The 144,179-nt window shown below is 39.6% G+C and overlaps 4 protein-coding genes, 1 long non-coding RNA gene and 1 pseudogene across 9 annotated transcripts; 4 read left to right on the forward strand and 2 right to left on the reverse strand.

The window, feature by feature from the left end:
- Positions 1 to 8,188: 8,188 nt before the first annotated feature.
- ftcd (formimidoyltransferase cyclodeaminase) lies at positions 8,189 to 22,250 on the reverse strand. Its single transcript, XM_085399561.1, has 14 exons — positions 22,101 to 22,250; positions 20,384 to 20,567; positions 20,181 to 20,309; positions 18,317 to 18,405; positions 17,931 to 18,110; positions 17,492 to 17,629; positions 15,462 to 15,593; positions 15,316 to 15,377; positions 9,659 to 9,785; positions 9,419 to 9,580; positions 9,221 to 9,264; positions 8,841 to 8,979; positions 8,509 to 8,604; positions 8,189 to 8,425 (listed from the first exon to the last, which is right to left on the reverse strand). The coding sequence occupies exons 1-14, from the start codon at positions 22,152 to 22,154 to the stop codon at positions 8,342 to 8,344; spliced, it is 1,620 nt and encodes a 539-aa protein (XP_085255687.1). The 5' UTR covers positions 22,155 to 22,250; the 3' UTR covers positions 8,189 to 8,341.
- Positions 22,251 to 27,885: 5,635 nt separating this feature from the next.
- Positions 27,886 to 104,983, forward strand: LOC146641577 (adhesion G protein-coupled receptor G7-like; the record flags this gene model as incomplete). The annotated part of the gene is made up of 15 exons (XM_085398190.1): positions 27,886 to 29,014; positions 29,585 to 29,689; positions 29,770 to 29,879; positions 30,052 to 30,192; positions 30,283 to 30,371; positions 30,983 to 31,131; positions 31,591 to 31,704; positions 31,900 to 32,090; positions 35,936 to 36,088; positions 39,445 to 39,557; positions 39,859 to 40,217; positions 40,532 to 40,613; positions 46,313 to 46,471; positions 46,827 to 46,983; positions 103,989 to 104,983. Coding segments are annotated over 15 exons (3,261 nt in total), but the record flags the coding sequence as incomplete, so codon positions are not given.
- LOC146641578 (uncharacterized) lies at positions 32,850 to 35,425 on the reverse strand. Of its 4 annotated transcripts, none has more exons than XM_085399574.1 (5): positions 35,302 to 35,425; positions 34,517 to 34,558; positions 34,277 to 34,376; positions 33,859 to 33,954; positions 32,851 to 33,379 (listed from the first exon to the last, which is right to left on the reverse strand). In XM_085399574.1, exons 3-5 carry the CDS (start codon positions 34,358 to 34,360, stop codon positions 33,047 to 33,049), a joined length of 513 nt encoding a protein of 170 aa, XP_085255700.1. In that variant the 5' UTR covers positions 34,361 to 34,376; positions 34,517 to 34,558; positions 35,302 to 35,425; the 3' UTR covers positions 32,851 to 33,046. The 4 variants fall into 4 exon arrangements, with proteins under 4 accessions (XP_085255696.1, XP_085255700.1, XP_085255701.1 ...); XM_085399575.1 differs by having other exon boundaries at positions 34,517 to 34,552; positions 35,302 to 35,337; XM_085399571.1 differs by lacking the exon at positions 34,517 to 34,558 and having other exon boundaries at positions 35,302 to 35,387.
- Positions 40,636 to 46,256, forward strand: LOC146641579 (uncharacterized). The gene is made up of 2 exons (XR_014909782.1): positions 40,636 to 41,270; positions 45,029 to 46,256. It is a non-coding gene; the product is annotated as an uncharacterized LOC146641579 (long non-coding RNA).
- Positions 51,250 to 55,751, forward strand: LOC146641580 (uncharacterized). Its single transcript, XM_085397981.1, has 5 exons — positions 51,250 to 51,401; positions 53,445 to 53,490; positions 54,941 to 55,026; positions 55,173 to 55,260; positions 55,374 to 55,751. Exons 1-5 carry the CDS (start codon positions 51,250 to 51,252, stop codon positions 55,749 to 55,751), a joined length of 750 nt encoding a protein of 249 aa, XP_085254107.1.
- LOC146641581 (adhesion G protein-coupled receptor G7-like) lies at positions 75,315 to 102,682 on the forward strand (annotated as a pseudogene). The gene is made up of 10 exons (XR_014909775.1): positions 75,315 to 75,832; positions 75,977 to 76,109; positions 76,236 to 76,324; positions 78,428 to 78,576; positions 92,818 to 93,008; positions 95,800 to 95,952; positions 96,079 to 96,191; positions 96,821 to 97,179; positions 102,164 to 102,249; positions 102,530 to 102,682. The product of XR_014909775.1 is annotated as an adhesion G protein-coupled receptor G7-like (transcript).
- Positions 104,984 to 144,179: the final 39,196 nt, after the last annotated feature.

Consider the following 144,179-nt stretch of genomic DNA (forward strand, 5'->3'; position numbering starts at 1 on the left):
ATTCAATATCACTTCCTATTGCAAAATGGGAAGCAGATTTATCAGTTAACTTAGACCTAAACTTCTGGACTCAGATTTGCTTAAAAACCTTTCATCTAATTAGAAATCCCAGTCTTCAATTAATTCAGTACAAAATATTACATAGAGTGCACTATACAGGTCATCGGATGTTCAAGATGGGCTTTACGTCTACCAACAACTGCTCACACTGCCAAACCAAGTCACCGGACAATTATATCCATGCTCTTTGGTTCTGTCCACCAGTTCAGAAGTTTTGGTGCGAGATATGTGAAGACTTATCAAAGTGTCTGAAATGTAACATTCCAACTTCCCCCTTAGTGTGTTTGCTGGGCAGCTTAGATAATGTCACTTCAGAAAAGAATATAGCCCATATGGTTTTCACTGCCCTATGCATAGCCAAGAAAACAGTCCTCATGAACTGGAAAAATAAAAATAATCTTAATTCTAACCAATATAGAAATTATCTATTAGATTACATTAGTCTTGATACAGCCTCTGCCACCACATCAGATCAATTGCTCTGGGCTCCTTTGATCAGCTCCATCACCTAGTGGGGGTGGGGGGTTATAGTTTGGTCCCGCCTTCACTATTGTTATTGGTGTAGGAGTAGGGACAGGCTTAGGGCGTCGGGGGGTGCCCCGGAGGCATCTTCCTTGGGGGGCTCAACCCGGAGTAGCGGTCATGTCCAATTAGGGGCTCTGTTGGCTCTCAGGTGACTGTTTCCTTGTGGCTGCGTGCTGCGGGGCTAGGGGAGGGTCTGTGCTGACGGACGTGGGTTACTGACCTGGTAGCCTGGCTGCCCCAGGGTGGGTCCGGGATGGGCGTGAGGTTCTGGGGGCGCTCCGTCTCTGGGCTGGGGCCCTGGCCGGGCCTCGGGGGCTTGGGTCCTGGTTGGTGTGTTGCCGGGGTTGTGGGCGGGTGGGTGCATGGGGGCCCAGCCCTGGCGCAGGGTGCCGCCGGTGCGTCGAGCCAAATGGGGGGCTCTTCAACTGGTGGGGGAGATTGTCACATCTTGCAGGAGCTTTCCTCTCTTCAGGAACTCTCTCTGCAGGAGGGGGAGATACAGGAGAGGTGGAGGAAGATCTCAGCCTGGGCATATTGTCTTATGTAGTCTGGAAGATGAGTGGATGGTGGAGTGGGTGCAGTTTTCTTTGTGGTGGGGTTGGGTGGACTGTCCCGGGCTCTGTGGGGCCGGGAGGTGCTGCTGCACTGGGCCCCGGTCTGGATGGGCCTGGGCCCCCTTTCCCTGGTGGGTCGCGGAGTATGGGGGTGCCTACTGGGGTCAGTGGGGGAGCTGGCCCCAGGGAGGGGTCACTTGCTCCTCCCTTCCTTCCCTCCCCATCTCCAGCTGCCTCCCTCTTCCCGCTCCACCACAACCACCCACACATGCAGGGCCTTGGAGTAGAGGAATGTCACCAGGGTGCAGAGGAGTCTACCCCCCTCTGTCCGCGGCCGCCAAGGAGTGAGCCGATGTGTACCTGGACGCCCATCCCCAGACACAAAGAATCACCAACGCACCGATGTCTGAGGGAGTCCGCCACTGGCAGGGGGAGTGGGGGGGGGGAGATAGGCCTCCAAACCTTGGAGGGCCTGAGATGTCCCCAGAGAGGTGGCGCCTGACACCCAACCTGACATATAGACACAGACATACAGGCACACACATATACAAACATCCATTCCCACCCTCATGCTCTCATATGCACTTACTCCACACTCAACCAACGTGGAGACAGACATAAAGAGATGCTGTACACACGATCACACTCCCCAAGCGTACTCTACGAACCGGGTCTAGGTACCCTTGCCCCTGGAGGGGGGAACTGCACCCAGACCCAGGTGGTGTTACCCTTTTCCCTGCGGTGGGGAGAGGCAGACCGCCCCGACTCCGCAGCAGCAGGGAGGCCCCACACTCCAGACCGCAGTCGGACGGCCAACTCCTCCTCCTAGCCCCCCCGCTCCAGCAGGCCGCAGAGAACGGGGGTGAGAGAAGACTCCAAACCTCCCTCCACCCGCTCATTGTAGTGTTGATGCATGTGTGTTCTAAGGTGCATTTAAAACCCAGGAGGGCATGGAGCTACCTGCCAGAGAGCAGCAGGTAAGCGCATAGTCCCCCCTGCTAGCCCTCAATGTCTACGTGTATTTAAAATTGAGAGGTGGGCAACGACGCCAGGGGTGAGGTGTACACCCTGATGGTAATTTGGATTCCGTGTATCGTGCCCACCCCCAAGATCCTATATGTATGTGTAATGAGAGTGTGAGTAATGTGAATGTCTAAGTTGTGGGATAAAATTGAGGCAGAGGCAGCCAGAAGGGGACAGAGGAGGGGGGTAGCCTCCTCTGCACCCTGGTGACATACCCCTACTCCAAGGCCCTGCATGTGTGGGTGGTTGTGGTGGAGCGGGAAGAGGGAGGCAGCTGGAGATGGGGAGGGAAGGAAGGAAGGGAGGGGCAAGTGACCCCTCCCTGGGGCCAGCTCCCCCGCTGACCCCAGTAGGCACCCCCATACTCCGCGACCCGCCAGGGAAAGGGGGCCCAGGCCCATCCAGACCGGGGCCCAGTGCAGCAGCGCCTCCCGGCCCCACAGAGCCCAGGACAGTCCACCCAACCCCACCACAAAGAAAACTGCACCCACCCCACCATCCATTCATCTTCCAGACTACATAAGACAATATGTCTCCTCCTGAAGAGAGGAAAGCTCCTGCAAGATGTGACAATCTCCCCCACCAGTTGAAGAGCCCCGGCGGCACCCTGCGCCAGGGCTGGGCCCCCATGCACCCACCCGCCCACAACCCCGGCAACACACCAACCAGGACCCAAGCCCCCGAGGCCCGGCCAGGGCCCCAGCCCAGAGACGGAGCGCCCCCAGAACCTCACGCCCATCCCGGACCCACCCTGGGGCAGCCAGGCTACCAGGTCAGTAACCCACGTCCGTCAGCACAGACCCTCCCCTAGCCCCGCTGCACGCAGCCACAAGGAAACAGTCACCTGAGAGCCAACAGAGCCCCTAACCAGACATGACCGCTACCCCGGGTTGAGCCCCCCAAAGAAGATGCCTCCGGGGAACCCCCCGACGCCCTAAGCCTGTCCCTACCCCCACACCAATCACAACAGTGAAGGCGGGACCAAACTATGACCCCCCCCCCCCCCCCACCCCCACTAGGTGATGGAGCTGATCAAAGGAGCCCAGAGCAATTGATCTGATGTGGTGGCAGAGGCTGTATCAAGACTAATGTAATCTAATAGATAATTTCTATATTGGTTAGAATTAAGATTATTTTTATTTTTCCAGTTCATGAGGACTGTTTTCTTGGCTATGCATAGGGCAGTGAAAACCATATGGGCTATATTCTTTTCTGAAGTGACATTATCTAAGCTGCCCAGCAAACACACTAAGGGGGAAGTTGGAATGTTACATTTCAGACACTTTGATAAGTCTTCACATATCTCGCACCAAAACTTCTGAACTGGTGGACAGAACCAAAGAGCATGGATATAATTGTCCGGTGACTTGGTTTGGCAGTGTGAGCAGTTGTTGGTAGACGTAAAGCCCATCTTGAACATCCGATGACCTGTATAGTGCACTCTATGTAATATTTTGTACTGAATTAATTGAAGACTGGGATTTCTAATTAGATGAAAGGTTTTTAAGCAAATCTGAGTCCAGAAGTTTAGGTCTAAGTTAACTGATAAATCTGCTTCCCATTTTGCAATAGGAAGTGATATTGAATCATCTGTTTTAGAAAGCATTCTGTATATTTTGGATAGTAATTTGGGGGTTTTAAGAGTAAGAAATTGAACCACACTTGGTGGTGTTTGTAGTTCAACTTGACCCGGTTTAAATTTCTTTTTTACTATGGATTTAATTTGTTGATATTCTAAAAATCTTTTCTTGTTGATCCCATATCCCAGACTGCTGAACACGTCATAGACACCTCAGCTTCACTACTGGAACTTCAACATTATGCACTCCACACTGTATATAAATGCCACTTGTTTTGCACATATTCAACTCTGTATATTTTATATATTTTATTATTATTATTATTATTATTATTTTATTTTATTTTTTTACTATTTAATTTGTAAAAATGTGTATACACACACACACACACACACACACACACACACACACACACACATAGGAAAATATTTAGTATACACATCCAGAAATGCATACACTATTATATATTGTACATATATTTATTAGTTTCAGGTTGGCCATTCTTGTATTTTGCTCGTTTGTGTTGTTGTGTTTGCACATCTCTGTTGCTTGTGGGGCTCGCACACAAGAATTTCACTCGCATGTGCTGTGCCAGTGTGCCTGCACATGTGATGTGACAATAAAAAGTGATTTGATTTGATTTGATTTGATATTGTGTAACTAGTCCGTCAAATGAAATAAATTCTGTTCCTTCTAGTATATGTTCTAAATATTTGATTCCTTTACCACTCCAATCTGAAAAGTTTATCATATTATTGTTTTGTAATATGTCAGGGTTGTTCCAGATAGGTGTACGTTTGCATGGGATTAATGAAGACGCCATCAATTTTAGAAACTCCCACCATGCTGTCAGAGAAGAGCTGATGTTGATGCTTTTAAAGCATTCATGTCGTTGGATGTTTGAGCTGATAAATGGCAGGTCTGAGATCTCTAGATTATTGCAAAGTGCTTGTTCTACATCTAGCCAAGGTTCATCTAAGAGGGTATGTTTTAGCCATCCTGAGATAAACTGAAGCCTGTTGGCTAAGAAGTAGTGCTGAAAGTTAGGTAGTTCTAATCCTCCTCTATCCTTGGTCTTTTGTAGTGTTTTTAAGCTTATACGTGGAGGTTTATTTTTCCAAAGGAATTTGGACATACATGAATCTAGAGATCTGAACCAATCTTGTGGCGGTTTAGTTGGGATCATTGAGAATAAATAATTTATTTTTGGTAAGACCATCATTTTTATAGCGGCAACCCTTCCCATGAGTGATATGGGTAGACATTTCCACCTAGCCAGATCATCTTCTACCTTCTTTAAAAGTGGGATATGGTTTAATTTAGTTAGATCTGCAAGCTTGGGAGAAACATTAATACCTAAATATTTTATATTTCCAGATTGCAGTGGTGTAGAAGAGGAATTATGGAGGGAGCAATTAATCGGTAGGACTATCTATCAAAGTCCTTAACGTCTACCTTACTGTCAATATCAATATATTCCATGAAATCAGTGTTATACTTTAGCAGCCTATCTAGCTCAGCACACAGCCCATGTGCTGAGCTTGGCTTTGACCTATGATGTCTTTGGCACTGCTGACATTAAGAATTTTTTTTACAAATCTCTTTCTCATCTATAAAAGTGGTTACAAGGACTTTGACAGATTCTAAGTTGTCATATGTGTGCTGAAAAAAAAAGAAACACATGGCTAAATAAGTAAGATAATTTGCATGGTCAAGTTACTGTTGTTTTTTAAATAACACTGACTATTACTTCCTCAGAAGTTCTGCATAAAAAAGAAACAATATCAGATCATGTTTCCAGAAACAAGCCTTAAAAAAGAATGCACACATAATTTAGTTAAGCATGCTAGATGCAAAAACTGCTTTAACTGCTTAAAAATCATTATTTTTGTATGAGGTATATTTCATGTTAACCAGTGATAAGTAATTATAACAAATATTTATCACAGCACTACTAAATGTAGTCTATTAAGTGTGATAACAGAAGACAGAGGGGCGACATCAAACTAAAGTTGCTCAGTCTTTGTTCCTATTCTGTGCTAGTAAACAAATGGATGATAACGCGGTGATAACTGCATTAGCTATATTCAGAGTTAACGACAATATTGTCATTTTACACAACACTGCTACGGTTAGGTACTGAGTCTGGTGTTGCTCATAGACACCAGAATGCTTGTCGGAGCTGCTAGCTCAACTACAACACTAGTACTAAGAGCAATTTCTGAATACTGTAATACATAAATAAAGTAAATGCATAAATACATGAATAAAGTAATACATAAAAATACTACCAAAAACACATTAACACTAATGAAATATGGCACTAAAGCCAAGAACTAATACTAAAATTAAGGGTAGGATGTGTTAGCAAGACTGTTACGTTAAGGTTAGCTAGGTATAGTTAAGCAGTAATTAACAGTGCTTAAACTCAAAGCTCCTATTTAACTCATATATTTTATATAAATTCAGCGTTTCACATTCTTCCAGAAACCCGACATATTTTCAGTACATTAAGATAAACTGGTAAATCATACTTACTGTAAGGTCTGACAACATACTAGGCAACGTAACCTCCATCTTTGTCTCCTTTGTCTCAGTGGCGCAAAACGATAGCGCCCCCTTCCCGCCGCTGGTATGTCATGTTACTGGGCAGAATTTGTTTTAACACATCAAGTGTGTTAAGCTTTTTACACATTTTTCATGTGTTTACACGGCATGGGAGTCGGGGGCGCACAGGGATTTATTGTTGTTTGATTATTTACTTCACTGTAAATAAATGCACTGTCTTCATTAAAGAGTCCGGCCAGGGCTCTAGAGTGCGACCAATTTGGTCGCAAATACGACCAAATTTTTCAGTGGTGCGACTAAAAAAAAATATTTGGTTGCACCTGTGCGACCAACTGTTCGGGTAGCAAAAAAAAAAAAAAAAAAAAAATCTGCAACCTTCCCTGTGGTCAACAACAGACACACATTATGCCCCTATCGTGGACTAAACCAATCAGAGATAGTAAGGGGCGGGACCTCTCTGATTGGCCGTGGTCCAGTTGAAAGTGCAGGTGGAAGTGGGAGGTGAGTAGCTTGAATAAAGCGATATCAATTCATTAAATCCTGAATCGACTTTTAAATATAACTGTGTTTTGCCAGAAACGTCAGATTCTCAGATTAAAGCTCACAAAACCATTTCAACAACAACCAAACAGTAAATGAGAGCAGGTACACGGATTCCACACAAAGACGTAAACACAGAACGGACCGACGCATCAGAATCAACTTTGTCTTTCTCGGCTTTCTAACCCGACGGCCCGTAGACGGACACGCTGTCGGAGCTTAGCGGTTCTGATGCGTCCGGTCCGCGCTGATTCTGAGCTGCAGGTTTTGTCTCTCTCCAACCAAAATTCACCGAGCCAGCAGCAAAAGAAGCAGCAAACTGCGCTTCACATTTGATCAATGTCGTCATGAATTTTGCCGTTTTGCTTCCATGACTATTACTCCATGCACAGCTAGCTCTCTCTCTATCTCTCTCTGTACTTCAAGAACAGTCTCCAATCTCTGTTTTCTGTATTATTCATTCGCTTATTACCCACCAGTCTACCGTTGTTTACAGCGCTGTCGGCTGCTGGCTTTTTCTTTTCTTTTTCTTTTTTTCACTTAAATGACCTCGGACAAGAAAGCCTATTTTTTCTGTTGTTCAATACTGAAGAAATTTAAACTTTATATGCAGAACATTGTAGAATATTTTTAAGGTTATCTGCTATAAAAAGCCAGACCAGGAAAATCTCCTTCATGTTTTTCTGTGTTTTATTCTCAGTTACTTTCACACAAAGGCATCTGCTGTGATGTTCACAATTCTGATGAAGTCAGTACTGATAAATGATCAGAATTATAATATTTCTGACTGTCTGAGGCTAAGTTGAATCGAATTGGGACTTTGAAAACCGGAATCGAATGGATTATAGAAATCAGTGATGATACCCAGCCCTAGTGAGCAGCCTAGGCACGACAGAAGTGGATGTAGCTGTAATAGGAAAAGAACTATTGCTAACTTTTCTGTTAAGGCCTGATCCTTCTGAAATTCATAGCCAGTGCTCTGACACGGTGTCATCAATCTTTGAATGCTGAAAAAGCACAGTGTATCCAGAAAAACACATTATATTATATAAATTATTATAAAATTTGTGTGCGCCTAACTTTTGTGCCAGTACGCCTAACTTTAAAAAGTTAGGCGTACCGGTACGCCCATGGCAAAAAGTTAGTCTAGAGCCCTGCCGGCGTTTCGGTCCTCTTTCCCCACATCTCCACGGTCTGCCATCGCATACGATAAAATTTTTACCAGTATTTCTAGTACCATGTTCATCCACTGCAACATAATCTGTCCCGACAGAAAATCATCTTACAATAAAATGTTATTGTGATTCTGCTCTGTGAATATGAACGGAAAGAAATGACCAAAAATTAAAAACTTTTACCATTTCAAGTAACCTCTTTATTCTGAAGATTTTCCCTTGTAATACATTCATTGTATCCAGCTCTTCAGTGTTTAAAGTCACATTAATGTCAGATTATCTTCCTTGTGCAGCTTTATTTATTTCTTCAGTCTATTCAGTTTCTTTTCTCTGCCGCATGGAGGATGGCAGCACTGCTGTCTTTGGCTTCATGCAGCAGTTCTGACGCTCTCTTCTGGGTCTGCAGTAGAAACAAAAAAAACGAGTTATTCACAAGCAGAGCATATCAACAGCAACATTGAAGAACCTCATGGACACACTTACTGCTGCTCTGAAGGCTTCATCTGTGATGTCTTTGAGGTTGATCGTGACATTGTAGTATGCTCCAAAAACAGCTGTTTCTAAAGCTTTAGCTGCTACCTGAGACCAGAAATAAAACATGACAGGTGGGCTTATTTACAGCTTTGCTGTTGCAGGCGATGTTTGACAGAAAAGTGGGAGTAAAGACTAAAAGATTTAATATGCATTCATGTTTTAACACACCACTAATAAAAGACAAAGTTCCTCTCAGTTTATATCACCATGATGCTGAAGGTGCACTTTATAACCTTCAGAGAATCTGAGCAGAACAAGTAGAAATGAGTGTTTTTTCACACCTGAGCATCAGACTTGCAGCTAAAATTTCCGTAGACAACCATTTCTTTAAGAGATGGCCAAAGGATGCTGATCCTCTCAGCAAGAGCCAATGGGACGGCAACAGCTTGCTTCAGTCCTTCCTGCATCGCAGCTTCTCTCCTGATGAGAACAACAAACAAATAAACAGGAAGTGTTTCTGCAGCTGACAGAAATGAAATTAGTTTTGACCTTTTCAGCTGTAAAAAGAACAAAGTGAATATTTGATTATTTAAAAAAATGATCACAGGTGGAAACGTGGTTCTGAAAGTTACAAGGACATTTTAAAGACGTTTAAAAAATGTAACCTGACGGCATTCAGTCATTAGCAGTAATTGGTGGTCTTAAAGTCTTGAGTATTCACCTTTTCATTTCCTCTGCAGTTTTCTTTGGCATTTTCAGTGCTGCCTACAACATGAGACGAATATGATCAACTCAAATCTGACATGAAGACAAAACATAATCACACTCTGGTTACAGTGAAAGAAGTAAAGAGTGGAAATGGTTCCGGGTGCCTGCAGATGTTTCTGAGGCTCTCCAGCTGTTGGACCTTCCTCCTCACCATGTAGCTGTTGAAGGCGGAGGAGTCGGCATCCACCATGTCCAGCAATTCATTCATGGCCTGATAAAATGGAGGAATCAGCCTCCTCATCACACTGTCCAGATTCTCAAACTGCCTCTTCCCATACGTCATCTGACCAACCATGGCACCCAGTGCGGCCCCCTACAAAAGGAATACGAAATAAAATAAGTAACTAAAAGTAAAATTGTATCATTTTGTTATGAACCTAAAAGCTCGTACCATTGCACCAACTGCTGCAGAAACTGATCCTCCTCCGGGAGCTGCTGTCCGAGCACCAATGCTCTGAACAAACTGCCGCAGAGACAAAGACACCAGCTGTCCATCCTCCTGTGACTTCACCATGTACCTGCACAGGTGATACACACCACACCTACTTTTAACAAGATATCATCATCATTTATCATCTACTATATAATACTGACAAATAATGTTATATATAGCTTTTGTTTTATTTTAAAATATTCTGGGTTTGTCACAGGATTGATGCTGGATGTTGTTGAGGTTTAAATTTATAATCTTAAATGTTTATATGCTAATTATATTGCTTTATATAAGAAAGGCCTAACTCTGAGTACACTCTGTGCCAAAAGTGCTGACACGAAACTGCATGCTTTTGCAGAAGCATTGTAATTGCAGTAGAAAGTGAAACCAACTAGGCTGTTTGATCGAAACTTAAAGTGTGGTGTGACGTAGAGAGCAAGTATATAAATACCTAGGCTGCCGTTTGTGCTTCAGACCTGGGGTTGTGTGTTTTGTGTTCAGGTCTCATTATCCTGGATATGTAAAATAAAGATAATTTTTAAAGTAAAAGGACCACTTTTGAGCCATGTCTTTCTTGGCCCTAAAGAATCCAAAAGAACCGGAATTTAATACTTGGTGCCAGTGACCCGGATTCTTTTGCGGCTGAGGGGACTAATTTGGACCTTAAGGTACGATCTGATATGAGGTGGACAACAGACCACCTCATACCTATACAAAAGAGTATAGGTAAGCGCAAGCCTGTTGAAAATTGTGCACATTGGATGAATTCTAAATTAGTTGTCCACTGAATTGATGATTATTACCATTAAAGTGGCTCAGTAGTGGAAATTAAACTAAATTATAAAATCTATTAAGTAGATCTCAGGTGACATGTCCATGATACCTTTGGGTAATTAGAAATAAATACAGGTAAAGTTTGGGGATATTTGATAAAATTTATTGTGATTAATTTTAGGGTGAAGTTGAAAGTTGTTGTGATGTATGTTTGAAGTTGGTGTGTTATGTGTGTGTTAAGTCAGCCAAGAAAAGAGATTAGATTAGGACATTTGGTCAGGGAATTTTATTCCCACATTGATTATAGGGTGGGACCCGGGCATCAGATAATAAACTGGCGGTTATAGTCCACAGTGATGCTTCCAGAATTATTTAAAGTACTTAGGAAGGGAATTTGGACTTCCTAGGGGTGCAAAATGTTCTGAGGGTTATGCCTCCACTCTGTTCCGGATGCGGAACATTGTCCTTGGGCGAGAGGGTTAATTCAGCTGGCAACTGCGAGCACTGGGGACGCTCGTTAATAGCTAGTGGTCAAGCACCACTTTTCTTGCACCATTTGACCGACAGGGGCGGGGCCCCCGGGCGTGACCATTTTAAACGTGGCTCACATGTAAGCTTTACATAAAGCTTCAGGCGCCAGCACGACGCTGGGCGTTCATGAGGTGGAGCTTCTTGTCGAGCTGCGTGAAGCTCTTATAGATTAAGATAGGACTTAGTAATCGGGCCGCTGTCCCGGACAGATAACGGCTACAATTGACCAGCAAGGTGGGTGAACCTGGGCTTAGATGCTTTTAAATTAGTCGAAATGGTAGGATGACTAGTACTAGAGGAAGATGAAGTGAAGATGTGAATATGGTAATGGAAATAATTTATCTTGGCAGTTACTGGGAGTCTTTTGTTATATATAAATGTGTGAATGTATAAGTGAAGTGTAAAATTGTCATTTGGAATGAATGATTAAAGGTGAACATTGTTTTGAGAAAAAAGTGTGTGTGAGACGACGAAGTTCAGGGAAGTGTGTAAAATGCTGATGAAAGTATTGCGTGAATGATGCTACAAAACTGAGCTGAAAGAATGGTGATATGTGTGGAAAATTGTTAATTGTCCTGATGTCTGAAAGAGCTTTGCTGGGCACGCTGAAGATTTGGTGTGAATGCTGGCAAATGAAAGAGCTTAGTATATTTAAGTGTGTGTGTGCGTGAAATAAGGGCACATTGTGTTTAGATCAAGACTTAGCAGCAGTGTTGGTCAAGTTACTTGAAAAAAGTAATCAGTAACTAATTACTGATTACTTCCCCCAAAAAGTAATCCTGTTACTTTACTGATTACTTATTTTCAAAAGTAATTAATTACTTAGTTACTTAGTTACTTTTTAAAAACACGATTTACAACCTGAAGAGGTAATAAAGCGATAGATCTTTCAGTCCAATTCTACTTTTTCTGCATAATCCGTCATACAAAATGTAATCAAATGGAAAAGTCTCTTTTTTTTAACTTGTTTTATCAGTTTTAATCTTTTAACTTTATGCATCAAGCAAAAATTTAATTATATGCAACATTCTCTGAGTTGAATAAATTAGTTTAACATTTAAACCTATTTTCTACACATTCCAGCACATAAAATAAAATATTTTTTGTGTTTACACTCACTCTTTCAAATAGATGCAAGTAAAACACAGCAGAACATAAATAAAGTCAAAGACTCAGCGGTCCTGTTGCTCTATTTTCACCTGTAAAGCAGGACTGCGGTAGGCGGAGGTTTACCCTGGTGCAGGTGTGCCGCGGTCAGTTGAAGAATCCGCGAGTTTCTCTGTGAGTTTCCCATTACATCGTTGCGCACTCGGTGCTTGCTTGGAAGTTTAGGAAGTTTTTTCGTTGTAAAAAGAAGTTTTCTTCCCACGCACGATGGACACTAATGTTTTTGTCACTTTTTATGGAATCAAACTCAAAGTAAGGTCAGTACTTCCACGCTTTAAACGCTGCACGCTCATACTCTCTCCCACAATCGATATGTGATCCATTGTTGATCTGCACACAGCTGTTGTCACTAACGGCGCACTCGCTTACGTCACTGTCGTGAGACATTCTCGCACGAAATCACGGTTTTAGTAACGCAGTAACACAGCGTTCCTACGGGAAAGTAACGGTAATCTAATTACCGTTTTTGCAATAGTAATCCCTTACTTTACTCGTTACTTGAAAAAGTAATCAGATTACAGTAATGCGTTACAAGTAACGCGTTACTGCCCATCTCTGACGTTCACCATATCACAACAATGAGGTTATACAAAACACACATATACAAAGGGTTACATGTGAAATTACTTTTGGGGAGAAGCAGAATTGAGATAGTTTGAATCCACAGCTCAGTGCAAAGAGGCATGAGTTAAACCTGATTATAAAATACATATGCAATGAAGAAGCAGCTTACACTCCATTAACATGACCACATAACATGAACGCAAGGAAGAACACGCTTACATTTATCAAGGTGAATACATGAAATAAATTGGTATTTCTGGCCGGAGAGAGAGAAGTGGGTCATTTAAGCACTCATGATAATAATGAAAATGTCTCAGTTTTGTTATTTTTAGGTGTAAAGCAGACCTGGATCAATTTTCCACATGCAGCGGTCGGAAGAAACTTATAGGTAAACATCACTGGAAACGTTCAGGCCGAGTTTCTGGTTGAATTGGCTGAAGACAAGGAATGCTGTTATTTAAGGTGGGACATCAAAATTTGGGTTAGTAAACTTGGGGAAGAGAAAACTGACTGCTTAAGTGGGAAAACACTGCAAAAAGAAACATACAAAATCACACACACAAACAGAAAATGCATTAACCTTACAACTACGAGAGAGCTCATGAAGATTAGACAGCATGTTGAGCATGTGAGTCTGTTTATTAGTGTTAAAATAGTGTGAATTTAACACACTTAAACTCTGAAGTTGAGGAATAACTCAGAAAAGCTCCATGACAAGAGAGTGACGTTGGTGAAAATGAAAAAGTGATTAAGAGCTTGAAGTAGTTTTAAAATAGTGAATTGGAAATGCTCTTGTGTCGATTGAGCAAAACAAGTGATTTTTCTAGGAAGGAATAAAAAAATTTAATAATGTGGTAAGATTTAAATATGCCTTTCTCTTGTCATGGTAACTTCTTGAGATATGACTCAGTATGCAAATTAGCTGAAATGAGTGGTGAGAAAGAAGCTTCCTGTGTGGCTGTGTGTCTGAGGCTTTCAATGAAGGAAACATAGCAGAGACTGAGGAGGATTACTTGGTGAAAGATATAATAGCAAAGTAACAGGATAATAAATTAAGGTGGTCAGGTCTGTTCAGAAGGGCAGATTTGGACAAGAAATTTATAATTTAGTGATGACACATTGTTATAACGGGTTTATATCTTATGCTAAATCTATGTATGTTAAAGTGCTAAAAGGGGAACATAACTGTGTGGCTTTTAACAAGATTTTTTGTGTGTATTTAGCAGGTGAAATTATGTCAGTTGACCTCGGACTCTCAGGACGCTGTGGAATCTGAGGCCAACCACTGAGATATGATGTGGGGAAGAATGAACAGAGGGAGTGATTTTAAGTCTGATTTCAGACTATGTAAGTATTAATTAAACCAAGAGTAGGGCAAAACTTTTGTGGCCCTGAAGTTTTAATCTCCATAACATATTGATAGATTAATAAGCAACATTTTTGTGTGTTTAAGATCCTTGGGGTTGTTGTTTGAGTGATGGGTGGATTCTGTCAGTTAGATTTGGGTTGTTTTCTTATTTTATTAGAGGGAGTTTTAGTAAACATGGACATGTCTAGAATTGGGCCCTTTAAAATTGTAACAGTGCACTTAGAGAAAACCTGTCAGGTGATTATGTGTTGTGTTTTGATGAGCTAATAATCAGCTCTCTTTTTTTTCATTTTTTGTAAGCAGGCCTTCAAGATTGAATTAACAGCGCTGAAAAGCGCCAAGCAAACTACTGTTTTGGACGCTTGGCCTCAAATTAGGTGAACCACAGCCTCACAGATCTGGGACTATGGACCATACGGATCGGGCTCTCATTGGCATGTTTCAAAATTTTTTTTTTTTTTTTGCCTCAGATGAAGACAGATGAACTGCTCCATCTACAAAGTGGAATTTCTGAGCACCTGAATAGAGAAACTCTAAATCCCCCAACAGGACCTTCATGAAAATCATAACATGTTTGACCTCTTTTCTAGTGACGGCACTGCTAGTGAGAGACGTACGGTTTTTGATATTGTCATTGCAGAACAAACTGACATTGATACAAGATATCAGATATCACTGATACAAATATGATTGATATGGAACCACTGATATCAGTAACTACTGGAGGGACTACTATAAAAAAAAATAACTGATTCAACCAACAGATTCTGTCTGCCATGATTCTTTTTAAGACATGTCCCACCTTAACACTGTATAAGAAATGGTTCTCACATTTGTTGAAATATGGTCCTTAAAAGACACCAAAATACAACAGATGCTGGCATCATCTCAGTGGAAAAGAAGCATCCGACTGGTGTGCTAGGGTTCAGAAGTTCAGAAACATGATGTAAAATCTGGTACCAGAGACAACCTACTAACCCTCAATGATTATTAGGTGGGTTTGGCAGTTTTCTCAATCCACTCCACAAATGTTCTAGAGACTTTAAAAGGATTTATAATGTCCTTCTGCTTTCTGTTTATTTATTACTCACAGATAAAATGTAATCCTGTCATTATAAGGGCTGAATGTTCTTCGATGTTCTTATATATTTTTTGGGATATAAAGTATATAATGAATCAGCTGACTACATCACAGTTTGTAAATACTCACTCTATGATTCTCTCCTTTGGATTAAACAGACCGAGGGAGTCGAGGCCAAGTTTACTGATCACCTGACAACAAACAAACAAACAATCAGAGCCTATAATTTATTAAAATATCTTAAAAAAAAAAAAAAAAAAGAGTCATCTGCTGACCAGTCGGACTTTGTGCTCCTCTTTGATAATGAAGAGTCGTTCTCTCTGGATGTAAAAGTCAGCAGAGTCCAGCAGAGCCTTCAGAGGGATCAGGCCGACAATCTGAGAGCCGACCACAGGCAAGTTTAGGTCCTAAAAGACAATTTCAATAAAAGAAAAAATTAAGTCAGTAACAGTCTAAGGATTTGTTGGTCTTTACTTAACCCTTTAAGACCTACCATAGTCTGCCAGAGCTTATATTTATATTTTTACATGCTGTAGTTCCCTTTTTGGGAGCATTTCAAGTTGCTATACGTTAATACAACAGTTATAGCTCAAATTTTAATAATATGTATGCATTAAGTCCATAGTAACCACAAAAATTGCAAAAAAGTGCAATAAACCACAAAAGAAATTAAAATCGTTTTTAGTTTTTTTTTACATATATTTATAGTTAGAGAAATTTAACCTCTTAAGCACCAAGGGGGGTTTCTGAACTTCCTGCTCGAAAATGTAATGCCCAAATTTAATTGATTATTTCTCTCCAATTACAAACTCTGTCCTTACAATCTTGGTATCAAAATAAAGCTAACACTCACCAGAGGTGTAAATATTGAAGCAGATATTACTGTGTCAAAGTTCCTGAGACTGGAACACAGGAAAAGTAAGTATATTTTATCCTCGCCTAATTTTTTTTTTTTTTTAATTTTTAGCATATAACCCTTTTAAAAATATGCCTCAGATCACATTTGGTTCCAGGATTTCAGTAACCAACATATAAACATCATCTGTGCAAAGATTTATGTTTCTAAAGTGAAACAGTGAAAAATTACTGCCCTGTCAATACATCAATATCCAGACGTAGTACAAAAATGACCAAATTTGGCACATAATTGGACACCATGCCAGTTGAATTTTTTTAGGTATTAAAGAGCAGAAATTAATAAATTTTATTATCAGGCCTAAAAATGCTCTTTTTTAAAATATATTTTTGAAGAATTAACCACACATTTACATGGTAATGGCCCTTTTCTGCAGTGCGCATGAAGCGTTTAAATGGTCTCTGGCCCTTTAAACTCCGAGGGGCTGTAACTTTGGTTTCTTTTGGTCAATTTGCATGATTGACACCTCTTTTTAATTGTTTTAGACAATAGAATCAAAGTAACGATGCCACGTTCACGTCACTTCAACCAATCAGACGTGGGCCCAAATTTGCTGCATGTGGCGTCTGTCCAGTCACGTGTCTGTAGGTGGGTCTAAAATGGAGGTTGTTGACAGAAAACGGCTCTGATGCGGCTAGGTAGGCATGGTAACTACTGGTAATCACGTGGCTACCGGCTACCAGCGAAAATAACGGAGGAAATCGGGATGGTAAGCCAATCTCTGTCTTAGCGCATTTGCACCACTCTGTGTTTTAGTGGTCTTCTTTTGCGGCTCATTCAGTGAATTTTGGTCTGATCGTGGTGAAACTTGGTGTGTGGAGTCAGTGATAGCTCTGGAAGCTAACCAGCCTATCTTTAGCCGGTTACATGAAGTCTGGAGAATTTCCGGTTCAGTTTTGTTTGTTTAGCGGTCTTCTGTGCATTTACGTAACTGCTTGTTTAATCATGGCTTGTTTTCAATGTGTTTGGTGGTTGTAGAAATGGTTTATATGACATTTTAGCTGAGATTCTGAGGTTTCTGTGGATACCACACATGTCTGGACTTATATTTCTCATCCTGTGTTATAACTGATTAAACGAGATGTCCTCCTTTTTGCCCCCGGTACCGGGGGCGTGGGGCTTAAGTGGTTTTAAGAGGTTTATCCCTCAAAACTGTAAATAAAAAAAAGTTGTACAAAAAAGTTTCCAACAACAGGAAATTTATTTTGAGTGTCTTCATAATTTTATTTTTGAGATACATCAATTTTTATATACTACAGGAAAAATGAAAATGAGTATTATAATGCTAATTTGCAAAAAAACCAGCATGTGCATCAAAATAAACTATTTCCAGCAGTGTAATTTGAGTTCTAAGCATCCCAGAAACGACACAAAGTACACAGCTCTAACCTCCGCATCTCTGCAGATCTCCTCATACACAGCATGGAGGGGCGTCACCTCATAGTCCAGAATGTTGGTGGAAACCTGAGCAAGGTTAGCCTCATCCAGGTACCAACCAATCCCCTGCACCTTCTTCAGCTGCCCAGGCTTATGAACACAGAGAAGAAGAAAAAAAGATTTTAATACTTAGTTTTATATCAAGTCCTATTTAATTAAGTAAACCTTTCAAACAAACATAAGAAATTCAAAAATAATCGGAAATTTCAACAAATTCTCCAAAAAGTGGAAAATATTAGAAAAAAATTGATTTAAAAAAGAAAAATCTGAAAAATTCATCAACAAAACAGGAAGAAAGAAATTCTAAAAGGACATTTTAATCATGTCATGACAGCGAGCAACACCCACAGCATGAAAAGCTAAATAAATAACCCAGATTCCCAGGACGCACCTGGTCCTTCCCTCGACCCTGCTCCCGGATGTCCAGTGCTATGCGATGAGCCTGTTCTTTAGTGCTGATCAGGTTCACATTATAGGCAATGAGGAACTTACGAGCACCAGTTACTGTTGCGCCCCAAGATGGTACAAAGTCGGCGGGGCCAAAGTCAGGGGCCCATTCATCACGTTTCAACTGGAGGGAGAAAAACATTGTAATTGGAAATAGAGACAATTTTCTTGTGGTTAACCATATTTCAAGTTAAAAATAAAAATCAATCACTGACCCTGCTGTTACAAAGAAACCTTTTTTTTTTTTTTAGAAATCATTCTCAGAAGTTAGAGCCACACAACACTAAATGAGCGAAGAAGAAAGGAGATAATGATTTGATGAGTCCTCACCTTTTCAGGCAAAGCTTCGTACTCTCCTGTTCGCACAGATGGGAGGCTTCTCCTGGTCTCTGTTCGAGCTGCTTCTCCATAAAGATACACTGTGGAAAAAGAACCTTATTTACTTCTTAATTTGAATTTAAACCAAAAACAGTGTATAGTAAGCTGAGACTTGAATCTCGGGTTTATTGCTGAGAGGGTGAAGCCTCCCTTTTGGTTCTAATGTAAAAACATTTTGTGGTTTTTAAAAATCAGAGCAGTCAGGAAAAAACCCCCAAATCATTTTACCTCATTAACCTTCCAGTTCTGTGCTCCCCCATCCCTCTTACTTTAGTGTTCTCATTCAAAATTGACCAGTCTGTTTTAACAGCTCTTAAAAGAATGACCAGGAATACAGTGCCACCCACTCATTTGCACTTCTGGAGTTTTGTTCTGGGCTCAGCATGCACTGGAGCTGACGTCCAAATGTTTGCATTTGTAGTGACAAAGTTGCTCTCTGACTTTGGCAGCAATTTATTGACAACTCAGTAAGAACATGGTAATAGTGTGGAGTGAGGCATAAAGGGACAATAGTTCCATAATACCGTATACCACTATGCAATTACAGTATAATAACTAGTAATAGCTTGTTTCATTGGCTTTTAGCTTTTGCATGCAGCATAGTAGAAATGGTAGTCTTATATTTAGTTGCACTGATTTATAGTTATTATATAAAAACTACCACACAAGTACACCACAGCATCAAATATAAAATATTTGAATATTATTACATTCAAACAAAGGACCCTTTTTAAGGTATATGGAAAATTCATTTCACATATAAATATTGTAATATTATCCTAATATATGAAAACACCAACGTGCATTATTATCTTATTATCATGCCATTACTACCACATCACTGTTATTATAAATGTATTCCCATAATTCTGCACAGAAATTACTATTTTATTGCTCACAGCTTCTCTTATTCTTAGAAAAATATTACTGTACTGTTACTAACAGCTTTACCCTCACAGGCATCATTATTCTATGCTATACATTTCGGCCAATAGTGGTCAACTAAAAATTACTTTGTTTATTATCTTGTATGTACATTAAAATTAAATAGTAATACGTAGTTCCCACTCTTTTATTGCCACATTATTGGCCCAGGATTATGTTATTATTGGGCTCTAACATAAAGTGTTTTATTTTCATCTCAGAAGTCAAGATAAGATAAGACTTTTGACTCAGTTAAGAAACAATAAATAAATCAACTTCTGACTCTTTGGCTTCATTTGAATGCGACAGGTGATTTTTTTTTTCATGTACTTGGTCTCTCACCACTGATACAACACTAGCATCTGTGCAATCGGTCTCCGTACAGCTCTTATAGTCCTGAATAACAAACCAAAACCTTCCACTTCAGTCTGATTTCCTCAGCTACAAAAGACTTATTAAATTCCAGACTTATTTACTTACAATATGAAATTCTGAATTAAGTAGCACCTCTGTCATTTACCTAACTCACACAAAAATTCTGGGCACTGATCAGCACCTTCCACAAAACAAGGAGACATTGTTGCCATCATTAGAAAACCACTGGGTGGAGAAAAAGGCTTAACAACAAAAACCTCACAACTGTGAAACATTGCAGGTTGTCATAAGTCTGTCTGTGTTACTTGCTTTTTGTGCTTTATGTCTCGTCTGTCTTATCCAGGTATTGCTGTTTTTTGTTTTTTTTTTAGTTTTCCTAATAAACAATAAAAATTGACTATTTTTTTTTAATTTTACATTGGCATTTAGTTTTATAATTTTATTCTGTTTCTCATTCTTGTTTTCTTGCATGTTTGACTGCAATAAAGCTGAAGCTGTTTTTTTTAATGAGCCTCACCGGGCACATGCAGCATCTCTGCCAGTTTCTGTCCGAACACGTTGGCACACTGCACGCAGTTGTCCATGCTGACGTTCTGGACGGGGATGAAGGGACAAACGTCCATGGCCCCGGTCCGAGGATGTTCACCTGGACAGGAAACATGTTAATGCCTTGATGTTAGGAAGCAGCTCCCTGAGATGAGCTGCTGGGCTCAGACACACCTGAATGTTTTCTCATGTCAATAAGGCTGAAGGCCTGGCGGGCGGCGTTCAGCGCCCCCTCCACCACTGCCTCAGGAGAGCCCACAAAGGTGTAGACGGTGCGGTTAGTGGAGGCTCCAGGGTCGACGTCCAGCAGGCTGCAGCCGGGTGTGCTGGAGATGGCTGCTGAGATGGCATCGATCACCTAAACAGTTCATAGAGAAGTTGTAATAATGTGGCTCACCTGCTTTAGTTAGTCAAGCTCAAAGGAAATATTGTGTTAATAAAGAGCAAGAACACTTTGGATTGCGAGTAAGGATACTGCGGTGGCCAGAGTTTAGACTGTAATAATGGCTCTAATGAGCATCACAATGAAGTGAATGACCAGAATTTTATGCAGAATTGATTCTATAACTGTAGAAATTTACACTCAGCTGTCATTGAAATAAAATGGAAACAATTTGAAATGATTTAAAACCCGCATTAAACTGGAAATAGAACAAAGATAACATCAAAAAATTGAGAATTTGTGTTAGCAACAAGTATCAAAATCTTAAATTAGGAACATGTTTCTCAATGTACTGCATCGGCTCTATTTAATTATTTATTTATTTATTTACATTGTTATGAGGACACCAGTTGCTGCAGTTTGAAAACGACATACGTCCTTTCTCTTTCATAAAGTTGGGTTTCAGCTTCACCTGTTTTGTATTTTTGGTATCATAAAGCATCAGATGCTTTCAGTGAGTGTCCAATTTGGACTGTACTCTGGTTTGATTGGCAGCTGATTTTTTACAAACCAGTGCTGCTGGAATATGAGAACAGTGTAGTTTGTCAAAAAACAAGCATATTCTGTGGTTAAACAGAAAATCAGCTGATTATTTAATGTTCCCACTTCCGTGGAACTGTTTTCCTCTTGTGGGAACAGAGGGCAAAGGTCAGTACACAGCTTTACTCTGGAGTGAATCTTTAATGTCTGTTTAACGAATGTTTCAACAGATAATCTGAACTCAAGAGCACCTCACTCACACGTTAAACACATCAGTCTCCTGCAGATTTCATGTTGAGACATTTAAACTGTTTTCAGAGCAGTTTAAAGATATTTTGTTTGTTTAAAGATAAAAAAGATTAGCTGTTTAATGTTTAATGACATATCTCATTACTCTAAACCATATCTTGGTCACTTTTTACTGAACCGCAGTTTTTGACAGTTTAAGTTATATTCTAGCATTTTATGCACTTCCTGTTCAGTAAAGATCCAGAAATCTGTCAATATTTTTATTTTAAATTCAAAGGCAAATGAAGAATGAAGTCTAGGATCTTGCTATGCTCTTCTTTTCTCTTTTCCTTTCTCCTCAGATGGCTGTTCCTCTGAGGGAGGCTACTTCCTGTAAGATGAAGTTCTTCCTCCCCACTGTCACCAAGTGCTGTTCACAGGGAATCATCCGATTCTCTCTCTCTCATGATCTCAAACTGCCAAAAGAGCCTAAAGTTTTTTCTGATTTTTTAAAATCATCTCAATGTCAAAGATATATAAACTATTAAATCAAACACACAGATCAAAGCAGCAAATACAAACACTTGCAGTTGTAACTTTAAAACTAAAGTCAAACAGCATTTCAATTCACAATGAGCACATTTATACTTGAATCACATTTTGCTGATAATACTCACACACCTTTACTTATTTACTTTAAACTGTTTAAATGTTAATTAGGCAGAAAAGTCCTCCTCTCACCTCTTTGTTTCGGCCCTCGGAGAAGTTGGGGACACACTCCACCAGCCGAGCCATGGTGCCTGCTAACTGAATGAAAACCCAAAGAGTTCAGTTTCACCCAAGTCCAACCTCACATACCCCCCTCCAAAAACCTCTGAACCCCTCAGACAGACACTGAGCAGCGGTTCAATCATTAACTGTGTGCAGCAGATCAGTATGTAGGTCACCTGACAATGATTACCACCTCTGCACACAGACACTCTTTCAAATGCCAGCAGATTTTTTCTACATAAGAGAACTCTGTCTCAGTTTCTGATCACAGGCTGCGCTCTTGAGATAGTCCAGTCCAGAAGGGCAGAAAAAGCATGTTTCCTTCTATTCCTAAATCCTTGACCAACCAATCAGCATACTTCAAGACATTACTGATGCTGAATTTGTGAAAACTAAAATAAAACATAGACTTTTCATTCTAATAATTTTATCCTTTAGCTCTATGTTCACTGAGATCTGTCTCGCTAGCGTCCTGTAGCTGAATTTTTGCCAATTTCAGTACAGTGTGAGACATATAGGGATAGCCATAAACATCTGGGCTCTGTGCTGTGAAACAAATTCAACATACTCAGAATAACTTCCAGTTACCTGGATTTATGGCTTTACCCTACCCTAACATCATCAGTCAGACAAAGAGGCCATAAGAAAGTAGGTATCAACATTAGGTTAAACCAGGTCAGTCTAGGTACAAGTGCTGTAAAATGACAAGGGTGGCTTTGGCAGCATGTGACCAATTTGCCACCTAGCCGAAAACCCGTAGTGATCACGTACGTGTCTGTAGTATTGGAAGAGTTGAGACACATTTTTTTATAAACACTGCATCTCTGTGGGTTTTAAACCCCAAAACACGCTGCACCAAAAATTAGCCCACTCCAAGAATCAGGTCCCCCGACACAAACAGAGTAAGATAGTGTACGCTGTTAAGTGCCAAGAGGATTGCCAGGATTTATCTATTGGAGAAACCAAACAACCTCTGCCAAAGCAGATGGCACAACACAGAAGAGCTACCTCATCAAACCAAGACTCTGCGGTCTATTTACACGTACAGGCCAGTGCACACTCTTTCAATGATGAGGATGTACACATCCTGGACAGGGAGGAACGCTGGTTTGAGTGCGGAGTCAAGGAGGCCATTTACGTGAAAAGGCGAGGAATCCAGGCGGGGGCCTATGGGTACATCTTTCACTATCTTACAATGCTGTGATTGCAGCCATTCCCCAGCTCTCTGTAAATGGTACTCATGGCCATTGATCAGTCGTCTTTGATCAGTGGTCTTTGATCAATGATCTTTGATCACTAGTTGTTGATCAATGGTCATGAGAATTTGCATAATTATGATGAAGAAACTAACCTCCCAGCCTACTGTTCCTTCAGTGGTGCTAGTTTCTCATTATACAAATGTACTGTTTATAAGATTGGGGAAACCTGCAGTCAGCTGAGACTGAAGAAGTCACTTAGATGAGTGACGAAACGTTTCTCCCACTGAAAACGCTATGTCCAGATGAACAGAATCAACTTTTTGGGACTTGGAGTTGATGTTCCTCACTTTTGCCTAATAATGATTTACATTTCAGGTGTAGAGAGGTTGACCCAAACATGGAAGCTTTTTTGTTCCATTTAACTCATAAGGAGCAGTGGGCAGCCACCAGCATGGTCAGCATCAGTGGTCATTACTTGTTTTTTTCTGTACATTTGAATTCTGGGTTAAATTGTCCTAAAACAAAACTCCCCCTACTGAATAATTTACAGCCAGTCCCTGTAAACTGGCTCTAAATTATTAGAGTGGGTGTCAAATGTAAGGCTCGAGGCTCACAGTCGGCTCATAAATGTTCGATTTTAACTGTATTTTCATGAGTTTTACTGCTTGTCCTGCTGATAAAGACCTCCCCCATGTGCATTCATACCACACTAAAGTAATTAAGTAATAGATAAAAAGTTCAATGACAGAAAAGTTGCATTTTCTTTGTGTACTATAGAAATCTCTCTGTTATTTATTTATTTATTTATTTTACAATCGGCTCATAATAATAATAATAATAATAATAATAATAATAATAATAATAATAATAATAAAAAGGTAGAGGACAGTGCGCTACCAGGACGTCTCTGTAATTTTACAAAACGATTGTTTAAAGTTTAAACCCAAAGAGTCATGCTGACAGATTTCTTTGATTAACTACATTAGCATTTCTCTATCATGTAGAAAAAAAAGACATACGATTGTAGCAACACTTCTTTTTCCCATATTAAGATATCTCATGGATTGCAGTTAAACTTCTGTACAGTGACAAAAAGAAGGGTTTCACTGGTCAGGACCACTTAAAGGCAAAGTGGGTGGTGCATGGTCCATGATGTAAAATGAGTTGGACATCACTGCTATACAGTATTATGGTGTTTCTATTATTTTGACCTGTTTTTGATGAACACGTGTTACCTTTACCTTCACTGCTGCTGACTGTAGGTCCTTGATCGTTTTACAATAAAAACAAAAACGACATTAAAAGTTTGCAGATACTGAGATTTACCAGTGACACTTCAGGTTTCACACTGTGCACCTTCCCTACGGTAAATCACACCATATTTATTGATTTAGCACCTTTTACGAAGGTGGACTGCAGTTCAAAGTCCTTTATAGGTAACTTATGAGCAAAGACAGTCGATACAGGAACTTTTTCCTGAAAAAAACGTGCAGTAAAACAATCATGTGTTATATGATCTGGTGGCTCATTGTGAAGCAGAATAATGCAGCTGAATGGTTTCATGCAGACTCACAGAGTGGCGTCTTTAAATATGTAAACTTTTACCAAACCGGACAAACAGGAAATCTGATTTGCAGCAGCTCATCATCATGGATGGCTGGGTTTGGCTCGTTTTCACTCTGGGTAAGAACAACTGAGTTTATCTGATTGTTGCTGGCATTTCTGGAGTTGTTAGTGAGACACAGTGTGACCTAAGTCACATCATATGATACCATAAAACACAATTTCTACTGTATTTTTTCCTTGACAACAATAACTATTATTTTAGTCATCACTGAAATCTCATCTAAGTCAAACTTGATTTTTCTTAATTTTAGATAAATAAGGTTAAACTAATGTTTACAGTATGAACAGATAAGTTATGCATGCAATATATAAAATTATTTATATAATTTGTCTATTTTTTTTTTTTGCTTTTCTCAGACTTAACCCAACAATTAAAAACATCTCAGCAACAGAATGGAAAAACATGTCATTTTATTGTTTTGGTTAATTTGTCATTCCCCAAAAGTTGATTCTGTTCATCTGGACGTAGCGTTTTCAGTGGGCGAAACATTTCCTCCTAAGTCATCCAAGTGACTTATTTAGTCTCAGGTGACTGGTGGATTCCCCAACCTTATAAACAGTACATTTGCACAATGACTGATACCAGCCCACTGAATGAAAAATGGGCTGGGAGGTCAGTTCCTTGATTGTTAATATAAAAATTGTGAGACTAAAGAAATCACTTTGATGACTGCTGTTTCTTCCACTAAAGATGCTACATCCAAATGAACAGACTCAAGTTTTTGGGATTTCCTTGCCTGGATGATTGAGCATGTATCAAGACTTTTCTTTGTCATTATCTTTATAACTAGCAAACTCTGTGATATATATACCTGTATATACACACACGAGTGCAGAATTTGTATTAATTATTTTTCTACATCATATAGATGTTGATGCTCACAGTGATCTATGCAGTGTCTGTTAAACACTTTTTTTTTCTATTTTTTATGTCACTGCTCGAGATTAATTGTTTGCAAAACTATGACTGTTATGTGTGTCCCATAATCATAATGAGCAGTGCCCAGCTATAAAACATAACAGTTCATCATAAAACAGCCCAGATTTTCTCTGTGGATCAAGCCTAGGCATCATTATCAAGTAAAGAGTTATTAATTAGTTGCAACACTAGATTGTAGACTTGTACTTAATTGACACATTGGTGTTTTTCTTAAAAAAGTTATAGAAAACAGAAGTGTTACACAATAAATCGTTCCCTATTACCTTTCAGGAGCTCCATATTAATAGATTTTAGTACTGAGTGCATTTTTGTCATTCAGACTTTTATTTCAGACTGAAAAAAACATTACTGGATATCAGGGTTCAGATGTTCATGTCCCCTCAGGTTGAAATTGAATGACCTGAGTAGTCCTGATTCTACCTGTACTGCTACCATCAGATCATCATTTTAATGTGCAGTACCTGTAAAACTATCTGTATCAGCCTAAGCTGTGCATTGTGTTTAATAACAACACACTAAAGTCATGGTAAGCACAGAAAATACTCTACATTTAATTTGTAGTACTTTTATAGTATTTGTTTTTTACATATCACTTCTGCTGACAATCACTAATTACAAAGCATGTTAACATTGCTAATGTCAAACTGATCATTGTAATGCTGATGCGTTTCCCACATCTGTTCCTTTAGCCTCCTCCACAGCTGGAGCAGAGTTGACTGCAATAACAGACATCCCTGATACTGCAACTACTGCACTCCTGCCCACTGCTCTTCCTGATCATTCTACTACCTCACAAAATATTACTACTACACCAAGCTTCACCGCTTCACAAAGCATTACTGCACCAAGCCTTACTACTACACAAAACATTAGTACTGCATCAAGCATTACTACTGCCACACAAAACATTACTACTGCATCAAGCATTACTACTGCCACACAAAACATTGCTACTGCACCAAGCATTACTACTGCTACACAAAACATTACTACTGCATCAAGCATTACTACTGCCACACAAAACATTACTACTGCATCAAGCATTACTACTGCCACACAAAACATTACTACTGCACCAAGCATTACTACTGCTACACAAAACATTACTACTGCATCAAGCATTACTACTGCCACACAAAACATTACTACTGCATCAAGCATCACTACTGCCACACAAAACATTACTACTGCACCAAGCATTACTACTGCATCAAGCATTACTACTGCCACACAAAACATTACTACTGCATCAAGCATTACTACTGCCACACAAAACATTACTACTGCACCAAGCATCACTACTGCCACACAAAACATTACTACTGCACCAAGCATCACTACTGCCACACAAAACATTACTACTGCACCAAGCATCACTACTGCTACACAAAACATTACTACTGCCACACAAAACATTACTACTGCACCAAGCATCACTACTGCTACACAAAACATTACTAGTACTACACAAAACATTACTACTGCACCAAACCTTACTACTACACAAAACATTACTACTGCACCAAGCATCACTACTGCTACACAAAACATTACTAGTACTACACAAAACATTACTACTGCATCGAGCAGTACTACTGCTACACAAAACATTACTACTGCCACACAAAACATTACTACTGCACCAAGCATCACTACTGCTACACAAAACATTACTAGTACTACACAAAACATTACTACTGCACCAAACCTTACTACTACACAAAACATTACTACTGCACCAAGCATCACTACTGCTACACAAAACATTACTAGTACTACACAAAACATTACTACTGCACCAAGCATCACTACTGCTACACAAAACATTACTACTGCACCGAGCATCACTACTGCTACACAAAACATTACTAGTAGTACACAAAACATTACTACTGCACCAAGCATCACTACTGCTACACAAAACATTACTACTGCCACACAAAACATTACTACTGCACCAAACCTTACTACTACACAAAACATTACTACTGCACCGAGCATCACTACTGCTACACAAAACATTACTACTGCACCAAACCTTACTACTACACAAAACATTACTACTGCACCGAGCATCACTACTGCTACACAAAACATTACTACTGCTACACAAAACATTACTACTGCACCAAGCATCACTACTGCTACACAAAACATTACTAGTACTACACAAAACATTACTACTGCACCAAGCCTTACTACTACACAAAACATTATTACTGCATCGAGCATTACTACTGCTACACAAAACATTACTACTGCACCAAGCATCACTACTGCTACACAAAACATTACTAGTACTACACAAAACATTACTACTGCACCAAGTGCTACTGCTACTACTACACAACACATTGCTACTACTCCAAGCACTACTGCTACTATTACACAAAACATTGCTACTGTACCAAGCATTACAAATACTACACAAAACATTACTATTGCACCGAGCATCACTACTGCTACACAAAACATTACTACTGCACCAATCATCACTACTGCTACACAAAACATTACTAGTACTACACAAAACATTACTACTGCACCAAGCATCACTACTGCTACACAAAACATTACAAGTACTACACAAAACATTACTACTGCACCAAGCCTTACTACTACACAAAACATTACTACTGCATCAAGCATTACTACTGCTACACAAAACATTACTACTGCACCAAGCCTTACTACTACACAAAACATTACTACTGCATCAAGCATTACTACTGCTACACAAAACATTACTACTGCCACACAAAACATTACCACTGCACCAAGCATCACTACTGCTACACAAAACATTACTAGTACTACACAAAACATTACTAGTACTCCAAGCACTACTGCTACTACTACACAAAAAATTACTGCAACTACACAAAACATTACTACTGCACCAAATGTTACTACTATTACACAAAACTTTACTACTTCCCCAACAATTCCTATTACTACATCTAAAACTTACACTACACCTTCTACTTCTACTAGTACTACATCTCCAACTTCAGTTACCCCGCCTACCACCACTGCCCTGAAATGTGATAATGGAGGGGAAAACGTAAACGGTGTCTGCCTCTGTCCTGATGAATGGACTGGAGAGACATGCTCAGAAGGTAAGAACAAACAAACAAACAAACAAAGAAGGTTGAATTTTTTGTTCACTTTTTAGATTTGCAGAAAACAGCAACTATGTGATGCTATTAGCCGCAAGCTGATGCTTTGTGTCAGTAATTTACTTTTATATTTGTTGTTACATTAAAGTTTACATAAATTACATTTTTTTCTGTGATATAAAGATGTGGGAAACCACAACCAGATCGTTAACTGAAATAAATAACTAACCAACACTTTGAGCAGTCATTACATGTCCAAACTTAGGATCTTCGGGTCTTTACTTTATTGTGTGATCCAGCTTTTAAACTACAAAAATCCTGTCTCAGTTATAAAACAAAACAAAACAATAAGAGAGGGTTATGCAAATGCAATTTTAAAAGAACATGCCATTGGAGTCCGCTCAAATGTGATTGGTCAACAGTCAACAGCATTCAGATTGTAAATAATCACTGAAACTCAAATTCTTTCTCTAAACATGGATCATCGATTTTTTTCCACTTTTGTATTTTTATATAAATAACTAATTATATGTTTTTTCTGCCTATATTTTAATACCTTTGTCTTCTTAGTAAATTTCTGCGCAGCCCAACGATTTGAAGGATTCAGGTTCCCCCGTACACCCATTGGTTGGTTCGCATATTCTGATGAAATATGTGAAGTGGGAACAAGTGGCGGTAAGTCATCCCTTCAGTCCAACATCACTTTGTCAGGTACACCCCAATGTAGTGATGTTTGTCTTTCTATCCCCACTCAGCTGGAAAACCTCAGGCTTCAACCAGATGCTTGTTCATGAGCGAATCACCAGGTTTCAACACTCTACATATCTTCCAGTGTAACCTGACACTCAGTGATATACAACAAAATGTAAGAACTGTTTTTATTCTTCTGAAGACTTATTACTTGATGGTCTTATACAGTTGCAGCTTGAACTGAGTATTTTATGTAATCCGGTAAAAAGGCAGCAAGACATGCACAGGATTACACATTCATTTAAGGACCACAAAAAAAAAAGAAAAAACGTATTTCTTCCACTCAGCTGACCAGTCCAGCTGATTTAGAGATGCTGGCAACCAGCACTCAGATTCTGACATCCAACCCAGAAGAGCTGACGGCCGAAAATGTTACAGCAGCGGCTGAGATCGCCAACACACTGCTGCTGTCTGCAAACGCCACAGAGGTACAAACAGTCAACAAAACTTAAGAAAAAACCCTGCTGTAGCATCAGTAGTTACTGACTGTAGCATCCTGGTTCATGTTTGTGTTGCAGAGTGTCAGAGTGGCAGCAGTAGCAACGGTCAGTCAGCTGCTGAACACCACTGTATCAGATGACACAGAGGAAAACAACACAACTCTGGGGTGAAGTACTAAGAATAAAATATTAATCTATTAACTCATATGACGTCTTCAATTGTGTTTAGCTTAAATTAGCCGCTTTTCCTGGTTTAAAGCAACTATACTCACTAGGTACTTCATTAAATACACATTGATTGTTGCAGGTTGGACTGATGCTCTTTTAACTTCAGAACTGCATAGATTCAACAATTTGCTGGAAATGTTCCTCAAATTTTGGTCCATATTGTCATGATAGCATTGCACAATTGCTAGAGATTTTTTGGTTGCACACCCATAAACCCTTTTTCAGGCTGTTTTCTGTAAACTCGACATTTAAAGAGAACACCCGTTTTAAGCAAATATCCCAGCAGATCATCAGTTTCCAAAATACTCAGACCAGTGCATTTGACACCAAAAAACTACATTCAAAGTCCCAACCTGTCCCCATTCTAATGATTAGTTTGAAATCCAAGATGGTCATCTTGACTATGTCTATATGCATGCATGTACTGAGTCACTGCCATGTGATTTGCTAATTAGATACTTTCATTAATGAGCAATTTTGTAAATGTATCTAACAGACCAGTGAGTGTAAGACAGCCTGTTTTGTGGTTGCTTTTGTTTGTTATGTCCAGGCTGACGGTGACTCTGGACCAGCTCTCAGTGAACCTCAGCCTCAGTCTCAATGCATCTCAATCTCAGGTGGTTCAGCCAAACCTGGTGGTCCAGTCGGCACAGATCCCTGCTGCAAACACTCAGGGAGTCCAGTTCACTTCTCTTAGAGGTCAGTGAGAAACGGTGTTAAAGAAAAGTAATCCTCCAATTTTTTAATTTTTTTTCCCCCATTTTACTGCTTTTCATCCCTTACATACAGTTTGGGTCAAATTTGACTAAATTTGACACTAATAAAAATACGCTAATAAAACTTTTAACATTCAAGGCATATCTGTTCAGATAGATATTATATCCACTGGTGTGCGTCAAGTCAAGAAATATTGTGGTTTTAGGGAATCTTTAAACTGTAAAACTGTGTTGAAGTGGGGACAGTTAACAGAACTGTTTGTGTTCCCCCCACAGTTGTCCAGGTTCTTGCATGGACAGGCACCCACAGGTCTCCTCTCAGAATATCATGTTGTAGTGGAACAATTTCAATATTTGTAGCTTTAAGATTAAAGATCCAGTGGTAAGGTTCTGCATTTTTTATTATGTGATCACAAACAGCTCACTTCTTTTGCTGCTACAGGGACATCTGGCAGTTTTGTAGCTGAGAGAATTCAGCTGAACACAAATGCAACACAGGTTGTGGTGGAAAACGGTTTCATAGCTGATGCCCTCATTTATGTAAGATTCCCTCAAGGTGAGTTTTCTAGACTTACACAGTCTTACAACAGAACTTGTTAAGATGCTTAAGGTGTCACTAAGAGGTATTTAAGAGAGCTGTTTTAGTTTGTTATTAATAAAAATGGAGCACTTCTATTTCAGACATTGTCAGTTCTTGTTACACCCACACAAAAGTTTACCAACTGCAGTGGATTTCTTTCTCTTATGTCAGGCAAAGGTGTCAGAAGTCGTCAGACAGACTCAAACGTCTCTCTGGGTTTCGTTCTCTATCAGAACGATCGTTTCTTCCGTTCAAAACTCTACATGAGGCGACGGGCCACCATCAGGGTCCTGTCAGCCAGCGTCAGAGGGCAGGAACCCAACATGGTGCCACAACATGTGGAGATGATGTTCAGGCCAAGAGTAAGAAATCCAGCATTTCAAATTAAAGTCAATTTTAATATTTGTTGACCTATTTTAAGTCAGTTTTATCTTCAAGATTTCAGATAATGGTGACCACTGGACAGCTTTTCCTTCAATAACTTGTGATCTCACCTGACAATGTATCATGTTTGACCTTTATCTGCAGGTTTAGGGCACACAGATACACTGTAAACCCAAATCAGTTGACTGAACTTAAAACATTTGTGGAAACTGATTACCTCAAAAGTTTTAAGTACACAAACTCATCTTTTCTAAGTATGGGGTACTCAAAATTTGTATTTATTGTTAACTTAAAAATTTTAAATTATATTTTTATTTTATTAATTGAGCTTTACTTAAAAACTATATACTTTAATTTTAATATTTTTGTGTTTTTTGTAGTTTACTATTTTGATCCAACACAATGCAATTATATTACAAACTAAACGCAAATTATATGATTATTAATTAAAAGAAATTTATTATTAAATGTTTGAGTGTAGACTAGTAAAAAAAATTAGAGAAATTCATTTACTTTACATTTTGTTTATTTAACATTTTTTATGGAAATGTAAAAACATCACTTAGTGTTTTTATAAAACCACTAACATGGACATTGGCACCATAAAGTGAGCATTATAAATTCAATGTAGAACATGTATCTTTTTATAAAATCACAAAGGACAACATCAGTCCTAATTGCATCTTTCTCAAAATACAAAGTCAAATACTAATCACTTTTGTTTGAAAAAGAAATGAAAAACAATTTTATAAAATGGGTACAAATAAAGATGATCATCTTCCAAATAACCAGAGCAAAGTTAGGTAAACTGATGGAGTTAAATCCACCCAAAGTCTGTAGTAAACTTAAAGTGCTTTAAATAAAGTGCTTAAAACAAAGTGCTCAGTAACAGAGTGCATGTCCTAACAAACATTGCCTTATATTCCTTCCAGAACTACTCTTTCAGCAACAAATCATTTTTAAGAGCATGTAGGCAGGGTTTCAGAGGTTTGCCGTCAACAAGCCCCATGAAGATTTTTTGGACAAAGGTAAATGTGTGAACGAGCTTCCTGGGGTAGTCTAAATGCAGAGCATAGATCAAGCCAAACAATAAGGCAAATGCATCTGCAAATCTGGGAATATCACGCATCACCAAGTCGCCTTCCACCACAATGGCCATGCTTGAGGAAGTAAAATGGACTGGACTGGTCTGGGAAGCGCCGTCGGTAACCACTGTGAGAAGGGCAACTGGAGTGTCAATGAGGGTCGACTCATCCAATGTGTCCGCCTGGAATAGACACAGTATCAATAAGTAAGGTTGGTTTGAGAGAATGTGACAAGCAAGACCTGTAATCTAGCAAAAAATTCAGCAGTGTAGTGGGTTACTTTGTAACGGGTTAGGGTACTCTACTTTTTTGAAAAATGTACATTAACGCGTTAGCTTCTTGCATTACATAATTAGTATGTTTGTTATTTTTCTAAAAAAAAAAAAAAAAAAAGAAGTCATTTTTTATTTTATGACTTTATCTCAAAAAGAAACTAAATCTTGACTTCAGCCTTGTTTTTGGGGCCACCTGCAGCATAGCCGAAGTGCTGTGATACGCCTGTGCCCTGCTCCTGACCCTGTGTGTGTGTGTGAGGGTTTTCTAAAGAGAGGGTATTTTGCTTGTACAATTTGGTAGCTGCTAGGGTATTAAATTGTATTTAAAAAAATCCATGGTGTTTTATCTCACTGGCAGAATTTAAGTGATGCAAAAATACACTTACATTACATGTCTTAAAGAATTCTGGGTCCTCCTCCCGCAGGTATACAGGAAGGGCACGAAGCACTGCAGTGCGTTTCACGTTGATATCAGGCGCCTCCTAAAAAGGGAAAAGAAAAGTTCATTGAACACAAAGTTTTCAGGTGTCATTCTTTTGGGGAGAATACATGTTTATGAAACTGCATGACATGTGACTCTACATAATTTTGGAGACATTTCTTTTAAGACACAACCTTTCTGTCTCTTATGACAAAGAGTCTGTATCTTACTCATTTGACAAAAATCCTACACAGTATTTTAAAGTAACATACCAGATCAGAGCTGTAATCTGTATAAAACACAAATGTTCAAAGCAAGGAAAAATTGAGTTTTTATCAGTGAAACTTTTAATTTGTGTTAATTTTATCATTATCAATATTCACCTGAAGATCATAATGATTCAGGATGGTTCGCAGAGCCTCTGATATCTTGCCAGTCCGTGCAGCCTTCTGTCTGTATAGAGCCATAAGTCGTGGTGTGTGTCTGTCAAGTTCAGCGTAGAACTGGTCAGTGATAATTATATACTCAGCCATCATTACAGCTTTCAAAAATTTCAAAAGTACACTGTACATTTCATGACAAAATAAACACTTAGCATGGTAAAAAAAAAAAAAAAACCTTACAATTACTGCTGTTTACTTTGAGTGCAGTCTTGAATTCTATGGCTGATCATCCAACAGTCCAAAACATAGGTAAGAATTTCAGATGTTACAAAGTCACAGGCCACCATTCCATTTAGTCATGGTAAACAGTAACCCTCTTTTAGTTTTAAGTTTTTACCATATAATCAACATTGTCTCACCATGTATAAATTCTGTTAAGTTGGAAAAAAAAAAAAAGAAAAAAAAAAAAGCACAGAATACATATGAATTTACACTGCAGTTATTATAAAAAACCAAGCCAAACTGCGGGATAAATCTTTGCAAAGACACATTGTTATGCAATAGTACATAATACATCAGTGAGATACTTGTAATATTACACAGAACTTCTACTTACAAACTACTTCTTTTACAGGCTGCTGCTTAAGATAGAAGTTGCCACTGCTAGCTAAGTCACTTTTGAATGATGCTAATGAGAAGAAGAAAAAAACCCGGCCGAACAATGAGGCTGCTGTTGTAAAAACGCCAACTTTCTTGCGTTGGCAATGGGTCGTTAAAATATCACTAAGACACTTTCTTTATGTGCAATTCTTATTAAAACTGTGTTTTAATCGGTTAAAACTGTAAAACTGACGATATCATCGGTTTGAAAAAGAGCGCGAACAACAGCGAACAACAATTCACTACCTGGGTCTGTGCTGTTTAACACAACGGCGCATTCAAAAACAAGTTAATGGCTGCAACATATTAATATACTTGCTTTTTTACGGAAAAAATAAACATAACGAAGGTTCCGTTTTACTTACAAGTTTCTCCAAATGTGCTCTCCGGTCGCTCGAGAAGGGCAGCCATATTGAACAGAATTTTCTGTCAACGTCGTTCAGGTTAGAGAGAAAACGTCATGACGTCATGACGTACAAATGCGGAGCTCGAAAAAAAAAACATTTACTCAAAAATCATAATTAAAAAAGCAGTATTTACTCTTAACTTCTAAGCCATGTACAATTATAACTGTTTGAATCGTTAAGAGAACAGAAAAGTTTTAAGTTGTTTCAACTTTGTGACGCATTTTAATTGTTGTATCCACAAACTTTATAAGTCAGGTGGACTGTTGGGGTTTACAGTGTAGTGAGCAGTGTTTATGGTGTTTTTTATGAGACAGATAAATTAATAAACTTGCAGTAGCTGTAGCAGCTGTGATAATGGTGTAAAAATAGAACAATACCAATATACACATCACAAAGTAAAATATTCATACCTAACTTATGACCAGTTGTGTTTTTATTGTTAAAATGGTTCTGTGTTATTTTCAAAGAACTGCATATGTGCTATAAACTCTAAAAATGTGAAACATACCATCTGCTTTTGAAAGCAAATTGTATGTTTACATGTAAATCAGAGTTCTGGATTTCTGAGTAAGGCTGTGTATTTCTGTTTCAGAACATAAGTGGGACGTCTCTGTACGACTTCTCTTGTGTTTTCTGGAACTACAGTCAGAAGGATTGGAGCACCAGTGGCTGCTCTAAAGGAAACACTTCAGATGGACTCATGAGGTGTTTCTGTAACCACACCACCAACTTTGCTGCTCTCTGGGTGAGGGTCACAACTTTTCAGGGCAATAGATGACGTTACAGTGTTGGGTTGCAAATTTTGAAGCCTATATGATAACCTTCAGATCCAATTAAAACCAAAACACTCAGAAAGATCCTCTGGAAAAGACTAGAATTCTTGGAACAGAGTTTATTAAACAGTGTCATATGAAGAGCAGAACAGTACATTTACAGCAAAAAAACACATGGAAAGCAAGCAAAGCAAACCCTGGGGTGTAGGGTCTTAAAGCACAAACAGCAACAACACACAAAATGACAAAAAGGAAAAAAGCAGCAGTCTGGGGCATATCGACCCTCCTCTTACAAAGGATCAGTGACCGCTCCTCCTGTTGTTTGGTAAATTTCCACCCAACAGCAGGAGGAGGAGCAGGAATTTCCGATCAAATCTACAAATGTCAATATTATCTCAATTATTGATACTTTTCTCCAATCCATTGTTAATCATACTTGCACCTTGCTCCTTTCTTTTAATCTTACACTTATGTTACATACCTTTCTGACCCTACCCCATAACTTTTCAAGCACCAGTCTTACATCCATCATTTTGAAATGTGTCCCTTCATCGGTTTTATGGCCAAAGTGATTCCAAAAGTTTGCAAAACGGCAGCTAACAGTTAATCAATTTGACAATTTTGTCAGGTGCACTTGTCAGAAGTAAACTGGTATCTATGCTAAGAAAGGGTTTTTCTCATCTTCTGGCGGCTGATGCGAGAAACTGAATCCCAGGTGCATGCCCACCGGGGCCAGGTTTGTTTACCGTATAGGTAATGAAAGGGCTGGACACAACGTGGAGCAAAAAAGATGAGCACGGAGAAAAAGGGTCCCAGGTGCATGCTTTAGCAGTGCCAAGTTTAATTAACCCTATGTTTGGACTAGTCACCATTGGCCTTAACACAATCAAAGGTTACTTACTGATCCTAATTACTACATTTTCAAACAGTATTGAACAACATGTGTTCATACAACAAGTGGCACAAACTTCATTAATATAATTAGAGATAATATTTGACTTAAATATGTGGGTCTTGTGATCTCGAACATGTGATTCCATTATATAAAATACTCCAGTATAGGTATATATATATAAAAAAAAAACACCCAGCACTTCAAGCTCGGGTCCTCTACCAGAGGCCTGGGAGCTTGAGGGTCCTGCGCAGTATCTTAGCTGTTATATATATATATATATATATATATATACAGTGTTGGGAAGGTTACTTTTAAAATGTATTCCATTACAGAATACAGAATACATGCCCCAAAATGTATTCTGTAACGTATTCCGTTACGTTACTCAATGACAGTAACGTATTCTGAATACTTTGGATTACTTAATATATTATCATGCTTTTTACAACAACGTGAATGTACTATTGCTGTGTGATTTATTACTATTACTGAAGGTCCGCGACTCCGAACTGTAGTAAAGGGACCTCTGACTAATACGGCGGGGTCCCTGTCGGCTCGTAGCTGAAAAATAGCTTTACTTTGTTGTGTGGGTCAACTTTTCTTGCGACAGACAGAGAGAGGCGTTGAAAGGCTGCTCCAACGGAACTTATTGTTTTCGGAGGAAAACACGAACACGGTGTACAGTCGACTCTTCATAGCTTACTTACAACTGGGCTCGTCAGGCACTCTTCTTGGCTGCAGTGGTTATTATTATATTTACATGCTTCCAGCTCCCGTTTTTCCTCAGTGACAACTCGTACCTTTCCACTCCCCTTTTTCTCCCTCCTCGCGCTCACAGACCCCTAACGTGTATGGCAGTCCATTCTCCCTGCTACACGGAATACACTGCCCATGATGCTACATTCTTTAGAGCTATGCTTGTAGCATTCTGCCTGTTAGCTTAGCACAACAAAAACGAAAAGGCGCTCTCTCACCCAGGAAACACACAGTCGTAGAGAGAGAGAGAGAGCGTCGCCCGGTAACCATGGCAACCGTAACACTGCCGCCTGGAACAACAGAACGTAGCTGTCAAACAAAACCCAAACAGTCCTGACCCGCGACAAAATGAAACAGGAAAGTACTGCAGTGTAATCCATTTATTTCAACAAAGTAACTGTATTCTGAATACCACCTTTTTAAACGGTAACTGTAACGGAATACAGTTACTCATATTTTGTATTTTAAATACGTAACGGCGGTACATGTATTCCGTTACTCCCCAAAACTGTATATATATATATATATATATATATATATATATATATATATATATATATATATATATATATATATAAAAAAAAAAACACCCAGCACGCCCCTGCGGGCGGTTTATCCTTCAAGCTCGGGTCCTCTACCAGAGGCCTGGGAGCTTGAGGGTCCTGCGCAGTATCTTAGCTGTTCCCAGGACTGCGCTCTTCTGGACAGAGATCTCCGATGTTATTCCCGGGATCTGCTGGAGCCACTCGCCTAGCTTGGGAGTCACCGCACCTAGTGCTCCGATTACCACGGGGACCACCGTTACCTTCACCCTCCACATCCTCTCGAGCTCTTCTCTGAGCCCTTGGTATTTCTCCAGCTTCTCGTGTTCCTTCTTCCTGATATTGCTGTCATTCGGAACCGCTACATCGATCACTACGGCCGTCTTCTTCTGTTTGTCTACCACCACTATGTCCGGTTGGTTAGCCACCACCATTTTGTCCGTCTGTATCTGGAAGTCCCACAGGATCTTAGCTCGGTCATTCTCCACCACCCTTGGGGGCATCTCCCATTTTGACCTCGGGACTTCTAGGTTATACTCGGCACAGATGTTCCTGTACACTATGCCGGCCACTTGGTTATGGCGTTCCATGTATGCCTTGCCTGCTAGCATCTTGCACCCTGCTGTTATGTGCTGGATTGTCTCTGGGGCATCTTTACACAGCCTGCACCTGGGGTCTTGCCTGGTGTGATAGACCCCAGCCTCTATGGATCTTGTACTCAGAGCTTGTTCTTGTGCTGCCATGATTAGTGCCTCTGTGCTGTCTTTCAGTCCAGCTTTGTCCAGCCACTGGTAGGATTTCTGGATATCAGCCACCTCCTCTATCTGCCGGTGGTACATACCGTGCAGGGGCCTGTCCTTCCATGATGGTTCCTCGTCTCCCTCCTCTTTCTTCTTTTATATATATATATATATAAATATATATATATATATATATATATAGTGTATATGAGTATATATGTTTACATAGTATATATGTGAGTATATGTCAAGTGTATACAGGTATATATGTCATATATATCATACAAAAAAACCTCAACAACAGCTTGTTAAACCTTGGTCATGACATAGCTCAAAATGTAAATCTAACTCATCGCAGATATTTTATGAGTTTAAATCTGAATCCTATTTTTCAGTCATACAGAGAGAACTACGAGTATGCAGAAGCTCTGGGTGTGATCTCCATTGTGGGACTTTCTCTTTCTATTCTGGGTCTGGTTGTGACGATCATTTATCACATTAAAGAAAAGTAAGTTTGGGTTACTTCACAGATAAGAAATGATGTTTAATTATGCTGCATTAAAATTCTCTCATCACATTTACCAAACACTTCTAGTTGTTATTTAACAAACTGAAACTTTCTTGGATGCAACAAATAGTTATTTTCATTTTACATTAATGCTTTGATTATTTTATTTGACCTATAAAGTCTAAAAGTAGTAAAATTGCTGTCTGTCTGTTTTTATATATATATTTTTGTGGTGTTTTTCTTTAAGAAATACCAAAACTTAAAAGATATTAAAACTTCTTTGTTATTTTTCTCTCTGTAGCTTCTTCAGCAAGTCTCATGGGCAGCCAAGTAACTTGAATTCAAAGCTGGCTCTGCTGTTCATCTACCTCAGCCTGCTGGCCTTCATCATCACCTTCCTCTCTGGAGTCCAAAACTCCAGCAGACAGAACGACACTAAGGTGCAGAGTGATGATCGGATCAACAACATCTTGAACTCTGATGAACACATAGAACCAGACCGCGGCTCGTGTACGGCTGTAGCAGCTCTGCTGCACTTCCTCCTGATGGCCACCTTCATGTGGAACAGTGTATACAGCACTCAACTGGTGCTGCTGGTCCGGTCAATGCGCCGCAGCCTGCCAACACACTGGACTCCACTGAGTGTGACTCTGGGATGGGGTAGGACATTCAGAAAGAAAACAAAAATGCCAAATTTGAAATATTTTAGAAGAACTTTAAAGTAGTATAATTAGAAGGAAAAAAGTCATAACATTAAGGAATGCAGATACACAGCACTGTGCTAAAATCTTGAGCTTCTTATCATTTATTTTAGTTTAAAACAAAATTAAAATAAAAACTGAACATTTTGCAGTGATACACAGTTACATCCGCAAACCCCCGGCACATCATTTTCAGATCACCGCGGTCTTACGCTACTCAGGTTAAATTTCATTTTACTTAAACTGTTGTTTTGATTTGTTGTGTCCTGTTAGGAATGCCAGCGTGTTTCATGGTCATCACACTGGGGGTGAGCTACAGGGTGGACAATCCGCTGGGATATAGACAAGAGGAATTGTGGGTAATCTGTGAAATTCTCCACCCTACAATGACCTAAATTCCCAGTTTGGATTATAGAATAGTTTATATATTGTGAAATATATGGAAGACCACAAAAGCCGCGCGCATCAAAATGAAGAATTCTGTGCTTGAATAATAAATTGTAGAATAAATTCTGCATTTGCAAATTTATTTTTGAATTCCACATTAGAAAACTGATTTTTAAAATGTTTTTTAAAAAATTCATTTCAAAAACCTTTTCCGAATTCCAATTTAAAAAACTTATTTTCAAAATGCTTTTTAAATTCCACTTCTCATTTCAAAATCCATTTCCCTTTCCTGTTCGCTCACGGATTAGCTCAGGGATTTACATTTGCATTAGCAACTGGATTAGTAACTTCATTTTAAAAATCTTGCTGCAATACAAATTAGCCACACCGTGAGATGTAAGGAGCTCTCTGATTGGTTGGACAGACACAGGCTGCCAGCCTGAATTTTTCTTGCTCATAGCTTTGCCCTGCTAAGAGGCGTGTGTGCTTGTACAAAGGCCGTTCAGCCTCGGGATTTACACTCGGCTCGACACGGATATGTGAAGAATGAAGGGACCCTGCAGCGAAACGGAGAGCTGAACCTCTGACTGTGTGCCTCTTTACTCAGTCTGACCACCTGTTGAAGGTAACGTGCTAACATGGCTAATGCTAGCATCACCGCACGTATCCCTGTTATTTTAAGGTCATCTTAGCTTATGAATCTTTTACGTCGCAGCTGTACAAGCTAGCTACGTTTTTTTTACGCTGCTGTGGTCTTCACAAATAAAGCTTGAAGCAGCTCAGACTATTAGCACTGAGCCCTATTACATTTATACAGTGTTAGAGCATTAGAGCTGCGACCTACAGCCTTTAAACTAGCGATTAAAATGCTGACAGTAAACTCATCAGTCCAGATGTTACCAGATTACTTTATGATACTTAGAATTAAAACAACTAAGACAGGCTGATTAAAATAACAGCTGTCAGTTCTCTCATTCCTTATATCAAAACTGGAGATCACACTACTGATTTCAGTTCATTTAATATGTGAGTGCACAGATTCATTCTCAACTGGACATAAATGATGATCAAAGGTTGTATATATGATGAATTCATCAAATCCCAGCCTCTAACACAGTGTGCTGAATCTTAGCATTTAATGTCCAGTATATTCTAATCAGCACACTTTAAGCATTCACTGCAACTACAGTATCTACACCTCTGTGGCAAATGTGTGGTAAAGATGCAGATCACGACATGTAATTATTAATAAAATATGCATAATGAAAAACACAAGATGAAATTGATTGAGTACAGGGTGGGCCATTTATATGGCTACACCGTAATAAAATGGGAATGGTTGGTGATATTAAAGTCCTGTTTGTGGCACATTAGTATATGTGAAGGGGCAAACTCCTCAAGATGGGTGGTCACCATGGTGGTCATTTAGAAGTCGGCCATCTTGGATACAACTTTTGTTTTTTCAATAGGAAGAGGGCCATGTCACACATCAAACTTATTGGTAATGTCACAAGAAAAACAATGGTGTGCTTGGTTTCAACGTAACTTTATTCTTTCATGAGTTATTTACAAGTTTCTCTTTGTTCTAAGCCATTGACATGTCGAAGAGGTTAACACGTGAGGAGTGGATCAAAATTGTGTTGATATCTGTTGAAAGCAGTAACCGGGTCATTGCAGCAGATTTAAATGCAAGACATCCTACGAGACCGCCCATCTCCCATGCTACAGTTAGCAAACTGCTTGCTAAGTTTCGTGAAACTGGTTCAGTGTTGGATTTGCCAAAATGTGGACGCAACAAAACTGTCACTAATGAAGAAACATCAGTGGCTGTCCTAGCTTCATTCAGCAAGAGCCCACAGCGTAGCACTTGCCGCATGTCACTGGAGAGTGGCATTAGTCGGATATTAGCTACTCACAAATGGCACCCTTACAAACTACAGCTACTGCAGCATCTCAACGAGGATGACCCAGATCGGTGCACAGAATTTTCAGAATGGGCAAAACAAAAATTGGAACAGGACCCTCAGTTGACGCACAAGATTTTGTTCAGTGATGAGGCAAACTTTTATGTAATACTTGCTCTTGACGAAGGCTGTCGCACTTTTCTCCTCTCCTCCTCCTCTCCCTTAGCTTCCCTGCTTAGCCTCTTGTGTCCTTGTCTAGGCTCGTGTTTTTTGTATTACTTTTCCCTGGAACACTCTCACAGTCTGTTCTCTAAAACCTAAAAGAGGAATTATGGATTTGATCAACTGGTCCTTGAATGCAATTGACACCCTTTTCTCAATGAGAAGTTTGGGCTCGGGTGAGCCTGAGTGCTGAAGATATCTACCTATTAGGAAGCATGATAACAGGGTTCTTGCTGATCGGAGCTGGCTTGGCCCTGACTTATCGAAGAATCAAGAAAGTGGAACCGGCTGTTTAAACCCCCACAAGGCTGCCCACTGGGATTGAAACGATGGAACGAGGCGTGAGTTTCTCAAAATGGGCTCATTGAGTGCAGCACGGATAAGATCTTGGAGAAGCTTACGGCTGCCGTGAATACTCAGAATAAGACCTCTGAGCGCAAATTGGATCACATCTTGGAGAAGCTCACTGCGGTCATGAGTTCTCAGAATCGGCTCTTTGAGCACAAGAATGACAACATCACGGAGCGTAAGTTTGATAACATCATGGAGAAGCTCACGGCTCTCCAACGGGAGCTTGAAAGACCAGTGTCGGACTGTTAGAACAGCTTTGAAATTCTCATGAGTTGTTCGCACTAAAGTAAAAACCAGCATTACTACATGTGGATATCCCTTCAGCGCCAGCTGCCGTCTCAAGGCTGGAGCTGAACAAAAACACCCTGATAACGACTGTGTTTAGACTGTTCTTCCCATTCTATGCAAGGCTACCTGGGTTGGCTGGAAGACTGTTTACTTAGCCTGGCAGGGCGAAGGACACTGTCTCAGCTCTAGACACATACACACACACACACACAGACATATATACACATGCAGATGTACACTCATCCCCCCTCCCCCCTCCAAACGCCTTTGACGCTTATTCCCCTCCGATGCTGACAGTGGATCAAGGAGACCAGCGCTTATGCTGCAGGCCCGGATGCACTGTCTACATTGGCTGTCTCTCACCCTTTACCCACCCCTGTGTCTTCTCATGTGTTTCTTTGGTGTATTAAGAGTTTTTTTCATGTGCTATGTGCAGAGGTGTTTTTTTATTGTTCTCAAACTGATCTCCCTGTTGGAGCTCAGTCTGGGGGGAGTTATTTCTTTTCTCCTGATCTTTCCTCATGTTGTGCATTTTCCATTGTTATACCTCTCTGACCTGTCTTCCCCATGTGATGTTTGTGTCATGTATGTATGGTCAGAAGGGTAAGGTCGGCAGCCTTAACCCAATTTCCTTCGGGGTCAACCTTCAGGATCAATAAAGTTTTATTGAATTGAATTGATTTGAAAATTGAAGTTAACAAACAAAACCTCCGCTATTGGTCTGACACTAACCCACATTGGATGGATCCCTCCAAGACTGTTGGAACAACAAAAGTGATGGTTTGGTGTGGTATATGGGGTACATTCTTCATCAATGGAAACCTCAAGGCCACTGGATATTTGAAATTGCTGCATGATGATGTGTTTCCCTCTTTATGCACTGAAGCTGGCACGTTCCCTGAGTTTTTCCAGCAAGATGATGCACCACCACATTATGGGTGCCAGGTCCGAGCATTCCTAGATGAACAGTTTCCTGGAAAGTGGATTGGTCATCGTGGGCCAGTTGAATGGCCCCCAAGGTCTCCCAATCTGACCCCTTAGACTTTTATCTTTGGGGTCAACTACGGATACTGGATGCCTGTGCTGGCATTTCTCCTGCGGTGTTGCTATCAGTGTGTGAAGAGTGGGAGAAGAGGGTTGCATTGACAATCAAACACAATGGGCAGCACATTGACCACATTTTATAAGTGGTCAGAAACTTGTAAATAACTCATGAAAGAATAAAGTTACCTTGAAACCAAGCACACCATTGTTTTTCTTGTGACATTACCAATAAGTTTGATGTGTGACATGGCCCTCTTCCTATTGAAAAAACAAAAGTTGTATCCAAGATGGCCGACTTCTAAATGGCCACCATGGTCACCACCCATCTTGAGGAGTTTGCCCCCTCACATATAGTAATGTGCCACAAACAGGACTTTAATATCACCAACCATTCCCATTTTATTACGGTGGCCCACCCTGTACTTTTCTCTGTATGCTCTGTGCTTATAAAGGCCTTGAATTCTGTGATATACACTGTAAATGATGTGAAAATTATTTTCACAGAGGTCTTAAAGTAGTTAAATCACTGCTGATAGCCTGGTTGTTTATAGTATCAATGTTTTTGTGTCTGTAGGTCTGTTTGATAACAATTTGGACTCCTCTGGGAGATGAGGATACACCCACATCTGTTCCATACCGCAGTCATGGATGGTGTTATGGCTCTGAGTCAGCTTTGGGGCATCAGACACACACACGGGGAAACCAGCACCTGGACTTCATGAAGGAAAAACTGCCTCAGTGATGACTGACTGGCTCTTTCTTCTTTAACACACAATTAAAATCACTCCAAAAGAGTGTAAACCTACTGAGGAAGTCTGTAACTTTTTACACATTTGTACTTTTACTTGTTTTATGAGTTATATTTAAGAAGAGTAAAGTTATTCACATAAAGTTTTTATTCTTTTGTAATATGTACCACAGTCATACTGAAGTTAGAAAAAAATATGTCTACATATCATATAAATATATATATGTGTGTGTGTGTGTGTGTGTGTGTGTGTGTGTGTGTGTGTGTGTGTGATCTACAGTATCAAAAGCGGAGCTGAGATCCAACAGAACCAGAACTCTGTACTCTCCATCAAGATATCACTAGATACTCTAAGTAAAGCCGTTTCAGTAGAATGTAATTTACGAAAACCAGCATTTTTATCCAGGAAATAGTCAAGTTGTTCTACTACTATTTTTTCTAAAATCTTTGATACAAAGGGCAATTTGGATATTGGCCTATAACTGTTAGGAAGAGATGGATCCAGGTGGGGTTTCTTTAATATTGGTTCAACAACAGCTTGTTTAAAGAATCTGGGAACTGAGCCAGTATAGAGAGAAATATTTATCACTTCCACAATACAGGGGCTAATGGAATTAAACACGCTAATGAAAAGTGAGGCAGGTAGGACATCAAGAGGCTTGAAGTCTGTTTCATATGACAAAATAGGACTCTGATGTCCTGTAATGTGTAAAAGAGGACCAAGTATCAGAGCAAATTGTAAGTTTAATACTGAGAAGATGAAGGAGAGATATTTGACCTCATGGCAGTGACGTTATTTGAGAAATTGATTGTCTTAATTGTATTAAATTGGAATTCGAAAATGGATTTTGAAATGAAGTTTCTAAAAAGCATTTTAAAAATCAGTTTTTTAATGTGGAGTTCAAAAATGAATTTACAAATGCAGAATTTATTCTACAGTTCATTAAGAACAGAATTCTTTATTTTGATGAGGGTGGCTCTTGTGGTCCTCCATAGAAATTACATCCACTGCTTAAAAAAAATGTCATTTTCAGTAAATAAAGTATTTATAAAATTTTGGTCAACACGTAGACAAAAGTGTTTTTTTATGTTCTTTTCCTCTCGCTGTAGTTGTTGGCTGGCAGCGTTGGATAAGAACAAACAGTTCAACTTTGGAAAACCGATGTTTTGGGCTTTCCTTCTTCCAATCGGCCTGATCCTGATTTACAACATCGTCTTGTTGGTTATTACCTCCATGACTACATGCAAAGTTGAACCCAGACTGACCAGGTAACATCTAAAGCTGCTGTTGTTTCAAAAAATATTTCAAAAATAAATTACCCAAATTTAAGTGGCTGTTAAAAGGTGCAATTCTCAGATATAAATATATTAAGAAAACCAACATTTAAAAATGAGAAATGAAAAAGAAAAACTTTGAACACAATTTAACTGTGAGCAAAACAAAATGGCTTTATTTCTTTTTGTTAATAATAACACTAATAACCAATAACAGTAATGCTCCATCTTTGTCTTCAGGAGAGGTGTATCAATGCATACACTCCATTTTCACAGATGTGATGAAAAGATTATGCAGAATCCTTTCTGACTAGCTTCCATGTGGATTTTAACTCTGTTTTTACTGTAGCAACAAGAAGTCATCTTTAAGCAGGAAGTTCCTCATTAGTTTATCTCTGGCGGTGTTACTCGGTCTGTCCTGGACTCTGGGATATTTCGTGCTGCTCAGTTCAGAAAAAACACACCTGATCTTCAGCATTTTGTTCTACATCTGTACAACCACACAGGTACGACTCCTTCCACTTCATTCTAGAACTGAGATTAAAGGTGTCATGAGCTTCTCAGACTTCAGGTAAACACATAAAATGCAAAAAAACAAAAACAAATGGGAGGTGATTGTTGAAAGTTTTATATTTAATTCATGGTATATCGAAGGGAACAAGGAAAACTGAAACATTTTAACTGAAGCAGTAGTAGTAATAAAAGTACGAAAATGCTGGTAACTCTTGCAAATATTAGGATATTAGAATAGAATAGAATTAGAATTCAACTTTATTGTCATTGCACATGCACAGGTACAGGACAACGAAATGCAGTTTGCATCAATCCAGAAGTGCTTTAGTGATATAGATATATTACAATATATATTAGCAATAATATAGATATGTGAGTATATTACAGAAATGGGTCTATTATGGTATGTTATAATGTACACGGTATGAAGTATGTTGTGAATATTCTATAACTATAAGTATGTACAGGCTGTAGTGAGTACAAGCTATGTACAGGATATGGACAGGATATAAATATGAAAAACTACAGAATATGAAATAAATAACTTTACAGAATCTGAGATATACAGCTATACAGAAATGGGAACTATGCAAGTTGTAAACAGTTGTAGGATTAAAGATTATCGAATGTACAGAATGATTATTTACACAGAGCTATACAGTAGTGCAGTTAAGATAAGTGAGGGTGTAGATAGTTTCTACAGAGGCTATATAAAGTGCTAGTGGTTGTGAGTGGTGGTTCAGTCCATGTTATTATTGTGTGTTTGAGGGTACAGTTGTCCATTGTGGGTGTGTGTATGTTCAGTCCATGAGTTTAACGTGGGTCAGATGTCAGGAGGCAGAGTTCAGGAGTCTGACAGCTGTGGGGAAGAAGCTGTTCCGGTACCTGGTGGTCTTAGTCCGGAGGCTCCTGTGGCACCTCCCAGAGGGCAGGAGGGTGAAGAGTCCATGTGATGGGTGACTGGGGTCTTTGATGATTTTCCCAGCCCTTTTCAGACACCGCTTCCTGTAGATGTCTTTTATGGCAGGAAGTGGTGCTCCGGTGATGCGCTGGGCAGTTTTCACGACCCTCTGCAATGCCTTCCGGTCCAAGGCAGAGCAGTTCCCGTACCAGACTGTTACACAGTTGGTCAGGATGCTCTCGATGGTGCAACGATAGAAGTTCACCAGGATGTCTGAGGACAGGTGGTTCTTCCTCAGAGTCCTCAAGAAGAAGAGGCGCTGGTGAGCCTTCTTGATCAGCTTGGAGCAGTTGGTCGTCCAGGTGAGATCCTCGGAGATGTGGACTCCCAGGAACTTGAAGCTGCTCACACGCTCCACAGCCGTCCCCTTAATGTGGATGGGTGGATGTGGGTCAGCATTCCTCCTGTAGTCCACGATGAGCTCCTTGGTCTTCTCGGTGTTAAGCAGCAGGTTGTTTCTGTCGCACCACTCAGCCAGACGATCCACCTCCTCCCTGTAGGCGGCCTCATCGTTGTCACTGATGAGGCCAATCACCGTGGTGTCGTCTGCAAACTTAATGATGGTGTTGGAACCATCAGCAGGTCTGCAGTCGTGGGTGAAGAGGGAGTAGAGGAAAGGGCTCATCACACAGCCTTGTGGTACACCGGTATTATTAGTATTATATTAGTGACAAAGCCAAGAAAAACAAAGGTTCATCTCAGTAACCACAGCATTTAAAGAGGATGCCACACCCGAGTTTCAGTCGCTGTTGACAACTGACTGCAAGTAGCTCTGGTATCCAATTGCATCACCATTTTAAAAAGATAGCCTGGTGGGAGGCAACCTGTCTTCAAACAATCATGGCCTGACTTAAACTTCTGTTCTGCAGCAAGTACGTCACTATTTGTGGAGGAATTTCTATCATGGTACTGGGTCTGTGACCCAGTGTTTTGTGTTTGTTTAAGTTATATTCCTTGATTATTTGTTATTCATGACTTTGGTTTTCTTGGTGGTTTGCTGTTCATGTTATATTTGTAGTTCTAGGTCCTAGTTTTGGTCACTGTGTCTTCCCTGTGTTCCATGTTGCATATACAGTCAGTCATGTCTCAGTGTCAAGTCCTTGGCTGTATCCCAATTCAGGATCTGCATCCTTTCGCAGTCTTCGTGGGCCGGGTCCTCCAAAGACCGAGAAGGCCCGAAGTGCCAGTCTTGTGAAATGGGACCGTCTAGCCTCTGTCACGCTGCTCAGGTTGCCTAGCAACCATGATACTAACCGCTGGAAACGTTTCATACAGCATTGTTTGACAGAAATGAAGGAGACATTTCTTTTGTTCATCTGTTTGTTTTTACATGAGCTTTGTTTGATTTGATAAGTATCTGAGGCTGAGACCACAGGACTGTAAAACATGATTGTTGGGCTTCATTTCTGTACTGAACAGTCATTTAAAGATTAGCTAGTAAATAACAATTAGCTAATGTTGTTCATGAGACTAAAGTCATCTCACTTTGGTAATGTAAATACAATATGGCCAATATTAAATTAACTATTATATTAATTATTATTAGGTATTACAGCAGTGAACCTGAACTCTGTATCAAATACTGGGCTTCAGTAAAGATTCAAGTTGCAGTTATTTATATTTCCTAAAACCTTATATCTTCACTCAAAGACAAGTATCTTTTACAGTGTATATATAGATGTATTATATATTGTTCTTTTAATATGTTGGCTGATAGGTTTGTAGCATAAACCTATTCGCTGGAACGTTCAAGACAATTCTACTACACAGCAAAGCAAGACACAAGCAGGCAAAGTTCTTTATGTTTCTCGTATACAAGAAAGACCAACTGGACAAACACCGTTCCTTCGCTTGACCCCAGTTGCTCTTGTCTGCTCCCTCGTAACGCTGCTCTTTTATTGCGGTTACATGAATATACATAGGCTCATTTACATAGGTACACATGTAAACAAAGAGTACTGTCTGTGTGTGTGTGTGTGTGTGTGTGTGGGGGGGGGGGGGGGGGGGGGGTCAGAATGTGACCACATAAACAACTTCCCTAACCCTGCTGGTCTGGAAGTCCAGCAGTTCATCTAAACAAAAGGCACTTATACTAAAACAGATATAGATGTGTTTGCTGTACCATATATCAGTAAGAGAAGATACAAGATCTCTCATGACCCTAGGGTGTGAGTGTGTATGCCAGAACACTCTGGAATGCACACAAAGTCTTTGCAGACTACTAAGAATCACACATCTTATCACTACACAATCGATTATACACCTCTAAGGTCTGGTTAAATATTTCTAAGCATAAATGACAATCAACAATATAAACCTGACATTGGCATTAGTAAATATGTCTGAATCCTTACATATATGTGTAAAAAGAAAATGTACGACCTGTGATAACTGTTTCTGATAGAATGAAGAGTAGACTGATATATGAAATATTCCTTTATTGGGTGAGAAAATCAGACTATGTCATAACTGCTTTAAGTCATACAGAATAGATATCAGAGCCTTAAACAGGCTGACTTCTGCTAAATGGGTCAAACTGGGCACAAAGAATACAAACACATAACATCCTTATAGAATATGATGTAACACTATAGATCAACTTACCTCAGAATATATAAAGCATATAAACAATTACAGCAATATGATGCAACAAACACAGCAGTGCTACTAATCCAAAATACTCAAAGCTTCATAGAACTGAAACAAACATTTTTTTTTAGGTCCATTCTGCTGCTGATACATACTTTAGGTTTCTGAATATTAAACTTGTTGCTGCCTTTCATAGTGTGTAACTTGAAGACCCTGAGTACTTTCCCCCACACTGAAAACATTTGAATGATAAAATTATTTTATCATTACCTAATAAGACTGATTCAGGACAGACAATTAGTTATTTTAAACTTTCCTAGCAGTCCTTCACAAACAGGGAACAGTCTGTCTATTCTCTCCATCTGTCAGCTGCTGCTGGCTCTTCCTCACACACTGCTGAGTTTGTCCTGGTGGATCATCAGGGGTGCAATGCTGGACATTTGCAGTTTTCACACATGGAATTCAAATGTGTGATAAGCTGCAGGATTCAAACACAACACACAAGAATTTACAAAGTAATAAGAAAAATCTTGCAAAATAATTTCAGGTACTTTACTAATAACTATAAAGAATAATTTGTCAAACATGTCATCAAACATGACATTACTTACAAAAATAAAGAGAGTAACCATCATCTTCCCTTTCTGTTTTTTAGGGTTTACAAATTTTCCTCCTCTTCACAGCTCGAACACGGGCCTTCAGAGCCTCCATGTCACGGTCCATGCAGTACATTTCCTCAATCAACATCCCTCTGAACAACACAAAGTACAATCTGTGGAAGAAGTGGAATACCTGGAATATGAGCCAATCGGAGACCTACAGGGATCTGAGTGACATCGAAATGACCACCAGCAAAACCCTGTAGGACCTGAGGAGGACTTACAAAAAAGCCTCTTGCAGTAAAAACTTGTCATGTTGACAAGGATTACATGCATACATCACAATGAAAATTCATATTTTTCAGTGTAAGCTAATAGCTGGGAATATTGCTGAAGTCTCCTGGATGAGCTTCTGATTTTTTAAGTGTATTTTTGACTGACTGAACTGCATTTCCCAGAATTTCCAACATGCTGTTCTGCCATCAGAGGAAGAAGCGGTTGGATTTCCTGACTGCTTTGACAGTCTCTCGTTCTCTACATGAAAGACGACAGAGATGACATAGATTATAAAGACTGCTCTTCTACGCACTTTCTATCCAAAATTATGATCCTAAGTTGGCATTTTTCCTTCACAGCTATCTATAAGTTCACTGTATCTTGTATAAAAGACAATGTTTTGTTCATCACATAAATAGGCAACATAAATAAATATTTGTTGTCAGGTGGTAAAGTTCATATTTTATCCAATTCTTTACTTTCCACCTATAAATTAGAAATACAAAAATTGAAGGCTCTGAAAATGTGCTGAGGTTTGTTCATGCTTTTTGTACAATACTGATGCACTGTTATTTTTAGTGTTTGTTTTTGTGCTGTTATTTATGTCCAGCAGAAACTCTTGTTTCTGTATTCATTATGAATTCAAGGTGCTGCGCTGGTGTCCAAGCAGCTCTTCATACTGATCTGAAGTGATTAATGATGGTGAATGTGTCTTTTTAAAAACTGGTGACCCAGCTGGACAAAGCAGTGATCATTGCTGCCTCCAGGTGGTGACAGTTAGTTTGTTTTGACTTCAAAGTTCACAGCAGAGCTGAATGATAAACGTTTTATTTTACCAGAGAATAATGTTTATCATCATTTAAATTGTACTGGAAGCTTTTGAAATGTTGGAAATGTCACACCTTTTAATTTTAAAATTGCACTTTTTTCTTTAATGAATTACAGTTATTTGTATTTTAAGCTTTGGCTTGTGTCTGAAAACATTTAGCTGTCCACTAATTTCAGATTTGCAGCCTAAAAAGTATTATCAACACTTTGAAAGGAGCCAATCTGCATTTCTACTCGAAGTTTTGAGCCTTTAATTTGTCATTTTAATTTTAAAAGATTTGTCTTTAGTGGCGTATTGTTATTTCGTTATGTTGTCTACTAATCCAACAGCTTGTGGTTTAATATGAAATGTGAAGTTTTTGATATGATTTTTGTATTGAACAACTTTGTGACAGAAAAATGACACTTAATTGGAGAACATAGTTGTCTTTAAAAACTGATTTCCACTTTAAATAATTTTTTGTGTTATTTTGTTTGCTGTCTTTTTTATTTTCTTTCTTATACTCTAATGTGGTCTTCATGATTTAACAGTTCACTGGCATAAACAGGTTTTTCAGTGTTCTGTAATGGAAATGGCAGAAATATTCTTTTTTGCATTATATATTCTTATTTTAAAAGGTCTGAATTATTTCTAAATCTTCTAAAGTTATTACTAAAAACTTTATTTAAATAATTCCTCCACGGTGCTGTAAGACACATTGCCAGTTATTGCAAATGCTTGATTGCAGTTATTGCTTCTAAAACCAGTTATTAGGTGCAACTAGTTATTAGGTTTAGGGGGCAATCACTTTTTCATACAGGGCCCTTAATAATAAATGCCTTCATTTAAAAACTGGATTTTTGTTTACTTGTGTTATTTTTGTTTAATATTAAATTTTTTGATGATCTGAAACATTTAAGTGTGACACGATATATACAGAACCTCATATGGGTATTTTGCAATCGCTACATTTATACGTTTACATATCACAGCAGTACTGCTGTATATCAAATGATCAGTGGATGTCAGTACATCGTGCATTGTATGATTTACCTTTTGGTGGGAAAAAAAATTCACAGGCATTTATCATACCATCACTAGTTGTGAGAGTCCCAGTCACCAGGGGCAAGGGTTTCCTCTATCCACAGTTTCCAGTAGATGTCTGTAGACGATGCATGTCAGACATGACCACTTTTGTAACACTTTTATTCTTGGCTGCAGCGTTCCAGCTGCCAGCCACACATACACCAACTTCAGTCAGGACCCAGTACAGACTTAAATGCAGGGGAAGTGTGATGAGCTCTGCCTCCCCACAGCTGCGCCACAGACCCACCACAATGTCTTAAATAGAGAAGGTGTTGAAGCTTTGCTCTGATTTCAAAGAAAGTGTTATGACCCAGGTCATGATTTTGTGTGTTGCTTTTGCTCGCCACACCTGAGGGTGGCGTTGTTTGTTCTCTGTCTTGTTTGCTAAGAAACATCTCCAAACTGCGAACTTTGCTGTCTAAATCTGAGTTGGAAATGGTTATTCATGCTTTTATTTCATCTCGCTTAGATTATTGTAACAACCTTTTTCTTTGTTTGAGCAAAAGGAATCTTGACCGTGTCCAGTTAGTCCAGAATGCTGCTGCAAGGCTTTTAACTAAGACGCGAAAAAGAGAGCACATTACACCAGTGTTACGTTCATTACACTGGCTTCCAGTACATTTCAGAATTCATTTTAAAATCTTGGTACTGACTTTTAAAGCTTTGAATTGTGATGCCCCTGCTTACATTTCTGATCTTTTAGAACCCCACGCTCCCTCTCGCAGCCTGAGATCATCTAATCAAAGGCTGTTGGTAGTCCCTCGAACATATTTTAAAACCAGAGGTGATAGATCTTTTAGAGCGGTGGCCCCCAGGTTGTGGAATGCTCTCCCTCCATCATTACGTTGCCTTGATTGTATTTATTCTTTTAAAAAGCAGCTTAAGACTCATTTATTTAGATTGGCTTTTAATTAGATTTGTGCTGTGTGTTTTATTATTTATGTATTTTATGTATTTCTGTTTTATATTACTGTGAAGCACTTTGTGGTTTTTATCCTGTGAAAAGTGCTATATAAATAAATTGATTTGATTTTGATTTTGTGCTTGTTTAAGTTCCAGATGGAGACTGACCATTAGTGGAAGAGTGAGGCTGTGTCCCAATCCAGCGACCGCACGCTTTGGTGAATAGTAAATGCCAAGATGAATCTTGTGACACCTGTTGGAACCACATTATCGTAAATGCACAGTCCCGCAAATCTGTGAATCATTTTCCAGACAGAAGGCAGTATGAATAGAAGTATCACCACTACAAGTGTAATCAATTGTACCAATATTACCCTTCCCTGGCCACAAACTGAAATGTCAACATATTCCAGGCAGGAATGTAGCTGTGTACACACCAAATATCTGCGTGAGCCACCAAGACATCACATATTTGCAAAGGTTGTCACACCATCCATGTCAAATATGATAGAGAACCCCCTGACCTTAACTTAGAACCTTAAAAAGTAAATGTTTGGCCTCAGTTAGTGCTGCCCCTGTCCCACAATAAATCGTTTTACCTGACATTTCAGTTTGTATGTCCCACACAGCTGAATATGCTGAACATACGGAAAATAGGGAACTGATAAAACAGAAGTGCAAGATGGTCAGGAATGTAATCCAATGTCTTGCTGCATTCCAACGGCAAGGAGCAGACGGCCAAACTCATTCGACTCCGCCGTGAAAATGAGCACCTGTTCACCGGTGCAAAACACTCAGCCGCAGTGGGTTGGAGGTACAGCAACAGTATGAGGTTTCCAATCAGTGAGGCACAAGGGAGAGTGAACTGTCTGCCCTGCGGTCCTAATCTAGTACATTTTGCTGTGGATGCCATTCAGGGAATAACCTTATTTTCATGTTCTATCATATTTCGTCTGTCAGAGCAATCGTGGAGAAGATGGACCTGGTAGGGAAAATCTCCCCTGTGCAGGCCAAACGAAAATGGGAGAATCTAAAAAGGAAATACAATGTACAGTGGTATTGACAGATGTATCTCCACACGGAATACTGCGAAGTCATCTATGTAAACCTGTACTGTAGCTGTTTTTGCCAACTGCCACTTTTGATGTACTCTGCCTTTAGGAGTGCAAGTATCCAGCGACAGGCAATAGTGCAAGTGGGAAGCCCACTGCTGCAACATGGCCCTGGTTTGGACCCATGGATGAGGTGTTAGGACAGAGGCCCTCTACCAGGCCTCCAGTCCTAATTTCCTCCATCCAGGAGGACACACCAGGGCCCAGTGCAGTAGTGGGCAACCCACTTCCTCACCAGGAAGAGCAGGAGGATGAGGAGCCGCTGGAGGCACGAGTGGCGAAAAGAAAGAGGGACGGGGAGGATGAACTCATTGCTCTAATAAAAGAGGACATGGCACAGCAACGTCAAATGGAGGAACAGAGAGCCGAGAGGATGGACGGGCTGCTAGGTGTCCTTGAGAAGCATGTCGAGCAGAAAAAGGATTGAGTCGTGTTCACAGACATCTAATGTACATATTTGCATACTTTATTTATGTTGGCGTCCCAACCTTTGTTGTGTACAAACAAGATGATTTAAGTTATGTAAATAAAGACATTCGTAACATCCCAACTGTATTTGCATGTTTGTAACGAACTCCATAAAACAATTTCTGAGGGCCTGACCTATTGCATTTGCCAAACTGCGAAAATAACAACAGTACAACGAAAAACACAACAGGATTATTGGTAATGAAATGCCCATTGTGGTCCAGGATTAACCTGAGTGTCCCAGTATGCACAGGCATTGTTAACCAGGCCTGACATTTGGCTGAGCAGGGAGTCTCGGGCAGTGCTGCTGAAGTGCTGTTGCAGCCGAAGATAGCGTAGGCCCCGCTAGCTGTTCCCCGGCAGACCCCAAGCAGCTGGGGAAAGAGGGCGGCTGGGTGACGGTGAGGAGGAAGCATAGTCTTAAACAGAAGCCCCAGGTACACCACAATCCCGTTCATGTGTCTAACTGTTTTCCCCCACTCGGCGACACACCCGCTGGGGGTCAAACTCTGGTAATTGGTGATTTTGTTCTCAGACATGTGAAGCTAGAGACACCGGCAACCATAGTCATTTGTCTTCCAGGGGCCAGAGCAGGCGACGTTGAAGGAAATTTAAAACTGCTGGCTAAGGGTAAACGTAAATTCAGTAAAATCATAATTCACGTCGGCAGTAATGACACCCGGTTACACGGGAGGAGGTCACTAAAATCAATACTGAATCGGTGTGTAACTTTTCCAAAACAATGTCGGACTCTGTAGTTTTCTCTGGTCTCCTCCCCAATCAGACCAGGAGTGACATGTTTAGCCGCATGTTCTCCTTAAATTGCTGGCTGTCTGAGTGGTGTCCCAGAAACGATGTGGGCTTCATAGATAATTGGCAAACCTTCTGGAGGAAACCTGGTCTTGTTAAGAGAGACGGCATCCATCCCACTTTGGATGGAGCAGCTCTCATTTCTAGAAATATGGACAAATTTATTAAACCCCCCAAAATATGACTATCCAGAGTTGGGACCAGGAAGCAGAGTTGCAGTCTTACACGCCTCTCTGCAGCTTCTCTCCTTCTGCTACCCCCCCAGAAAACCCATCTCCATAGAGACTGTGTCAGCTCCCAAAAAGACAAAAAACAAACTAAAAACCAGCAACAAACAACTTAAACATAAACAATTACAAAGAAAGAACAATACAGTATCCACATCTGAACCAAAGAGTAAAACAGTGAAATGTGGATTATTAAATATTAGGTCTCTTTCCTCCAAGTCTCTGTTAGTACATGACTTAATAATTGATCAACAAATCGATTTACTCTGCCTTACAGAAACCTGGTTGCAGCAGGATGATTATGTTAGTTTAGATGAATCAACACCCCCGAGTCATTCTAACTACCAGAAATCTCGAAGCACAGGCCGAGGGGGCGGTGTGGCAGCAATTTTTCACACCAGCCTATTAATCAACGAAAGACCAAGACAGACTTTTAATTCATTTGAAAGCCCGATGCTTAGTCTTGTCCACCCCAGCTGTAAAACTCAGAAACCAGTCTTACTTGTTATCATATATCGTCCACCTGGGCATTACACAGAGTTTCTGTCTGATTTCTCAGACTTTTTTTCTGATTTACTTCTCAGCTCAGATAAAATAATTATTGTGGGTGATTTTAACATCCATGTAGATGCTAAAAATGACAGCCTCAACATGGCATTTAATCTGTTATTAGACTCAATTGGTTTCTCTCAAAATGTAAAAGAACCCACCCACCACTTTAATCACACTCTAGATCTTGTTTTAACATATGGCATAGAAACTGAACATTTAACAGTGTTTCCTGAAAACCCTCTCCTGTCTGATCATTTCCTGATTACATTTACAATAATTGATTACACAGCAGTGGAGAGTAGACTTTATCACAGTAGATGTCTTTCTGAAAGCGCTGTAACTAAGTTTAAGAATATAATCCACCCACTGTAATCATCTTAATAATAATGGATTGCATTTATATAGCGCTTTTCGGGGCCCTCAAAGCGCTGTACAATTCCACTATTCATTCACTCTCACATTCACATACTGGTGGATAAGCATCTTCAATACTTATAGAGCAGAGCAGCTATCTGAACACTACCCCATCAGAGGTCAATTATCTTGTTAATAATTTTACCTCCTCACTACGTACGACTCTGGATACTGTAGTTCATGTGAAAACTAAGGTCTCTAATCAGAAGTACCTGACTCCGTGGTATAATTCTCAAACAAGTAGCCTAAAGCAGATGACTCCTAAGCTGGAGAGGAAATGGCATGTCACAAATTTAGAGGATCATCATTTAGCCTGGAGAAATAGTTTGCTGCTTTATAAGAAAGCCCTCTGCAAAGCCAGAACATCTTACTATTTGTCACTGGTTGAAGAAAATAAGAACAACCCCAGGTTTCTCTTCAGCACTGTAGCCGGGCTGACAAAAAGTCAGAGCTCTATCGAGCCAACCATCCCTTTAACGTTAACTAGTAATGACTTCATGAACTTCTTCACAAATAAAATGTTAATCATTAGAGAAAAAATTACCAATAATCATCCAACAGATGTAATATTATCTACAGCTACTCTTAGTACCATTGATGTTAAGTTAGACTCTTTTTCTCCAATTGATCTTTCTGAGTTAACTTCAATAATTACTTCCTCCAAACCATCAACGTGTCTTTTAGACCCCATTCCTACAAAACTGCTCAAAGAAGTCCTGCCATATCTCTAATAATCGGCTATGTACCACAGGCCTTCAAGGTGACTGTATTTAAACCTTTACTCAAAAAGCCATCTCCATACCCAGCAGTCTTAGCTAATTATAGGCCAATCTCCAACCTTCCTTTCATATCAAAAATCCTTGAAAGAGTAGTTGTCAAACAGCAAACAGATCATCTGCAAAGGAATGGTTTATTTGAAGAGTTTCAGTCAGGTTTCAGAGCTCATCACAGCACAGAAACAGCTTTAGTGAAGGTTACAAATGATCTTCTTATGGCCTCTGACAGTGGACTCATCTCTGTGCTTGTCCTGCTAGACCTTAGTGCAGTATTCGATACTGTTGACCATAATATCCTATTAGAGCGATTAGAACATGCTGTAGGTGTTACAGGTACTGCACTGCAGTGGTTTGTAGCTATCATATCTATCTAATAGACTCCAATTTGTGCATGTAAATGGAGCGTCCTCTTCACACACTGAGGTTAATTATGGAGTTCCACAGGGTTCGGTGCTAGGACCAATTCTGTTTACACTATACATGCTTCCCTAGGCAGTATCATTAGAAGACATAGCATTCATGTTCACTGCTATGCATATGACACACAGCTCTATCCATGAAGCCTGATAACACACACCAATTAGTTAAACTGCAGGAATGTCTTAAAGACATAAAGACCTGGATGGCCGCTAACTTTCTGCTTTTTAATTCAGATAAAACTGAGGTTATTGTACTCGGCCCTGAAAATCTTAGAAATATGGTGTCTAACCAGATTCTTACTCTGGATGGCATTACCTTGGCCTCCAGTAACACTGTGAGGAACCTTGGAGTCATTTTTGACCAGGACATGTCCTTCAACGCACATATTAAACAAATATGTAAGACTGCTTTCTTCCACTTGCACAACGTCTCTAAAGTTAGAAATATCCTGTCTCACAGTGACGCTGAAAAACTAGTTCATGCATTTATTACTTCCAGGCTGGACTACTGTAATTCATTATTATCAGGATGTCCAAACAACTCGCTGAAAAGCCTTCAGCTAATCCAAAATGCTGCAGCAAGAGTACTGACAGGGACTAGAAAGAGAGAGCATATTTCTCCTGTTTTGGCTTCCCTTCATTGGCTTCCTGTTAAATCCAGAATTGAATTCAAAATCCTGCTCCTCACATACAAGGTCTTAAATAATCAGGCCCCATCTTATCTTAATGACCTTGTAGTACCATATCACCCTATTAGAGCACTTCGCTCTCGCTCTGCAGGCCTACTTGTTGTTCCTAGAGTATTTAAAAGTAGAATGGGAGGGAGAGCCTTCCGTTTTCAGGCCCCTCTTCTGTGGAACCAGCTTCCAGTTTGGATTCGGGAGACAGACACTATCTCTACTTTCAAGATTAGGCTTAAAACTTTCCTTTTTGCTAAAGCATATAGTTAGGGCTGGACCAGGTGACCCTGAATCCTCCCTTAGTTATGCTGCAATAGACATAGGCTGCCGGGGATTCCCATTATGCATTGAGTTTTTCCTTTCCAGTCACCTTTCTCACTCACTATGTGTTAATAGACCTCTCTGCACTGAATCATACCTGTTATTAATCTTTGTCTCTCTTCCACAGCATGTCTTTTACCCTGTTTTCCTTCTCTCACCCCAACCGGTCGCAGCAGATGGCCGCCCCTCCCTGAACCTGGTTCTGCCGGAGGTTTCTTCCTGTTAAAAGGGAGTTTTTCCTTCCCACTGTTGCCAAAGTGCTTGCTCATAGGGGTTCATATGATTGTTGGGCTTTTCTCTGTATCTACTGTACAATATAAAGTGCCTTGAGGCGACTTTTGTTGTGATTTGGCACTATATAAATAAAATTGAATTGAATTGAATTGAATTGAATTGAATTGGTCCCGCCAGTGTGCACCACTGACTGCCTCCAAACCAGTCTCCCCCTCATCTTTGGTATCATCCTCGGGCTCCTCATCTGGGGCCACAATGTCACCAGCACCAATGCAGATATTATGCAAATGGCACATGCTGTTATGACCTGCAACATATGTTTTGTCTTGTAAGCACAGTGTACATGCCAGATTACACACTACAGTTACCATTATGATTCGACAAACAACAATGATGATTGTATTAGACTGACGTACATGTGGCACAAAGGTCCAGCGCTTGCAGAAAGATGACACGGAACCTCGTCTTCATCATTCCAAAAGCACGCTCTATGACAGAGCATGCCCTGGAATGATGTGCGTTGAAGCGCTGGGCTCCCACACCGTGGACTGGCCTCTTGTAGGGGGTGATGAGGGGGAGTGGATGTTGGAAACATGGGTACCCTCCATCTGCAAGGATGAAATGCCCTGGGGGAGGGTTACAGACCTGTCGGTACAGTGGGCTGCTGCAGAGGACCCTGGAGTCATGCATTTACCCCGGCCAGCCCACATGTGTATTGACAAAGCGACCCTGATGGTTATATACCGTCTGCAGGATTATAGACGGGAACAACTTCCTGTTCCTGTAGCACTGACCATCAGGGCCACTGGGAGGCTTGATGCAGACTTGGCAGCAGTCAATTGCACCAGCAGCTTTCACAAAGGCTCTGTGTCCTGCCAGCTGTGCAAACCCATTGGACATGGCATCTAGGTCTTCTGGGGTCCGAGGGAGGTGGATGACCTGGTGGCGAGTGGCCACACCTCCTCTGTGACCGTGTGCACAATGCGGTGAACAGTGGAACAGGGTATTACAAACACCCTGGACACGACCCTGTAGGATGCTACACTTGCCAGCCAGAAAAGGAACACAAGGGCCTCAATCGGGGCATCCCAACCATGTCTCCAAACCTGGTTAAGTTGATTCATCAGTGCTCTCACAGACTCCCTGCTGAGGCGAAAATCAGGCCTGGTGTCCTCATTATTGAAGAATCTGTCCAGGACTGGGACACTCAGGTTAATTCTGCAGAACAGGGGTCTGGTCTGGTGAAGGCAAATACAGGAAATGACAGACATTGTTTTATTCTTGTCATTATTCTGACTGTTGCTGTTCTTCTTTTAGCAGACAATGGACACTGTACTTGTGGAAACAGTATTTGGGTTTTTTGTTAATTGCACTTTTGTAGAATGTCCTAGGATGTACTGCTTCAGTGTGCAGGCTACGGGTGCAAACACTCCTATCTGGGACTCACATCTTCAGTGGTATATATCAGGGTGTTACGCTAGTACACAGGTACACACGTCAAATATCTGAGGGGGGAGAAATGTCGACATGTATTTATCACTGTACCTGAACGTGGTTGTCTCGTAGTTGCAACAGAATCAGTCGTCTGTGACGGGTGGGTTGTTGGAGCTCTTCCATTAGCAGAGAAATTACACACGCAAGGATGTGGTCTGTATCCATTTTGCTGATCGGGAGGAGTGATATGGGAAGGTACAGCTGGTGACGCAAATTTGAAGGGTAGACCGTCCTATTTCACAAGCCTCTCACTTCTGCACTTCTTGTACTTCCTAGTACACACCGTACATAGTATGCGAACTGCGCGTACTCCAAAGTGTGCGGTCACTGGATTGGGACACAGCCTGAAGGCCTGTCTCAATATGCGTACTTATGCGTACTTATGCGTACTTGCGTTCTCGTGTACTCGTGATACGTCATCAGTCGGAGACCAAGTACTGTTACAATTCAAAGTGCGCATCAAGCCAAGAACGCTGTTTTATCGAACATGCATTGGTAGTGACTTGTGTGGACTTGGTACAGCTAAATATCGCAGAATGCATTTCGCCCAAAACTCAAACGCGGCAATGGTGGACGAGCGTGGCTAAAAACTTTTAAATATTACTCTTTCTGGGTCACAAAATAAACTTTTAAGTTATTTTCAAGCGAGAATGTAGCTGTGTAAACTTCAAACATCTGCTCGATTTATCAAGATATCATATATTTCCAAACGTGCTCCGACATTTTCTGAGACGTCTGTTACCCACCAGCTCCATAGCAGACTGGGAGGTCGAGGATTAGCCGGTGACAACAGCAGACTCCCGGCACATCGTTGTCAATCCCCCCGCTGTCTTTTGCTGCTCAGGATAAAATGATATACAAGTCTCTTAGGTAACTTCGAAATGTTAATTTTTGGTTTATTTCAGTGTTTTATTTTTTCCTGAGTAAATCATTTTGGCTGAGATATATTTCAATTCAGGAGGAAAGATTTTCACCTGGAACAAAAACAGCATTAATAATGTTAATACGTGGAGATTTTGAAGGCTGCTTCAAAATAATCAGATTATATTTTAAATATGTGTTCAGTTCTCTTCCAAACCCCAGCAGCTGTCTATTGTAATTTTTGAGTGTTCACTAAAATAAAAATAAAGGTGTTCTAACATCTCACCTGTTTCTTTTTATTAAGGCATACATGTACACTAGTTTTATTAACTGAGATTTCGCAACTGAGGTTAAACATGATATATAAGTCACTTAGATCACTTCTAAATGTTAATTCTTGGTTTATTTCAGTGTTTCCTTTGTTCCTGAGTAAATTGGTTTGGCTGAGATTAAAGTTAAGCTTCATAATATATTAATCACAGTTAAATTAGACGGGGGGGGGGGAACTCCGGACCTGCGACATCATCAAGTACGCTGGTGTTCCAATTGTACAAATTGCGAGTCCGTGCTCGCGTCCTTGGCAAGTCCGTACTCCCGTGCATTCTTGGCTAGTCCAGACTCGCGTACTTGAGAATGTGGACGGGCCTTATTGTGGCCCGTCCAGACTGGCAGCCCCGCCTACATCCTGCTTCAAACGAGCTGTGCATTTAGCCCTGTGCCTTGTAGTGTGCTGTGTGAATGTGTTTCTGTGATGAGAAGAGCTTGGCTGCATTGTATATATTGTAAATAGTGTGAACAGACCTTTTTTGTTGATCTAGTAGCTGTAGGGGTGGGATTTCAGTTTTCTTTTAGAACCTTTTTCTCCCGTTTAGGTTAGAGAGACAGGTAAGAGGCCTGTATTTTCTTTTGGGTTTCTGATTACAGGTAAGTCAGTTCCATTTCATGACTAGAATGTTTTGTTTGTTGTTTTGGCCATGCCCACCCCTGATGCACGCTACTTTTTGAGTTTAATAATGCAAGAGCGGATTCAAAGGATAAAACATGGACTAATATAAGAGATGTTTGCTGGGTCCAGGTGTTTGAGTGCTCCGCTCACCAGGTGGAGGCTTCCGGTGATGAGGACGTGGATCTCGGCGGCCTCACGGAGGGGAGCAGCTTTGGCCGTGACACTCTGTTTAACCGGCAATGTCGACTTGGCCAGGTCGGCCAGCACAGAGTCCCTGCCTTGCGTGATCCACTGGAGTGCGCTGAGGATGCACGGGAACACCAAGGTGTCCCCTCTGTGCTCAGGTAAACGAGGAAGACTGTCCTGAATCAGCAGCTGAATAATTCAGTTATAAACATAGTTTAATTAGAGGTTCAAAAACTTTATAGTTTTCTACCTGGTTGTTCTAAATGTAGGGGGGACCTCTCCCTCTGAGCTCTGTAAAAGTTTCCAGGCAACAGCAGGAACACAACCAAACAGGTTACTATATAACAGGTTATTACATGTGTATCACACCACAAACATAACAGTTTCTTACAGAAGACAATTGGAAATCATAACATCCATCAATATGTCCGCAGGGGAAAAAGTATCTCGATGTGACACTGTCCTTTACTTATATTTGGGCTTCATTTTTTGTCACTTCTGATATGAAGTAATCCAGTCAATGAGATGATGTAAATAAAAAAGATGCAGACTTAAGTTGTTGTTTTATGGCAATCCTTTCAAAATCTGAAATTTGAAACTCTTTTAACTGTTTAGTTCTTGGTGTGTGTGCCTGTTTTCATGGTTGAAGTAATGGATTTTAATGTCCACATGTTGCATTCAGCTAGAATGGAAAGAGAACAGCCTTTTAATAATAAATTAACAACAACAGCTGACATCTAATTTCATGTTTGCTGTTTATAAGTTCCTGATAAATCTGTGAGCTTCAGCTGTGGGAAACGGACACCAATTGGGTCATGACCAACAAACTGTGGACACCAGGGGGCGCTGTGGAGACAGCAGTAAACTCCAAACACAAACTGAGAATGAAAGGTTAAACAGTGATCAGCTGATTTGCTCAGTGAGAAATCAATCACTATGTCTCGGGGTGAGAATGGGAGATAAAAACACTTGCAGCATGTATTTAAAATAATTTATATTTTTCCTTCTCCTGCTGTAGAGTGAAGAGATATATTAGTTAGTGTTGATGGCTGATGAAACTATGTGAAACCACTAACATGGTCAGCATGTTTTTGCTGCTAACTAACATTACAAACCACTGAGTACTAGTTTATTGAATGTTATCTCTCTATGATAATCAGATAAGATAAGATAACCTTTATTATTCCCACACGTGGGAAATTTGTTTTGTCACAGCAGAAAGTGGACAGTGCAAAGTTACATAGCAAAAATGAGAAAAAACACTGGAATAGGATAAGAATAAGATACTGTACACAATAGAATAGAATAAAATAAAACACTATATACAACAGAATAAAATAGAATACAAATGCTATATACAACTGTGTAAAGTACAACATTGTCAGAAAAAGAGTATTGCACTTAGTGTTATTGCTGTTGCACATATGTGGATGTGTGTGTTTGGTCAGTTGCGAAGTCTTTGTTGTGGAGTCTGCCACTGAAGGAGGTGCTCAGTGCTGTCAGTGTTTCCTGCATGGGGTGGGAGATGTTGTCCAACAGGGATGACAGCTTAACCACCATTCTCCTGTCACTCACCATCTCCACTGGGTCCAGAGGACATCCTAGAACAGAGCTGGCCCTGCGGATCAGCCTGTTCAGTCTCTTCCTGTCCCCAGCAGAGATGCTGCCACCCCAGCAGACCACACCGTAAAAGATGGCTAAGGCCACCACAGAGTCCAAAAGACCTGAGTGTAACCACGGTAACTTCTGACCCCACTTCCGCCAGTCCCTTTATTGTGGCGGGAATGAACCCTATATAAGTTCCGGGTCAATCAGCTGCATGTCCCTCCTCTGGCTGCTGTTGTCCCTGTGGTTGATGTACTTGTCAGATATCGACAAATTTTACACTGCAGACCAGTTGACAGCGTGCAATAACCCGGCCGATTCATTCATCTTTACACCACCTCACAATCGACTCAACGGTGAGTTATTTGTTTGTTTTGTCACAATTAATGAAAATGCGGAGCCCCGATCGAACATCCTAAAACGCCGGTAAGCTAATGCTAGGCTAGCGACAGTAAGTGCAATTACTAGTTTTATTTATTGAATATTGTTGTTTTTGTTTATTCCATTATGGCCGAATGTTGACTTAACGTATCTAGAGTTGAACGAGTGATTTGATTTTTGTAGTTTTGTCAGTTTTGGATGTTTTTGTTACTTTTCTGGTGAAATGCCAAAACGGCCTATGAGATTTTGAATGGAGTTAAATTCCATTGAGATTATTGAATCTGTTGCGCAACACCTGTGGTTAAATGAGTTTTGTAAATATACTTGAGTAACTTTGGATAATGTTTATTAGCTTTATTGCTGATATACTTTGATGGGACCCATGAGAATGTTTTTCTATAATAGTATGTTGAATGAAATTCATTATAAGAGATGGTTTGGTGTATGAAACATGGTATTAATTACTTGTCTTTGTTATTTATGGATTTATGTATTTATTTTGTCACAGCAGTAGAATGCTGTTTCATTTTCTTCGGTGAATGATAATTTATGTTTTTGACCTTGTTTAGGTCAGGTTTTTTTTTTTTTTTTTTTTTTCCTCCCGCGATCAGCCCTGATCAGCGCGGGATGGCGAGCCACCCGACCACCGCTACGTTGCGGTAGGAATCGTAAACCTATGGACTGAATTTAACTATGACACATGACCTATCACAGGTCCATGTAACTAAACTAAATCTCATACTGGACTACACCTCATCCCACCTCCTTTTGGAACCTAATAAGCTGTTTTGTATTGTCAACATTATTTCTGTTTGTGATATATATGCATATTTTTTTTGTACATCTGTCTATACATTTCTCAAAACAAACATAATATATATATTTTTGAGCTCTACTTTGGTTTCCTGTGTTTTATTCACACACTCAGGCTCCATAGTCGAAACTAATTCTGATAGCTCATTGTCTATGAAGTAGAGCTGGGCGATATAACTTTTACTCGATAGAGAAATTAAACTATCGCGATAGACCTCGCCGCTCTTGTCCTCTTTAAAAAAAAAAAAAAAAAAAAAAAGGTCAGCAATCCAAATTACGTAGCGCAGAGCCGAACCAATCACAGCCGCAGCGTCACGTCGCGTGACTTGTTACGTACAGCACAAGTGCCAAGCCGCACATGTGTATTTGTTTGTAGTGATGGGATTTCCGGCTCTTTTTAGAGATCCGGCTCTTTAGGTTCGGCTCACTAAAAAGAGCCGGCTCTTTCGGCTCCGAACCGGCTCTTCAGGTTGTTTTGTTGCTTTAATTAATTTATTATTAACAATAATATAAAATTATGCACAAAAGGAATTACTAACGTAAAAACAAGTGGTTTTATTTATATATGTTTATATATAAATATATGCGGTGGCCCCTAGAGACAAAACACGTACAAACTCCAAAACACATTTCTAGCATGAACTGAACTTCCAAAGCAGAGCTACTAGATCACTTAAATTACACAATTGAAAGCATGTGTGTATTGTTTGTGTATTTATACACAGGCACTCATATATATATTCAAATAATTTAAAAAAAAAGTTCATTTACCTGTTATTACCACACACCAAATCCGGTCGTTGGTACTTGCTGGCTTGTGTAGCCACAAGATAACAAAGGCTCAACACTGCGCCCAGCATCCTGGAGCACTTCTGTTGTTCTTTTGTACGTGTTTTGAGTTTTTATGTGCTTCTGAGTTTTTATATGCTTCTGAGTTTTTACGTGCTTCGGAGTTTGTACGTGTTTTTACGTGTTTTGGAGTTTGTACATGCTTCAGAGTTCGTACGTGATTTGAAGTTTGTATGTGCTTTGTCTCTAGGGGCCACCGTAAATATACTTTTATTTATTCACTCCACATAAAATGTAATAAATAAATCATATAATACAAAAATCAACTATTCACATTTCAAGTTTTAACTATTTAAATTTTCAGCTTTTTCCTTTTACAAATTTAAAGTGAAAAGAACACAAAACACTGCAAACCACAACACAATTAAATATAAATTATAATATGAAAACTAAAAGAACATGCATATTCTCTGTCATATGGACCTGCATGAATAAACTTTCTCAATCCTTTATCATCTGCAACCGAAAATAGTTGTGGATGATTACGATACCTTTCTAATGTTGTTGTCCCTGCCTCTCTTTCTCTCTCTCTGGCTCTGTTCCTGTGCTACTGAGTGTAACTACCGCCCCTCCTCCCTCTGCCCAGCGTAAAGCACAAGGCTCGCGTGCAGAGTGAAGCGGAAAAAAAGTGCGAGAGAGAGGCTGAGAGAAAGAAAAAAAAAAAAAAAAACCCACGTGACGGCTCGCGATAAGGAGCCGGCTCGCGTCGTTCACGTCAAAGAGCCGGCTCTAAGAGCCATTTCGTTCGCGAACGACCCATCACTATTTGTTTGGGAAGCAGCCAGCCACCGTACCGCCTGGGTAATGGAGGAAATGAGTGTGCCGACTAGAAAAATCAACCGAGCGTGACCGAAGGTTACCGAAGAGAAAACGGATGATGGTTCCAATGCCGGAGAGCGTCGAACGGAAGAGCCACAGAAGTTCCGTAGTGTGAAGGTATTTCGGCTATTTCAAGTCTGACAAAAAAACAGAGTAGCGTGCACTGTAAATTGTGCTGAAAACAAGTCTGGAAATACAATAAACTGGTGCATGCGTCACACTGTGCTCCACGTTATTGTTTCGGTGAAATGAATTTCTACAATACTGTTACTGTTAATTGTACTCTCTGCAGTGTTTAAATGCTTACATATACACACAGTTACTGTCCATCCACACATACGACTCTGTTCTGCTTCTATGCCCCAGCTTTGTTTACTTTTTCCCACCGAGGCTTCTAGACTTCTGATTGGCCAACATTTCTGCACGGTTAGGAATCTAGCGCCACCTGCTGCTTTGGCATGTTCACAGCAGCGTTTTCCTTCATTTCTGCCTTTATGTGTGGACGGGATTATTTTTTTAAAACGAAAACGGAAAATCTCCGTTTTCAAAAATACCCGTGGACGTAGCCTCAGTCTCTGACTGGAAGCTCTAATTCGTCATTCGGCTTTTGTCAGACTAAAGTAACTGTTAAAACTGTTTGAAAAGCTAAGCTATACAACAAGGAGAGATTGAGAATTTCCTTTTAGTTCTCAGTTTATTTGATATTGACAAAAGTTAGTCAGTTTTGTCTGTTCTTCTGTAAAACAAACTAAGATTTATTTTTAGAATTAATATTTTGTTTCTAAGTGGAATTGACAATTTAGTCTATTTCGTTTGTTCTATTTTGAAACTTAAACGCTTTAGCGGCTGCCTTTTGTGTAGTTTGCAATATTTGCCTTTATTTATCTGAAAAGGTCTCATGTTCCTTAAGTACATCTACCCTGTTGAACTTCATCCATCCATTCGCGTCCGCTTAATGGATGAACTTATTATGGGAAATAAATATTTAAATAAAAACAAGCTGCTGATTATTTCACATTTAAATCTTACAAATATTGTTATTTGGCTTATATCGTGATAGATATCGTTATCGCCTGAAATGAAAAAAAACATATCGTGATATGAAAAAATCTTATATTGCCCAGCTCTACTATGAAGTTTTAATATAAAAATAAAAACAATATTAAAAGTTTGGAGAAGCTTAGATTTACCAGTGACACTTCAGGTTTCACTCAGTGCACATTCTGTACAGTAAATCACACCATATTTATTAATTGAGCACCTTCTACAAAGCTGGACTGCAGTTTGAATTTCTTTATAGGTAACTTATGGACAAAGATAAGGAACCTTTTCTTGAACATGCAGTAAAACAATCAGGCGCTGTATAATTTGATGGCTTATTGTAAAGCAGAGTAACTCAGCTGAATGTTTTCACGCAGACTCACACAGTGGCGTCTTTAAAATATTACCAAACTAGACAAATGGGAAACCTGATGTGCAGCTGCTCATCATGGATGGCTGGCTTGTTTTCGCTCTGGGTAAGAAAAACTGAGCTTTTCTGATTGTTGCTGGCAGTTCCTTAATTCGTCACTTAAAACTGAACCAACTCAAATGCGACTCTCCTTAATTTTTCATAGATAAGTTTGAATTAATGCACATAAACAACTGCTATATATGTGTGTGTGTGTGTGTGTGTGTGTATATATATATGTATATATATATGTATATATATGTATATATATGTATATATATATATATATATATATATATATATATATATATATATATATATATATATATATATATACACACACACACACATCAAAAAACTTATGAAATGCATTGCCTTTCTTTGTCATCGTTTTTTCAGACTTAATAATACAGTTTTTAATGATAATTATCTCAGTAAAAGAATGTTAATAGTGGTAATTTCATTGTTTTAGTTCTTTTACTGTGTCATTGTTTTTATAATTAGTATCAGTAGTAGTAGTATGCTATGATACATTGTGCTACAACACATCACTCTAATCTGACATACCTTTTCATAGATACTTTTTGTTCCCACAATGGACATATTAAAGTCAAGAAAACACAACAAATGATAACTATACTATGAGAGAGTGCTGCAGTTATTTATTTGTAAAAAATGTTTGGAATCATGTATGATTTTCGTTCCACTTCTCACGTGTACACCACTTTGTATTGGTCTTTCACGTGGAATTCCGATAAAATAGATTCATGTTTGTGGCTGTAATGTGACAAAATGTGGGAAAGTTCAAGGGGGCTGAATACTTTTGCAAGCCACTGTATATACTTACAACAGTAATACCCCCCCCCCCCCCCCCAACCACCACCAAAAAAAAGCATTAAAAGAAACTGTAATTGAAAACAGTCAGTAATCAAGTAAGACTAACGTTGTTTCAAGAGGAAAGTGCAAATTACATTAATGAATAATATGCATCAACAGCTGCATCAAGGTATAATACAAATATATGTTTAGGACCTTATGCCTGACAGGTGTGCTCACCTGTAACAGAATGAAAAGTTGTTATGCAGATTTGTAGAAAATAGTAGGAATGATTGCCTGAAGTGTTCTTTTTTGGCAGTGAGGTTGTGTCAGTCTGAGGGAGAGTGTGGAGTGCAGTGGGTGTGATGGTTTATCCATGATGGAGAGCAGTTTGTTCAGTGACCTCTCTCAAATGCCTCCAAATTCTAATTAATGATGTTTCCAAACTTGTGGATTTGTTTGTTGATCCTGCTGGTATCTTTGGCACTGATGCTGCCCACCCAGCAGACAACAAAGTGGTGCTTGTTTGAACTGTCAAATGTGCAAACATATAAGATCGTGACATTTGTATATATTATATTTTATACGGCATATAGATGTCGGCGCTCATAGTGCCCTAGGCAATGTTTATATAAAGTATCGTCAAGATTTGCCACTCGACTAGGAGGACAACCTACAAACATGCACTATGTCTATAACATTCATAGTTTTGTTTACAATTAATTTGGAGCAGTGACATCATACTGTAATGATCAAAGTATCTAGAACAGTGAGTATTTTTTTTTATGGACTTTTCCATGACCACTGACTGCACATAAAGTAATGCATCCATCACTCATCGTTTTACAGCTGCCTGCTATAACTGGAGAACGTTCCAGGATCTGGTTATGAAGGTTGACTTGAATGTTTTCCCTCTGTATCACATAAAAGTCAACACAAGTCTGTGAGCTTCACCGATGTTTGATGTTCTCCATTTATCACATTGGTGCTATATTTCCTTGTTTATAGAGGCCATTACCGTGTTAATCACTTTACTCTATAACATCCTGAAGGCACAGAAAGGACAGATAATATTGACCTCTGACAATATCCAGCTGCTGCTTGTGAGCACGACTCCAGGTATTGTTGACATTTAGGTCATTGCATAGACTACTCTGGTGTGGTTCAGAATGTGCAGCTGTGCTTATTTCCAGCTGTAGCAAGCCTGCTGTTTTAACCTGTGTTGCTGATCTGATTCCACTACAGGACCTTTAAAGTCAAAGTCAGCTTTATTGTCAAAGACCATATATACAGTCTGTAACAACCCTTATTGTGTTATAGCACCACTGTGCGGGGGGGGCTGGGGGCTACTATTGTAGTAGTTGGGGGAGTCTCCTAGTGGGTGTGTGTGTCAGTATAGCGTGGCAACAATTTCATGCAGCTCGTGTTCTGTTCACACTTGTAACGGCCTGGCGCCGGCGACTACCGACATGTATGTACGGACAGAGTAGAGCCGTGGAGACCTGGCTTGTATGGTCTTATGTTGCTGACAACGAATAAAGGTCTGTTGCTTGATTTAACTGACTGGCTTCGAGTTTTCGGCTAACCTCCACACCACACGCTCGCTCGGACCTGCTAGCCACTCCTTCTTCGCCAGTCTGCTGTTACAAGTCATACAGAGGAATTTGAAATTGCAATGCTACCATGGCTCTCTCGCTGCTCTCTCACACAAACTCGAGACCTGCATTCACCTCTTCCCTCTGAACCCCCATACAAAACTGAACCACCACCATTGGCTTTTCACTGACTGCCCCCCACCCCTCACCCCCACCCACTTGCACACAAACTTGCTCTTTATATAATTGTATAGTATTGTGTTGTACATAAGACTCCTATTTTATTTTATTTTTTATCTTTATATTGTTTTAGTGTACACTGAGGGCTATGTCAATTTCAAATTTCTGTGTATGGCTGTACATATGGTCTTTGACAATAAAGCAGAATTTGACTCTAGCTTGAACAACTATCACTGCTCACATGAAAGCCACCTGTAGTCAGAGTCCCACCCCTTAATCAAATATCGTCTGTCTCAGAAGAAGTCAATGAGAAAACTTTATTGAGACTGCAGGGGAGGAGAGTTGTGCCTAACCCATTCCCATAGTCATAACCAGCAGTGCAACGCTATAAAACATGAAAGGTTAATTTAATATAGTTCTGACTTTCTCCATTGGACCAGCCCAGGCATCATCATTAAGTAAAATTTTATTAGTTGGTTGCAATTCCACGTAGAAGATCTGAGGATCATTAGTCTCATTCTCCACAAGTTACAGTGACATGTCAGGGGCTCCACATTGACATACTGTGAAATGTAATGACTTGAGTAGTCCTGATTTTACCTGCACTGCCACCATCAGATCATTTTAATGTCCAGCACCTGTAAAACTATCTGAATCAGCCTCAGCTGGGTATTGTGTTTAATACTACAGATGAGATGGTATAAGTTCATGCCAAGTACAGTAAATATTCTACATGCTAAACAAAAGCATGTTAATATCGTTAGGTTCAAACTGATCATTGTAATTCTGATGTGTTTCCCACAGCTATTCCTTTAGCCTCCTTCACAGCAGGAGCAGAGTTCACTGGAACAGCAGCCATCCCTGATACTGCAGCTACTGCACTCCTTCCTACTGATGTTTCTGATCATTCTACTACTACACAAAATATTACCACAGTACAAACGGTTAGAACAGAGGGTACAACTATAACAGTTCCTAACAATACCACTTTATGTAATATTTTTAATGTATGTACCAGTCCACCAGGCACTGATCCAACAGCTAACTCAGAGCATACTTTAATAACAGAATTTGTCACATCAGAACATCCACAAACTACTTCTGCTACCATTACCAGTCCTGCTCTTACAACCACAGATTTTACCAGCCCTTATACTATCTCTAACCCCATGACTGAGCAAATGCCTACTACTTACTATGCTCCCACTAATACTACTTCTAACACAGGTCCATACACTAACACTACTTTAACTCCTACAGCTAATACTACTGTAACTCATGAAAATACTACTACATACACCTCTCCTGATACTGCTTCCCCAACAATTCCCACTAGTGCAGCTAAACCTCACACTATACCTTCTACTACTACTACTACTACATCTCCAACTACGGTTACCCCTCTTAGCACCACTTTCCTGAATTGTTCTAATGGTGGGAAAAACCTGGATGGTGTCTGCATCTGTCCTGATGAATTGACCGGAGAGACATGTTCAAAAACTAAGAAAAAAAAAATAACAAAGACTGAATTTTGTTACAAGGTGACAATAGACAATAACTTTGTCATTATTAAAAATATTTGGAAACTGGTTGTTGGCAATAAATTACCTCTTTTATTGCAAGATGTTGTGATTTGTAAATTAAAAGTCCATGTAGTGTAACAAATTATATTGTGTTTGTATTTTAATCTCATTTATCCACAGCTTATGCTACAAAGATGACTCAAAATCCCTTCAGTCTGATTACATTACTGTCATCTTGGATTTATCTGCAGCCAAAGTTTTTCTGTTGACCAATACATGGTTTAATAACAGATCTGATATTTGTGAGAACAGTACCAATGAAGCAGTTTTAATATGTTGTTTCATTAAACTTTACATGAATTATTTATTTCAGTGATGTGAGGATGCAGGAAAACACCATCAGCTTGTCAACTGCACTGTCTTGACTTTATTGTGAGACACAGCTTTTAAACTAGCACAGACCCATCTCAGCTGTAAACAAACAATGACAGATGGTTATCTGAATGCCAATATTCTTTTGCTCTTGAGCATGCATCATCCATTTGTTGTGATTTTTTTTTTAAAAATATAAATCACTACGTATTGTTTTCTTTTCAGAGTCGGACATAATTCTCTAAAACACAGTTTGTATTTTTATGGATTTGTATTAGACAATTCCTGCAAAAAACAGACGTTAGGACAATTCACGTTCAACTCTACACTCAGTGGCCGGTTTGCATATTCTAATGGTTCAAGGTTCAAGGTTCTTTATTTGTCACATGCATAGTTATACAAGTATAACACACAGTGAAATGTAGCCTGACACGCTCCTCGACATGTGCAAAAATTGTGTGTGTGTGTGGGGGGGGGGGTGTAGAGGAAGAACATTATATATATTTATATACAGACATATAGTATATACACTGGGTGAATGTGCAGTAGTAGCAGCAAGCAGGTGAATTCTGTACATTAATATGAATAGACATCTGACTATTTTACAGGATAGACAATATAAACATATTTAAAATTAAAGGAATTGAAATGTACATTGTGCCTTGGTTTAGAGTGTCTGGAAGAGAGTCCTGTCTCAGTCAATTATAGATGATGTGAGAGGGCGGGTGTGTGTGTTTAGGGCACGGATGGCTTGGGGATAGAAGCTCTTCTTGAGTCTCTCTGTCCTTGCCCGGAAGATGCGGAACCTTCTACCAGATTGCAGAAGTTGGAACAGTTTGTTGCCAGGATGGGACGGGTCCTTCAGTATCTGCGCTGCTCTAGTCCGGCATCTCCTGGTGTAGGTGTCCTGAAGCGGGGGGAGAGCAATCCTGCAGCAGCGTTCTGCTGTACGGATCACTCTCTGGAGAGCTTTTTGGTCCTTCACACAGCTGTTCCCAAACCACGATGTCATGCTCTGTGTGAGGATGCTCTCCACAGAGCCTGTATAGAAAATCCTGAGGATCTTTGGAGAGACCCTGAACTTCCTCAGTTGTCGTAGGTGATACAAGCGCTGCCTGGCCTTTTTGGTCTGGACCTGAATGTGGGCAGCCCATGTCAGGTCTGAGGAGATGTGGACACCAAGATACTTGAAGGACTGCACCCTCTCCACTGGAGCTCCATTGATGATGATGATGGGCTTGTAGTCTCTGTGCTGACCCCTTCTGAAGTCCACCACCAGCTCCTTGGTCTTGCTGACGTTCAGCTGGAGGTGGTTGTCCTGGCACCACGATGCCAGATTCTTCACTTCATCCATGTAGGCCGCCTCATCGTTGTTGGAGATGGCACCCAACACCACTGTGTCGTCAGCAAACTTCACAATGGTGTTGGAGCCGTGGGTGGCCACACAGTCTGAAGTGTAGAGGGAGTAGAGCAGTGGCGAGAGGACACATAATGAAAAGTGTGAAGTAGGAACAAGTAGCGGTAAGTCATCCCCTCAGTCCAACATCACTCTATCAGGTACAGCACAGTGTAGTGATGCTTCTCTTTCTGTTACTATTCCCACTCAGCTGGTAAACCTCGGGCTTTAACCAGATGCTTGTTCATGAATGGATCAGCAAATTTCAGCCATCCACAGATCTTCCAGTGTAACCTGACACTCAGTGACATACAACAAAATGTAAGAAGTGCAGCTTTTTTCATCTGAAGGTAGATTGAAAGTCTTGTATAACTGAGGTTTAAGAATATTGCTTTGAGGCAATCCTGTGGAAATGCAGCTTTGAGATCCCATGCAGAGGAATCCAGATTGTCTTTCTTCTTTCAGCTCACAAGTCCAGCTGATTTAGAGATGCTGGCAACAGATTCTGACATCCAACCCAGAAGAGCTGACAGCTGAAAATGTTACAGCAGCAGCTGAGATCGCCAACACACTGCTGCTGTCTGCAAACGCCACAGAGGTACAAACATTCAACAAATCTTAAGAAAAAAAAGAAATGAAGCTTTAAATCAGTGTTAACAAGGGTTTGGTCATGATTTATAATCATGTAACGTATTAATCTTAGTTCATATTTTTGTTTCTGCAGAACGTCAGGGTGGCAGCAGTAGCAACAATAAGTCAGCTGCTGAATGCCACTGTGCCAGATGATACCAAGGCAAAAAACGCAAGTCTGGGGTAAACCAAACAAATAATAAAATCTATATTGATGGTTACAAGGTTCCTAAGTTCTCATGTCTCATCGTATCTGTGTCATCTTATCTTACTTATATGAAGCTTCTGTCATGGTTCGGATTTTGAGGAAGAGACTACGACTGGGATATAGTTTGGGTCAGCACAGATCAACCAAATTTCCTACACTACCGATTTACTGTCTGGCATCAAACACTTTAAACCGTATTGTCTTAAACACATATAACCTCTTAGCTCAAAATTCACCCCCAAAATAAACAGCAATGAATTTAGTCAGACTAATATGCCCTATTTTAAAACTAATTACTCAAGATCAGAACAGAACAGAAGCCCCACTGAGTGAACATTTAATTTAGTGTAATTTCCAATTCAGCACCTTTGGAGATCCATCAACAGGCGGTGCTTACCTCTCATACTTCGGGGCCCATCACTCAGTCGGCCTCCTGGCTGTCCGTCTGACACCACTTATACCCCAGCCAAGCTCCATTTGTCCCTCCTCAAACCGGGTTTTTCGGCACCAGAATTGTCATGGTTCGGATTTTGAGGAAGAGACTACGACTGGGATATAGTTTGGGTCAGCACAGATCATTTATTAAAACACACATTACAGTGTGGGAAGAGCCGGACTTCTTCTTCGTTTGCACAAAGACAGAAAGCTTTATAGTCATTATCACGTCACACAGTTAGACCTTACTGGCAATGATAACAGTTCCTCGCACTCAAAACGTTCTCCTTATATGGACATCAACTGCTACTTTAGAGAAAAACAAGTGTGTATTACATTGTGCACTTTGTGATAGTGTAGCTCTCAGAGAGACTGTCCTAAGACGACTTTTCTGTTCTTATTAAGTGTGTGTGTGTTGTTACAGGCCGGCGTACGTGCAGAACTGAACGCAGACAGGCCGGTGTCCAAGTACTGATCATCTGTATGCATTAATATTTGCTCAAAGTAACATAGATGTGATTCAAAGATTATTCTGTCAACTGATTCAACAATGGTAAATGATTAATCAATGATAGCTGATTATAAGAATACAAAATAAAATATCTCCTGGTCACACTTCCTATTGTGTTTGGTTTAAATTAGACCCTTTTCAATATTCTCTTTTTGTGGAACAATTGTTTAAACAAATACAGTCACTGGACACTTCATTAAATATAGCTTGATTGTACCAGGTTGGACTGTCTTAAAAACTTCATAGATTCCACAAGGTGCTGGAGATTTTGGCCCATGATGTCATGACAGCATCACAAAGTTGGTGAAGAGTTTTTGGTTTCACACCTTTAATGCAAATTCTAAAGGTGCAATATTGGTTTGATATATGGTGACTGTGGAGGCCATTTGAGTACAGAGAACTGAATGAATTGAGCTTTGCGCATTATCTTACTATAGGCAGCAATCAGAAGATGGGTACATCAGAATCAGAATACTTTATTAGACCTAGAGGAAACTATGTACTTGGGGTAAATGTGCATATTATGGTCATAAAGGGATGGTCATGACTAGTAGCAATACCAAACTCTGACCCTGCCATCTAAATGTCATCAAGACTGATCAAAACAAATGAGATCTTTCCAGCATTCTGTCGTCCAACTTTGGTGAGTTTTTGAATTGTAGCCTCAGTTTCCTGTTCTTAGCTGACTAGAGTGGCATCCAACATGTTCTTCTGCATACCCTGGTTGTAATGACTGGTTATTTGACTTCCAGTCAATTAAAGCAGGCTGGCCATTCTCCTCTGAGTGTAGGTCTGTTATACTGAAAGCCATTGCTGGAAAGTTTAAACAATAACCCATAATATATCGACCGAAAACAAAATTACGCAATTTTTTTTTGGGGGGGGGGGGATCTGTTTTAAAAGAAGTGATTTTTTTGTATCATAATTTGCTGATAGGATTCAAAGTGTATAGATATCTAATTTTAAACAACTGTGTTTTTGTTTTTTTGTTGTATTTGTTTGTTTATTTATTTTTTGTTTTTTAGAATTGCTAAAAATAAACCTGGTGCTTTAAAATGATTAAGTATTACATTTCAGAGGGACTGGCAGCTGAACATTAGAAATGACAATGCTTTTTGTATGTTATCTCCAGGCTGACGGTGACTCTGGATCAGCTCTCTGTGAACCTCAGCCTCAATCTCAATGCATCTCAATCTCAGATAGTTCAGCCAAACCTGGTGGTCCAGTCAGCACAGATTTCTGCTGCAGGCACTCAGGGAGTCCAGTTCACTTCTCTTAAAGGTCAGTGAGAAACTGTGTCAAAAAACCCAGCAAAGTGTGCTGCTTTTTTATCACAACATATTCCACTAGGTAACCCCAACATACAGTTTCGGTCAAATTTGACACATTCTGGCAGCAGTACGAATACCTTAATAAATTTAACATTGAGGGCATATCTGTTCAGACAGATTTAAGATCCACAGGTGTGTGTCAAATTAAGGAACAATTGTTGTTTTAGGGAGTCTTGAAACTGTAAAACTTTGAATGCCGTGTCTGTGTGTATTTTTTTATGGGACAGTGGTGACAGAGTTACAAATGGGGACCTTGATTTTGTCAAGTGTCGCTGTGACCGCCAGGCAGGATATAAATCAGACTCAACAGGCAGAACTTTACAAAAAACCACATCTTTATAGGTGGACAGAATAAATAGAAACTAAAGTGGGAAAACCTAAGAATTTCACTGACAAACAGAACAGACAGCCAGAGATGAGGGAGAATGTGATAATGAACAGAGGGAGATGCAGACACTAAATACAAGAGGGACACAGGGCAAGAGGAAACACCTGGGAAACACGGCTGGCAGCTAATAAATCATTTTGAGGTCAAATCGAAGTTTTTCTCTCCAACAGAATGCAGTTTATTTCAACTATTATATGTTAGTTTTTTTTAGTTTTAAGAGTATGGTCATGCTAAAAAAATATCCAATGCTGGTTTATTTCTCACAACAGTAAAGAAAGGGGCTGGTCGATGTTGGATGACCTGTATACACTTTAATTCATGTCTTTAAAATGATGGTAGCACAAACAAATGTTTTATCAGCACAAACCAGCACAAATATAGCACAGTTGACTGACACCAATTTTGTTTGATTTTGTTGATATGGAGTGGCTGGTTGACCTAGTGTGACCAGCAGCAAGGTTTTCTGCAACTGAGTTTCCAGTTTTTCTGGATCTATTTTTGTAAAAGCAGCAGTGAACCCCTCTGCCTCCAGGATGTCAGTCCCATCTATCTATTGTTTGCAAAAACAAAAAATTATGGACAATAGGTTGCCAGTTTGTCTATCCCTCCTTACCTAAATGCAGCAGCATGCTTTTCTGTCCCCTGAATGCCACGTTGTCTGCCATCTATCATTTGCCAAAAAAACTGCTCTACCATCTTTCATTTGCAATACGCAGCAGCAAATGGATGCCAGGTTCTCTTTCTCTATCCCTCATTCGCAAAATGCAAAAGCATGTTTTTCGACCACTGGGATGTTAATTTTCTCTGCATCTCTGCATTAAACTTTCTTTTTTTCTTCCCCTGTGCCATTCATTTGCAAATGCAACAGCGAACATTCCTTATACTGGGATGGCTACGATATTATTTCCTTCTTTGCAGAGTGCAGCAGCAAACCTTTCATGCACTGGCTTTCTGGTTTATCTGCCATTTGTCTATCATTTACAAAATGGAGCAACTATGAACATTACTGCCACTGTGCTGCCAGTTAATCACTCCACTAGCCCTTCTTTCCAATAAACAGCAGCAAATGTTTCTTGTCACTGGGTTGCCAGTTTCTCTGCCATCATTCCCTCCTTTGAAAAATATAACAGTTAATTTTTCTGGCATTGAGAGAGCAGTTTTCTATTATCATTCCCTCATTTGCAAATTTAGTATTTAGTATTTATTAGTATTTATTTATTTATTGTCATTGTCAGAGAACAATGAAATTGCATTTGGGACATTTGCAGCAGCAGTCCTGTTGGGACCGGGGTACCAGGGCAACTTCCAGTAACACATGGCTAAGTTTTACAGCTCAAGGTCCTTCTTTACAACCATATGGTCTTCATTCCTCCAAAGCTTCAGTTCAGAGTCAAGCCATGTCGCTATGTGATTAGGGTTCTCTCATCATCCGGAATTTCCTATGATCTCTTCTCACACCATTCATTCCTAATTTTCTCAGCTCATCTGGTCCACTCAGCGGAATCCTTGACCACCCTATTGAGGCATGGGTCACTTATCATTGCAAGCCTGCCTACACAGTAAAAAACCAAGTGTCAATTTTACACTTACAGAGTTGATTTTAACTCTGCTTCAGATAACATTTGGTCCCACTCAAAATTAGAGTTAAATTTACTCTATGGCCAGTGTTAACTTTTCAGTGTTAATTGTACTCAATTTAGTGTCAAAATTAACAACAAAATGTGTAAAAATATTTAACACTGAGGGTTATTCACACTGTTCAGAGTAATTTGATTACACTTTATAGAGCTATTTTTACTCCAAATTTAGTTTAATAATAACGCTCTATATTACTAAATAACTGTGATCTATCCTCCATTATGGAAATAACAACAAATATACAGGTTAAAGTAACAGCATTTATTATGTTTCTCATTTCAGTGTCATTTAATTAACGTAACAAACCTTTAACTGTATGATGTACCAAAGACATAATGGGCCCTAAAGAGTTCATCAAGGGCTCCTACTGAACCTGTAGCTTTACATGGAAGTGCATGATTCTCAATCACAATGAAGGTGTGACTGCTGCTTCTTGTGGATCCCTGAGTAAGAAGGTAGGGCTGACTGCTTTGGGTGATGTTGTCTAGATGCTGCTGTACACTGGTTCCAGCCTACAACAACACATTAAACAACAGTATTAAGTGACTATCCTCTGACAGTAGATTAGCTCAACTCACTGTCCATGAAAATAAAGGTGATGGAAAGTATATTTTAAACAACATACCTTTGGGAATTTGATGAGGTTATTGTCATGTCAGCATCAAGTATGTTTCTCATCCGTCTTCTGGTTGCATCTCTCAGAGATTTGGTTTTTCCATACTCTTAAACTTTTCTACAAAATAGAAACATTACTTAATATTACTTAACATGTCATTAACATTGCTATCAGTTAATTTACACAAAATACATATTTCTTACTAAATAATGAGCAAAACTCAAAAGTAGTGTATGCCTTTGGCATTTGCTTAAAATAATATAAACTAATAAAGTTAACTTTATGGTAATGTTACCCACTTTTTCTGAAAGTACGTTCACTTATGTAAGCTAATTAGCGATTATTAGCTTACTGATAAATAGTAATTTAGTTGTTCAAACTGTGCGATTTGACATGTGACAATGATATTATTTAGACAGCATTTAGAAGAAATACATAGTTAAAATGTTTTAGGTTCATATTAACGCAGTGAGAAGATAATGAACATCTGAACTTTTAGCAACTGCTAGCATGTAGCTACTGGAATGTCATTAAACCTATGGGTAAATGCTGCTAACATGTCCTCACTCGACATCAGTGAAACTATAAAGAGCTATTTAGTTTAAAAATACCTTTTAAACAATGTTACCAGTATGGGAATGTTAACTTCACTTACCTGACGTTGGCAGCTCTTCGGAGAAAATTCCCTGCGTATTAGAGCTCTGAGGCTGCACACGCCTGCGGACTGGTAATAATCCACTGTGTGGAGTTAAGTCTTCACTGCGTGACTAACAAAATTTACACTGACTTTTAACTCTGATGTTAGAGCTGGTTTACTCCTCATAGAGTTGTAAATACTCTATCTAGGTTAAAATAGGTTTACTCTGAAATATTGACACTCCATTTTTTACTGTGTACCAGTTATATTTTTGCAACCATCTTTGACCTTAGTAATGCACAGTCATTACTGCTTCTAGGGGATGTCTTATTTGGAGATGTGCCCAGCCTGGGAGCTTCTGCCAGTCCCCTCTTAAGCCTTCCCTAAACTGCAGCCTTAATTCATGTTCAAGCCATCTGCCTTCATCCATTGAAAATGCTGTCAACCCTAAAATGAGGATGTTAGCCAAGCTAGTGGAGATATTTCATTGGTAGTATTAAAAACAGTCACTAGCTGAGGCTGATTCAGATATACACTAACTGTATATTATAATGATGATCTGATGGTGGCAGTACAGGTGAAATCAGAACCACTCAAATCATTTCAGTACATTTCATTAGTAATGGTCAACGTTTTTCAGTCTGAAACAAAGATCTGCATAAAATGACAAAAATATACCCAATACTGAAATTTATTTGTGCAGAGCTGATGAAATGTCACAGCAAGAGATTCTTTGAGTAACACTATGATTTTCTGTAAGTTGTGGAGAACAAGACCAATAATTCTGCGGTCTACTATGTAGTGTTGCAACCAACTAAAAATATTTAACTTAACAATGATGCCTAGGCCTAACCCACGGAGAAAGTCTGAGCTGTATTATGATAAACTTTTATGTTTTATTGGATTGCACTCTGGGTTATTATGACCATGGGAAGGGGTTAGACACAAGTTTCCTCCCTTGCAGCCTCAATAAAGTTTTCTCACTGACTTCTTCTGAGACAGGCTGTATTTGATTAAGAGGTGTGACTCTGACTAAATGCACATGTTGTGTGAGCAGTGATAGTTGTTCTAGCTGAAGGTTCTATTCAAACTTCTGTTGTGATATCTGACAAGAAACCCAGATTAAAACAGCAGGCTCTTCTACAGCTGGAAATAAGCACAGCTGCGCAGTCCGAACAACACCAGAGTAATCTATGCAATGACCAAATATCAACAGTAACTGCAGTTGTGCTCACAACCAGTCACTGGATATCGTCAAATGTCACTATTATCGGTCCTTTCTGTACCTGTTGGGTGTTATACAGTTAGACGATTAACACAGTAATGGCTTCTACAAACAAGAAGACACTAGCAGCAATGTGATAAATGGAGAAGCTCATAGACTTGCATGATAGCAGTTAGTAAAATGTTCAATTCTAACGAGATGACTGTGAAAGCAAAAGCACAGTGTTGACTTCTATGTGAGAAACAGACAAAACATTGAAGTGTGACCTTCATAACCAGATCCTGGAATGTCCTCCAGTGATTTTTTTAAAGATTTTATGGGACTTTTTTTAATGATTTAATAATGATTTAAGGATATTTTATTGACATGAATGATTATTTAAGAATTGTTCTGAATTTCTGTATAAGGACATATATGTCTTGATGCATGCTCAATCATCCAGGTAAGTCAGTCCCAAAAGATTGATTCTCTTGATCTGGATGTAGCGTTTTCAGTGGGATAACATCACTCATTCATGTGACTTCTTCAGTCTCAGCTGACTGCAGGTTATGAGGTGCCGTAAGGGACATTATTACTGAAACACTCTCACGCACACTACTGAAATTTTATCTCCCACACACACTACTGAAACGCTCTCACACACTCCACTGAAAACCAAGGCATTTCAGTTGAACAGGAAGTTGTTTCCTGACAAGGAAACTGAAGGAAAAACTGGTAGATATCTTGATCAGGATTTTATTTACATCAAAATCACATTTCAAAATAAAGTCTAATCCTCCTATTTTATTAAACAAGGATCATGGGATGTGGAACCACATAGAGTCTGCCTGTGACAGACAGGATTTTAACTATTTAATTCTAAGGGTGCCAACCATAGATTCAAATTCTGGAGCTTTGATACCACCTTTATTGTATTCCTTCATAAGCTGAGATCTTTCAATGCAATGGGTTTTATTCCTCCACAAAAATTCGAAAATAACTGTGTTAGCCTTATTAATGTTTTTAGAGGAGATATATAGAGAGTGGCAAGGATAAATCAATTTGGAGATGCCTTTAGCTTTAGATAGGATGTTTCTGCCAAAGATAGTGAGGTCTCTGGTTAACCAGTGGCTAAGTGAGTTCTTCATCTCCATGTTACAGTTAGCAGAGAATACACTAATATTTCTAATTAGGTTTTTAGATATTATCAGCCCTATATATTTAAATTTAGATTCAACTCTAACCGAAGCTATTGAGGATTCAGAGCTTGCATGAATCGGGAGTAGTTCACATTTTTTCATATTAAGAGATAAACCATAAGCTTTAGAGAAAATTGAGTTTTCTCTACCACTGATTTATCTTTCAAAAAAATAGATGTATCATCTGCGAATTGACTTATTTTGAAGTCTTTATCAAAAATTGAAATTCCTTGTATGTCATTAGAGTTCTTGATCAATAGTGTTAACAGTTTGGTTGCCAATATAAAAAGCTTAGGGGAAATAGGACATCCTTGCCAAATTCCGTGTTGCACCTTGAATCCATTTCTGGATTCAAGGATGCTAATATATATGGTAAGTAAGTATGTTAAGTAATGCGGCTGCTTCACTTAGGCTACTAGCACAGCGGTCCCCAATCCCCGGGCCCTGGACTGGTACTGGTCTGTGAGTCGTTTGGTACTGGCCGCAAGAGTTGAGGCTCCGGTTTGACATTTATGGTTTTCAGGGTTTTTATAATTTTTTATCATTATTTTTATATCGTTTATATTGTTAACTCTGTTTCCCTGGGTCTTTTTCCATGTGTTATGAACAGAGATGGGCAGTAGCGTTACTGTAATCTGATTACTTTTTTCAAGTAACGAGTAAAGTAAGGGATTACTATTGCAAAAACGGTAATTAGATTACCGTTACTTTCCCGTAGTAACGCTGCGTTACTAAAACCGTGATTTTTTTTTTTGCGAGAATGTCTCACGACAGTGACGTAAGCGAGTGCGCCGTTAGTGACAACAGCTGTGTGCAGATCAACAATGGATCACATATCGATTGTGGGAGAGAGTATGAGCGTGCAGCGTTTAAAGCGTGGAAGTACTGACCTTACTTTGAGTTTGATTCCATAAAAAGTGACAAAAACATTAGCGTCCATCGTGCGTGGGAAGAAAACTTCTTTTTACAGCGAAAAAAAACCCTAAACTTCCAAGCAAGCACCGAGTGCGCAACGACGTAATGGGAAACTCACAGAGAAACTCGCGGATTCTTCAACTGACCACGGCACACCTGCACCAGGGTAAATGGTAAATGGCCTGTATTTATATAGCGCTTTACTAGTCCCTAAGGACCCCAAAGCGCTTTACATATCCAGTCATCCACCCATTCACACACACATTCACACACTGGTGATGGCAAGCTACATTGTAGCCACAGCCACCCTGGGGCGCACTGACAGAGGCGAGGCTGCCGGACACTGGCGCCACCGGGCCCTCTGACCACCACCAGTAGGCAACGGGTGAAGTGTCTTGCCCAAGGACACAACGACCGAGACTGTCCAAGCCGAGGCTCGAACCGGCAACCTTCCGATTACAAGGCGAACTCCCAACTCTTGAGCCACGATCGCCTCGTGGTAAACCTCCGCCTACCGCAGTCCTGCTTTACAGGTGAAAATAGAGCAACAGGACCGCTGAGTCTTTGACTTTATTTATTTTCTGCTGTGTTTTACTTGCATCTATTTGAAAGAGTGAGTGTAAACACAAAAAATATTTTATTTTATGTGCTGGAATGTGTAGAAAATAGGTTTAAATGTTAAACTAATTTATTAAACTCAGAGAATGTTGCATGTAATTAAATTTTTGCTTGATGCATAAAGTTAAAAGATTAAAACTGATAAAACAAGTTAAAAAAAAGAGACTTTTCCATTTGATTACATTTTGTATGATGGATTATGTAGAAAAAGTAGAATTGGGCTGAAAGATCTATCGCTTTATCGCTTTATTAAATCGTGTTTTTAAAAAGTAACTAAGTAACTAAGTAATTAATTACTTTTGAAAATAAATCTTCTTTTTTTGGTACCGGTACTGGTTTTATTTTATTGTATTTATCCGCGACACCTTAAAGGCCGATCCGTGAAAATATTGTCAGCCATAAATGGTCCGTGGTGCAAAAAAAGGTTGGGGACTGCTGTACTAGCAGGTTGCTGAGTAGACATCCTTGTAGTGGTTTGAAATGTACCACTTTTTCCGTTAGTTTCCTTGTCAGAAAAAAACCTGTTCAGCTGAAATGCCTCCGGTTTCAGTGGAGTGCGTGAGTGCATTTCAGTAGTTTGTGTGAGAGCGTTTCAGTAGTGTGTGTGACTCTATATCAGTAGTGTGTGTGAGAGCATTTCAATAGTGTGTGTGTGAGAGCATTATGCCGATGACACCCAGCTACATTTCTACTAAACCCAATTCATCCCTCCCACCTACCTCCCTCTCAAACTGTCTTATTGAGATTAGATCCTAGTTCTCCTCCAATTTTCTCAAACTCAACAGTAATAAAACTGAAGTTTTACTTCTTGGTACACCATCTACCTTAACCAAATCCCACAGTTTTTCCATTAACATTGAAAATTCTCCTACCCTTCCCTCCCCTCAGGTTAAGAGTTTGGGTGTCATACTTGATAATACTCTTTCATTCCAGTCTCACATTAATTACATAACCCGGTCTGCATACTTCCACTTACGTAATATTAACCAACTCCGTCCCTTCCTTACTCTCCATGCTGCTGCCATCCTTGTCCATAGTCTTATTTCGTCCCATATTGATTACTGCAATTCCCTCCTATTTGGTCTCCCTAAAAGGTCCCTTCATAAACTCCAACTTCTTCAAAATTCTGCAGCACGGGTCATAACCCGTACTCCGTTAAGAGCTCATATTACCCCAGTTCTTCAACAGCTTCACTGGTTGCCCATAGAAGCCAGGATAAATTTTAAAATCTTGCTTCTTATATAGTGTATCCATAAATCCTTCATATTTGTGTGACCTGCTGCATATCACCACTGTTTCTCGCCCTCTCAGATCCTCATCTAATATTCATCTTACTGTTCCGTCCTCACGCCTTATTACTATGGGGAACAGAGCTTTCAGTCGCTCTGGAACTCTCTTCCTCCAGCCATAAGAAATATTGACTCCCTTTCTGTATTTAAGTCACAGCTCAAAACACATGTGTTTAAACTGGTTTATTCGCTTTAGTGCTGATTTTATCTGTTGTCAAGCTCTGTTTTGCAATTTTAACTTATTTTATGTATTTTATGACTATTGTTCCTTTTTTTTGTTCTTTGTAAGGTGACCTTGGGTTTCTGAAAGGCGCCCCAAATAAAAAAAAAAATGCATTATATCAGTAGTGTGTGTGTGAGAGATAAAATTTTGGTAGTGTGTGTGTGAGAGCATTTTAGTAATAATATCCCTTACGGCACCTCATAGCAGGTTTCCCCAACCTTATAAATAGTACATTTGCATAATGACTGAAACTAGCACCACTGACAAACAATAGGGCATGAGGTCAAGCAAATTGTCCTGACCATTGTCATGATCAATGACAATTTATCAATGACATGAGTACCATTCACAGAGAGTTGGGGAATGGCTGTAATCACAACATTGTTAGATGGAGAATGATGTACCCTCAGGGCCCCTCCTCAATTCAGAGATGGTCTTGTCCTTTTCACGTAAATGACCTCCTTGACTTCAGCTTGACTCAAACCAGATTGACTCTCTGTCCAGGGTGTGTACATCTTTATCATTGAAAGAGTGTCCACTGGCCTGTAGGTGTAGACTTTGGATGCCTGGGCTGACAAGTTAGCTGTTCTGTGTCGTGCCATCCGCTTAGCCAGATTTATAGATGTATGTAATGTATGGATGTATTTATGGATGTACAATGATTGCAGCAGTTAAATACCGTCCTTCCTGCCATATCATAACAACTGTTCATAACTACTAATTAGAATCGATTCAACATTAATTAACATAAAAAACATTAAACATTAACATGTCTGTGAAGGTTCTCAGTCATCCAGGTCATTGTAGTCAAAGGAGCTTGCAAAGAAAAGCGTCTGGACTTCTTTAAGTTGCTTGAAGACGTTTCACCTCTCATCCGAGAAGCTTCTTCAGTTCTAAGGTCAAATGGTGGGGAGTCCCAGATTTAAACCTAGTGGGAGTATCCCCCCGCAGAAGGACAAAAAGGACCCCCTGATGATCCTCTAATCGCCTGAGCCACACCCAGTTTCATACCTTGAAACAACAGTTCTAAGACCAGTTGGTGGAGAGTCGCAGATTTAAGCACTAATGGAACTGTCGCTTAATCCAATTTCGATCATCTGCTTACTGAAATTTGCCAAGTTATGAAAATGGGTGTGGGTCATTATCAGCTAAGGTTCTGGATGAACCCATTGTGAGACCTTGCCCCACCCTATCGTGTGACTTACTGAGATCAAATGTCTCAATTGACTAGCTTGACACACATCCTCACTTTAGGTTTGGCAACATTTTTTTAGTAGATAAATGTAAATGGCTTAAACATGAATGAGCTGCAGTTTGAAGAAAGGTTTTGAGGGGATGGGTGGTGGCTCCCAGGCCTGGCAGATCTTGATGTACTACTGAGAAGTGAAGAAGTGAAAGAATGGAAAAGGGTCAGGGAGGGTAAGGTATGGAAATGAGAACGAACAGCTTGTAGAACTGGGTGGTCATATATAGATAACAACTGGAAGGGGCATGTTTCGAGGCGTGGTGCTGCTCCTGAAATTCACATAATTTATCTCCAATTCACTAGCTGGGCCAACGTCTTCATGTTAGAGTTGAAAGCATAAGTATAATAAGTACATATAGGCAAATGGCTTAAACATGAATGAGCTGCGGCTTGGGGAAAGCCCTGAAGGGAACTGGTGCCAGCTTTTGGTGTGTCAGATCCCAAAGAAGGCATCCCTTAGAAGTACAGGGTGGGCCATTTATATGGATACACCGTAATAAAATGGGAATGGTTGATCATATTAAAGTCCTGTTTGTGGCACATTAGTATATGTGAGGGGGCAAACTCCTTAAGATGGTTGGTGACCATGGTGGCCATTTAGAAGTCGGCCATCTTGGATACAACTTTTGTTTTTTCAATAGGAAGAGGGCCATGTCACACATCAAACTTATTGGTAATGTCACAAGAAAAACAATGGTGTGCTTGGTTTCAACGTAACTTTATTCTTTCATGAGTTATTTACAAGTTTCTGACCACTTATAAAATGTGTTCATTGTGCTGCCCATTGTGTTGGATTGTCAATGGAACCCTCTTCTCCCACTCTTCACACACTGATAGCAACAGTGTAGTTTCAGGTGCTGCACATCTCGTATCGTCACACCATAGACAATTGCCTTCAGATGACCCCAAAGATAAAAGTCTAAGGGGATCAGATTGGGAGACCTTAGGGGCCATTCAACTGGCCCACGACGACCAATCCACTTCCCAGGAAATTGTTCATCTAGGAATGCTCAAACCTGGCACCCATAATGTGGTGGTGCACCAGCTTGCTGGAAAAACTCAGGGAACGTGCCAGCTTCAGTGCATAAAGAGGGAAACACATCATCATGTAGCAATTTCAAATATCCAGTGGCCTTGAGGTCTCCAATGATGAAGAATGGACCCACCATTGTTGTACCCCATATACCACACCATACCATCACTTTTGTTGATCCAACAGTCTTGGAGGGATCCATCCAATGTGGGTTAGTGTCAGACCAATAGCGGTGGTTTTGTTTGTTAACTTCACCATTCACATAAAATTTTGCCTCATCACTGAACAAAATCTTCTGCGTGAACTGAGGGTCCTGTTCCAATTTTTGTTTTGCCCATTCTGCAAATTCTGTGCGCTGATCTGGGTCATCCTCGTTGAGATGCTGCAGTAGCTGGAGTTTGTAAGGGTGTCATTTGTGAGTAGTTAATATCTGCCGAAGGGATGTTCGACTAATACCACTCTCCAGTGACATGCGACGAGTGCTACGCTGTGGGCTCTTGCTGAATGAAGCTAGGACAGCCACTGATGTTTCTTCATTAGTGACAGTTTTCTTGCATCCACATTTTAGCAAATCCAACACTGAACCAGTTTCACGAAACTTAGCAAGCAGTTTGCTAACTGTAGCATGGGAGATGGGTGGTCTCAGAGGGTGTCTTGCATTGAAATCTGCTGCAATGACCCGGTTACTGCGTTCACCAGAAATCAACACAATTTTGATCCACTCCTCACGTGTTAACCTCTTCGACATGTCAATGGCTTAGAACAAAGAGAAACTTGTAAATAACTCATGAAAGAATAAAGTTACGTTGAAACCAAGCACACCATTGTTTTTCTTGTGACATTACCAATAAGTTTGATGTGTGACATGGCCCTCTTCCTATTGTAAAAACAAAAGTTGTATCCAAGATGGCCGACTTCTAAATGACCAACATGGTCACCAACCATCTTGAGGAGTTTGCCCCCTCACATATACTAATGTGCCACAAACAGGACTTTAATATGACCAACCATTCCCATTTTATTATGGTGTATCCATATAAATGGCCCACCCTGTAGTAGTAACTGTGTTATGAAGGTCTAAAGATATCTGCACTAACCGGTAGGCAGGCTAGCGAAGATAAGTAGCCCATGGCCTCAATAAGGTGATTGAGAATTCCATAGAGTAGAGTGGATGAGCTTGGAAAATTTGAAATAAATGGCAAGAGAAGAGATCAAAGGATATTCCGGACAACAAAAGACCTTGATAGATGATCGAGGGTAACCCTTGATCAGGTAGCGACGTGGCTTGACTCTGAACACTGGTCACTATATTCTTCATTTCCAGTTAATACTTGTACAGCTGCTGTTATTGTGTATATATTTATTTATATTTCTTCATACATTCTTATATAGTTCTATATTGTGTATTAATTTATATATTTTATCTTATTCTTTCCCAGTTAAATTTACCCTTCATTCTAATTTGTGTTGTACAGTTATTTCCTTTTTAACCTTAATTTATATTTTATTCCTTCCTAGTAAAATTTACCCTTTTTAATTTTTCATATTTATTTCCTATCTTATTCATAGCCTTTTCCTTTTTTGTTTTCTTTAGGTCACGAGCAGTTGTCCAAGCATTTCACTGCATATCGTACTGTGTATGACTGTGTACGTGACAAATAAAATTTGAATTTGAACTGATTAGAGGAGAACCTCTTTCCATAAAGATAACCCACAAAACTGGCAGAGAGCCAAGTATAATGTCACAGTATGCAGAAGCAGACTGTATGTATTGTGAATAGTGGAGCCAAATGCAGAAACAAAGGAACGTGGATCAAAACTTGAATTAACAAAAAGCGAGATGTTTAATATGGCTGATGGAGAAATACAAAGCAATGCACAAGGCAAACAAAGACGAGACTAAACAATAACCGGGAAAGCTAAAAATAAACATAAAACCCTAAACATGAAACTTCATGTGGATACAAAGATACCTGTAACATGGAGACATGGCGCAAAACAGAACAGATGACCTGACACTGAGCAAAGGAGGACAAAGGGCTAAATACACCAAAGGGTAATGAGGGAAGTGGAAACAAGGGAAGTGAAAACAGCTGATTAGAGTGAACATAGTGACACCACAGGGGAAGCAAAACTAAACACAATGATCATGAGACCTTATAAAAATAAAACAAGAAACAATGAGAGACTTAGACATGGCACACAAACTTGACAACATGGAGTATGCAGACAAGAAACACATGACATATTGACACTGAAGACAAGAAAAGACTTATAAATCAGGAGTTATAGAAGAAGTAAAACTAGAAAAAAACTCAACTAATCTTAACTAATAGTGGCAACACAAGAACATAAGATATAGAAATAGAAAACAAATTCAAAACTGCTGGGTCACAGACCCAGCCCCTGACATACAATTCCACCAAGCGGCTGAACCTCATAGAAGATGATAATGCCATTTTTGATGTTGTCAGAACCACAAGTCACCTTTGAGAGCTGTCTTGAATAACTGTGTCAAGGAGGGAGGGTTTAGATGGCGCTAGTGAAAGCACATGAGAAGTGAAGGATCGCCTTGAGGAATTATGTGCACGGTGGTGTCGGGGGTCTGGGTCTGTGACCCAGCATTTTGAGATTATAGTCCTTTTGTGAACTCATTGTGTTTGGAATGTTTTAGTTTTTATTAGTTAGTATTTAGGTATTCTTTGCTGTGGCTGAATACTATTACATACACTTCTGATACTACTTCCTCAACAATTCCTAGTACACCTAAACCTTTCACTACACCTTTTACAACTACTACAATAGTATTTTGTTGGTTTAAAGCTTACATTTGGAATTTTAAAATTGATTTTATGTGATCACTAACAGCTCAGTTTTTTGTTTTGCAAAAGGGGACTCTGACAGTTTTATAGCCAACAGAATTCAGCTGAACACAAACGCAACACAGGTTGTCGTGGGAAACGGTTTCGTAGCTGATGCCCTTATTTGCATACAATTCCCAAAAGGTGAGTTTTCTGCATTTCCACTTACTGCATTCCTGGGAGAGAACAACAGAACTTTTGAAGAAGCTCATTGTATTAGTAAGGGGTATTTATAAGAGAGCTGTTTTAGTTTGTTATTAGTAAAAAGCTTCAAATTTCAACTAGTTTTTACTAACTAAGGTGGATTTCTTTTTCTTATATTAGGCGAAGGTGTCAGAGGCCATCAGACAGATTCAAACCTCTCTCTGGGTTTCGTTCTCTATCAGAACGATCGTTTCTTCCGTTCAAAACTCTACATGAGGCGACGGGCCACCATCAGGGTCCTGTCAGCGAGTGTCAGAGGGCAGGAACCCAACATGGTGCCACAACATGTGGAGATGCTATTCAGGCCAATAGTAAGAAATTCAGTATTTCTATGATAATTAAAGTGTGATAACATTTATTGACTACTGGGTTTTTTTCTCTAGCTATGAGTTTGGTATTTCCTGGGTATCTCAGGAGGATTGCTTTAAGTCCAAATGTGTGTTTCTAAACCACATAACTTCCTTATACATGAAATAAGTTGGGTTTTTTTTTTTCACTTCAAGCACTGTCATTGTCTCACATTAAAAACAAAACATTTTTCATGGTCTTTGGACCAACTGGTCTTTGATCCAGTAGTTTGAGTTTGTTCTTAACTTAGGATTTACAAAGGGGTTATATATACAATTACCTGTTTTTCAAGTATCTTTATAACTCTGTGTTACCTACATTATAACCAATCTGGTCCTTTTTGGCCACTTAAAATATGTTTACAAAACTATTGTTTTATTTGTTGCATTTTTTTCTGCTCTTAAAGAAGACATTTCATTTAACTGTATAAATAAAGGATATAATAAAGTCACTGCCAAAACTGACTGTAGCTTCTGCCTTGTGACAGGAATGTTGTTGGTGGTTCAATATGACTTGATATAATTCATGAGGGATGCATTTGACATTTTCAGATATTATAGACCAACAACTTATTTATAGTAGTTTAAATACAAGCAATCAGTTTATTGGCACAACCAGCCGGGTACACAGTGACCGTGACAACCTGATTCAATTTAAGGAACTGAATCATTGGTGCGATTTGTGCTGTATTTTGGTGATTTGTGCGAGAGAGCAAACGTGTGTGACATAATAAGAGACATGGAGCTGGGAAGAGAGGACACTCTGCTTATTCCTAAACAAAAAGTAGTTCATCAGCAATTCTGCTCCCAGGTCAAAAATGTATATAAGAAATACACTATACATATATATAGTTATAATTAGGGGTGGGTTTTTATAATCGTTTTATCGATTAAAATCTGGCTTGGATAACGTGAAATCGATTCATTGAATCGATTTTTTTAATATAAATTTATTTTGCCCGAAATGCCAGAATCTCAGGTGAAAGATCACAAAATTTCGAATGAGAGCAGGTACACGGATTCTGCACAAAGACGTAAACACACAGCGCGGACCCGCGGATCAGAATCAGTGAGATGTCGCCTTTCTCAGCTGACGGCACGGACACGGTCGGGGCTGAAAGCCGACTGCTCGCTGATTCTGATCTGTTGGTGGGTCCGCGCTTTGTGTTTACGCCCTTTTTTCGCTGATTCTAAAGCTGTTGGTTTTATCTCTCTCCAAACAATATTGACCGAACCAGCAGCAAAAGAAGATCCAAACTACGCTTCACATAAACATCGTCATGAATTCTCTCTGACTTTTACTGTTTTGCTTCCACCACGATGCACAGCTCTCTCTCTCTCTCTCTCTCTCTCTCTCTGTAGTTCAAGAACAGTTTCCCGTCTAAAAATCTGTTTTCTTCATTATTTGCTTGCTTGCTATCACAAGACTACCATTGTTTGCAGCGCTGTCGGCCGCTGTTTTTTTTTCTTTTCGTTTTACATACTTCCGAAAAGAAAACCTAATTTCTGCTGTTCAATACTGAACAAATGTAAACTTTTTAAAATTATGCAAAATGCAAAACGCTTAGCCGTGTCTCTAATAAAACCGCTGTAACGTCATATGTTGATTAATGGTTTTCTTGCATTTTTGATGTACTGCAGGATATTTTTATAAAATCCCAGGCCAGGAAAACCACCTTCATGTTTTTCTGTGTTTTATCTTCAGCTATTTTGACACAAAGGCATCTGCTGTGATGCTCACACCTTTGATAAAGTCATGCGTGTGTCAGCTTCCTTTTCATAGATACAAAAATATGTAAATGTACTGATCTGAATTATAATATTTCTGACTGTCAAAATTTCCCAGATTCAAATCTAATTGAATTGAATTGAATCGAATTGAATCGAATCGTGGATTGAATCGATTCGGGACCTTGTGAATCGGAAACGAATCGATTCTAGAAATCAGTGACGATACCCAGCCCTAGTTATAATTATAGAAGTTATAGTATATTATATATAAACATGCCTGTCCGCTGGTTTATTACATAATCACGTGGAGGAAGGGGCACAGCTCAGCACAAGCATAATCCCAATCCATTGTGTTGTACATTATTATCTCTCTCGATAGATAGATAGATAGATAGATAGATAGATAGATAGATAGATATTATTAGTAAAAAACATCAAGCAATCTAAAAAAAAAAAAAGGAACACGCCATAGCACATGTTTAAAAAAAGTAAGGATCATTCATCACAGTGATTTACTATTAACACAGACATAACATTATTTTTTACTAAAAAATACATTTTCAAATCACATCAACCTGATATCTGACAGAACTGTCACATGATTTTAAACAGAAGCTATTGGCTCAGTTCTGTAGAGTGGGAAATCATAATGAAGAAGTTCATTATTAGTTGTAGATTCAAGCTACTCTCCATATTTTTGGCCACCAGATGTCACCAAAGAGAATTGTTGGCCATCACTAGTGTTAAGTGAGTCTCATGTTAGTGTTATCGCTTTATGCGTTTACGTCCTTCCCTGCATCAAGCTGTGTGTCTGGATTCTGGGTCTCTGTTTCTTGTCATATTTTCATAGTCTCTTGACCAGTGTGCATTGGCTTGAGCTTTGCTTCCCCTGGCGTTAGTCAGATTTAGCTCACTTTTGAATTGAATTTGAATAATGTGATGGATGATTGTTACAAACAAACCCAGAATAGACACTTTGTAAATCAAAGTTGTAGATTTCTAAACCTGTGTGCTTCTGTTTTAGGACATCAATGGGACGTCTCTGTACGACTTCTTCTGTGTTTTCTGGAACTACATTCAGAAGGACTGGAGCACCAGTGGCTGCTCTAAAGGAAGCACTTCAGATGGACTCATGAGATGTTTCTGTAACCACACCACCAACTTTGCTGCTCTCTGGGTGAGTATCACAAGTTTACAGGTTCACAGCTATAAGGCTGCAGCTTGCTTAACCTTGGTCATGAACTAGCTCCAAATGTAAACTATTTATATTTTATGGCATGATTAAATCCTGTTTGTTTTTCAGTCATACAGAGAGAACTACGAGTATGCGAAAGCTCTGGATGTGATCTCCATTGTGGGACTTTCTCTTTCTATTCTGGGTCTGGTTGTGACGATCATTTATCACATTAAAGAAAAGTAAGTTTGGGTTACTTCACAGATTAGAAATGACTTTAAATTATGTTGCATTTAAATTCTCTCATCACATTTACCACTCATCACTTCTAGTTGTTATTTCACAAACTGAAACTTGCTTGGATCCAACAAACAGTATAATTATAATAACAATAAGGATTGATTATTTTCTTATTTTATCTGACTAATTAAAGTCCTAAACTGGTAAAACTGGTGTCTGTAGAGTTTGTAATAAAAGCAGTATTTTAAATTCAGGAGAATTTTGGGAGGGATAATTGGAGTATGTTTTCCCATTTGTAAGACCTGAAAACCAGTAGTAATCAATAATTTTTTATTGTTTAAGGTTAGTTTGTTTAATTATGAAAATAATTATATTATCAGCTAAAAAGAAAAACATGTTTGATTGATTTTAAGCCTTAATATCAAAGAAAGAAGTTATATATAGAGAAAAATATCTATAATAAGAAATATTTTTCATTACATTTAAAGCAAAAAGATGTGCTTAAAACCAAATGATTTTGTTGACTGTACGGGCTTTACAAATGGGCTTACATTTTTCTTTTTCGTGTTTTCCTTTTAGAAATACAAAAGTTTAAAAGTATTAAAACGTTGTTGTTTTTTTCTCTCTGTAGCTTCTTCAGGAATACTCATGGGCAGCAAAGTAACCTGAATTCAAAGCTGGCTCTGCTGTGCATATACCTAAGCCTGCTGGCCTTCATCATCACCTTCCTCTCTGGAGTCCAAAACTCCAGCAGACAGAATGACACTAAGGTGCAGGGTGATGATTTGACCAACGACCTCCTGAATTCTGATGAACACATAGAACCGGACCGTGGCTCGTGTACGGCTGTAGCAGCTCTGCTGCACTTCCTCCTGATGGCCACCTTCATGTGGAACAGTGTATACAGCACTCAACTGGTGCTGCTGGTCCGGTCAATGCGCCGCAGCCTGCCAACACACTGGACTCCACTGAGTGTGACTCTGGGATGGGGTAGGACATTCTGAAAGAAAACAAAAATGCCAAATTTGAAATATTTTTAAAAATGCATTAAAGCAACAAGGGTATAATTGGCTGTTTTTGACTACTTTAAATTTTACCTCTACATTTCACCTTTAAAAACGATTTGCTTTGCCTTGTTTGGTATCATTCTTTTCAGCACAACCTCGCATGTCTGAATTTACAGTTATGTTTCATTTTGACATACTGTATTAACACAATTGATCTAAAATCAGACAAAAAACTATTGAGGAAAAAACAGTGTCCACTGGCCTGTAGGTGTAAATAGACTGCAGAGTCCTGGCCTGATGAGGTAACTCTTTTGTGTTGTTCCATCCGCTTTGCCAGAGGTTGTTTGGTTTTCCTGATGTATAAATCCTGGCAATCCTCCTGGCACTTAACAGCGTACACAGTGTTACTCTTTCTGTGTCGGGGGACCTCTGTGTGGATTCTTGGTGTGGACCAATTTTTGGTGCAGCGTGTTTTGGTTTAAAAGCAACAGAGACATGGTGTTTGGAAAAAATGCGTCTCAACTGTTCCGATACTCCTGACACATACGGGATCACTACAGGCTTTTTCGCTTAGGCAGCGGTTGTCCTTCTCTCCTGGTTCGGCTGGAGCTTTCTTTAGGCGCCTTCCCAGCTTTGACAAAAGTCCAGCTGGGATAACCACATTTACTCAGGGCCTTCTTGATGTGGTGTTCTTCTGCTTCCCTGGCCGCTGTGTCAGTGGGGATGGTGTTCGCGCTGTGTTGTAGCATCCTGATGACACCCAGTTTATGCTCCAGTGGATGATGGGAGTCAAATCTTAAATACTGATCCGTATACATAGGTTTACGGTACACATCAGCTTTTAGATGTCACTCATTACTGATGGAAATCTCACAGTCTAAGAAGGCTAGCCTGCCACTTTTCATATCCTCCCTGGTGAATTTGATGTGTCGGTCCACTAAGTTAATGTGATCTGTGAAATGTGGTACATCCTGAGATTTGTTTTTCACCCAGGTGTCATCCACATATCTGAACCAATGGCTTGGTGGTGTTTCAGCGTAGAATAACAAAGCCCTCTTTTCCACTGGGGAACCCATGGCACACCCATGTTTCTGCCCGTAGAATTGACCCTTGTATGTGAAGTAGGTGGAATGAAGACACAGTTTCAAAATCAAACACACTTGGTCGATGCTGAGAGCGGTCCTGTTGCTGAGGTTGGGATCATCCTGTAATCTCTTACGAACTATTGCCAACGCTTCAGTGACTGGGATGCAAGTGAAGAGAGATGTAACATGCCTCCATAATGACATCTCTCACCTTCTCAACAAAATCCAAGGTGTTCTGGATGTGGTGTTCAGAGTTGCCTACCAGCGGGTTGAGGATCGAGGCCAAAAACTTAGAGATGTTATAGGTGACCGAGTTGATCATACAATTGGTCTTAAAGGTGCCTCCTGTTTATGTATCTTCGGTAAACCATACAGACTTGGTGTAGATTCCCCTGGGTATAGCCTGTGTTATGAGGTCCATTCAATAGCATTGTCTTGTTCTAACTGCTTCAGACAGTCTATCACCATCTTCCTGTACCCGAATCCTTATTTGACTTATCTAAGAGTCTTAAATTTGGCACTGACAAATAACATCTATGTTTAATAATTCAAAATAAAAACTGAAGTGAGATGAAACATTTTCCAGTGATAAATCCTAAACCAAAACATAGTAAACCTACTCTTGAAGCTAACCAAAACAAAACTGATTTTAAAAGCAAACACTCTGCTGCAGGACAGATGGTGGTCTGCCTGTCTTCACCCCAGGGAAAAGGGTAAAGTCTTATGGGTCTAGGGGTGGATTGCCCTTTTGATGGCAATGGTACCTGGACCTGGGGTAGAGTGTGTTTGGGGAGTGTGTGTACAAATCAAATCAAATCACTTTTATTGTCACATCACATTTGCAGGTACACTGGTACAACAAATGTGAGTGAAATTCTTGTGTGCAAGCTTCACAAGCAACAGAGGTGTGCAAAATGCAATACAATAACATAAGAACAAGCAGAATATGAATATGTATGCTAAATATGTATATATACCTGTGTGTGTGTGTGTGTGTGTGTGTGTGTGTGTGTGTGTGTGTGTGTGTGTGTGTGTGTGTGTGTGCGCGTATGTGTGTGTATACATATATACAGTGGGGCAAAAAAGTATTTAGTCAGCCACCGATTGTGCAAGTTCCCCCACTTAAAATGATGACAGAGGTCAGTAATTTGCACCAGAGGTACACTTCAACTGTGAGAGACAGAATGTGAAAAAAAAATCCATGAATTCACATGGTAGGATTTGTAAAGAATTTATTCGTAAATTAGGGTGGAAAATAAGTATTTGGTCACCTCAAACAAGGAAAATCTCTGGCTCTCACAGACCTGTAACGTCTTCTGTAAGAAGCTTTTCTGTCCCCCACTCGTTACCTGTATGAATGGCACCTGTTTGAACTCATCATCTGTATAAAAGACACCTGTCCACAGCCTCAAACAGTCAGACTCCAAACTCCGCCATGGCCAAGACCAAAGAGCTTTCGAAGGACACCAGGAAAAGTATTGTAGACCTGCACCAGACTGGGAAGAGTGAATCTACAATAGGCAAGCAGCTTGGTGTGAAAAAATCAACTGTGGGAGCAATCATCAGAAAATGGAAGACATACAAGACCACTGATAATCTCCCTCGATCTGGGGCTCCACGCAAGATCTCATCCCGTGGGGTCAAAATGATCATGAGAACGGTGAGCAAAGATCCCAGAACCACACGGGGGGACCTGGTGAATGACCTGCAGAGAGCCGGGACCAAAGTAACAAAGGTCACCATCAGTAACACACTACAACGGCAGGGAATCAAATCCCGCAGTGCCAGACGTGTTCCGCTGCTGAAGCCAGTGCATGTCCAGGCCCGTCTGAAGTTTGCCAGAGAGCACATGGATGATACAGCAGAGGATTGGGAGAATGTCATGTGGTCAGATGAAACCAAAGTAGAACTTTTTGGTATAAACTCAACTCGTCGTGTTTGGAGGAAGAAGAATACTGAGTTGCATCCCAAGAACACCATACCTACTGTGAAGCATGGGGGTGGAAACATCATGCTATGGGGCTGTTTTTCTGCCAAGGGGACAGGACGACTGATCCGTGTTAAGGACAGAATGAATGGGGCCATGTATCGTGAGATTTTGAGCCAAAACCTCCTTCCATCAGTGAGAACTTTGAAGATGAAACGAGGCTGGGTCTTCCAACATGACAATGATCCAAAACACACCGCCCGGGCAACAAAGGAGTGGCTCCGTAAGAAGCATTTGAAAGTCCTGGAGTGGCCTAGCCAGTCTCCAGACCTCAACCCCATAGAAAATCTGTGGCGGGAGTGGAAAGTCCATGTTGCTCTGCGACAGCCCCAAAACATCACTGCTCTCGAGAAGATCTGCATGGAGGAATGGGCCAAAATACCAGCTACTGTGTGTGCAAACCTGGTAAAGACCTATAGTAAACGTTTGACCTCTGTTATTGCCAACAAAGGTTATGTTACAAAGCATTGAGTTGTATTTTTGTTATTGACCAAATACTTATTTTCCACCCTGATTTACGAATAAATTCTTTACAAATCCTACCATGTGAATTCATGGATTTTTTTTTCACATTCTGTCTCTCACAGTTGAAGTGTACCTCTGGTGCAAATTACTGACCTCTGTCATCATTTTAAGTGGGGGAACTTGCACAATCGGTGGCTGACTAAATACTTTTTTGCCCCACTGTATATATCATTAAATAGAAATAAACATAAACAGAGGTCGGTTGTTGGAAATGTGCAAAATAAGTGGCATTTGTCTACAGTATGATGTGCATAATGTTGGAGTTCCAGTAAGTGAAGGTGAGGTGTCTATGAAGTGTTCAACAGTCTGATGGCCTGATGGAAAAAGCTGTCTGTCAGTCTGCTGGTTCAGGACCGGATACTGCATTACCTCCTGCCTGATGGAAGTAGTTTGAGCAGCTTATGGCTGGGGTGACTGGAGTCTTTGATGATCCTCCCCACTTTCCTCAGGCACCGCTTCCTGTAGATGTCCTGGAGGGAGGGAAGCTCACCTCCAATTATCCCTTCCGCACACCGCACCACTCTCTGGAGAGCTTTGCGGTTGTAAGCGGTGCTGTTGCCATAACACGTGGTGATGCACTCCCTACAGATTGTTACATGGAGAAACCTTTTGAATACAAGTGCGCTCATGCACACAGGTGTTGACACGGGTGCTCACAGAAACAAACTATTTCTTTCTTGGCTGCTACCTCAAAGCACAGCGTGTGCTGTCATGCACTTGGTGCTGCTCAATAACATTCAATATTTAGTATTTACTGTTAGTTACACTTATCTAGGTTATTGCTGTAGTCTCCCTATTGTGTTGCTCTGTTTTTGCTTGTTTGTTTATTTTTTTCTTTCAACAGGTGATCCAGCAGATTTTTTTAATGTCTTCTCTCACTGTCCCTCTTCCCCTCTGTTTTTCTTTCCCTCCCTTTCTTTCTTTCTCCCTTTCCTATCCCCCAGTCATGTCTGTCCCATCTGTAATAACTTAAAGTAAAATGAAATAATAATAATAATAAACCAATAACAAAGGTAAATCAAGTGGACCAATACGGCAAAGCTAGAATGATCCACTTGGTACAATAAATCCGTGGGCATCTTTCTTAGCCTTTAGAAAATAATTCTGATTGCTAAAATACCAAAGAAGACATGCAAAAAAATAAATAAATAAAATAAAATAAATAAATAAATCAAATCCAATCAAAACACCCCAAATAAAAGTTAGTTCTTTTTTCAATATTTACATAAAAATAATGAAAAAGTAATACATTTATAAAAAAAACAAAAAACAAAACATGAGTAAAAATGTTGACTTTAATATCTGGCCCACTTAAAATGTTGAATTTAAATCTATTTCAACTGCTGTTTTGATTTATTGTGTTCTGTTAGGAGTGCCAGCCTGTTTCATGGTCATCACACTGGCGGTGAGCTACAGGGTGGACAATCCTCTGGGATACAGACAAAAGGAATTGTGGGTAATCATTGCTTTGATCAATTCTATTTATTATTTATCTATTTAATATGTGCTTTGATTACCAGTTCAGTCATTGCCTTGTCCAAATGTTTTTGACATTTCTATGAAATTTGCCACATCACAGTTTAATTTATAGAACAGTTTATTGTTGAGGTGTGATGTGGCGTTAGCATACCAGAGTACTAAAATTTTACATCTTCAGTTATAAAGTATTTGTAAAGTTTTGATCAACATAGACAAAAAGTATTTTTCTTAATGCTTCTTTTATCCTCTCATTGCAGTTGTTGGCTGGCAGCGTTGGATAAGAAGCAACAGTTCAACTTTGGGAAGCCAATGTTTTGGGCTTTCCTTCTTCCTATCGGTCTGATCCTGATTTACAATATCGTCCTGTTGGTTCTCACCTCCATGGCCACGTGCAAAGTTGATACCAGACTGACCAGGTAACATCTAACGCTGCTGTCGTCCTCTCACTGCTGACTTCAAGCTAATTACAAATGATTCCATGAAGAAAGAAAAAGTCAGAATATTAGTGGGCTTTTGAGTATAGACTCATGAAATACAAAATTTGCAAATACTTGGTTTTTTTAAATTGTTTAAAAAAACATGACACAAAGTTTTTTTACTTTCATATTAAGTTGATATTTTCAATATTTTTTCAAAATAGTAACATTGAAGAAATACATGAATACACAATTTTAAGGAAAAGAAATGTTTTTAAATGTTTGTAAACAATACCACTATAATGTTCCATTTTTGTTTTCAGAAAATGTATATTAATGCATTAACTGCATCTTAATAGGCATGATGTAAAAACTTCCACAGATGAATCATTTCTGCCATGCTTCAATTTGGGTTTTAACTTTTTCTGTTTTTACAGCAGCAACAAGAAGTCGTCTTTAAGGAGTAGGTTCCTCATCAGTTTGTCTCTGGCGGTGTTACTCGGTCTGTCCTGGACTCTGGGATATTTCACTCTCCTTAATTCAGGAAAAGCATACCAGTTCTTCAGCATTTTGTACGACCACACAGGTATGACTCCTTCCACCATATTTTAGAACTGAGGTTTCATGAGCTTCTCAGACTTCAGATAAACACATAAATTACAAAAAAAAACAAAAAAACAAAACAAACGAGAGGTAATTGTTGAAAGTTTCTTTAAACGTGTTTCTTCCACAGGAAATTTTTTTTAGAAATATATTATATATAGTGCCAACTTGATCCCCTAAATAGCAATAGGTTGATGAACGGTCCTGACACATCAGAGTTTCTTTGAAGTTAGCAACTGACTGTGAGTTGCTGCAAATCTGGTCCCCATCTTCAAAGCAGCAATTTCAAAGGCAATGCAACTGCACACGGATTTACTGCACATGGAGGCAACCATTTTTGTTGCACTGGGATGTCCAACTGTTCTTCTTCTTTAGTGCTAATGTAACATTAGGCAATCTGAAGTTGATAAAATGTATTATAAGAAAAAGCTGGTTTTATTAAATGTAATATTCTGAAAACATCTTAATGTATTTTGTAAAAAAAAATAACAGTAGTTTTTTAAAAGTCAAAATACTCCAAAAAATAAAACAGATATATTTCAAAAATAAACTATGACAGAAGCAAAGTGGTTCAAGTTCTACAAGAAGTGTGTAACTTTTGTTTATTTTTATATTTATTCTTATCAAGTAAAAATGAAAAAGCTAAAAGAATTTAAGAATTCCACCATCCTCATCATCTTCACATTCTGTCTTTTAGGGTTTACAGATTTTCATTCTCTTCACAGCCCGAAAACGGGCTTTCAGAGCCACAATTTCACGGTCCATGCAGTACATTTCCTCAGTCAACATCCCGCTCAACAGCAGACAGTACAATCTGCAGAGAAAGTGGAAGAACTGCAATATGAACCAATCAAAGACCTACAAGGATCTGAGTGACATCGAAGTGACCACCAGCAAAACCCTGTAGGACCTGAGGAGGATTTTTTTTCATGCAACAGGACAGAGATCCTAAGTCCAGCAGAAAATCTACAACAGTAAATCAAGCTGTTGCAATGGTTCAAAGTCCAGACTTTAAGTCGGCCAAAATTCCTCAAAGGTGATGTGAAGGATAGACAGTTGTTACTAAAAAATAGTGATTTAATTTTGTTTTTTTATTGCAATTATCAATGTTTTATGATTTCATGATTTATAAAGTGACGTGGAAGATTCCCATAATCTTTCGTCTTTTAAAACAAAAACAATTAAATTAAATTACTTTTACTGACTTTTACTTTCACTTGTGGAAACAAAGTGAAACCACTAACCTAATTTTTCAGTGTTCAAAGCTTAACGCAGAAAATGCAATTGAATCATTATTTTTGCTTTATTTTTAAAGATTGTTCATCTGTGTACATCTGCATCAGTTTAACAGCTTGATGTTTGCTATCAGTAGCTGATACTGTAACACATTCATTGGATATTTAAACCTGTGTATGTGTCTGCCGTCACTGATCCACTAGAGGGCACCCAACTTCCACACAGTTTGCTCTCAAACAGACAGCAGTAGGGAACCATTTCACATTCCTTATTACTGTTAATTTCCCCCATTTTTTTGTATATGCTTGATCTTTGCTTTGGTTGCGTCATCTCTTACTGTTTGTTTCAGTGTGTTCTGCATTATTTTAATTTGTGTGAAGTTTTATGTCTAAATCAGCATCAGCAATTCCAACATTTCTATTCAGCTAAATAAAAATGGAAGATTAAGAACTAAAACATATGCAAAGTCCATGTCCAATCTGTGTTTCTGAAACAAGAGCCTTTCTGTTTGAAAAGGCTGATGAGGGTCTTTAATGGCTTTAACAACCACATGTCCATGTTTTATTATCAGTCATTAGTGTTCTCCTGCCTAAACTTACAGTGTGGACCCTCAGTCTGAGGAAAGCTGCAACTCAGTGCTGAAAGTTCAGGAGGCTGAATCCTGATGCAAACCTTATGTTAAGATACAGCTTTAATATTTACAACGATTGAAGAAATGTGTGGAGATGAGCACAAAAATGGTGGAATAGTACTGTGAATAGTAGATGAATAATACTCCATAAATTCAGATGCAGTTATGAAAACTGTTTCCAGGGCTGAAGATTATAAAACATCCAACATGTGGGGAAACAACAGGTTTCCAGGAAGAAGCAGCAGCTGTTCATCCATCAGAGTGGCTGCAGCTGATCCAGAGTCACCTCTGATAAATCATTTTGGGAGGAATTAAAGAGTCCTTCAAATTAAATTAAAAAGGCTCTGTGGCGTCATAATGAAGGCAAAAAGAGTAAGGGTTCCTATTATTTCTTCTTGAAAAGTCACCAATTGATTCCTCATAATTCAACTTCTGCAAAATTCACATTTCCTTAGCTTTCCACAAAACGCATTAAAAACCACTTAACAGTTCCCAGATTCATGAAGAAGTAGAGGAAACTTAAAACAAGCCAAAGAGATTTAACAAAATAAGAAAGGTGTCTTTGCAAAGTTGTCAACAGACATTTGATAAAAGAATTAGTACCATCTGAAGAACCGAAACAAAGTTTTCCAACTAAACAATCATAATTTCTTTCTTACCATGTGAAAAGACTCATGAGTCTACAAGTCCAGTTGTAATCTGGAGCATTTTAATTTTAATTTCATTCACTGTTTTGGTTGAGTTAAGGAAAATATCTTCACCCATTTAAAAAACTGGCCTCTTCACAAGATTAAATATCTCAGACAGCTCAGTTTTTAACTCTTTGCTGTACAAAAATGAAATTTGATGACCTCCCCTTAATGACTCCTCAGTATATATCAGTAAAGATTTTGTTTGATTACCATTACAATTGGTTCTGGGCTTTTCCAAGGGTAGCCCTAGCAAGCTGCATAAGCAAAGATCACCCTCACCAACTTCTCATTTTGTTCTTGAAGAAGGGCTGAAATAAGGTAGAAATGACTCGGTTAAGAAAAGCTAAACGAGTAGCGAAAGCTTTACAGTTATCAGAGTTATGCATCACAGAGGTCATGACAAAAGGGTACATTTTACATTACCTCCTGAGCTCCAGGCAACCAAAGTAGCTTATCTACTAATTATCTACTAATTGTAGGCAAGTTGCTCTCTGATGCATCCACTGGAATGTGAATATTAGATAGAAAGCACTAAGTAGAAAAAGAATAGGTAAAGGTTCTTGTATCAATGAATGAATGTAGCATGTTCCATAAAGCACAGCATATACAATCCCAAGCACTGAGTGCTCAAGCAGAAAACAATATAGAAAAACAAGTCCATTCACCACACAATTTCTCAGACAACCACTAGGGGTGACACTCAAAATGTGACTATAGATTGCAAGATTATGCAAAACACTTGTTTATCTTTGTTTGTTTTTGTTTTTTTTAGAGAGGGCATTGTTGAAGAGCAGGGCTACAACAAGAAGGGAGTGTTAGTCAGTTTTAGAAGAATCATATGTCAAGTATCTGGCTGGTCATTCTCATTGTTGATGGGTAACTGGTTGTTTGCAGTGTGGTTGCTTTGACCATGGTGATTTTTGTCATGCATATGTCCAGAAAAAAAAGAGAACATGTTAGGCTGTGGATATGCTGCATTAAAAGCAGCATTTGCTACTAATATAATCCTGCTTGATACCACAAAAACAAGAATGTAGCCCAGATCTCAATGAGTTGGACAGAATGACCTACTGCCTGTTAGGTAGATAGGTAGAAATATAGAAACCCATCAATCTGGTGACCTAACCAGCAATAACAAAGTTATTGGGAGCCAATATCTAAATCAAAATGTCTTATTAAAGTTACTGGTTATTATTTGTCTTTTTTAATGTTGCCAAAATCTAGCAAACATGTTGCTGTTTTTCGTCTCCGCATAATTTTTTTGGTCCCACAATCCTGGATGAACGTGATTGGTTAATGAATTTCTGACCATAACAAAACAGCCTACAGAGTCATATAAAGGTGGCTTTTTACAGAGGACATGCTGTTCTAGCTTTTGGTTTAATGACCGTATGTATTTCCTTCTATTTACCTGCTTTATAATGACTTCTGTTTGCATTTCTTAATCAGTGCTGAGCTGCAGTATCCAAACAGGCTTGAGAGAACAACAAGAACCCTAACATGCTGCTGCAAGTCAGTCAGCATTACACCATACACAAGTGACAATGAAGGGTCTTTGAAGGACATCACTTTTCTATTGAGTGGATATTCATCACAATGTGATGTAAAAAAGATGGACTAATGTTCCATTTGGAACCACATGAGTACAAATGTTTCCTGTTTAACCAGGACAGCAGAAACAATAGTGTTTTATCATCCTTTCTCCCTTATTGTAGAATCTGAGTCATCCTCAGGTCTCTGAAGGGTTGTGCACCAAAAGCTGTCCAACAAGTTAAGAGAAACAACAAGACCTCTTTACCTCATTCTCTTTGCCCAACTTTGAAAAGAATAAAACTTAAACAAATGGATCTGAATCAGATAAATGATCATTGGTCCCAGTGGTGTCATCTGACTAAAAAGTTTCATTACTTAAGCTGTTATTCATCTCTGATTAGGTAAAACTCCTATGTTGCAACCCAAGTAAGATTCACCCACATGCGTCATCCAACAGGATGACCATGGAAACAGCCTGGCAGCATCCATCGACAGCTGATGACAAAGACAAATAAGCTGGAAACACATTTGGGTGTGTCTTGTGTGCTGGTCCTTTGGCGATGTTTGGTGAAGGAGATTCCCTAGTTCTGGACCAGCTGAGTCCTATCATGACTCATTGGTGTGGGAAAGTCTCAAGACTCAGAGGGGTTCCCACTGACTCACTGTTTGGCTCTCACTTTCTGTTTGTTGTGGATCCTCAGAGTTGGAAACACCAAACCAGCTGCAGCCAATCCACCATCAAAATACATAAGAAACCCAATTTCTTATGTTTCTTATGACAGGACAGTTTGTATGAATGGTGCTGTGAATAAATAATCCATGTAGAATTCTGACTAACACTCGTGCTCTGGAGGAAAATTCAAAGGCGCTTTATGAAATATCGAGAGTTTCTCTTTGACAGGGCCTCATCAAAATCAAATTATATAACAAGATCATTTCTTACCAAGCTAACATAATGCCAAGACACAGTGCAGGTATGTTTACCTGTTATTTCTTTTAATTTATTATGCGATCACCATTATAGATACATACTTTCCATATTAGCAGCTAATTTTTATGAGCTGTCTTTCATGTTCTGCAGAATTGAATGGTACTGGTCTGAGAGATACAGTTCAACCGCTGCAGAGTGACAGGCAGCAATAGTTTGAATCAGTACAACAATGGAAGAAGATTCAGCCAACTGAGAAATGGTCCACAATTAGTCTGCTTTCATTTTCTCTTCTGTGTAGTCAGCAAAGTCGCTGTAAAGAAGTGGCTTACAACACAGAAATACAAATAACCATTCAAACTCACATTCACATCTATGGAAAATTTAGAACCACAAATTAACCGCATGCCTTTGGACTGTAGGAGGAAGCCAGAGTACCTGAAGAAAACCCATGAAGACACAGGTGAGTTTCTGTTTATGTTGTCCAAAAAATTAAAATTTTCTCTTTTCAGAAATGATGCAACCCTAATAATCTGCCCTCTAGTAGATTAAATCAGGTTGAGGAAATATATCTTTGCCTTTATATTAGCGGCCAAAGAGTGTTTTGCTCCACGCATATTCACTGCTGATGTTAATTTATAATAAGGCATTACATTATACGAGCAGTTTATATGTTTTGTAATGAATAAATCTTGGCATGAAATGAAAATACCTTAAGCAGCTGCCGAGTATTTTATGACACACATTTCATTTGCCTCTTCAGTGTGGATCGCCTTTACCTTCTGCCTATGTCTGATTTGGGTTGAATTTAGCATTGGGATAATGGTGAGGTAGCTGTCTGGTTAACACTAAAACATTTTTAAAATACAGAAATATGTGAATATTATGAAATTAGTGTTAGATATTTATAGTAACGAGGAGAAACAGATGATTTAAAAAGCTTTTTGCTTCCTGTTTGAATCTCTTGGTAACTGATTTCTCCAGAGTTTGCCGTGTTCCGTGAAGGCAGCAGCAGCTCTGACATTACACAGATGTCTCCTTCGAGGTGAGAAATGTTTGAAGTTATTTTGTTTTCTCACCACACATGCCTCCAACCCACTTCCCCACGTGACTGCACACAGAGGCCACGTGCCGACATTTTTACCACCAAACTGTGAAAGCTGAAGGAGGTCTGAGGCTGAAATTTCACAGCAGCCCAAGCCGACATTTCTCACTGCGGGCTCATCAGCCAAAAGACAAATCTGTGGACGATTTCACCCCAAAGTATTTCTAGGTTTAGAGCACATTTCATCTGAGTTTGGTTTTGTCATCAGCAGCTTCAATCTTGAGATGTCTAAAGTACTCAAAAATGATGTTTTTATTTCTTATTATTCAATGAAAAACAGATACAAAGAATTTAATTTCTCCTCCAATCATCTGCTAGTCTTTAAGCATTATAGAGGTCCATCAACATCTGTTGAGTAGCTCAAAACTATTTAAAAGCATCAAATGTCAAAGGGAAGCTGAGAAGCATCTACCTGGAATGAACTCTAATACTTATAAACAGCTCAAAATGAAAAGAATATGGGTTGGAAATTTCAATCTGCCTTATTAGATGCTTGAAGGTCATATCTGCTGTTTCCTTACAAATAGGTCGGAATGGCAATCCTTAGTAAGGACACTGGGACCTGAGAGAACTCAGAAAAAAAGCGCAGAGATACAAAGTAACTGCAACTTAAAAGAAGAGGCATGCAAAAACCACAGAAAGTCACCAGGCAATCACAAAGGAACATGATGCAATTAAAGAGGTACCGGAAGACCTCAAGTAGGCATGACCTGACCACAAAGAGGCATGAAGCTACCACAAAGAAGGTGCACAAAATAACTGCAGACACACCAGAATCACAGTACAAACACAAAAAGGCAAAAAGGGACCAACTACAGATAAGCAAGGCGCCAAACATCAAAATCATCCAGCTTGATGTTTTGTGTTTCCTTTAACAGAAATCAAAAGATGGTCTATTCACTAAAAAATAAAGTGTTATTTGCTAAATTTGACTAAAATTTGACTAACAGTGCCAGGGCTCTGTGTGCGGGCAGGCGGAGATGAGGATCCAAATGCAGGACACGGAGACTAAATGCAACTTAAAAAACCTCAACTTTATTGCTGGTAGAAAACAAAACATGAACAATGAATACTAAGAACCAAAACACACAGGCACAAATTGAAGATGAGCAGACATTAACAACACAACAGAAAGCAAAAGAAAACACAGGGCTTATATATACTGGGGAGTAATCAGGGAATGGGAAACAGGAGGGAGACACAGCTGGGAGAAATAGACTAACGAGACAGGGGAGAAGTAAAACTGCACACTCTGACATCAGACTGGGACTATCAAAATAAAACAGGAATACGGAACAAATCACAAAGACGCAGACTTGACACTGAGAGGCAGACTGAAAGAATATAACACATGGAACCCAGAGATGACAGAGACTTAAAGAAGAATTAACATCAAACTAAACTCATGACCAGAACCAAACTGAAACCTAGAATAAAAATAAGCAAAACAGCACATCTCAAGAATCAGAACCTAAATCATAATCTAGAAAAACACCAAATATAAGAAACAGAAAATGCTGGGTCAAAATGACCCAGAACAGTGACAAAAAGTTGTCCTCTTTATATTCAGTTTAGTTCAAATCAACACATACAACCTCATGTACGTGAAAAGAAAGAAATTCTGGTTATGTTTCTGACCTATAACACTGAGCCCCACAGACTGAGAGTGCACAGAGTGTACATTACAAAGGAAAATACAACAGGTCTTTATGGTGGTTATGTAACTTCATCGGATCTGTAAAGTGCGTCATTGCTCTTTATACGAGCCATATGAAGCTCCAAATGGTCCAATAAAATCAGCAGAGCTGACGTTGAATGTAAACAACAAACAAAAGGGAACATTTAGTCCCAAATTTCATCCCTAAAATCCCCTTCTTTACGTCGTGTACCTGTAGATTCACACCAGCACACCTTTGCAGATCTGTGACATCTCTGCTTCATAATCCATCCTGATGTGACCCCTTTGTTGCAGGGTGGTTTGTTTCCTTTTGTGGGGGTGAGCAGGCAGGGCGGCTCGGGCAATCTGGAGCAGATTAAAACCTCCTCCATAGAAACAGTCTGGGGGATCAGATCAGACCTCCTCTGACTGGAAGCAGATGTGCGGTTGGGTGACTTCATGAGCCCTGTTCGCGGGGTTTTCCTCCAGTGCTGGACGTGAACTTGTTTGTGTGTGGAGTCGGATCACATTGAGTACTGAGGCCATTTTGACGAAGCAGAATTTAACCACACACACACACACACACACACACACACACACACACACTGAACATTCAGATCTTAGCTCAGAAACAGATCTTCTCATCTGTCTGGTGGTTTTACTCAAGTTTCCACTAATGTGTGGCTCTGTTAAAGCTCAGAGACGTCTGAGACAAACTGGGATGTAAATCCAGCATGACAAACGATGCTCTTCAATTTTATATGAGAACATGTTGTTTACTGTCAAACAGCACATTTAGCACCCTTTGTTCTTGTTCTGCATCTCATTAACCTGCTTTTATCTGCAATGGAGTCTAGCCTATCAAGCTTTTGGAGGAACACAGGTCACCAGTCCAGTAAGGAGTTTAATAATAACTAGGGGCTCATTAGTGCTCTTTTATTTAAAAGTCTCCAGACAATATTCTTGATTTATTGTTTGTAAAATTGCTAACCGTTCAGTTCCAGTCTTCAAGCGTGCGCCATAAATCTTTTTAGGAGGTTCATGGCTGCTTTTGGAAACTGAACATGTAGGATTTACACCAGGGAAAACCGGGATCAACGGGCCTGACGGCCTGACTTTTTAGGCTTTAATGCGCCCCAGAGAAGGCGTTTGCTAACAGATGGCTAAACTAGAGTACGACATTGTTCATTCCAAATATATTTAGAGCTTAATGTTAGCTTCCTACAGTGCTTCCAAAGAGGTAAGATTGATATCAATTTGCAACAATTATCTTGCTGTTAGCATCTCCTCTCTGTACTGTGTCATGGATATACAGCTTAAGTATCCCTAGATCACTGATACTGAAAGAAAGACACAGATTCTTAGGAAAGTTACTCCGTATTCTACAGTAGGTGTATTTCTTAAGGTTTATTTTGGATGTATATGAGAGATGGTAATCTATTCAAAAGTGAAAGTGACACAGAAGTTAAACATGACATGACACAAATTTAGCCAAGAGGTCACCAAAGTAGTGTATTTTAGCTCTATTTGCACTTCTGAGCTGCTGACTGCTCTACACAATGCGTTTCAGCAGATTGATGCTGATGGTTTTTCAAGAGGGCGATGTGCTTCAGCGTTGCCTCCTCCAGCCTGCTGCTGGTCGCTGGTTCCACTGATTAACGATGTGTGCCATGCTTGGTATGTAGGAATCTTCATACGCATTCCTGTGTGTCATATACCCCAAACTCCAGACTCTCAGCCAATCAATTCTGTGGCTAATATATGTGAGGGCCAATCGGCGGTGGCATTTTCCAGCCTGATCCCAGCAGTTTGGACCAGGACTGAGCTTGGCGGTGGCCTCCCAAGCTGCACAGAGCTCAGAGCTGTAATCTAATTTTCTCTCTAATGACAGTGATGAGAGCAACAGATTGGAAACATGTGGAGGGAAGAGTGATGAGAGGGGGAACTGTCCATGAAAATAAAGACTGACAACACAAACACACTGCTCTCTGAGCAAAGAGTCATAGTAAGGTACTTCATTATGCTCAACATCTTTGTTAAGTCACTTTCTTCTTTCACAGTGGCAAATTGTTGTTTTTTTTTATCTCATCAGTGTCAAATGTTTCTATCTGAGAACACAGAGGAGTCTGAAAACAAAACAGATCCCAACCATCTACAACTGTAGCACCATGACTGAGTGAGGTGTTATACATTTTTTACAATACAAGTTTTATCATTTGTACTATTCTTAGAATGTTTTCTAAGCAAAGTTCTTACATCATGGTGGGTACTTATATGGACATAACTAAACAGCTGGACAGGACTAATTGCTGATTGGCTGAAACTGAAGCAAACATTTGCATTGCTGCAGCTTTGTCAGTCATCATATTCCATTTACACATCTGTTTTGTTTGCACAAGCACTCACTCTGTAATTTCACCAACTCTACAGCAGCGTTATAGGTTCAGATTCTGCTACAAAACTTTACTGCAAGGTTTACTGCACTCACACAAAAAGTTTAGCAAGACATGCACACATTGCACAGCTGTAAACAAAGTCTATGAAATGTTGTGATTTTAAACAAATATTCTTTGGTGAAAAATTAATTTCACAATATGTTGTAAAAACCCAACAAACAAAAATGGAGGACAAACTTTATTGAGGCTGTTTCAAGTCAGCTGTAGTTTAATGGTTCAACACCAACCCCAGTGTCGCAGACACCATCAGTATTAAATGAATGACACTCACATGTCACTGTGTAACAGGGTTAGAGTGTAACAGTAATCATCAATAATGTCCAAAAGCTTCTAATATCACCAGGCCTTACAAATCATCAATCTGTCTGTAAAGTGTAATCTGACTGGGTCATCCATCCAGGCAGATTGTACACTTACAGGAGTCTGTGGTGGGATGAGAATGATCCAGCTTCCCAGACTGAAGCTGTGGGTCCCCACAAAAATTGATAACAGTAATATTAAAAATAATAATAATAATGAACAATGTTTTTCCTTGGAATACAGACTCATTTTTAAATGCTGAAATAAGAACTGAAAAACTTCTTAACCAGGGATTAAATGCTTATGGCCTCTTGCAAAAATGCTTATAGAATCTCTTGCATATGAATATGTAGAATCTGGGAGGAGGAAACTGTTGATATACAACACTTTCAGGTGTCCATTTGTAGTTCTTTTAACCAATCAGATGCATGCAGGTAAACAGACTGTATGCAGTTTGAAATGGATCAGATCACATAAGCTGTCATGTGATGACTATTTCTCAATGCACATAAAACCTAAAAACCTTAAATTATATTTCAATTCAATTCTTTAGATGGTGGAACGACACAACAAAATCTCAACAACAGTCACCTCCAGGCACTTTATATTGTAAGGTAGAGACTCAAACTTAAAACCCACATAAACAGAAGAAAGTGAAGAGAATGGCTTCCCAACTCAGTAACTCTGACTGAAGAATGTAGGTCAGGTTAGAGGTTAAAAGCTGGCACTTCACTGTGACATCTCTCAAGAAGACGGAGGAAGAAGACCCACAGGCAGGGCATCTGAGCCAGAATCTGAACACTCAGAACCTGAGGTGTCTCTATCAGCTGTACAAACATATATTCACACAGCTGTGTGTGGTCTGAGGCCTCACATGCTAATGGTATTTTAACTTGTGCAATGTGCAAACACATAGAGCATGCAGTGGGCAGAAATGTTATGCGTCTCCAGGTGAAATATCTGACAAACTTGAACGCATCAAGCTGCTGGCTCTTTGCCTCCCACCATCAACTCTACATGACAAAACGAAGCCTGAGGCGTTGGATCACAGCTTTGCTACAAATCTCTCCTTTGGCCTTAGAGTCCAAACCTCCCATCAGCCCTGCCAGGGATCTCAGAGCATCCCCACATTGATAAATCCCAGGAATCAGCCTCACGGCGGCATTACATAACCTGCAAACTGAGGTTAAAGAAACTGGTCCTGAGCTCCGAGCTTCACATCCAGACTCAGCAGGAGACTTTCAGCACATTTTTCCACATAAAGCAGGTGAAAAGGATCCGATGTGATTCACTGATTTCCTCTGAGGCCTCGCTGGAAAAACTGAAGCAGTTTGCTCACATTTTACACAGCTTTCAAACACACAAACTTATTTTTCTGGGTTTCATCTTTCCTGACACAACAAGGCCTCACTAAGCTGTGAAACCAGCACACTGACAAATAAATGAACTTTGATTTATACTTAAGAGGCGCTAGGGATGGGTATCGAAAACCGGTTCTTGTTGAGAACCGGTTCTCACTGTTTAAATTCCTTGAAATTGTTTGCCATTTTTGCAAACGATTCCCTTATCGATTCCAGTCGCCCCGAATGATGTCACCACATTGCAGAGCGTCATTTACCTGGCAGGAAATATGGCGGCTCAAACGCTAAAAAGTTTGATTATACTTTACGAGAACGGATGACAACAGGGAAACTTGCAATACTTGCAAAGTGGATATTTCATTTAAGGGAGGAAACACTACGAGTATGCAAAAGCATTTGCTCACAAAACACACGATGACCTTAAATGAATGTTGTGTTTTTAATTCCAATTCTCAACCCAGCAGCAGTAGTAACGTTTGCACGTCCTCTCCCGTTAATGCGGCAGGTAAATAATCAACTAACAGTGCATATTATGTTAGCGCGATCTGCCTTATTACAAAACCTGCCATTACTGTGCATTTAGGTGACCATGATGAGAGACAGACAGAGTCTGGCTGGCTCAGATGCTGGCAGTTCTCGCTGCAGTCTACTGGTAGTGTCTCCTTTCAGGCCAGGATAGACGAATGTCACCGAGCAGTGACTAAGGTTGTGGTCAAAGGCTTGCACCCATTTGCCAGCAGATGCCCCGATTTTCGGTAAGTGAATGTGTTTAATTGTAGGCAGGGACATTACTGGATATTCTTGTGTAATTGCTACAGAATAATTTATGTTATACTTTGTTATTGCAACAGAAGAATATTTATTTTATTATTTTACATTTACAATTTTTTTCCTGGGGACCCTGTGACACCCCACTGAAGAGCCGTAGGCTGTGGATCTCTTAAGATCTCACTGTTGGGTTACAAACCCAACAGGCCATGTTACTCCTAAATTTCTATCTTGTTCAAAGAGAAGATATAAAACAAAGTTCTAAGCTAATCGACCTTAGTGTTCTCCTTTTTTAAAAAGAATCGATAAAGAATCGAATCATTAAACAGAATCGAAAATGGAATCGGAATAGTGAAAATCTTATCAATACCCATCCCTAAGAGGCGCTGTAGTAAGGACAAAGGATTTTTTTCCGCAAAAAATAGCATCACCACTTTCTAAAATCAAACATTTTTGTAGAAAAACTTAACAAGTCATGCTTTTCTACATGACTAAACACTAAAATTTATGTCGTTGTCCTGTCTTCCTTTCCTAACCCCAACCAGTCTCGGCAGATGGCTGACCCTCCTTTCAGCTCCGTTCAGCTGGAGGTTTCTTCCTGTTAAAATTTAGGTTTTCCTTCCCATTGTCGCAAAACAGGGCCGTGCAGAGAGGTTTAAAGGGGCGGGTGCTCAAAGTTAAAAAGGGGCACATTGAACCAGGCTGAATAACAACAACACACATTCATCAAGAATCTAATATGGGCAACAAGGCAAAGCAAACGTAGCCGATGTTTTACCTGATGGGTACAATGTTGCTGTTGAGGGGTTTCTGCTGCTCCTGCTGCTGATAGTGCTGGAGGGCAGGGGTGTGTTGATCTGAGACTGTAGACATTAAAAAGTCCATAGGAGAGATGGTAGCTGATTAAACAAGTGTCATGAGATAATAACAAAATGCAAAGATTGGTGACAGCGCTTGGAACCATAAGGCAACAAAAAACTGTGAGAAATAATTTAGGCTCTGCCTGTGAATCACTCTTTGCTTCTCTTCTTCCTTCCATCCCATCATTTCATATATCACTCTCCACTTGCTGTCTATCTGAGAACAAGGCACAACTTGCTATTGCAATAAACTATAATTTAATTATCCACACCTAACAACTCCAGCACTTAATCTAAAATAAAATGATGACAGAAAAATGTTATAGCACTGCCTTTAGTAGCCTCACACAGCTCCTACTGTTTCCTCCTCATGTCCTTACCAGGCATGTCTGGACAATGTTATATCATGAGTAATATTTTTTTTAAAAATCCATCTAAATAAAACACACACATGCACACACAGGGACATTTTAGACCTTCTTCAGAATACTGTATATACTATGGGCATCACTGTGCTGATCCAGAATCCTTACATTATTATTTATTACTAGAGCTACAATAATAAAGCAAAGAGGAGGGGGAAGTAATAAATATGAAATAATGTCATTATGATGATTCCATTTGTTTCACTATCCACTCTGTGCAGGGGCAAAGCTTATTACATTTTTAAACTGTAGAGATACAATAATTTTACTGCTGTAAAATCCAAATTTTGTCTTATTTAAAATATAAATCTAACATAATCTGCTTCTTAATGTATGTTCTTTAAAATACAGTGTGTGTTTTTTAATATATTATAATTATAATAATGCATAATTATGTGGACATGCATATTAGATCGTTTTTTAGTGAAATATAATCCCTCCAGAAAGGCAGGAAAAGCCCGGAAACTTACTTTAAAACTAAATATGTTTCTAAATACTTTAAAACTAAATATGTTCCCTAAAACGGTGACAGAGCTACAGGTCCATGACAGCCTTACACAGGTAGCCAGCAGCTATGACCAGCACTACTTGTGCAGTTAATAAAAGGACAGGTAATGTTTGTGGCGCTGTTGCACACACAGCACGCTCGTTTGTTTCAATTCATCAGTTGCAACAAGACAGCTTACCAACGTGTACATAATAAGCCGTGTTGGGAAGATTAGTCGAGTCTTAATAGCTTACTTACAACTGGGCTCGTCAGACACTCTTCTTGGCTGAAGTGGTTATTATTATATTTACATACTTCCAGCTCCCGTTTTTGCTCGGTGACAACTTGTACCTTTCCACTCCCCTTTTTCTCCCTCCTCGCGCTCACAGACACATAACGTGTATGGCAGTCCATTCTCCCTGCTACACGGACTACACTGCCCATGATGCTACATTCTTTAGAGCTATGCTTGTAGCATTCTGCCTGTTAGCTTAGCACAACAACAACAACGAAAAGGCGCTCTCTCACCCAGGGAACTACACAGTCGCAGAGAGAGAGAGAGAGCGTCGCCCTGTAACCATGGCAACCGTAACGCTGCCGCCTGGAACAACAGATCGTAGCTGTCAAACAAAACCCTAACAGTCCTGAACTGCTACAATATGAAACAGGAAAGTACTGCAGTGTAATCCATTTATTTCAACAAAGTAACTGTATTCTGAATACCACCTTTTTAAACGTAACTGTAACGGAATACAGTTACTCATATTTTGTATTTTAAATACGTAACGGCGGTACATGTATTCCGTTACTCCCCAACACTGATAATAAGCTAATAATCCTGTGTGCTATACACTACAGTGTACTCTGTACACCTACTTACTGGTTTTGTCGCTCAGTCTGTATGGAAGAAATATAGTAAGTCTGTGTCTATGAGTTAATTTGTGTTTCTCCTACAGCTCCGGGCCGCAAAAAATGCGCGTGCTCTTTGTGAGCTCGTTCCCGGCTCGTAACCAGCGCGTTCTGCCGTCAAGGGCGATCATTGGTTAAATGTGATCATGTGACTGATGCAAGCCAGATCCTTTTATTTAGCAAAACTGTGATTAATAGTTAAATATTATTGTTGAGGAGCACAGACAGGACTCCGCGCGCCCACACACATGAAAAAAATTAAAAAAATAAAAAAATTTTAAAAGTTGTTTCAACAAAGGGGCACTTTGGGCACTCATCAGGAAAGGGGCGGGTGCTCAAGCCCCTCTAGCCCCCCCCCACCTCTGCACGTGCCTGTCGCAAAAGCATTTGCTCAAAGGAGGTCATCTGAATGTTGGTGTTTTCTCTGTATTATTTTTTAATATAATGTGCTTTGAGGCAGCTGCTGTTGTGATTGGTGCTATAAAAATAGAACTGAATTTAATTATATTTGGTGTGCTTTTATAGGTCAAATGCTTTGTTTGGCAGGTGCATATGCATTTGTGGGTTAAATGTACTTTTAGAGATGGAGATCACTTTAATGGAAATAGTGATTTTAATGCTGGATTGTGAAAATGTGCTTTTAGTGGCAGAGTTTTATCTGATTGATAGGGAACATTTTTGTAAGGTCAAAATCTTTTCAGCATCAGAGCAAATCTTAATGGGGGAAGTATTTTAGTGTGTTTTCATTGGTGGCCTTCATGTTGCCTAAGTGTTTTACGTGGGTGAAGGGTTTTTTGTATTTATTTATTTTTTTGCTAGGCTATAAATTAATCAGAAAAGAAAAGTGCAGGAGCATTTCATGGTCCTGATGGGACTGACAGGAGTGGGGTCTTCTTTATATATATCTTTGATTCACTGATTGTTGGGGTTTAGGGTCTCCAACTTACAATATTCAGCGTTTTGAGGCAACTGTTGTCACAACATAAATAAAACTGAATTGAAAAGAATTATTTTATTGTGTGTGCAAGCAGCCGACCACCATGATGAATGAATTTTCTTCTGGATTATTACAATGCAATTCAATGAAACAAAATCAGGTCAGTAAGTATTTGGACAAGTAAGCAATTTGTGTAGTTCAACATTGTCCTCTCTTGTTTTAAACATCAGAAACGGATGTTTTGTTAAAAAGGTTTACACAACAAGTCCTTTGGCTTTTGATGTTCAATCTATATAATAATAGTGAGATGGATCTCGTTCCCATCTGATGCCACCTGGAAGCTTGTAAAGGAATTCTTTGGATTCATCTTTAAAGACAATAGGCAAGCATTTTCCAAACTCTAACCAAACTGTTTTAGTGCCTCAATGTCATCAAGCTAAGCAAAAGTAAAAAGTGAGTGAAAGCAAAGCTGTCATGGTCCTTTCTGGGCAACTTTTCACTCTTTCTCTCTGCCCCTCTATCAGTCAAATCAAATCAAAATCAAAATTTATTCATATAGCACATTTAAAAACAACAATGTCGATCAAAGTGCTTCACTGCGAGTAAAATAATTTACTAACAGCAACACAAGACAAACATAGAAGCCTACCAAATGATAATCAACTCAAGTGAGTTTAAGCCAAAGTAAAAAGATGAGTCTTTAAGCAAGATTTAAAAGACTGAATGGTATCAGAAGTACAAAGTGGGGAGATTATTTCATAGTCTAGGTGCTGTAATAGCAAAGGGACAATCGCCTCTGGTTTTCAGCCTAGACCTAGGTTCCATTAAGAGCATCTGGTAAGAGGATCTTAGTGCTTTTTGGGGGTTATACAAATGGAGAAGTTCTGTTAAATAGCTAGGCACCATATTGTTTAAAATTTTATAAGTGAGTAGAAGAATTTTAAAATCAATACGAAATTTCACAGGAAAACCAGTGTAAGTTAGCTAAAACCGGAGTAATATGATCATGCAATCTGGCACCTGATAAAAGGCATGAAGCAGCGTTCTGTACTAATTGCAAGCGTTTAGAAGAGTGCGGAAGGCCAAAATAAAGGGAGTTACAGTAGTCTAGTCTTGAAGTAATGAATGCATGAAAAAGCTTTTCAAGGTTCTTGGGGGGAAAGAAAAGGCTTGGCTTTAGAAGTCTTTCCAAGCTCCTTAGACTACGATGAGCTGGATGACTGAGAACCTTCACAGACATTTGGCTTTAGAAATTTGACTTAACTGATAGAAACTTGATTTAACCACTGTAGATACTTGTTCCTCTAATGCAAAGGAGCTTTCCAAGAATACCCCTGGGGTTGTTATACTGTGGGAGAGGTTGCTAGCAAGGGGGCCAAGGGTATCATTTAGTCAGTTCAGAGGGATATGGCTATCAAAGACAATAACTTCGGTTTTACTCTCATTCAAAGTAAGAGAATTTTGAGATAATAGAATAAATAGGAATAAAAATAAAAATACAAGTGAATTGCACATTTCAAGTATGGAGTCTATTGCACCGTTGACTATTAACAAAAGTATTGCACAAAAGGTATTGCACAGTGAGGTGAAGAGGCACTAAAGCTTAGTTGTTCCCCCCTCCTTTGTCCACCTGTTTCCCCTCCCTCTCCCCTCCAGAGAGGAGTTAAACAGTCTGATGGCGTGTGGGACAAAGGAGTTTTTAAGTCTGTTAGTTCTTGTCTTGGGGAGAAGCAACCTGTCACTGAACAGACTCTTCTGGTTGTTAATGGCCGTGTGAAGAGGATGCCCAGCATTGTTCATAATGTCCAGCAGTTTTTTTAGTGTCCTTTTCTCTGCCACTGTCACCAGAGTGTCCAGCTTCATGCCGACCACAGAGCTAGCCTTCCTGATCAGTTTCTCCAGCCTGGATGAGTCCTTCTTTGCTGTGCTGCTCCCCCCAGCGCACCACAGCATAGAAAAGTACTCCAGCAACCACTGACTGGTAAAAGAAGCGCAAAGGCATCAGGATAACACTGAGAAAATAGTAAGAAAAGCTCAAAGAGACGGCTCGCTAAGCACACTGGCGTCATCTTGCTTCCAGGAAGTAAAAAACACAGTGTATGTGTTTTGTCGGACATGTCTGTGTCCTCTGTTTCATTGGTCTGCGCTGTGACTCAACCACTTGCACACTGTTGAGCTGATTTGGTCCTGACAACAAAACGCTGGAGTTTCTCCTCAGTCAATACCAGATGACAGTAGCTGTAGAGTGAAAGTGTAGAGGTTGGTCCACCTCAGGAAGGATAGTGAAACAGTTGTGGAGATTGCTGCCAGCCATACAAATAAATTGTTTGTTTTTTGTTTGTTTGTTTTTTGTTTTTGGCCTGTCCCGTTTGGATCTGTAGCCATCAGAATTGTTGTCTGAAGGCCAAGAAAGCTTTTAAAGCATACATGTCATTCAATGTTTGAGCTGATAAATGGTAGGTCTGAATTTTCTAGATTATTACATAGTGCCTGATCTACATCTATCCAGGCTTCATCTAAGAAGCAGTGTTTTAACCATCTAGAGATGAACTGAAGTCTGTTGGCTAAAAAGTAGTGATTAGAGTTAGGCAGATCTAGTCCTCCTTTATCCTTGGGTATCCTTTTGTAATGTTTTTAAGCTGATACGTGGGGGTTTATCTTTCCAAAGGAATTTAGAAATATACAAGTCTAGAGATCTGAACCAATCTTGTGATGGCTTGAAAATAAATAGTTTATTTTTGGCAAAACCATCATTTTTATAGCGGTGAGCCTTCTCATGAGTGATATGGGTAGAGATTTCCATCTAGCCAGATCGCCTTCTACTGTCTTTAAAAGTGGGATGTGGTTTAATTTAGTTAATTCTGCAAGCTTGGGAGAGATATTGATACCTAAACATTAAATATTTCCAGATTGCAGTCGGGTATATGAAGAATTGTGGAAGGAGCAATTAATCGGAAGAACTGTAGATTTTGACCAGTTAATTGAATAATCTGATATTCTTGCAAAAGAGTTTATCAATTCAATCACCCCAGAGATATTGGTTTGTGAATTTTGGAGAAAGAGTAACACATCATCCGCATAAAGGCTGATTTTATGTTCCACGTTCTTGCATTTTATGCCCTTAATTACTGAATTCTGTCTAATTGCTGCTGCTAGTGGTTCAATAAAAATTGCAAACAGTGAAGGGGAGAGTGGGCATCCCTGCCTGTTGCCCTTCAAGAGACAGAAGCTGGAGGATGTCTGGTCATTTGTTCTGACACAAGCTGTTGGGGAATTATATAATATTTTTAACCAGTTGATGAAAGAGGATCCAAAACCATCCATCCATTCACTTCCGCTTATCCTTTTCAGGGTCGCGGGGGGCGCTGGAGCCTATCCCAGCTGTCATAGGGCGAGAGGCGGGGTACACCCTGGACAGATCGCCAGTCTGTCGCAAGGCTAACACACAGGGACAAACAACCATTTGCACTCACATTCATTTGCACATTCACACCTAGTGACAATTTGGGTTATCCAATTAACCTATCCCCACAAGCTGCATGTCTTTGGACGGTGGGAGGAAGCCGGAGTACCCGGAGGGAACCCACGCAGACACGGGGAGAACATGCAAACTCCACACAGAAAGACCCCGGCCTGATGTTGGAATTGAACTCAGGACCTTCTTGCTGTGCGGCAACAGTGCTAACCACCGTGCCACCGTGCTGCCCCGGCTCCAAAACCAAATTTGTGTAAAGTTGCAAATAGAAATTTCCAGTTAACTCTGTCAAATGCTTTTTCTGCGTCTAAAGAGAATATTGTAGTTTCAATGTTTTTACTGTATGAGTAGTCTATCAAATTAAGTAATCTGCGTGTATTTGTTGATGAGTGCCTACCTTTTATGAAACCAGTTTGGTCAGGATGAATTAAGAGGGGGGTTATTTTCTCCAGTCTCTTTGAGAGAGCTTTGCAGATTATTTTAAGGTCTACATTTATAAGGGATATTGGATAATAGCTTGAGGGATATACAGGGTCTTTGCCTGGTTTTAGCAGGAGATTAATGTTTGCAGAATTCATATTTGATGGAAGTCTGCCCTTTTCTTTGATTTCCAACAACGTTCTGTAGAAAACTGGTGCTAGAATCGACCAGAATTCTTTGTAGAATTCTGCTGGAAAGCCGTCTGGACCTGGAGCCTTATTATTGGGCATACTTATCAGGGCTTCCTGGAGTTCACCTGGTGTCAGTGGTGAATCCAGTGCCATTGCTTGAGTGTCTAATAATTTTGGAAGAGTTATGTTGTCCAAAAACTGATCAATTTCTTTTTTAGATGGGTTTATTTGTGGTGAATACAACGTTTTATAGAAATCCCTGAAAATGTTGTTTATTTGTATCGGTTCATATATTGTGTTCCCAGATGAATCTTGAACAGCACATATAGTTGTTTTTTCTTTATTTATTTTTAGCTGGTTTGCTAGAAATTGACCGGATTTATTACCATGTTCATAATTTTGTAAGCGTAGTCTTTGTACTAAGAATTTTGTTTTTTTAAATAATTATCTCATTTAATTCTAGTTTTGTTTTGCGTATTTTGTTCAATGTTTCCTGATCTTGGTGGGACGTGTAGGCTTCTTCTAGTGATTTGATGTTTTTTTCTAATTCCTGAATATTTTTGTTTTCTTTTTTCTTTTTATGTGATGAGAAAGAAATGATTTTACCTCTCATCACAGCTTTCCCTGCTTCCCATAGAACAGAAGCTGATGTTTCAGGAGTGTCATTATAGTCTAAATATGAAGTCCACTCTTTTTTAAAATATTTAATAAAGTCTTCATCTTTAAGTAGTGATATATTAAATCTCCAGTTTTTACTTGGCGTAGTATTATTCTTGTGCATTAGTGTTAAAGATACAGGACCATGATCGCTGACAGCTATAGGGTGAATCTCAGTGTCTGAAATGTCGCTCAGCAGTGAGCTGCTGACCAAAAAATAATCCAGACGAGAGTAAGAGTGATGGACATGTGAGAAAAAAGTATATTCCTTACTGGTGGGGTGAAGGGAGCGCCATTCATCGCAAAGCCCAAAGTCGCTCATATACTGTTTGATTATATTTGTGGACTGCCAATTACGCTGAGTTCCTGCTGTATTGAGCCTATCCATGTCTTCATTTAGTCCAAGGTTGAGGTCGCCTCCAAGAACAGGTGTGTCATCTAAGTGTTCAGAGAGTGCACTGAAAATCCGTGGAAGAATGAGGGATCATCAACATTTGGACCATATATACATAGCTTTTGATTAAGTATTGATTAAATATAGATAGTTTAATGATTAGGAATCTGCCCTCTGGATCTATAACTGTGTCAAATATTGTGAAATTAATATTTTTATGTATTAAAATTGCTACTCCTCTTTGTCTAGAATTATAACAGGCTGAAAACACATTAGGAAACTCAAGTGTTTTAAGTTTATTCAAACCTGTGACAGGCATGTGAGTATTGTAATGAAACAATGTCTGCCTGTAGGTTTTTAAGTTGGTTAAATATCTTTATCCTTTTTTCTCTGGAGCCAGCTCTGTGCACATTCCATGTGACAAACCTTAGTGTGCCCATAATTGTGTGTGTATGGCGAATGATGTACGCTGTGTGTCTCACTTAAATGGGTGAGGAAAATGGAAATACATAATTTGTTTATAAATAAAGAGAAGAAAAATGCACGGCGAGAAGCTCCATAGGTCTGACTATGTGTGTGCATAAGAACTAATATGAGCAAATGTGAGCACGTCTGAGTGTGTGTGTCCTATATCTGTGTGCACTGTGAGGCTGTTGTAAATGTGTTGCCTTTAAATGCATGTGTGTGCGTGATCGTGCTGAGTGAGCATGTAGAAATAGAGGGTGTTGTTTGTGGATGGGTAGGGAAACAGGTGATCGACGCAGTGATAGAAAAGAGAAGCAAAGAAACCAAAGAGCAGGGTGAGCGATAAGAGAGAGAGAGGAAAAAGAGGAATACAAACGGAAACATTCAAATTAAGACATTGACAGAGTGACGGTGACGTTATACTGAATTAGCAAACTTATATTAACAGATGTTAATACAAGAGAGTGTGAGTAAATAGAATAGTGTAGCGGATTCTTATCTGTTGTGCGGTCAATACAGCCACAGAGTGGTGCTGGGGTCGCGGTAGAGCTGTCTGTCCCGGGAGCCTTTCTGGATAAAACTACGTCGGACTGGGAACAAGACCTTGCGCCGTTCCAGGATCTCTCTGGGGAACTGGTTGTTCACGTTGAAATCTGTTCCTTTCAGCTCTATGCTACGACTCTTCACCTGCTCTTTCTGCTTGAAGTGGCCAAATTTGGCCACAATAGGACATGGTCTCCCGCTTCCTGTCTTCAGAGCCCTGATGTGATGCACTCTTTCAAACCCTATGTTTTTCACCGTGTCCTCCGGCAGCTTTAATAAAGCTTCTCATGGTCATTTCTTCATTACTAGGTCGTTGAATGAAATCTTGGAGAGCGTCTAAACTCTCCTCGTTGTCCTCCAGGGTGTTGGAGATAGTGGATGTTGGACAGATGTGATTAGTTAACTGACAATTGATTAGTGTATTTGGAATACTTGAAGTTTAAAGCGTTTTTTAAAATTCTATGCTACCATTTGCTTTTTTCTGCCAAATCTCCGGCATCTGACATTACCTAGAGCATAATTTGCTTACCTTCTCCCATCACTTCCATCACTTACCATCACTTACCATCCTGTCCTCGTCACATTCAGGGAAATTGGTGGGCTGGATTATTTACCATACCATACCATACCATACCACCTTTATTTATAAAGCACTTTAACATAAAACCAGAGTTCACAAAGTGCTGTACATGCTAAAAGCATAAGTAAAGAAAATTAAAATGAGATAAGATAAAATAAATAACTAAAAAACTAAAATAAATTGAAACATGTCAAAACAAATTGAGTCAACCCCTCTAATCAATGCCAAAGGCTTCAGCGAATAAATATGTTTTAAGAAGACTTTTAAATTCAGAGAGAGAAGAGATTTTAATCGGTGATTCTAAATTAGCTGTGGGTGTGAATGATTGTATGTCTCTATGAACTCCACTGATCAGCCCATAACAGCTGGGATAGGCTCCAGCCTACCATGACTCAGAACTGGATAAGTGGAAGAAAACAGATGGTTGGGTTTCATTAATTAGCTGAATGCAACTAAAATGTACAGCACTTTGGTGCTGTGCAAAACATGCACACACAACAGATCAGCTTGATGAGATTTAGGAGTATTAGCAGTGCTGGAGGAGCAGGTTACACACGTGTCACAGCAGTGCAGAAAGTGGTTACACATTGCTCCAATCAAGTGATTGTATATTAGTTTACTTTTACACATGAACTCATTCTACATATTAATTTGACAAGCTGACATTGACCTGTTTTTATGAGAAGAGAATATTTTCTAATTGCAGGGTGTGAGATCAGGGTGTGGTGCTTTTATTTTACCTTCAGAGTGTATTTGAAGTGTAATCATAGGGATGATGAGTATGTTAGTATTTTCCATATTTTCCTTGGACCAAATTTTGTTGGGGGGGGTTGCTGTGGCTCAGGTGATAGAGTGGGTCTTCTATCAGTCAGAAGGTTCAACAATGCATGTGTTGTAGCATACTTGGACAAGACGGTAAACTCAGAGTTTCCCCAGATGCATCCATCAAAGTGTCGGTGTGAATAAAAGTGCTTGAACACTGATAAAGGAACCATATAAATATGTGTGTGCATGTGCTAGGATGTATGTAGAAACTGCTTTGATAGTTCAAATTGAATAAAAAGTTCTATGCATTCAACACTTATTCTATTGCTAGAGCTTTTTTTCTAGTTGCAAAAAGAATTTAAGAGAAATTAAATAATTTAAAAAATTGAAGACCAAAACTTTGTGGAATTATCCTTTAAGGAAGAGCCTGAAGCAAACAGCGTTGCACGTGCGCTGAGCCACGGTGGAAGAAATGTGTTATATGTGTTCGGCTGAAGTGTGAGTGGGTTTAATATGTTAAATAAAAATGAAAAGAAGTTTGTGAAATGTTTCAAAGCTGATGGTGATGATGGGGCAAGCTGCAGAGACAATCATTTTCCTTCGACTTTCTGCTTTATTAAACTCAGTGGTGACTCGGAGCCAGTCACTCGGTTGGAGAAAAAACATCCATCAGAGCGATGTAGCTGGCGGAGAAATAAAAACATCCATCTAAGGCTGAACACAAGTTTTAATAAAGTAGAAACTAGGCAGTACATCAGGTTTACGGAGCCACAAGCTGGAGGCTGCCATTAATCTTCATTTCAACTAAAGGAGCAGTTTACCTCAAAATAAAGTGTCACTCATCCAGAGGAAAACCCTCCAAGTTACATATTACTCGACATACAGATGCTGATTGGCTTCAGCAATGTACTGGTAAAAAAAAAAAAAAAAATCAGAATAAATCTCCAAAATCCAACAAAAAAGGACATTTATAGAAATAATGTTTAAGAAATTTTCTAAACCTAGTTCAAGAAACCAACAGATCTTTTTCTTCATTCATCCTGCAGGTCAAATCAGTCACAGAGTGTACTCCAGTTTTATGCTTAAGTGGGTCATGTTTCTGCACTGGATCAGCCCTTTTAGGTACTTTCAGTGCTAGCATAACACCAATATGTGCCTACCATCACTTCAGTTTAAGCCCCCTATTCTGGACTTAATTTCCCTTCCAATGTTAAACATCCTTTGTCCAGTTTAACTACTCTCCGTCCTCCACATGTCCAAGCCATCTCAGCCTTGTCTCTCTGACTTTTTTTTTTCTCTCAGCGTGAGCTGTCCCACAGATGTACTCATTTCTAATCCATTCTGGTCATTCCCAGTGAAAATCTGAGCATCTTCAGCCCAACCTCCTGTTTCTTGTCAGTGCCACTCTCTCCTAACCACAGATCATAACAGGGCTTACTACCATGTTGTAAAACATGTAAAGTACTGTGCAAAAGTCTTGAGCCCACCTTCATTTCAATATATTTTTCTAGGAAAACGCAGCAATTTATTTAAACACTTGCAAACTCGGTATGACAATGAGATTGAAGTCAGTATTTGAGATGTCCATGTTTCTTTAAATAGTTTTCTGGAATAGTTCTACAGGCTCCTTGAAGTATATCAGAGCTCTTCTTCAGATGTTGGCTCCCTTTTCCTCCATTCTTTGTTGAAATGATGAGTCCCAAACCATCACAGAGCCTGCACCATGTTTTACATATCGGTGTAGACACTCACTGTTGTACTTCTCTCATTATCTTCTCTCTACTGACAATGATTTGAACTACAAATTTGAAATTTGGATTCATCACTCCATCAGACCTTTTGATGCTCACTTTCAATCCAGTTGTGTAATTCAGAATACCTCAGCCTCCCTGTTTCTCTTCTTGACAGCTACCCTTTCACCGAGACCATTTCTGATGAGAATTCAGTAAACAGTAGATGGCTCAACTGAAGGTCCAGGTGCATCTCTCAAGTCCTTTTTCAGGTCTTTGCTGGATATTTTCCCATTTCTTGGATGTGAATTTCAGATACTGTTCTTATCTCCAGAGCATACCTCCACCTCTCCAGGCCCTCTTCCCTGCTTTCACAGATCGCAACGTTGTCTGTGAACATCATAGTCCACAAAGACTTCTGCCTGATCTCATCTGTCAACCTTTCATCACCATCACCTTTCTGTTTGTTATCTAATACAATGGATGAAACAGGTGACTCAAGAAAGTCGGGAAGCTGCAGATGGTAAAAAAGGACAATGATAGTTGACATGTAAGGGACTGATAACAGCAAGTATGTCACGGCCTGAGGCCAGTGGGGAAAACGGGGGTGCAGGGGCGGGTCTAGCAATGTTTTGCCATGGGGTCAGGTAGGGCATTAACAGGGAGAGGGGGGCACAAAGAAATACTTTTCTTTCTTATTCTGATTTAAAATGTCTAGTTTTTAATAAATAACTATCTGAATCTTACAACCAACGTTTTTATCTGATGTAAAATGTAGAGATATCATACATATATACCAACAAGACAGTGTTCATCACTGTCACAACTGCGTTTGTTTTCATTCAAAGGCTTTATTGCTTTTCCTATAATACCTGGTGGGCCTGTCTCTAGTCAAAATGCCCGGGCTGATTTTTTGTCCTATTCCAGCCCTGTCCGGAGGTCTTCTGAGAGTGGAGAAAGTACAAACGTCAGGAAACACATGAAACAACTATGAACAGACGAAACTGTAGAAGCCCTGACTGACAAAGGTTTGCAGACGATCTGGCGAGGTGTGAGTGTGAGCGCTGGTCTTAAGAAGCTGGCAATTCCAATTACGCTCAGGTGCAGTCTGTCAGCATGATGTGGCAGCTCCGCCCAGGGGTGGAAACGCCGGCCCTGTGGGAAGGCCTAGCACTCACCCGGACCATGACAAAGTATTTAGAATACAATAACATCTCCTTTCAGACGTAAAATCTGTTTAACAAGTATCAATGCCCATTATTATATTCAAGGGGAGCACATACGGCCAGACACAAGGACATGAAAAGGAACCAAGGAAAACAGAGACGATAAATACACTGAGGGGTGATTAGTGAAGTGGAAACACAATGTAACACAGCAGGAACAAACTGGACATATTGAAGTGGGGGAAGCAAAACTGAACACAATGCACATGAGACGAGGACTTGCAAGCTTGACACAAAGGGAAGAACATGGGAACAGGAGGCAGCGCACCCAGACATGTCTGTGATGAGAGAGAGCCACAGAGAGACACGGGAGAAGATGGAGCAAGAGAGAAGACACAGAGAGGTAAATAAACATGGAAACCAGACAGAAACTAAACAACCTCGAATAATCCTGAATCGCCGGATAAACAACATAATCAGAAACTCATAAGCACAAGAAAACTACATTTAAAAAAACAGCATCAAGTGCTCCTGTGTTACCACAAAAATAAACAGAAAAGACCTCCCCTTTCTCCTGAATAATACAGGAAAACCTAAAAATCTAGCAGCTCTAAGCTGAACCCAGGAGAACTCCATAACTAATTTTAGAGTGTCTCAAAAACACAATTAAGACCACTTTTAGATTTTCTAGCAAGAGTTCAGGTAGACCACATTGTTAAATCTTTGATAATCTCAGTGATATAAGTAGAACTAGTGAATGAGCCAGAACTCAATCACAAGAACAAAAACACCAGTAACATCACTAGAAGAACAATCCCATCAAAACAGGAACCAGACCTCAAACACAGGTCAGTAAGATTCCAGACATGAACCAGCTGTTACAGCTACTGTCACACACCAGGCAACTCACAAGATCACGAATGCCTGAAGCTGACATGCACCAGAAACACAATAATAACATGAGTTTGTCACAGCAGGAAGGATACAATGTCCTGCTGACTCCATTTTAAAAGATTATCACGCTCCAAACATGCTGAGAGGAAACCGCAAACAGGTGGAGATCCCCCAACATGTTTGGTATTACTAGGTCATTTTTTCCACTTACCAGCTGACACAGAAATCAAGACTGTTATATATCAACCTTGTATCAGATATCATATGATGTAAGATTTAATTCATATTGCCTCTTCGAAGTGATTTTTGTTCTTTTCATACTTTTACTGCACTACACTTACTCCTTTAAGGTTTGCAGCTGGACATATCTGGTCAGATTTTTGAACCCAGGTGACTCTTTCCTCTGAAGCAGCCATGAGTGATGTGTAAACCCTCTGCCCATCAGCTGTCAGCGTGTCATCTTCAGGCTGCTTATTGGACGCCAGACTGTTGCATAACTGCTGTGCTCGCAGGGATTTTCCTCTGCTGAATGAGAACCATACCGAGCAGAGCCAGGCTGCTGCAGCAATTTAACTCTGCATTAAAATGTTGGTACAGCGGGCTCACGTGAGGCCTCACATGGCACAGAGGCCCCCAGGAAGCCAATTATATTTTAAAAGAGCTTTTTTGAACTAATTCTCAGAGCTATAAAGAGCTCTGTGTGCCATGCAGCTTGCTGTTGGCTGCAGGTTGATATATAACGTTGCAAAATAAGCTCAGGGACTGCATCCTCAAGCTTATATGTTTACTGCCCTCATGTCGTCTGATCTACCAGTTTACAAGCAAGAGCTGTATGGAGGCATCTTGTCAGAGCGACACAAACACTCCACGTAACTCCCCTGAAAGTCTAATTACAAGCATACAGACCAGAGCACAGCTGTTTTGGGCATGACTGAAAGCTCCACACAGAGCTCCTGCGTATCCAAAACCTTCGATTAAGATCATCCTGCAGGGAATTTCAGCCCGCTGAAAGCCACACCGAGCCTCGCTCACTGCTTAAACAATCATCTTTCTTTTTGGTTTTTTGGCGCTGCTTCATGTCTGTTTGAGTAATCAGGTTCCTGGACGGGGCCGGTTTGGAACAGACCCTGGTGGGAGATCCAGGGGCCAGCGCTGATTAAGTGATGTCTTTTGGACGAAGTGGTTGGTTCAGTTTCAGGCTTTTGTTTCAAACTCAAGAGGAAAATCACCATGAGAGCAGAGGGTGAAACATATACAGGAACAACTCAGCTATGACACATAACAAACACACAAATAACACACTGCACATTGCTGAGGAAAAGTAGTTAAAAATAAACTGCAATAGCCTCCTGCAATACTGCAAATTTTTTTCTCAATTTTCAAAAAGTGGAAACTTGAGATGCCTAACTCAAAATTTTGAGATAACAACCTCAAATTAACTACAGATGGAAATTTATTTTCAGTGGCAAGAACAAACTTCCTTCAGATTCCTCTTGAGATGACACTGAGAAGTTAAAAGAAGCTAAAAAACATATAAACCATAAAGAAATGGCCACAAAATCTTACATTGTGCTTGATTCATTTTCACTCGTTTTATTATCTTTTATTACTACTTGCACCCAGTTTAGCCTTCCAGAAGCCCATTAGAGGTCCCTGACACCACACAGTCAGGCATTTTAGCTTCAACGTGCTTTATGCTTATCTTACTTACCTTAGTTTTTGCACTGCCTACTGTTATCCCATTCTTAGTCCCCCACCAACTTACCCAGTCCCAAGCTTAGTTTATTTTAACAACACCCTACATTATTTTTTATTGCTCATGTTAGTTTCTACACTGAACTTACTCGAATCTTTAGTGTTTTCCCATTAGCATGTTGTCTAATTTATCCTGTAATATTGTTTTTAACTGTACCAGTGAGTGAGATTTGTAATGCTGACCGATTCTTGCTTTTGTTTCCCAGGAGAAGCTGTTTATAACAGTTCAGGATTGGGGGGGGGGGCTGTAGAGGAAGAACATTATATATATATAGTATATACATTGGGTCAAGAAGTTTCTGTGTATTTTATGTTGAACAAAGGCATTTTAAATACACTGCATTTGCCTGTAATGATTAGGGTCACGCTCACTGACTATCAAGGCTGCCGGGAACATTACATCAAGAATTTCTAAAGAATTCTGAGAAAAAAAATCAAACACCACAGAGGCAGAAATCGGTCCAGGCACGACAAGGACTCTCCCTCTGGATTCAAGTACGACTATTCCTGGACCCGGTATTTCCTGGATGGTGTAACTGAGTTTGATGGATACCGGTTCTGCAGTTCATGGACCAACATCTCCACAGGTTCTTTCAACACATGGACTTACTCCCAATCCATTTGTCCTCTAGTCTCCCTTCTAAACCTCCATGATAACAGCACCAGAAGTAAGCACAATTCCAAGGCACAATGATAATTCCAGATAATCTTGAGGTCAAATTGTTTATATTTGAGGTGAAAGTTGAGCAGAACGTTCATAATTTGGAGTAGACCAAGCGGCAAAAAGGCTTCTCAGTGGGTAAAATGGGTCACAGGATTTGGGATTGCGATGTTATCAAACATTTTCAGCTGATTTCTCCCACTGATCTGACTTCTTGTGAACATAAATTTAAGCAGTATGTGAGCACATACTTGAAAATGGTTTTATTTTCCAACCTGTTGAAGTCTGTCTTTATTTCTGCGGCATAAAAACTCAAACTGAGCCAATGTGACATAAATCCTTTCATCTCTCTGTGGTATTCTGGCTTCACCTTCAGCCATGTGTGACATAACAGCTTCTTCTTCTTCTTTATTTTGAATGGCTCCATGTGTGCGTTGATGAGCTGATACGTCTCCGTTTTCCTGCTGTCTTCTTCTGGTTTACATTTAGCGTCTGTCAGCTTTGTGGTACTGATCAATTTAAACCAAATTCATCTGTTTGAGCACTGAAAATTATCTGAATGAATATTCACATCTACACTGCTGTCTTTCAGGTCTGCACTTCAAGATTGAGAATATAATTTACATTCTTTTACATTCTTTTTCTTGCATGCTTACAATAAGATACTGTTGCTTGTTTACAGCTCTTGAAGGCCTGAAGGACATACAATAACATTCAAAATGTAAGTTCATTTTAATGTTGTAGATAAAAGATGTCACCTTTTGCTTAAGACTAGTATAAAACAGAGAGTTGATCTCTGACTCACCAGCAGCCAGCATATGAAATCAGTCTGCCTGCAGACAGAGGATCTCAAGGTTGATTTTATGCTTCATTCAAGCAAGAATACGCACAGATAATCATCTGAGCCTTTTATGGCTCAGAAGACGCAAAATGAGTCATAACAATAATGTTCAAACTCCTCTTTCAGGTCTCTTAAAGCTACTACCAAATTTCATCAGATAATACAAATATAAATATAAAGAGTAATAAAAACAATACAAAGCATTAGAAAATTTAATTTTAAAGTAAAGTTCAAGGAGGATGACTCCTTTATTATTGGACTTTTAGGAGTGAATTAATTTGCATACTCGCAGTTTGTCTGAGTTAAATCAGGTTTCCGTAACAGATGTAAGTGGTATATAATGGTTGACATTATATATACGATCTATTTTGCTATGATTTCTTATAGCCAATGTAGTCATTCTGGTATTGTAAACTTGTAGGTTTCTGTTGATATCCTGACTTCTATTGACAAACCACATTTGAGCAGCACAGTCAGTGAAGAGGGCCAAACAGGGACTGTATTAGCTGAAGGGCAGTCTTAAAACTGCCAGCTACCATCTGACAACAATTAACTTATTTTTCAGCTTTTTAAAATTAATTCATCTGGATCATAAACAATGACCACCTCACATTAGAAGTCTTCAAATGGTTATTTGTTTTCCATCATGAAATCCACTGGCTACACCAGAAGCCCCCACATATTGGCCACTGTACGTCAGCAGCTAGAGAGGGAGTTCCCAGTATGTGTTTTGGTAAACTTTTAGAATCAATGTTTGTCAGAAAAATATGTCTGATAAAAAGGCTTTGGGGAAAATCTTCAAGATTTGGTTTAACCCTTTGAGGTTTAAGTCCTCAGTGTTGCTGGGAAGTAACCAAAAATACTATGATTTGTAGGATTTTTTTGTAATAATAGAAATAGTTTATTTTATGCATGCCAATCATAATGTTTATTTTTGATCAACAAACCACAACCCCAAGATGGAAGATCTTGTGTACTTCCCAATAACTGCATAAGATATTAAGCAGTGGAACTCCTCACCTGCAGCTGAGGTCTTAAGTCCCCAAGTCTCTTGCTGCAGCTGTATCCAGGGTTTCCCTGATTTTAACAGGCCTTGTCTTCATCATCATCTCCCCCATCCTCCCATCATCCACCTCCCATCATCCTTCCATCATCCTCCACGCTCAGCCCAGCCTAGTCTTATTTTCCTAAAACAAGGGAATCCCAGGCTGCAAAAAAAGAGGGATGAGAGGGTAGGAATTCCTCTGCATCGTAAGTCATCTGTCAGAAAAACTCAAGGGAGGAAGACATCAAAGAGAAAAGCAAGGAAACAAAGAGGGAAACATTTGGAGTCCAGATCAGAAAGTCTGGGGGAGTTCCAGAGGACAACAAAATTCAAAGATGGTCCAACTTCTGCTACAGCTTTCAACATGAACATTGGAGATTAAACACAGAGCCAGTTCAACAGTTTATTGACTAAATAAAATGAATCCATAAAAATTTCAAGTCTCAAGTTAGACTTAACGTTCTTAGATTCATATATCAAGGTCTTATTAACATTGAATTGCATAACTCAGTTCCACAATTCTGCCTTTCACTCATCACTTAATTTAATTTCAAGTCCCAAATCAGTTGAGTCAGAAGTTATCATGCCAAAGTTGCAAGTCTAGCAATTCAAGACCAGCAACTGCACATCAAGTGCTAAGTATCAAATCAAGGCAGATAAAAAACTAAATCTAGACAAGCTGGTCCTCTTTAAGCCGAAAGTCCTCCGATTCATGACTTGATTCAGAGTCAAAGCCATGTAAAACAATCTTGTACGTCAAAGGAAAAGTCAGATAAGATCTGTCAAAAAGGACTGCTAAAGTGTCAAGTCCCAAAGCAACTCAAATCCAAATTGTGTTTCGAATACATAAAGAGTGGAGTCAAGACTAACAAGTACAAAAGCTACTCTGTTGGTGGGTGTGTGCATGTTTGTGCGGCCTTAAACCACTTAATTTGGCAACAGGATATATTATCATTCTAATAAAAACACTATTTGGAGTGAGGATGATTCAGGTCAGGGACTGGTAACATTTAAAAGGAAGGAATATTAATTTGGAAACTCAGACTTTGGTCTTGATTCTGCAAAACGGACAAATGTCCTGAGGAACATTAATCACAGTATCCAAACATAGAGCACCATTCAGGGCCAAACTGAAGCACTGAGAAAACAATTAACAGTTTGACCCCTGCTGACAAATACCTTCCCATATGGAAGGAGGCAACACAGAAACAGTGATGGTACATGGTGGATGTTTCCAAGGGAAAACAATGTTGAAAAGATGAATGACTCACAGAGGACAGACTCAGAAGACTGCCAGACAGGACAGCAGGATGATCTGCAGGCAGGTGCAGGAGGGAAACATTCAGTACTTCAGTAGAGATGTGTGTGGAATATTCTCCTCCCAAAAGATTGCACTCTCAAAGGGAAACTTATACAAATACATATGCAGCAAGGTCAGACACAAGAAGTGCCCTGAAAACATTTGCACTGTGCCTCTTAAGTTAAGTGGTATTGACAGAGCTTATAGAACACAGATTTGCACAGTGTTAGTGAATTTTGTCCTAAATGTGTGAGATAAAACATTATTATTAGCAACTGCAGAGAAGTGATGAGAAACTGAGTCAAACATTTGCAAACTAAGTCAAATGTGTGCAAACTGAAGGTCCAAAATTAAAGCTTGATGGTCTCTCATTGAGGTGGATTACATACATACAGGAAGCTCCACAGCAACCTTGCATTTCTCAGATGAAAACAGGAATTTCCAATCAGCATCTGCACCTATTTATACGGTTATCAATTGGAAAGCTGTCAGAGATTTACAGTTAACAAACGGTCAGGTGAATAAACAACACCGAGACACTTGATACTGATAACGTGCGGCACGGGTGAATCTCAGACAGAGAGACACACCGTACTGCAGCATTCGTTTATTTTTATAGGTTACATCGTCAATATGCAAATATAATCACATTTCCTGTTACGCAGGTCCTGATGCTGTCTGTGTGTAAGCTGTGTGTGTGTGTGTGTGTGTGTGTGTGTGTCACAAAGTATGTGTGTTGCAAGTCAATTTCTAAGAATAATATAATGCAAGTCAACTTCTGCGGATATGTATTTCTGTACTGGTCTCTTGCGGTAAATGTCAGTGTCACAGGGTCAGCTTCCTGTTTCTACAGAAAACTGTGTCTGGTGAAATATGTATAACATAACATTTGAAGCATAATCAAATAAAACAATAAAAACTCCCTAACAAAAGCTAAAGCTGGAAAGTGAAAATGCCCACAAAAGATATATATATATATATATATTTATTTATTTATTTATTTTAAATCCCCAATCACCCCTGCGGGCGGTTTATCCTTCAAGCTCGGGTCCTCTACCAGAGGCCTGGGAGCTTGAGGGTCCTGCGCAGTATCTTAGCTGTTCCCAGGACTGCGCTCTTCTGGACAGAGATCTCCGATGTTGTTCCTGGGATCTGCTGGAGCCACTTGTCTAGTTTGGGAGTCACCGCACCTAGTGCTCTGATTACCACTGGGACCACGGTCACCTTCACCCTCCACATCTTCTCGAGCTCTTCTCTGAGCCCTTGGTATTTCTCGAGCTTCTCGTGTTCCTTCTTTCTGATATTGCTGTCATTCGGAACCGCTACATCGATCACTACGGCCGTCTTCTTCTGTTTGTCTACCACCACTATGTCCGGTTGGTTAGCCACCACCATTTTGTCCGTCTGTATCTGGAAGTCCCACAGGATCTTAGCTCGGTCATTCTCCACCACCCTTGGGGGCGTCTCCCATTTTGACCTCGGGACTTCTAGGTTATGCTAGGCATAGATGTTCCTGTGTACTATGCCGGCCACTTGGTTATGGCGTTCCATGTATGCTCTGCCTGCTAGCATCTTGCACCCTGCTGTTATGTGCTGGATTGTCTAAGGGGCATCTTTACACAGCCTGGTAGGATTTCTGGATGTCAGCCAGCTATCTGCCGGTGGTACCACAGTGCAGTGGCCTGTCCTCCCATGATGGTTCCTCGCCTTCCTCCTCTTTCTTGGGTTTCTGCTGCCTGAGGTATTCACTGAGCACACTGTCAGTTGGGGCCATCTTTGTGATGTATTCATGGATGTCCGTTGTCTCATCCCCAGCGCAGCTTCAGCTTTGTCACTGATTCCTGGACATTGGTCTCCAGAATCTGTTGATACTGAGTGGAATCCATGTTTCCCTCAACTTTGACAAGATTCCCAGTCACTGTACTGCCCACACAGCCCCACAGCATGATGGAACCACCACCATATTTTACTGTAGGTAGCAGGCGTTTTTTTGGAATGCTGTGTTCTTTTTCCTCCATGCATAACGCCTCTTGTTATGCCCAAATAACTCAATTTTAGTTTCATCAGTCCACAGCACCTTAATCCAGAACAGGGGCGGAGCGTGGGGGTGGCTTACGGGGCTTAAGCCCGGGTTGTTTTGTCAGAAGCCCGGGGTATTTTGGAGTGTAATTTTTTCATAGTTAGATGCCTGGCTGACAACTGTATAAAACAAAAAGTACACACAATATTCGAAGCACATAGTGCACACTGTGGGAATTTACGACTGTGCGTGAATCCCCCCCTGATATTGGTATGATCCAAGCTCAGGCACTAAGCGACTGAGCGAGGGGGCGGGGGGAGCTGCTGCCCGTGAGTGCGCTGTTGGAGAGACGGAGCCAGCCATACTAAGGAGAGCTTAAGTTTGAGCAGGTACCAAAGCAAATCATTCGTACCGTACAAATAATGTAAATATGACGGTGCATCACGAAAGATTGATATGAAACTGATCACTTGACCAATATTATTTTACTTGCTCTTCAAGTGAATCAACAAATGGCGAAATGAAAAGCCGAACAAATGCTATTTTTTAGAGAGTCTTAGCTTACGTGTGTTTATTTCATATTTTCAGTTCTTACCCTCCCCGACTAATTCGGTTTCAGTTATGTACTGAAATATAAGAATGGACATTAGAGGGTTCTTTCAAAGAAAAAACTCAGGTAAATGTTATTTTATATATTATGCTTACTATGTTGTTCAGTATATTTCTATGCAAAACAAGAGGGATTTCAGTACACAGCAGGATATTCACATTTGTAACCAGATATTTACATACACTTTAGGGAGAAAACATAAAACATTTTTACTGTACAACATCAATTTAGAGTAAACTTTTGTTTTAGATAAATATTGAAATATATTTTGAATTAGTTAAATGTCAGAATAAAGAGAGACAGAGCTGTCTATTTTTTATCACTTTCATTAAATTTAGGAGTACATGTACACTAAGTTTGTTAATTAATAAGAAAACTCCAGACGATTCCATTCTGAGCTGAAGAAGCTTCTGATAGGTTAGTAGAGTCCATGTGAGTAAATTGGTGGCACAGCTGTGGATGCATATAAGGCAAAACACAGAGCCTGTTTCTTTGACATGGGAAAATCCAGAGATGTCAACCAAAACACCAGGAAAAGAATCGTGGAGCTCCATAAGTGTGGCTCAATTTGAATACAATTTGGTGCCATTTGCAATTAAAAAACACAGACAGTTTCTCTCTTTACTCTTAAAGTTAACAAATATGTTTTTATATTTATCAATCTAAAAAAATAAACATTTAGTCTGATTTGATGTTACAATTAAAAAAGTGTTTGTGTTTTGATCTGAAGAGTTTGTAAATATCTGGTTTCAACTGTATATTTGATGATTGTCAGCACAAAGAGGGAGAGAGAGGAGCAGAGATTGAGATGGAGAATGAGGACAGAACAGAGATGAACAAGAGCAGGTGAGACACACATGTTAGTCAAATGGTTGCTTACTAAAAGTATCACTGTATCATAGGTACTCATGTATCTCGTACCTAGTGTTTCTTTTTAGGTTTGCTATTTTTCAAATTCTATATTTATTAAGTTCTGCAGGCTTGTTTGCACAACAAGGCTAAATAATTATATAAACTTTTCTCAATCTAAATATTGTACTTTGGTAGAATTAAATAAATAAGTGTAGTGCAGGTCTATGATGATTTTTAGTGCTACTATCATCTAGTTCTGATTGTGGTTATGTCTTGGTTAAGTCCTCAGTAATCCTGCTTTTGAACTGTTGTAGTCCTGTTTTAATTCTGGATCAGTTCTGGGTCTGGTTGAATTGGGGTTTAGTCCCTGTGTCTTGATACAGCCCCGACTTCGTTCTGTCTTGCTGCTCAATTAAAAAACTAGTTTAAGGTGTCCTGCATGTGTGATATATATATTTCCCTATATGAAGTCATTCTTTTTTGAACAAAACTCAAAACAGAGCCTATTAATCTTTCAGTCATTTCTACACCCCCCCCCCAAAAAAAAAAAAAAAAATCCCACATGCATACTACCCTTTAGGGCTAAGCCCCGGGTGTTTCAAATGTCTGGCTCCTCCTCTGATCCAGAATGAAGCTGGCTTGTCCAAATGTGCTTTAGCATACCTCAGGTGGCTCTGTCTGTGCTGTGGGCGGAGAAAAGGCTTTCTCTGCATCACTCTCACATACAGCATCTCCTTGTGTAAAGTGCGCTGAATGGTTGAACGATGCACAGTGACTCCATTTGCTGCAAGATGATGTTGTAGGTCTTTGGTGCTGGTCTGTGGGTTGACTCTGACTGTTCTCACCATTCGTCGCCTCTGTTTAGCCGAGATTTTTCTTGGTCTGCCACTTCAAGCCTTAACTTGAACTGAGCCTGTGGTCTTCCATTTTCTCAATATATTCCTAACTGTGGAAACAGCTTAAATCTCTGAGACAGCTTTCTGTATCCTTCCCCTAAACCATGATGGTGAACAATCTTTGTCTTCAGGTCATTTGAGAGTTGTTTTGAGACCCCATGTTGCTACTCTTCAGAGGAAATTAAAAGAGGAGGGAAACTTACAATTGACCCCCTTAACCTCCTAAGACCCGAACTCTTCCACGGCATGCATTTTTAATTTCTCTTTGATATTTGGGCTGATTGGGACCCAATGAATGTAAAAACAAAGAATTACCAGATTTTTTTTTTTTTTTTTTACCTTTTTTTGTTTCTAAGAAAAATAAGAGCCACATATGAGGATATTTGTTTAAAATTTGATAGAACAGTACCAGTATAATGTCCTCATGAGTGGACATCAGGCCCATGTAGAGCAAAATTGAGTATTTTGGTCTAAATAACCCAAAATGTGATGTCCACATATGTGGGCGCCAGGTCCTAGGAGGTTAAATACTCTTTCTCATTATTGGATTCACCTGTGTATGTAGGTCAGGGGTCACTGAGCTTACCAAGCCAATTTCTTGGCTTGGCTTCTCTAAAGGTTTTGGAATCAATAAAATGACAACAGAGCCCAAATTTATGCACCTGCCTGATTTTGTTTAAACAATTATTACACACTTTCTGTAAATCAAATAAACTTCATTTCAAATATCACTGTGTGTGTCTCCTATATGATATATTTAACTGACATTTTATATTGTAAAAACCAATGATTTATACAGGAAAATAATCACTATTAACAAGGTTGCCCAAACCTTTGCATCCCACTGTATATGTAATATTATATACAATATAAAACACAGTATTTCTCTGCAATTACAAACTGTGTGTAAGCAATCTTGGTATCAAATTGAAGCTAACATTTGTGAGACTTCATCAGAGGTGTAAATATTATGTTCCACTAATTGGAAGTTGCAAGGTGAAAAATACATGCGACGCTAGTTATGCCGCTCGTTCTTGTCCAATCAAATATCTGTAACTGGGCCCAAAATTTAGATTTTCAACAGAAAATGGCTCTGAGGCATTGTGGGAGATGAAGTTATTCAGGAAATGAGCAGTAGTCTTGAATGGATATTTATTTTTGGAAGTGAAAGGTAAGTCTGATTTCATGTTATTGTGTTTTAAGAGTCAAATATATTTTTGGTCTTCTTTCGCAACTGGTTCAGTTAATTTTGGTCGGCGCAAGACAAAACTTGCAGTTTTGGAATCTGTGAAATCTCGACTTTTAGAAAATTTTCCGTTTCCTTGTTAACTTAAGTCGAATGAAGATGTGGTGTGTTGTTTGTATTTTGTAAATTTTGCAAAATGATATAACTGCTCTTTTAATTGCTTGATTTTTTGTATTAATGGGTTATATGTACTTCTAGCTGGAGGTTTAGTTGAAGGTTTCTGTGGATACCATATATGCACATATTGGCACAACGGACCTCGTGTCACAGCTAATGAAACGGAACAGCCCCCCGCCCCCCCTGCTACCGGGGGTGTTGGGGCTCAGGTTGATGTTGCCATAACTGAGACACACTCACTAACTTTTAACTAACAGTTTTAGTCTTGTTTTCTGGTGGACATCTATGCGCACTTGAATGTTTTTCTGTGAGTCAAGAAGTCAAAATCAAGTGGAGCGAATGAGTTTTAAAGCAACCACAGAGACTCTTCACCCAATAATGCTCTTAACTGAATAATAACAGATGTGCAGTTTTGCCTCCTGGACACTACACTCAGTGGAAAAGATGAAACACTCCAGAAATCCTTTTACAGTGAAAACATGTTTAATCAGAGTTTTTATGTGATCACATTATCAGTTTTTAAAGAGCTCTGAGACAATCAATTCTAGTGTTAGCATTGCAACTAGTGAGACAATAAGCAAGAGATTTCAATAGAAATTACTTCCGGGAATTACCCAGAAGTCCCCTGTTTGGCCTCAGAACAAGCTGTTCCTGGAAAGATGGAGGGCAACAGGGCAGGTGAGTGTTTCCAAGTGACTCCTTGAGAATGTTGTCACCAGCAGCAACACATTTTCCCAGTGTAGGTCTGAGAATGTTAGAATCAGTTTTCAGTCCTCTGCCTCATGTGGAACTAATCTGCTCTCAGAAACCAGGATCAAATTCCAGGGTTAGTCCATGAACTGCCTCATGTGTCCTCTGCAGTTTGTCTTCTTACTGAGACCTAACAGAAAAAGACTAAGGAAGTAGAAACATTTAGCGTTATATAAGTCTCTAAACAACTCTAATGCTCACCTGATCTCTGAGCTCATTAACGCTTTAGAGCCGATCGGAGCGGGCACGCTCTGTTTTGCGTAACTATTTTTAAATCCCGGTAGCACTGCAACCACGTAAGCTAGCGCAAAAATTTTTTTTGCATATGAAACCGGAGGAGTTGTACTTACATCTTATGCCATCAGCTTGTCCTAGGTCACGGTTTCCTTCCACATAAAGCTTTGCAAAAACTGCATAAAAAGCGCTTGCAGGAACAAAAACATAATATTCCAGAAACACGCTTTGCCGATCCGATCAGCTGTTCATAACACTTCCTACGTTGTAATAGACGTCAGCGCGAACTTTTGCATTTCCGCCATTACCTGCCCGAAACCGGAAGTGACGTCATTTTCGTGGAAATGTAGTCTTTTTTACCATCAGGGCCTCAGGGCCTATACTGGTCTTTTTAAAAGTTATCTTTGACTTTATGACTTTCTGTGTCGTTTCTGGGATGCTTAGGACTCATATTGCACTGCTGGAAATAGTTTATTTTGATGCATATGCTGCCATTTTGCAAATTTGCAGTATAATATTTATTTTCGTTTTTCCTGCAGTGTATAAAAATTGGTGTATTTCAAAAATAAAACTATGAAGACACTCAAAATAAGTTTCCTGTGGTAGGAAACTATTTTGTGCAACTTTTTTGTATTTACAGTTTTGAGGGATAAGCCTCTTAAATTTCTCTAACTAGAAATATATGTTAAAAAAGCAAAAATGATTTTCAATTTTTTTGTAGTTTATTGCACTTTTTTGCAATTTATGTAATTACTATGCACTTAATGAATACATATTATTAAAATCTGGGCTATAATGGTTGTATTGATGTATAGCAACTTGAAATGCTCCCAAAAATGGCTCCACAGCAAGTAAAAATATAATATAAGCTCTGGCGGACTTGGTTCTATGGTAGGTCTTAAAGGGTTAAAGATTTTCCTGATGAGTGTGGTCTCAGTTGCTAGTTTCAAATATTATTAAATAAAACATGTTTATTTAGAAAAGTATGGTCAAAGA

This window comes from Rhamphochromis longiceps, linkage group LG23, assembly GCF_057381845.1.
Source record: "Rhamphochromis longiceps isolate RC_006_pf linkage group LG23, R_longiceps_female_GT1.1, whole genome shotgun sequence".
NCBI classification, from domain to species: domain Eukaryota; kingdom Metazoa; phylum Chordata; class Actinopteri; order Cichliformes; family Cichlidae; genus Rhamphochromis; species Rhamphochromis longiceps.

What these genes read in the sequence shown, in the direction of transcription:
- ftcd (XM_085399561.1), bottom strand. Translation starts at nt 22,154, where the DNA reads ATGGCTCGGCTGGTGGAGTGTGTCCCCAACTTCTCCGAGGGCCGAAAC. An exon ending in CCGAGGGCCGAAACAAAGAG is followed by an intron (nt 20,568 to 22,100) that starts GTGAGAGGAGGA and finishes TGAACTGTTTAG; the next exon opens with GTGATCGATGCCATCTCAGC. An exon ending in CTGCAGCAGTTGGTGCAATG is followed by an intron (nt 9,581 to 9,658) that starts GTACGAGCTTTT and finishes TTCCTTTTGTAG; the next exon opens with GGGGCCGCACTGGGTGCCAT.
- LOC146641578 (XM_085399570.1), bottom strand. Translation starts at nt 34,465, where the DNA reads ATGTACAGTGTACTTTTGAAATTTTTGAAAGCTGTAATGATGGCTGAG. An exon ending in TGAATCATTATGATCTTCAG is followed by an intron (nt 33,955 to 34,276) that starts GTGAATATTGAT and finishes TTCCCTTTTTAG; the next exon opens with GAGGCGCCTGATATCAACGT. An exon ending in AATTCTTTAAGACATGTAAT is followed by an intron (nt 33,380 to 33,858) that starts GTAAGTGTATTT and finishes TGTCTATTCCAG; the next exon opens with GCGGACACATTGGATGAGTC.
- LOC146641580 (XM_085397981.1), top strand. Translation starts at nt 51,250, where the DNA reads ATGTCACGGTCCATGCAGTACATTTCCTCAATCAACATCCCTCTGAAC. An exon ending in ATGACCACCAGCAAAACCCT is followed by an intron (nt 51,402 to 53,444) that starts GTAGGACCTGAG and finishes TCTTGGCTGCAG; the next exon opens with CGTTCCAGCTGCCAGCCACA. An exon ending in CCAACTTCAGTCAGGACCCA is followed by an intron (nt 53,491 to 54,940) that starts GTACAGACTTAA and finishes TCCAACGGCAAG; the next exon opens with GAGCAGACGGCCAAACTCAT.